General features: G+C 37.4%; 1 protein-coding gene across 6 annotated transcripts; it reads right to left on the bottom strand.

Annotated features, from left to right (window-relative positions):
* Positions 1–49,598: 49,598 nt before the first annotated feature.
* Positions 49,599–124,189, bottom strand: Rb1cc1 (RB1 inducible coiled-coil 1). Of its 6 annotated transcripts, XM_087185667.1 has the most exons (26): positions 123,824–123,962; positions 113,346–113,422; positions 106,524–106,647; positions 103,418–103,532; positions 101,613–101,729; positions 99,643–99,769; positions 99,297–99,467; positions 85,776–85,978; positions 83,685–84,111; positions 78,414–78,584; positions 75,631–75,815; positions 75,242–75,428; positions 75,077–75,158; positions 74,646–74,707; positions 72,492–72,595; positions 71,835–71,961; positions 69,861–71,761; positions 63,766–63,931; positions 62,284–62,392; positions 61,945–62,185; positions 60,525–60,579; positions 59,475–59,522; positions 55,229–55,287; positions 52,960–53,096; positions 51,909–51,979; positions 49,599–51,191 (listed from the first exon to the last, which is right to left on the bottom strand). In XM_087185667.1, exons 5-26 carry the CDS (start codon positions 101,681–101,683, stop codon positions 51,114–51,116), a joined length of 4,782 nt encoding a protein of 1,593 aa, XP_087041793.1. In that variant the 5' UTR covers positions 101,684–101,729; positions 103,418–103,532; positions 106,524–106,647; positions 113,346–113,422; positions 123,824–123,962; the 3' UTR covers positions 49,599–51,113. The 6 variants fall into 6 exon arrangements, with proteins under 6 accessions (XP_087041793.1, XP_087041785.1, XP_087041780.1 ...); XM_087185659.1 differs by lacking the exon at positions 106,524–106,647 and having other exon boundaries at positions 123,824–124,171; XM_087185654.1 differs by lacking the exons at positions 106,524–106,647; positions 113,346–113,422 and having other exon boundaries at positions 123,824–124,189.
* Between the last annotated feature and the right edge of the window lie 19,990 nt (positions 124,190–144,179).

Below are 144,179 nucleotides of genomic sequence, written 5' to 3'. Positions count from 1 at the left end.
ACATTTCACTGTGATCCTTTTTATTTTAACTAAAATCTGTTACACAACTTTTAAAATAATTTATTTCATAACTGTTTTTCCGCTTGCATTAATGAAATTTTGCATGTGTGTATACACACATCAGGTTGCAATATTATTACTCAATGTTTTATTCTCTGATTTGGCCTAAACTTTATTCAATAGACAAACAGTGTAAATTAAGCAGTATATGGCATTTTCTGTAAATAGTTTGACTTTTCTTTATTATAGCACATGAAGTTCACCTTTTTAGTAACATTAAGAATTTATAATAATTCAAGCAGATGTAGAGGTACATATCTGTTATCCCAGCACTCAGGAGGTTGAACCAACAGGATTGAGAGTTCAAGGCCATCCTGAGCTGCATAGCGAGACTCTATCTCAACAAACCAAACAAAGAAATTTACAATAATTTCACACAATCATGTATTCCTTTTGGATGTTCAAAGACAGTTTGGTCAACTGGAGCCTTCTAAGCTGCCTGCTTTCTCTTTGGCAGTGCACAACCTCTGTGAAAACAGCCTTACCTCCCCACAGCCACAAACGTGAGCGAGCACATCTTGATTGAACTGGATACTCCTGAACACCAGGTTGTTCCACACAATGTGACGGGATAGAGTATCAAAGATATAAGTTGTAAAAATAATGAGTTCACGTGGTTGTTTCCAGTTCAACTTCAGTTAGGCTCTTTTTAAAAATATGTTTTAAGCTTTCTTTTTAAACTCTCAGCTCCTCAGAGACTTCATATGTGTGTATATACTGTATGTTATTTATACATTTATATAGTAAAGAAAGAAAAGGAAAAATAGAGGAAATAAGACATTTACACCTTAAGTGAATAAACATATTTATGAATTCATTTATTTCTTGTAACAAACTAGTTTTATTATAGCATGCAATTTTTACAGATAATGAGTTTTATTGTTTACTATGTGGGGTAGTAGTTATTCTGTATTTTTATCATCTTAGGAAAGGGAATACATTTTACTTTTGGTTTTTTTGTTGTTGTTGTTATTGTTTTTGGCACCGGGGATCGAACTCTGGTCCTTTCACTTACAGGACAGGTGGCGGAACCACTGAGCTAAATCCCCAGCCCAAGGAATACATTTTACAATGCAGCATCAAAATGAGGAAAACATGTTTAGATCCAGGGAGATTAGGAAATTGCTTTCTCTCTGTGCAACACTCCTTGTTCATATTTCCCTTTTAATCAGGCCAGGCAAGAACAGATATTACAGTATAATAATTCTACATACTTCTCTTCAGATGACACATGTTTGTTGCTTGCACACTGACAATCTCTCCCAAAGAAGGCAACACGCTGGACTTCACAGAGAAGCTGTTTTGGATACTGTTATGGTTTGGATGACTGTCTCCCAAAGGTCCATATGTAGTCTGGAGGGTGGCAGTATTGAAAGATGCTGTGTACCCCTAAGAGGCAGGGCCTAACGTGAGGCTCTTAGCTATTGGTAACAGGCCTTTACAAGGACTTGTGAGACCCCACCCTTCTCTCTGCTTCTTGAAGAGAGATCTGCTCTCTGTTCTAGATGTAAGCACTTGCTTCAACATGCCACCTTCAGCAGAAGCCCCAACTATGGAGCTGGCTGACTTGAACTTGATCCTCTAGAACTGTGAGCCACAATAAACCTTTCTTTACCTGATAAACAGCATGCCTCAGGTTTGCCATTGTAGCAAAGTGAAGCTAATACAATTCCCCCACACACACAGATGTTAGCACTGTGAAAAGTGGCTGCTCTGAATGCATGGGAGGAAGGAATTTTAAAGACACTACTAAATTGTGTCAGAATTATGAATAACTTAATTTACAAATGCTTCTTACACATTCAGTCTCAAATACATTACATTACTTTATGATTCTGAATGGCTGTGGGACATACTTAAATAAAGTGGGAGAAAAAAGGTAATACTTTTAATTCTACAGCAAGTACATCACAGTGCATTCTATCCATATTTTTGACCTGAGATATTCAGATAAAAAGATGTTTTAAAACTCCACAAATAATTAGTCTTAAGCAAGTGCTTGAGTCATGACAAACTTTAAAAAATTTTTCCTAAACTGAGTACACATAAACTTTTCAAGTGACCGTGAATAATTCAAAAAGCTAAAAAGTTGGAATTTAAACTATTTAACCAAGTTTTATATGTAAAATGCTATTTAAGACAATTAAATTATAAGACACTACCCTGATATTAAAGAGGAAACAAGCCAGGGATTTAGCTCAGTGGAACCGTGCCTGCCTTGCAAGCTCAAGATCCTGAGTGCCATCCCTGGTACCAGAAGAAAAAGGGAGGTGACAGGGGACAAGATAGCATATGTCAAAATAGCGAAAGATGATGTAATGACGATGAAATTATGACACATTAGAAAAGAGATTTAAAGACATAGTTTGATAATTCATATATTTAAGTGACAGATATTGGATAACAATATCATCAAATAATAAAAAATGTATACTTTGAATACATGTGATTATCTTAAAAGGCACCATTGACAATGCTCTTGAATATTTTAACACTTGTTGGACTTGCTTAAAATAATAAAAATTCAACCATAATAGATGCCACCAGAAACTTACTAATGCTATATTGTTCGACTGCTGGTAACGCAACTTAAAGTAGAGTATAGGAAGTATTTGAGTGTGAGAGTTCAGGAAACAGGCCTGAGAGGAGTCTATCTGTAGTCAAACCCCAGCTCTACCACTTAATAGCTCTTTCCAAGCCTCTGAACTCACTGTGAAACAAGAAAAGTAATCCACTCACTTTAGGTGACTGCCATGTTCAGGTTAGACATAATTTTAGGCTCCTTGAAGTCCCAAGACAGAAATTTCATGACCGCCAAAGACCAGCTGCCATTTAGGTTTTGTTACTGCATTTTGGCATGCATAGCTAATTGCTCATTGTTGGCAGTCTTTTGCTAGAGACCAGAACAGCATTTTCCTATCTTTGGACAGATCTAGATCTTCTACTTTTGAGGAGGTCGCAAGAAAGGCTTTTGTCTGCAAACTAGTGCTTTCATTTAAGAGGGATGTTCCTATCCTCGTTCCCACCCGCCACCAAGCAAGTACCTGCTTTTAGGGAAGGATGTTCCTACCCTCCCTCAGCACCCTCAACACCACAGCATCTTCTCATACACCTCAGAGAGTACAGCTGCTTAAAGCTTGATGTAATTGACTCACAAACCAGTTTCTTGAAAGGCCACCAGAATGTGAGGTTGAAAGCTCTTTCAAGCTGTAATGGACCTGTGGACTTTCTTTTTAGACACATCCAAAGCTTCCCTTCCATGAGTCAGTCTCTCTCTCTCTCTCTCTCTCTCTCTCTCTCTCTCTCTCTTGCTTTTTCCTTTCTCTTCCTTTCTTATGGTACTGAGGATTGAACCCATGGCCCTTGCACTGAGCTACATCCTCAGCCTTTTTTTTTTTTTTTTCTTTTTGAAATTTTGAGACAAAGTCTCACTAAGTCACTAACTTGCCCAGACTGGGCTCAAACTTTGATCCTCCTACCTCAACCTCTCAAAGTGCTGGGATAACAGGTGTGCACCACCATACCCAGCCCTGTGGGTGTTATTTCTAAATGGACCACACCTCATTGTCTCTTCAACTAGCAATGGAACTTCACATTGCATTTAAACAATTTAGCATGCAATTTATTTGCATATGTCATCTTCCAAACCATATAGTAAATTTCTCTAGCCTGAAGACTTTTCATTCCCCCTCAGTACCTAGAACAGATCTCAATAAATATTTTGAGACAAGATAAGTAAGAGGAATTCACATAATTTATTCTTGCCAATATAAAGAACTTCTCTCCTACCTATGGTTTTATTTTCCCTGGTTTTGGTTACCCATGGTCAAATGCAACCTGAAAATATTAAATGGAAAATTCCAGAAACAAAAAGTTCATGTTCTAAATTAAATTCCATTCCAGAGTAGTATGATGAAATGTCAAGTCATCCTGCTCTGTCCTGCTCATACTTGAATCCTTTTGTCCAGCATATCCACTCTCTATAGGTTAATAGTCTGTTAGTTGCCATCTGGGTTATCAGATCAATGGTTGCTGTATCACAATGCTTGTATTTAATGTCAACAAGACTTCAAAGCACAAAATTAACAATCCTGGCAATTCAGTTATGCCAAAGAGAAGCCAAAATTGCTCCCTTTAAGTGAAAAGGTAAAAAATCTTAACTTGATAAGGAAAGAAAAAAATAGGCTGTTGGTAAGATCTACAGTCCGAATAAATATTCATGTAGTTGCAAAGAAGGAAAAAGAAACTCATGCTGTTGTGGCAAAGTGGAACATCTCAGTGCTATAGCCAAGTATTATAGGTCGGAGTCACAGCTCTTGAAATTTGAAGACTCAAGAATCCGAGAGTCACTCGAAGAGGTAGAGAAAAACCTTTTATTAGGCAGGCTGGCTCAGAGGAGATGGAGAACTTACTCTGAAGCCTGAGTACTTCACCAGAAATGGGAGTCTCCTTATATAAGGATCTAGGGGTAAGCGAGCATGCTCACTGAAGGGGGGTGGAGTTACAGAACACTCCTGAAAGGGCCGGAGTTAAAAAAAAGATTCTTGAGAGGTGGGCAGCCCGAACAGATGCAAAACATTTTGATACACTGGGCAGGAGCACTGCTGTAGCACAAACTGTTACGTTTCTGGAACAAAAACATTGAGGCAAGGCAAGGAACTGTCTTATCGTGTATTATTGTTCTATCAATGCCAGTTTTGCTGTCTTACTTCAAACTGTAAGTTATGGACACAGTGTGTGATAAGTGCTTAGCTAAAGTGGAAAATGCACTAATTTGAGGGTGGAAGACATGAAGGGGAAACATGTTCTAATTCTTCAGTTGTTCCACCGTACGATTCCAGAAAGCATTGGGCGTCATCACAAGAAGGATGAATACGTACAACAAGATATTTTGAGAGTAAGAGAAAAACCACATTTACGTGACTTTTATTACAGTATGTTATATTTTATACATCCATGCCCCTTCTCCACAGCCGGCTGTACTCAGGCGTGGAGCTTGTGGAAGGGGACTGGATTATGGAGTGCCACAGCTGTACTGGTGTTGGGACATGGGGTCTGGTGGGAAGAAGCGGGTCACTGAGGGCTTGACCTGGGAGGGTTTATCTCCCTCCCACTCCTCCCTTCAATGTGCTTCCAGGCTGCCAAGGAAACAGCCTTCCTCCAGCAGACCCTTCCATCGTGCCGCAGACCATTCGAGGACTGAAACTTTTAAACATGAGCCAAAATCCGCCTCTTCTCCTCTAAGTCGTGAGGGTTGGGTATTGTGTCCCAGCAAAGGAGAAAGTGACTAAGACAGTACATTGTTATAATTCTTCTATTAGACTATTAGTGATTGTTATTCTCTTACTGTACCTAGATTAAAAATGAAGCTTTATCATGGGTATGTGTGGATAGGAAAACGCATAATGTACATACGGGACTATTTAGGGTTCCAGTTATGCACGGGAAACTCCACGGTTAAAGGGCGACTCCTGTGCTTTGTGCTGCGAACTGCTCTTCCGGTGGGGCTGCATCACCTTGGGAAACTTGTTCACCAGTAGGTGGCAGTCGTGATTTAATTCCTGGATAGATTATTTTCGTAGAAAAGGAGTAAATTAAGAAAACTGCCTTGTTTCATTTTGCATTCCTACCGTACATTTTCTACCAGCTTCCAATGCCTTTTCTATCCCGCTCAACTTTTTCTGCAACTGTCCTAAGCAATTATAGTCGCTTCCTTACACTGGCGCCTTGTCTCCGCGGTGTTTTCTTCTGGACCATCCCGGTCATTCCACCAAATCACATTCGTGAACACTGTTCTCATCATGTCAACCCCCTGCTCAGTCGTGGAGAATATCTAAACTGAAGGACCCTAGTGAGCGAGACAGACTCCATGTTGCTGCTTGACCCACCCGCCTGCCCTTTAGATGAACTCAGAAGGAGGAAGCTTAGAAACCTCCTCCCCTTAGAAAGTCTCTTTAGAAATAACAATTAATCAACTGTTGTTTTACAAATGTTCTAACGGCAGGACGTTCTGCTTCTGTACCTTTTGCTGGCTTTACTAGTTCTATCCCATAGCGGGGCCTAGAGACTGCTGGCCTCAAAGGTGTATAAAACACGTTTGTCTCCCCCCAAGTTGGGGCTCCAGTCCCATGCTCGGCTCGGGTCCCGGCCGGTAATAAACTCCTGTGTGGATTTAGTATCGGTCTCTGGTTGGTTCTCTCTCACTGGTTGTAACATAAACAACTCAACTAGTTTTCAACAATGCTATTGTTTGGAGCCTCTGTAATTTTTACTCTTTCTTGTTATCGAGTTACACTGGCCTTCTCATTTTCCCGTTGTTGTGAACCTAATACAGCCTTAGGGTAAGCATTAATCACGTCTGTGTGTATATGTGCATACGTATATGCAGTTGGCCCCCTGCATCTGCAGGTTCCACGTCTGTGGATTCAATCAACCATAGACAGAAAATATTTTTTTTATTGTATCTGAGCCAGATGTGGTGGCACACACCTGTGATCTCAGCCCTGAAAAGGCTGGGCTCCATAGGGAGTTGAAAGCCAGCCTGAACCACATAGCAAAATCCAGTCTCAACAAACAAACAAAAAATAATAATGATGATGATATGTCTATACCTAAACAGGTACAGACTTTTTTCTTGTTATTTTTCCCTAAACAATACAGTACAGTAACTATTTACATAGCATTGACATTATATTAGGTTCTGTAAGTCTTTTTTTTCTTTTTTTTTTTTTTTGGTACCAGGGATCGAACTCAGGATCTTACGCTTGCGAGGCAGGCAGCAGAACCACTGAACTAAATCCCCAGCCCAGGTTCTATAAGCCTTTTGGGCATAATTTAAACTATGCAGGCGGATATGTGTAAGGTTTATGTAAACACTACACCATTTTACATATGAAAATGAGCATCTTCAGATGTTGGTCTCTGAAGGAGTCATGAAACCAGTGCTCATGGATAAGAAGGGAGAGCATGAGCTTCCAGGGAGATATATATCTATATCTGTGCTCTATCTCTATCTCTATCTGTAGCTATCTGTTTAGGTAGATTGATAGACAGATAGATACATTTCCCCCTGTGGGGATGAGGGGAAAGACAATATGAGAATGTGAGTGATTCATTGAAAACTTCCACACATGGTCATTGTGCTTTGAGTACAAAACGCTTGCAAGTATCACCAAGAAGCAAAAGCAAATTAATGGAGGAAAGTCAGTCTTTTCAAAACCTGATGAAACTGAACACGCATTTTCAGAAAAATGAACAAAGACACAGAAGTGTACAACTTTCGCAAATATTAACCTTATTTATTTATTTATTTTGTTTGTTTGTTTGTTTGTGTGTTTGAGGCAGGGCCTCCCTTTGTAGTTCAGGCTGGCCCTGAACTCACTACGTAGCCCAGGCTGTCCTCGAACTCATGGTGATCCTCCTGCCTCAGCCACCCGAGTGCTGGGATCACAGGTGTGTGACACCATGCCTGGCTCAAATACTAACTTTAAAGTACAAAAAAAATACAAAATTATAATTTTAGAGGAGAACATAGGAGAAAATTTAGATAACATTTGGTTTAGGGACGAGATTTTAGATGTATTACCATAGGTAAAATCTATGAAAAAAACTGATAAATTGGACTTTATTAAAATTAAAAATTTTAGCTGGAGATGTAGTTCAGTGGTGGAGTACATGCTTAAGGCCTAAGGTTTTGAACCCAAGTATGGCAAGAAAACAATTAAAATTTCCACTTTGTGAAAGATACTAATAGCAACATCCAACAGAAGGAGCCAGAGCTCCTTGGTGAAATGGCTGATCCCAGGACCGGGGCAGGAAATATGCAAGACGAGCCTAAAGTATCTTCAAGTACCAAACATGCAGTGATGGGGAAGTGTCTAATAAAGTAAGGGCCTTTGTGAGCGAGAATTGCTCAGTATTGGTTTATTTACCTTGGGAGATCACCCTAATGTCATTAATAACATCATGACATTAACAACATGGGAATCTAGCTGCAGGGTATATAAGAACTCGAGGTGCTATCGTCACAGTTTTTGGGTAAATGTAAAATTTTTGTGATGTAAAATGCTTAAATAAAAGCTTGGAATATCTATAGTTTTAAAGATTTATACAGGGGGTGTATTTTCTATATAACAAACAGGTAAGTATTATCCTTGATTTTATAACTTTTTTTCAAAAACTACTGATCACATTGTTACTACGATAGTTATTGTCTATCATAGCCTTTTCACAGACTTGACAGTATGGGTTTTTTGTTTTGCTTTTCTTTTTCTTTTCTTTTCTTGTCTTGTCTTTTTTTTCTTTTGAGACAGGATCTTGCTGAATTGCCCAAATCTCAACTTGCCATCCTCCTGTCTCAGCCTCCTTCATAGCTGGATTTCAAGTGTACACCACCAAGCCTGGCTTTGAGTAATTCTCAAATGAGGATCATGCTGTTTCCTCAGAGGGCCATTGGGAGTTTGTGAGAGGGAGTTAGCCGAACATGTTGCCCGAGAACTACTCCCAACATTAAACAGATATAAATGGGGACATTTAAAATCCTGCAAATCAAAAGTCAGCCCCGCACCATAAGTAATTTTCCTGCCCCAAATAGCAATAGGGACCAAACTGAGACACACTTGAGCTGGAACCAAGCATCACAATTCGCATTTTCCGGGTCTATAATCTTAGCATGGGAAAAATTTTTGCTATTACATATTTCTCACATCTTGGATTGGGACTCCTCTTTACATATTGAGATTTTTCCTTCTTGTATTATTGTCATTTTCCGCAATACAGTTTTGTGAAATATCCACAACAGTGACTTTAATGTTACACATCAGTAACTCGAGAAGCACAAATGTCTGACAGCAGTCCACATGTATCAGAAGCTAGTCTTAGCACCATCTAGCCTTATCACTGTCTTAGGTTTGTGTCTTTATGTGTGAATGCAAATGAATCCCTCTCTCTCTCAGTTTGGAGTAATATCTGAAGTGAGAAACTTTATTGGCATTAACTCCTTCTAATCAATTCTCAGGTAGAAGAGAAGTCTGGTGCTAATCATTCACATAAATTCTCATTCTTTCTCTTGCTCACTAAAAGGAATGTGGAGTTTTATTGTCACAAGACAGACTCACACTGATTTAAAGTTCACTGAGTTCTAAGGGAAGATGTAATTATGTTGTTCATCTTCCTTTATAATTAATTCTTACATCCTACAGTCTATTCTTTCTCTATGAATTGCAGCCCTTTGAAAAGATGAGGTGACAATTGAGCTATGTATCTTCTTTTCCTTTTAAAAAAAATTACACTATAAGTTTTATTTTGGAAAGCTTCTGAAGTCACTTTCCAAATTAGTAGCATCAAAATAACAATGAAGACAGAGTTGACTTCACAATGAATAAATTACATTTTTGTGACTACTTCAAAAAAATAGTTTCTGATTAATTTCATTGATTGATTTAGGGCTCACCATTTATCACATGGCTTTTCAAACCTGTTTTAGAAATGAATCTAAATCACATAAATATATCCTGTAAGATGAGGGGCTGGGGATTTAGCTCAGTGGTTCTGCCACCTGCCTCGCAAGCACAAGGTCCTGAGTTCCATCACCAGTACCAAAAAAAAAAAAGAAAAAAATCAGTAGGTATCCTGTAAGATGGCAGGGAGAGAATTTATTGGCCACGGCCCTTCACACTGGCCAGTGATGCATGAGAAAGGCCAGATTAGATCTATTGATAAACACGGATCTTGGAAGACCAGAGGAGAATTAAGTCCTAACTGGCCTCCTCTCTGAGCACAAAGGAGAAAGGCTGCACTCAGAGGTGATCGCCTATTAGGGCAAAGTCAAGAGAGCTGAGGTTAAGTTGTTTCTCACAGAATTACTGGAAACCAGATGAATCTTGGGTTACCCTGATTGCTTGTGCCCGTGTTTGGGTGAATAACAGTGAGATGAGCCAAGGCTCGGAGCTTCTCTGCCTACTCGAGATGAGACCCCCTGGCTGCCCCCATGTTAAATTGACTTCGTGTCTCCTTGTAGTTCATCCTCCTTTGCTCCCAGGTCAGGGAGAACAAAGTAGCGGGTCTGGGTCCCAGAACAAGGCCGCCTAGTGGGGACCACAGGTGGTGCCCCAGCATGGGGTCAAGGACCCGGGCTCGACTGTAGTTGGCGCCCGAACAGGGACTTGAGACCTGGCTCGCCTACAATGGATGTGAAAGGAGGAAAAGTCAAATAATTTTTAAGGACTATTTCCATGAAGCCTTTTTCTCCATTATCAAGATATTTCCGTTGTCCTGCTGACATCCTTTTCCTGGTCCAGGATACAATCCAGAATCCCATATTGCATTTAGAGTTGTGTCCGCATCGTGTTCTCTAGCCGGGGACAGTTCCTGAGTTTCTTGTCTCTCATGATCTTGACGCTTCTCAAAAGCATGAGCAGTTATGTTGTAGAATGACCCTGAGTTTGGATTTTCTTTTTTGTTGTTGTTGTATTACATAATTTTATTATTTTGGATGAGTGGAAATGAACACCCATTTAAATATACCTAGGACAGGTGTCTTTCAAACAAAATGTTGAGCCAAAAAGTAATGTGTAGACAAATAATAAATTTTGAACTTAAATATATGAACTTCAAAGCATGAAAGACTAAACAAGGTACTGTTTAGAGACATGTACGTGTCTGTTAACATTACAAAGAAAAATAAAGCAATTGTAAACAAAATTCAAGATGTTATTTTGGAAAGGGAAATATAAAGGAACTCTTGGGGAGAGGCGCATAAAGTTTCAGTAGTGTTAATATTCTGGTTTTTAGCTAATACGTGAAGGTTTATCATTATTTTTTTCTTGGCAGTGCTAGGAATTAAACTTGGGGTTTTGCACATGATAGGCAGTGCTCTTCACTGAGCTGCATGCCCCCAGCTCATACCTCACACTTGGTTTATATTTTTGTTTCCACTTTTTTACCTCTCTTTATCTTTTTTCTTCTCCCTTCCTTCCTTTCCCCCTCCCTCCTCCCTTATTCCCCTTCTCATTTGAACATTTTCTTCCCATTTCCCAGTATCCATTATACATTTTGGTCCTTATTTATACTTTTGGTTTCTCACACCAGAGAAAAAATGTGGTATTTAAACATGTGTGTCTGATTTGTTTCAATTAAGAGTGTCTCAAGGTACATCCATTTAACTAGAAATAGCTCAAGCTTATCCTTGTTTATGGCAGAGTAGTACTCCATTGAATTAAAAAATAACACATCTTCTTTATCCATTCATCAGTTAAAGGGCAATTGTGCTACTTCCAAGATCTAGCTATTACAAACTGTGTCACTATAAACATGGGTGTGCATATATCCCTGTGGTATGCTTTTGATTCTTTCAGGAAGATACCAAGATGGGGAATAGCTGGGTCAACTGGAACCTAGTTTTAGTTTCTTGAGAAATCTCTACACTGATTTCCACAGTGGTTGCATTGGTCTACACTCCCAAAAAACAGTGGAGCAGGGTTCCTTTTTCCCCATAGCCTCACAAGCATTTGTTATTGGTTGATTTCTTTTTCTTTCCTTTTTTTTTTTTTTTCCTGGTACTGGGGATTGAACTCAGGACCTTGCACTTGCCAGTCAGGTGCAGTGGCACTGAGCTACATTCCCAGCCCTATTGGTTGATTTCTTGATAACAGCCATTCTTTCTGGAATGAGATGGAATCTCAGGATTCTTTTTTTTTTTTTGGTACTGGGGATCGAACTCGGGTCCTTGCGCTTGCGCAGCAGGCAGCGAAACCACTGAGCTAAATCCCCGACCCCACAGGATTCTTTTAATCTGTATCTCTCAAATGTTCAACGATCTTGAATATTTTTTCATATATTTATTTGCCATTTCTATTTCTTCTGAGAAGTGTCCATTCATTTAAGATGTCCATTTTTGGATTGAGTTTTTAAATTTGGGGGTGTGAATTTTTTGAGTTCTTTATGAATTCTAGATAATGCTCCTTTGAAGAACAGTGGGCAAACATTTTTCCCACACTATGGGTTGTCTCTTCACTGTGTTGGTGGTTTCTTTTGCTGTGCAAAGCTTTTTAATAAGATGAGATCACAATGGTTAATTCTTAGTGCTATTTCCTGTGTGATTGGGGTTTTGTTCATAAAGTCTTTGGCTACCCCAAAGTCTTCAAGAGTTCTACCTATTCTATCTTCCAGCAGATTTAGTGTTTCTGTTTTAATATTTAGATCTTTGACCCATTTTGATTTTAGTTTAGTGCATGGTAAAAGATATGGGTCTAGTTTTAATTGTTGACATGTAAAAAGCCAGTTTTTCCAGCACCATTTATTAAAGAGGCTATCTTTCTTCCAGTGAAGGTATTTGGCTCCTCTGTCAAAGATAAGATGGCTGAGTGTGTTTGGAGTTGTTTCTGCATCTTCTAATCTGTTCTGCTTATCTGCAAGTTGGATTTTTTGTTGTTGCTTTAGGGTTTTGTCTTTTTTTTTTCCAGTACCATGCTGTTTTTATCACAATAGCTTTGTAGTATAGTTTCAAGTCAGGGATTGTGATGCCCCTTGCCTTGCCTTTGTTGCCCAGAATTTCTTTTGCTATTCTAGGTCTCTTCTGGTTCCAAATGAATTTTAGGATTGTTTTCTTTAATTCGGTGAGGTATGCCATTGGTATTTTGATCGGAATTGCATTAAATCTGTAAAACAATTTTTGAAGTATGACATTTTCATTATATTGGTTTTTCCTACCCAGGAACAAGAGACATCTTTCCATTTTCTGATATCCTCTTCAATCTCTCCTTTCAGAGTACTGTACTTTTCAATGTAGAGATCTTTTATTTCCTTCATTAGAGTGATTCCTAGGTATTTCATTTTTGGATGCTATTGTGAAAGGAGTGGTTTCCCTAATTCCTCTTTCAGTGAGTTTGTTATTTGTGTACAGGGATGCTATTGATTTTTGAGTTTTGACTTTGTATCCAGCTACATTACTGAATCTAGAAATCTTTTGGAGTTTTGGGGGTCTTCTATGTAGAGTATCATATCATCCACAAATAATAATTTAACTTCTTCCTTTCCTATCCTTAGTCATTTTATTTCCTTCTCTTGTCTATTTGCTATGACTAATGTATCCAGAACTATATTGAATAGGAATGGTTATAGTGGAGACCCTTGTCTTGTTCCTAATTTTACAGTGAAAGCTTTCAGTTTTTGTCCATTTAGTACAATGCTGGTTGTTGGTTTGTCATAGATGGCTTTTATCAGATTCAGATAAAGACCATCTATTCCAATTTTCTTTAGGGTTCTTTTTTTTAAATCACGAATGGGAGTTGGACTTGTCAAACAATTTTTTTGCATCTATTGAGATGATCATATAGTTTTTTCCTTGAGTCTGTTAATATTTCTTGATGATTTGTTGCATTCTGTTTGCTAGAAGTCCTTTGGTGGAGTTTTTGTGATCTTCTATGTAGAGAGTATCATATCATTTGCAAATAATGATAATTTAAATTCTTCCTTTCCTATTGTTATAACTTTTATTTCTTTCTCTTATCTAATTGCTCTGGCTAATGTTTCCAGACCTATATTGAATAAGAGTGGTGACAGTGGACATCTTTGTCTTATTCCTGATTTTAGAGAGAGAGAAAGCTTTCAGTAGTTTTTATGCATTTAGTATGATTTTGGCTGTTGGTTTGTCCTAGATGGCTTTTATAAGATTGATAATTCTAATTTTTTGTAGGGTTTTTATCATGAATGAGTGTTGGATTTTGTTAAATGCTTTTTCTAAATCCATTGAGATGATCATATGGTTTTTGTTCTTGGCTCTGTTAATATGGTATATTACATTTATTGATTTGTGTGTGTTGAACCATTCCTGAATCCCTGGGATGAATCCTACTTGATCATAGTGTATGATCTTCTTGATGATTTGCTGCATTCTGTTTGTCAGTATCTTATTGAGGATTTTTGCATCTATGTTCATTAGGGAGACTGAAGTGTAGTTCTCTTTTTTAGTTGGATCCTTCTCTGGTTTTGGAATCGGGGTAATGCTTGCTTCCAGGAATGAGTTTGGGAATATTACTTCTCCTTCAATTTCATTAAAGAGTTTGAGAAGTAGTGTCATTAGGTCTGCTCTAAATTTCTTGTAGTATTCAGCAGTAAATCCATCAGGGCCTGGGCTTTCCTTTGTTGGTAGGTTTTTAATTGCATCTCCAATTTCATTGATTGATATTAGTTTATTTAGAATTTTTATACCTTCTTGATTCAGCATTGATAATTCATATGTATCTAGAAATCTGTCCATTTCGTCTGTGTTTTCCATCTTACTAGAATACAGGTTCTTGAAGCAGGTGTTGATGATCTGGATTTCTGCAGGGTCTGTTGTGATTTCACCCTTTTCACTATTAATTGCATGGATTTGAGTCTCTCCTTTTTTTCTTTTTTGGTACTGGGGATCGAACTCTGGACCTTGCACTTGCAAGGCAGGTGCTGGAACCACTGAGCTAAATCCCTGGTCTGAGTCTTTCCTTTTTTTGATAAGGCTGGCTAAGGATTTGTCAGTTTATTTAATTTTTCAAAGAACCTACTCCAACTAATTGATTCTTTATGTTGTTTTCTTAGTTCCCATTGCATTAATTTCTGCTCTCATCTTTATAATTTCCTCCCTCATACAAGCTTTGGGCTTGAATTGGTCTTTTTCTGGAAGCTTGAGGTTCAACATTAGGTTGTTTATTTGAGCTCACTCTGTTTTTCTAACATGGAAATTCACAACTATAAATCTTTCCTTGCATCCTATAAGTTCCAGTATGTTATATTGGCATTTTCATTTTATTGTAGAAACTAATTTCTTTTTTTTATTGTTTTTGGTTTTTTTGGTACTGGGGATTGAACTTGGGTCCTTGTGCTTGCGCAGCAGGTGGCGAAACCACTGAGCTAAATCCCCAGCCCTCTAATTTCTTTTTTAACTTCTGTGACCCATGGGTTGTTTAGGAGAGTGTTATTTAATTTCCATGTGTTTATGAATTTTAAAATTTCTTTTGCCATTGATTTCTAATTTCATTACACTGTTGTTTGATAATGTGGAGTAATTTCAATTCCTTTGCATACTTAAACATGTACTATGAACTAGTATGTAGCCTATTTTGGAGAACATCCTGTGTGCAGCTGAGGAGAATGTGTATTTTGATACTGTGGGGTGGAACACTTTATGGACATCTACTAACTCCATTTGTTCAAAAGTTTGGCTCAGTTCTGATATTTCATTGTTTTTTGTCCTGCTGATCTATTTGTGTTGAGGTTCCCTCATTACAATTGTGTTTGTTAGTGCTTATTTGAATTTTTATGTCCATTAATATTTGTTCTATTGGTTGGTTTGTTCTAGTTGGTTGTGCTGGTATTTGGTGCATATATATTTATGATTGCTATCTCTTCTTGGATTGTTCCCTTTATAAGGATATAATGACCTTCTTTACCTCTCTTAAGTCTTGGCTTGAAATCCACTTTGTCTGCAAATAGAATAGCTACCCCTGTTTTTTCTGATTTCCTGTCAAATGGAGTATTGTTTTTCATCCTTTGACTGTCAGCTTATTAATCTTTTTAATTGTGTTTCTTGCATGTAGCATATTATTGGATCTTGCTTCTTGATCCATTCTGCCAGTCTGGTTTTTTTGTTGTTTTTTTGTTTTGTTTTTTGGAACCGGTGATCGAACTCGGGAACTTGCGCTTATAAGGCAGGTGCCAGAGCCACTGAGCTAAATCTCCGGCCCTTGCCAGTCTGTTTTTGATTGATGAATTGAGACCATTTACATTAGTGATTGTAACTGGTACGTATTGTATTATCCTTGTCATGTTATTTTTCTGTTGTTGGTGGATTTGTTCTATTGGGGTTCATGGAATTGTAGTCTTCATGATCTCTTTCTAGAATGTCTTTCAGAATATTTTGGAATGTTGGTTTGGTGGTCATGAATTTCTTCAGATATTCTTTGTCATGGAAGTATCTTATTTCTCCATCAATTTTGAAAGATAGTTGTGTGGGGTACATAAATCTGTGTTGGAGGATGAATTATTTTAGGGCTTGAAATACTTCAAGCTCTTCTTGACTTGAAGGTTTGTGTTGAGAAGTCTGCAGTGATTCTGATGTACTTTCCTTTCTAGGTTATTTGTTTCTTTTCTCTAACAGCTTTTACTATTTCGTTCTTGTGTTGAATTTCTGGAATCTGGACTATTATATGCTTGGTATATATTTTTTAATCATGGCTAATTGATGTTCTGTATGCCTCACTTATCTGTATATCAAATTCTTTTCCCTGCTGGGAAAGTTTTCTGCCATTATTTCTGTGAACATGTTTTTTATATCATTTGAGCTAACTCCTGCTTTTTCATTAACACTGATCAATCTTATGTTATTCTTCTTTGCATCATCTATCACCTGTTGGATTGATTTTTCATCATCCCTTACTATTTTTAAGAATTTTTTCTTTTCATGATTGCTAACTGAAATATTGTCTGCTGTATCTAATATTCTGTCCTTCCATTGGCTCATTCTGTTACATATACTTTCAGTGGAAATTTTAATTTCCTGAATATTTGTTTGAATCTGTTTCATGGATTCCATTTCTTTCCTATGTTGGCTATTCATGTTTTCTATCATTTTCCTAAGCTCCTCTATTTTTGTTTATCTGTATTTGCTCTGGAGTCACAATCATGTCTTTCATTATGGTCACCATCTCTGTAGTTATCTGAGAAATTATTTCTGATTTGATTTTTTTCTAGAGCCTCATTTATCTGTTTTGTTACTTCCACTCTTACCACTTCAGAGAATCTAGGTGGGTAGGTTTCAAATTGTTTCTCCTCATTGCTCCCTGGGTTTTCCTTTGGTGAGCTGGAAGTCTGGTGTTGCCTCTTGCTTAAGTGTCTTCTTATTTTCTTTTTTCTCCTCCTCCTCCTCCTTTTAGTTTATTTCCTGGGTTGATACTTGTAGCTTTATTGCTAGTATTTAGAACCCTGAGGAAATGACTACCTCTCAGAGATGTCTTTCAGGTGTAGCTGGCTTTTGGGTTTTGAGTTTGTTACAAGATCCTACCTCTTCAATTTATTGAAGATGAGAAGTTGCTGCCTATTTGGCCTAGCCCCTGGTTCCTTGGCACTAGCCTATAGTATTGTTTATGACCCTTATCACTGGCAATCTCAGTCTTGTCATAGCAGGAAGAACAACTGAGAACAATTATGTCACTTTGGATAAAGTAGTATAATCAGCAATAACAATAGCATCAAACACAGCCTAGAAAATTACAAACTGTGGTAAATAGTAATTTACTATCACCTTTAATCATATGAACTATATTTGTGGTTATATAACAAAATCTGAAACAAACCAGAAAATTGTATACAGTAAATATGACCTCAATATGGCAATTTTCCCCACAGGGAAGAAAATTTTAAAAGGGTCGGGGGGAAAAATAGAGAAATAAAAGAAGAGGAAGAGATTAGAAGCAAGGCTATAAGACAAAGGAAGATTACATGAACTTTGGGAAACTGGTAAAGAAGACAGGAGGGAAAGAGAGAAGGAATAATTAAAAATAAGAACAGAACAGAACAACAACAACAAAAATACTAGAAACAATGTTCATACTCATATAAAAACAAGAACAATCAAGAAAAAACAAAACTAAAACAAAGAAAAGAAGAAAAAGTTGTTCACTTCAGGGCGTGTTTCTGCAGTCATTGGCAGACAGACCCCAGATCTGAGTTGATCAATCCCAGCAACCCAGCCATAAATTAACAGTGGGGTAGTGGATAATCCCAGCAAGCCTGCACCTTTAGTTCCACTTACATTCAGGCTGGTTTCTCACTATGTGGCCAGAACCCAATTTGTTCAGCGTACAACATTCTGCATGCCTCTTGTGTGCTTGAACCTGGTTCTTTGACCTCCTGCTGACTTGAACTTGGTTCTGCCTCACCCTGACACTGGGAGCTGCTAGGTGGAGCCAGCCCACAGCTGCCCTGAGTGATAAGCACAGTTGGCCCTTCTTCAAGATGGTTACTGGCCAATTGCCCTCTTGTGGGGGACATCTGAACCTGAATAACTCACCAGTCATTGCAGTCCACTGCTCCAGTCCACTGGTGCCTTTCTCTGTGAAGGCCTCTGGGGTTTCCAGTAGTCACCATGTGTCTGTAGGTTTGAACTTCTTTCCCATGCAGTGAGTCAGGGCTCAGGGAGAAAGTGCTGCTTGCCAACTTCTTCTTCTGCATTGAGGTCTCTCTCTTTGCTCTCCCTCTGGGCTTCAATTCTCACTTCAGATCTTTCCTGGGTTCCAGGGACCCATTTCCCTCCTTCTCTTCTTCACCTTGCTATATTCTGTCATCTGGACACCAAGACTCACACTAAGTTTGGGTTTTCTGATTTCTCTTTGTGATCACAATTTATTCATGAATTGTAGGAAGAATACCATAAAAGTGAAGGTGTGACCATCTCACAGCATCTTAAGGGGAGGCACATGATGTCATTGTGTCTCCTTAGTGCTTCTGTATTTGATCATTTGGTGAAAGTGGTGTCTGCCATATATCTCTATAGTCAATTTGCTAATTTTTTCTTTATAATTCATGGGTATTCTATGGGGAGAGTCTTTTTCACCAAATATCTTATTTCTCATCATACTGTAACCCACCAATTGTAGCATCCATCAAAATTGATGATTGCAACAATTATAGTGTGCTTGCTAAATGATGATTATTTATTGGTACGTTTTAGATACACACAATGATAACATTCATCATAGGGAAGTTGTACCTGTACATGATATATCTTGCTGCTTCTTTTTTTTTCCCATTCCCTTATCTCTTCCCCTCCTTCTTTGCAAAAGCTTTGCTTCCATTTTTTCATTGTCTCTTCTTTCCTTTTCCCCTCTCCTCCCTTTTACCCCTTCTCATGAACATTTTCATCCCTAAATGGTTATTTTTGTATTGTTTACTTATACATTTATTAATTGGAAGTCTACTATAAGGTAGAACCCTTCCTTCATCTATCCACCTATCTGCTTATATTTACACAATTCATTTGTATATTTGAAAAGCTCTGTATTACTGTATATACAACCAACATTTTTTTTGCTCTTCAATGATCAATTAGCCTGTGACTTAAGTTCTACAACACATAAATGAGTATAAATAGTTCTTGTTCTTGGGAGTATTCTAATTTATTAATCAGACTCTGGTGAATTTTATTAGCATATCGCTTATGGCATCCAAAGTTTCTCATCAAACTGAGTTTATCATGGAACGTCTACTGACCAAGGTCCCTCAAGTTTCAATGAACATATGAATAACTCAGAAAAGGCACAAAGCCTCTGGGGACAGGCTCAGTAAAAACAGAGGAAGACTTGGACATCTATATTTGTCACTTGGCCTCCTGAATGATTAAGATAGAGGTGATCAAGGGAGCTCTGACCTGGATGTCAGAGCCCCAGTTGACATCTAAACTTTTTTCAAGGCCCCCTGAAGAATCCAGTTAATCTCTTCCACTTTGACTGTTTTAATGACAAGATGTGTTTTCACTTATTCAAAAGAGTGGTTCTTCTTGTCTAAAATGTTTGGAAAGTTCTTTAAATTAGTGTTATCCTCTTTTCTCAGGAATCATTGGTTTCTCTGACAAATGGTGAAAAATATTCCTAATGGATAAAAAAAAAATCCTGGTTTCCTGGTCATTCAAGGTTGCATAATCACAAGACTTGCTAGCAGTATTGGAAAGGGGTGATTTTGTTTAACCTTGACCTTTGGATGTCTCTGCATGACTTGAGTTTTTTTGTATAAGGTTCTGAAGACTATCATAGAAAAACCAATAAAACACATTATTACACTTCAAAATGTAAATATGTTTAATAAACGAATACCAGTTTTATGTATGTCTTTGTGACAAAATATCTCAGATAATCAACTTATAAGGAAGAAAAGTTTATTTTGGCTCATAATTTTGAAGGTTTTAGTCCACTGTTGCTTGACTCTTGCTTTGGACCTGTGGCAGCACAGTGTATTGTGATGGGAGCACATGGCAGAGGAGACCTGTTCACCTTATGGTAGCCAGGAAGCAAAAAGAGGGACAGGAAGGGCCCAGAGTTCTAATATCCCATTTAAGGACACACCCTAACTGACCAGTTCCTTCTACAGGCCCTGCCTCCTAAAGGTTCCATTACCTCCCATTAGCTGAGGTCCAAAACTTTAAAATAGGGTTTAACGTAGGGGCCTTTGTGGCACAGGTCTAGATCAAAACTATATTCTCTATGTTTGTGTAACTTTGACTTCATTCATGAGGAGGATGTGAAGCACAGTTGGGTTGAGAAGAAATTCTGTTTGAAGTTTGGTAATCACCGATGAGGGCTTAGAAACAACTCCTCCACTCCCTAGCATTTGAATTTGGGAAAATCACTAAAGAGTTCTGACTTAGCTTCCTCATCAGCAAAACCAATACCTGGTGTGCTAGACTCCCAGGGAATGGCTGAAATTACAGAGCATCTTGATTTGGAAAAGCATTTGTTGTTTCACCTACAATAGCTCATATATTCTTTGCTATTATGAACCTCATTGATGCAAAAATCCTTAGTAAGATACTGGCAAACAGAATGCAGAAGATCATACACCCTGGCCAAGTGGGATTCATTCCAGAGAGACAGGGATGGTTCAATATACAGAAATCAATAAATGTAATACATTATATTAACAAAGCCAAGGAAAAAAGTCATATGAACATCTCAATGGATGCAGAAAAAGCTGTCAACAAAATCAAACACCCATTCATGATTTTTAAAAAGCCTACAAAAATTGGATTAGACAGTCTTTATCTCAACCTGATAAAAGCCATCTATGAAAAACCAACAGCCAACAATATATTAAATGGTTAAAAACTGAAATCCTTCATGCTAAAATCAGAAACAAGACAAGGATGTCCACCATCACCACTCCTGTTCAATATAGTTCTGGAAACATTAGCCACAGCAATTAGACAAGAGAAAGAAATAAAAGGAATAAAGATAGAAAATGAAGAAGTCAAATTGTCATTATTTGCAGATGACATGATACTCTATATAGAAGACCCCAAGAATTCCACCAAAAGTCTTCTAGAATTAATAACCAAATTCAGTAGAATATCTGGATACAAGGTCAAAACACAAAAATCAATAGCCTTCCTGTAAATGAACAACAGACTCACTGAAAGAGAAACTGGAGAAACAACTCCTTCACAATGGCATCCCCAAAAATGAAATACCTAGGAATCAGCCTAACAAAAGAAATCAAAGACCTCTACTCTGAATACTATAGCACTCTGAAAAAAGAGACTGAAGAGGATATCAGAAAAGGACATCCCTTGCTCCTGGGTAGGAAGAACTAATATAGTGAAAATGGCCATACTTCCAAAACTGCTATATAGATTCAATCCAATCCCAATTGAAATACCAGCAGCATACTTCACAGACCTTGAGAAAACAAAAATTCATTTGGAACAAGAAGAGACCTAGAATAGCAAAAGCAATTCTAGGCAACAAAGACAAGGTAGGGGGTATCACAATCCCCAACTTGAAACTATACTACAAAGCTACTGTGATAAAAACATCATTGTACTGGCAAAGAAACAGACCTGAGGACCAGTGGAACCAATTAGAAGATGCAGAAACAAACTCCAGACATACTCAGCCACCTCATCTTTGACAAAGAAGTCAAATACCCTCACTGGAGGAAAGACAGCCTCTTTAATAAATCTGCTGGAAAAATTGAGTTTCAACTTGCCAAAGATTAAAACTAGACCTATATCTGTCACCATGTACTAAACTAAAATCAAAATGCATCAAAGATCTAAATACTAAAACAGAAACACTAAACCAACTGGAAGAGAGGTTAGGTAGACCTTTTAAAGACATTGGCATAGGAAAAGATTTCATGAACAAAACCTCAGTTGCATGTGAACTAGCACAAAGAATCAACAAGTGTGATCTCATCTTATTATAAAGCTGCACAGCAAGAGAAACCACCAACAGAGTGAAAAGAAAACCCACAAAGTGGGAAAAAAAATTTCACCTGCTGTTCCTCAGACAAAGGTCTACTCTCTATAATATATAAAAAACTTTAAAAAATTAGATCCCCCAAATTTAAAGACCCAATCCAAAAACGGGCATCTGAAATCAACAGACATTCCTCAGACAAAGAAGTAGAAATAGCAAATAAACATATGAAAAAATGTTCAACATCGCTGGTCATCTGAGAGATGCAAATGAAAACAACGCTGAGATTCCACCTCACTCCAGAAGGAATGGCTGTTATCATGAAATCAACCAATAACAAATGCTGGCAGGGTTTGGGGGGAAAAGGAACCCTGCTCCACTACTGGTAGGGGTGTATACTGGTGCAACCACTGTGGAAATCAATATGGAGATACCTCGAAAAGCTAGGATTAGAGGTCCTATTTGACCCAGCTATTCCCCTGCTGGGTATCTTCCCAAAAGAATTTAAAAAATCATACTACAGCCATATATGTGCACCCACGTTTATAGCAGCACAGTTTGTGAAGCTAAAACCAGGAAACATCCCAATTGCCCATCAACTGGAGACTGGATACAAGAGATGTGATTTTTTAAAAATAAAATGGAGTACTACTCAGCCATAAAGAATGAGAAACTAGAGACATTTATAGCTAAATGGATGCACATTGAGGCGATACTCTTAAGTGAAATAAATAGGACACACATGTGTAAATACCGAATAGTTTCTCTGGTATGAGAAACTGGAAGTGTAAATAGGGATCAAAACATATAATAGATCAGGTGAAATAGGAAGAAAAGGTCCAAAGGGGAAGAGGAAATGGAAGGGGTAGGAAAAGGAAAGAAGGGGAAGGAATAAATATGATAAAAGGGAAAAACCAGAAACACAGTCTTTGTAAATAGGGAGGGGTAGAGGGGGTGAAAGAAGGGCAGGGGAATGGGGAATAAATGAGAACCAAGATTTATCATGTAAAGGTACAAATTCCCAGTGATGAATGTCATTATATTATATACCTAAAATATACCAATAAAGTTAATTAATTTTAAAAAAGAAATAAAGGGAATTTACCCTCATTGTGTAGGGTTCTTTGAAGTAAATACTACGTTCTGCTCAGATTGTAAGAAATGTGTAGATATGACTTGAATAATGGTAAAAATGATATTTCCCATGTTGACCAGCTATCAATTTACTTGCAGTGTCTTGTTTTTATTTTTTTATTTAGCAACAGAAATATTCATTTACAGTAAACTTTGAGAAACATAATTTAAGCTGTAGAAATAGAACTATTATTTATTGCTTCAAAGAAGCCACTCATGTGATGGTCTATTTCTTATGAATGGACTCTTTGCCACACATTAAATTAGTGCATTTTTTCTGAGTGAGATCAATGGCCAGCTGAGGAAACCGTCAGAGGGAAAGTTTCCAGCCCCCCTGTACTGCAGGGCATGTTAAGCCTACTATAAAGTTTGTTTAAATTTCTCTCTTCTATCTTCTTAAACAGTCTTAAATATAAAACCAATTCACACCCTTTAAGGAAAAAAAAGTTACCTTATGTATCTGCTAATCTCCTTGTAAATCTCCTGAGGGTGATTAATATGATTACTTAAACCCAACTGTCCAAAGGGGATTTCTGGCAGTTTTACGGGGGAATTAGTTATTTTCTATTTTATGGCCAATCTTTTTCCTCTTGGCTGATGAGCTGGTGGATCTGGTACAGCTCAGAGCCAGTGGCATTTGCTCTTGCTCCAGACCTGAGGCCTTTCCCAAGCTGCCTCATCCATCCAGGGTCTTGATGTGGACACCCCACCTGAGAAAGCTTTCTTCTGTGTTCCCCCCTCTTGGCTGTGGCTTTTCTTTGGGAGAATTAAAAATATACAGTGATTAAGAGATGTTTTTCTCCCTTCTTGGCAAATTATTGCTAAAAAGACTTCGCCTTTCATTCCACTATACAGTTACACTATACAGGCTGTTTCCGTGCTGCCCCTCACCTTCAGAATACAGCTGGGACAGCCACGACTTGAGGTTTGAGACCTATTTTCCTTTGATCTAATTAGATACTACTTTTGCCATCAAACTCTGGCCTTTCCTCGATTTCTCCTGCTTTAATAATGTTTCTTTCTCATTCAGTTTAATTTTGTGCTCATGTGTCTTTAGCCTTCCTTCTTAAAAGCAAAGGAAACCAGACACAGTGGTACACATCTGTGATCCCAGCCCTCTGGGAGACTGAGGCAGGAGGATTGCAAGTTTCAGCCTCATCTGGGCAACTCTGTAACTTAGCACAACCAAGTCTCGAAATAAAAAAAGGGCTGGGGATGTAGCTCAGAGAGAAGGCCATGAGTTCAAGCCCCAGTACCAGTAAATAAATAAATACATGACTATATGGCAAAGGGACTGTTATTTCCCAGAGTAGATAACAAGAGCAGTGATTCTCAAAGTGGTTCTCCAAACCTCCCCTAAAAATGTGATAGTTTGTCACATGCCCCAGAGATGCTGAATAAGAAGCTCTGGGCTGAGTGAGAGCTGCAGTCTGAACTTTAATAAGCCCCACAGGGTGCCATTCCTCACTTGTTTGAGAACCACTGGATTAGAGAATTGGTGTGGATTCTGGCAGGGCTATGAAAAACCATGTCCAGGCAGAAACCTGCCCCTGGTAGACGTCACTGTCAGGGCAGAACCCTAACCTCCAGCTAAATCCCACCAGAAGCCTGAAGGATGACAGACTGAGCAGGGCAGCAGGAAGGGAGCTGGTTGGAGTAGGGCGGCAGGTGCACCAGAAGGCCCAGGAGAGTAAGTACTGTTCATCTCTAGCGAAGAAGGGTGGCTAGGTGGGTGATATGAACACAATAAGAACGATGCGGGAACCATTTATCTGAGAAGGATGGGGGGGATCCAGGGATGGTGACTTTCAGTGCCAAAGCCAAGAAAGTGTAGAAAATAACAAATGTTGGTGACAGTGTGGAAGATGTAGGGGAGTGGAATCCATGTGCTTTGCTGGTGGGAATGTAAAATGGTGGCTCCCCAAAGAATTTAATATAGAATTCCAATAGGATAACTCAGAAAATTGAAAGCAGGGATTCAAATAAATACATATTTGCACCCCAATGTTCATAACAGTGCTATTCAAAATAGTCAAAAGGTGGACACCACCCTAATGTAGTTAGCACATGAATAGATATACAGTCATCTCTCTGTATCCAAGTGTTCTGTGTCTGCAGACTCAACCAACTGTGAATTGAAAATGTAGTTAGGACAATGACCATTTTGACTGTAATTAAAATGTATAGACTCTATCTTTCTGTCATTATTTCCTGAACAATATAGTGTATAGTAGAGCAACCAGTTGCATAGCATTTATAATATAATAGTTATTATAAGTAATCTAAACATGATTTAAAGTATCTGAAAGAAAGTTGAGTATGGTAGTATATGCCTATAATCCCAGTACTTGGGAGGCTAAGGCAGGAAAAGCATGGGTTCAAGGCTGCACAGTGAGTTCAAGGCTAGCCTAACTACATAGCTAGACCATGTCTCAAAAAACAAACAGAAGGGCCTGGGATTTAGCTCAGTGGTTCCGCTGCCTGCCTTGCAAGCGCAAAGACCCTAGTTCAATCCCTGGTACCGAAAAAAAAAAACAAACAAAAAACAGAAGTACACAGGAGGATGTGTGTAGGTTATATACAGGTACCATGCCATTTTATATAAGGGATATAAGCACCTGAAGATTTTGTTAGCCACAGGTCCTGAAACAAATCCTCCATAGATACAGAAGGATAACTGTACATGTAATGGGATATTATTCAGGAATGGGTAGGAGGAGCGTAGGAACTCACATGATACTGTTTAAGGGTGTTTATTTTTACAGAGAGATGGAATTTAGTTGATCATTTTTGTGTCATTTTATCTTAAAGAGACTTGTCACTTACCTTTTTATTCTGTTGCAATCTTCAAAGAGCAGATGTCCAACCTAAAAATCAAAGGATCAACAAAAATTGAAATCACTCTTTATTTCAGAGCTTATTCTTTAATTTCCATTATATAATATAAATGTGCTTATATTTTATGTATAATATTTAATGCCTTCGTGTTAGTCAGGTATTCCATCCTATCACTGAGACACAGTAACCAACACCCCAGGATAAAGGAGGAGAGATTTAATTTGGCTCATGGTCTCAGAGGATTCAATCCATGGTCAGCTGACTCCAAGGAAGGAACATCCTGGCAGAAGGGGATAGCAAAGCTGCTTACTTCATGGTGGCCCGGAAGCAGAGCAGGGGAACAGTGCCAGGGCAGAAGGGGCAAAGGAACATATACTGTGTCCAAGGTCATGCTTCCATGACCGACCCACACACACCCAGAAGTGTGGTTTTCTAATCCAATCAATTTGGTTATCATGATTAACAGCCACAGTCATTAATAACATATATAATGTCATTATATCTATAATAGAATTTTCCTTTCTTATATTTTGGTTCATAGAACTTTGATTTGCTAATTTGTATTTTGAAGGATTTATCTTCTAAGTGAAGGTAAGCACATTATCTGTTTAACCAGATATGCTAGAACTGTGACTCCATACCATAGGCTGTTACTGTGAAAATTTACACCAATGGAAAATAAAAATTTACTTCCTAGTTATATCTAATACAGGATAGAGATAAGACAGATGAGGAAGAAGTGTGAGTCTATGTTGAAGAGAAGGGCAGCAAGGTACACATTCCCTGAGTCTGTGGGGCCCTTGGATAGGTGTGAGAAGCCACTGGTCCAGACCCCGAGGCCCCACCCAGGCAGGCCCAATCCTAGAGGCAGTTGGAAGGGAAGTGGGGACAGGTTATGGGAGTGGTTCTGGGCCCTGGGCTTTGAATTCCCAGCTGTGTTCAGTAAACTGGCCTCAGCCAGTCAACAAAGGAAGACGATAGGTCCTTCACTGGCCAAACAGCTGGGTGCTTCTGCTGTCAGCTGTGGAAGAGAGAGGGACCCTCCAGCTAGGACATGGCCATCACCTCCTCAGGAAGCTGGAAGCATGAGGCGATCTGGACAGAAGGAGCAGGAAGACCCTGGTCTCAGAAGAAAAATACGTGAAGCACAGGAGGAGTCTTATCAGAGGAAAAGAAAGATGAAAAAGAAGATTGGAAACATTGGTGCCAGCAATGGCTTTGGATTGATCCATGTACTTCCAAAGCCCCATCCTCTTTTCAGAAAAAGAATGGATTTTAAAAAATATTCTATGTCTTTTTTTATGCCAGTTATAATATTAAGCATTGTCTTCCTTTAGCTTTTACATCCCAAACAATCATTATGACACTATTCAAAGGATTGATTATTTTATTGACTATTTTGTATTTTATTCCTTTTTAGTAGTGGAAAATTTCTACAGCTGAGAAACAGATATGAGAAGAGCAATGTAGAAATTTTCCTTTTTATTAAATTTGACAACTAGGACAATAATCAAAATTATGCAAGAATTTCTGAGAAAATCATTGCTTTTTTTTCCTATCTAGATTTAAACAATATTAAAATCAATGTCATCTAAAACAATTATATGCCTTTCATTAACAAATTATAATTAAATATCCACTAATTAGGAAGATAAGATATAAATGGTAGTTCTGAATTATAATAACATTACTTATTATTTCTGTCTCATGAAATAGGGAATCATGTATCTATACTTTGAGGTTTTTAAAAAATTGTTTTATGGTAGGATGGGGTTTGGTTTTTTGTTGCTTTGTTGTATCTCACAGATTCTTTAATTCATTTAACCTTCTAATCTTCTGAGATCTTCATAGCTGATGCCCAATATATATAAATTGTTTATCTTAAATAAAATTTTATCAAGGATCAAAAAGAATTTAAAAATTAAAATGGTAACATTTTCCTACTGTATTACAACAGATTTCTTCTCAAATTAACTATGTTTTAAGCAACATAAGGAAGTACAAATTAATGTGGAAAATGAAAAAAATAAATGTTGAAGACGCTACAGTAATTTTACATTTCTTCAGTTCTGTCTGTCTTATGTATTTTTATGTAGTTTATTTTTATTTTTTTATTTATCTTTTGGTACCAGGGATCGAACTCGGGTCCTTGCACTTGCGCAGCAGGCGGCGAAACCACTGAGCTAAATCCCCAGCCTTTAGTTTATGTATTTTAAAGCTCTATTGTTAGGTGTTTACTTAGGAATATTATGTGTTTTAATGAATTAGGTTTTTTTCATCATTATAATATATCCTTCTTCATTCTTGGTAATTATCCTTGTTCTAAGTCTATACGTGACACTAATATAGTAATTTGATTTTCAGATTAGTCCTTTGTATACTATGTTTTCCATCCTTTTACATGTAACTTGTCTATATTATTATCTTCAAAGTGGATGTCTTTAGGGAGTAGATAGTTGAGTGTTGTTTTGTGTTGTTTTATTTAATATAATCTGATAATCTCTGTCTTTTAATTTATGTGGTTAGATTATTTTACAGTTACAATAATGAACATCTTGGGTTAGGTTACTTTTTCTTGTTTGTATTTGTTTAATCCCTTTAGCATTTATTTTGCTTTTTTCTTTCTCTAACTTTTGGACAACTTGAATAATTTTAGCATTCCCTTTTAATTATTTTATTTTATTACATTATTGTAATAAAATTATTAATCTAGTTAGTGACTTCTTAACTGATTTCACTTTGTAATTTTCTGGAGGTTATATTAGGGATTACAATATATATTACCTAATTTTTAGCCTATATGTAGTTGATATTTCATCCTATTAAGTGTAAAGTAGAAGCCGTACAACAATAAAGGTCCTTTTACTCTTCCTATTTTATGTTATGGTCTTTATTTGTATTACATCTAAACACTTGGAATGCTTTATCAAAAACATTATAACTTTTTATTTTCAATAGTCATTCATATTTTAAAGACTTAGAAGATAAGAGTCATTTATAGCTAAATGGATGCACATTGAGGCCATAGTCGTAAGGACAGACTTCTTTTTTTTTTTGGTACCAGGGTTCGAACTTGGGACATTGCACCTTTCGCGGCAGGCAGCAGAAACACTGAGCTAAATCCCTGGCCCTCATACTCCTAAGGAAAGACGTGTAAATACCAAATAGTTTCTCTGGTGTGAGAAACTGAAAGTGTAAATAAGAATTAAAATGTATAATAGATAATGTGAAATAGGAAGAAAAGGTCTAAAGGGGAAGAGGAAGTGGGAGGAGTAGGGGAAAGAAAAGAAGGGAAAGGAAAAATATGAGAAAAGGAGAAAATGGAAGGAAAGTCTTTGTAAATAATGAGGGGTAGAAGGGGTTGAAGGGAGGGCAGGGGAATGGGGAAAAAACAAGAACCAAGATGCATCATGTAAGTGCACAAACTCCCAATGATGAATGTTATCATATTGTACACCTAAAATGTACCAATAAACTAATGAAGAAAAAAAAAAGACATGAAAAGTCTCATCTATTCTGTATAATTGTAGTGAATATACACATACTTGAAATTTTCAAATCATTAACAACAATCTAGCGTATGAGAAAACTGTAAGGGCTAGAAGGAATCAGAAAAGACACTCCATCTCTTCCTTAGGGAAATAATACCTATAATAACTTAGTACCTACACTGTGCCGAACTCATACATTCTTTCTTAATCTACTGCCCCCATTCCTGCAAAGCAGGCCTGATTATTTCACTCAAAACAGAAGGAAATTGGGCTCAGAGATTTGAAATAGCCAGTCAGATCACACAGCTGTTGAGCATATGAGTTAGGGCATTCACACACACACACAAAACCTTAGAAGATAATAAAGTCTAATCTATTTACCCAGATATTTATCATATCTGTTGCTCTTTCTTCATTTATGAAGATGCAGATTTCACTATGGTATCTATAAAGTGAAATAATTTCCTTTAGCATTTCTTTTCTTTTTTTTCTGGTACCAGAGATTGAACTCAGGACCCTAACACTTGTGAGGCAGGCACAGTGTCACTGAGCTAAATCCCAGCCCAGATCCTTTACCATTTCTTAAGACTTTTTTTTTTACTTATCTGTTTTCCTTTCTCTGAAAATATCTTTATTTTTGCCTTTATTCCTAAAGGATATTTTTTCTAGATTTAGACTGTGGGGGTTAATAGCACTTTTCTTCCAGTATTTAAAAAAAGAGTATATGAAATTAACCCTGATTCCTTGAAATTGCTTAATACACACATGCAGAGTGTAGCAAGCCTCCTTAACATACACCCACATTAAATTTCTCTTTGAGCTGAGGAATAGTGGATGAAAAATCCAATATCTAATGTTAAGGTGCTAGGAATATAGCTCAGTGGTAAAGTGCTTGCCCAGCATAGGTGAGGTCATAGGTTCAATCCCCAGCAACTACACGCACACACACACACACACACACACACACACTCACACACACCACAAAATCTAATCTAAGCATGTAATTTTTTAAATTATTCAGATTTTATTCATACAGTAAACATTTGATAAGATTTTGTTTGCAATTGGCAAGTTGAAATCTGTTCTCTTTATTACCAGATAATTTATCAAGGAAACCAAAATTTAATAAATGATTTAATTGAATGATATATGGTCTTTTCAATTGTGACTTTGATACAAAGCATGAACCAAATATTTGCCTTGGGTCCAGTATTCTGCAACTCAAATCTAGTATTTTCATCCATAGAGTTGTATAAATCATGAAATATCAGAACAAGAAGGTTGTCATTACCAATAACCTAAAATGTTTAAATTGTCTACAATAAGTCCAGTATATCTGAATTCCCTATGGATATTTAATTTATGTATGAATTACTCTAGAGATGGAAAAAGTCAACAACCCAGAACAAATTATTTCATCTTTGTGTAATCTCTGATTCTTAAAATATTCTCCCTGCAACTCCAGCTCTTTGGTCTTCTTGAAGGCACGCAGAACAATTTTGACCCATCTTCCATTGAAAATGTTTCAAATGTGGACAGTAACTATCCTAAACTTCAGGGCTTCACCATTACTTTGGATTTAACTTCTGTGAGATTTAATTTCCTGGATTGAAGAAAAATTTTAAAAATGCACTGAAAACATTGAAATAACTCAGAAGTTACTTATGAGGTATACTTTGGAAGTAGACAGTTTCAAAACTACATAAGACAACTGGACTCTGAATGAACCTCACATGAATTTTGTCAGAAGATCAAACTGAACTACTTCAGTGATGGGTAAAATCAAATGTGAAACATCTTCCAGAAATTTGGAGCAAAAGAGTTTTGTTTTATTTTACCATGTTTGATAATGAATTATGATATCTCATCTTTTGCTGAGTTACTATATGGAAAAAAATAATTGAGACAGAAGGAGGATTAAACTTACTCCACATAGAATTATAGATCAGGAACAAGATGGAGTGGCTACACTTCAGTCCTACCAGAAGGTACAGACACTAACCCTGAACATTACAAGACAAGCACAAGAAAGGTGACAAGAAGGCAGATCAGCTAGGAGCTGCAGGACACAGATCTGAGTTCCCTGGGTGTTCTTTCTGTCTTATACTTCTCAGACTGGTGCTGCAGAAGCGGGCAACTCAGAAAATCCAAGATGGGAGAAAGTTTACTCTATTTAGTGAAAGGATTAGGGGAGAAAGGAAAGCTAGGAAAGACAATCACCCATAAGCCAAACATAGTGGAAAAAACCCCACACCATACCATCAGGAACAGTGAAGTGGTTAGTAGGAATTTCCACTTCTGTCTGTGAGTCTGAGGCCTCCTGCCCTGGGCTGGTGTAATGTCAGAGAAGATGGAGTGCGGAGACAGGATGTCCATCCTCATACAGCAGGACGGACGCCCCCAGCAACATGTGGAACAGTAACAAGTATCTCCCAATCAGCCAGGGTAGTATCTGTGGAGGACTTGTAGGGAGGCCTAAAAGCTCCACTTCCTCTCAGGAGTACTGAGGTCTTATATTCTTTTGGAAGCCATCAGAGTCTGTGAGGAAAATATGTATTTTCATCCCAGCTGACAGTAACAAGGTGGTGCCCACCTTCCCTGACTCCTGTGGTGTCAGAGAAGACCTGCTAAAACAGAAGAGTTAAATAAGATTCAAAAGTTTACTTCTTTCTGGCCTCCATAGTTTTCTAATGAGAAATTCCCTGTAATTTGAATCACTATGAATCATTTTCCTCTGGTGACTAACCAGACTTTTTTCTTTAGTTTTTGTTTTTAAACGTTTGATTGTTTGTTTGCCTTTTGAGTATCCTATTACAATTCACTGGAATTTCAGAACCTGTAAATTTATGTTTCTACCAAATTTGGGAAGGTTTTAGCCATTTTTTCTTCAAATATTTTTTATATCATTCTTTTTCCTATTTTTCTGGAATACTAGTGACATGAATGCTTTTGTACAAGGCTCCAAGGTGCTGTTTTTTCAATATTTTTTGCTATGCTCTTCAGCTTCAGTTTTTCTTCAAGTTCATGAATTCTTTTTTTAGTCATCCCTGGAGTTCTATTGAAACCATCAAAGTAAATGTTTATTTCATATATTGTAATTCTTTGTTCTAAAATTTTCACTTTTAAAAAGATAGCATCTACTTTTTTGCTGAGAACTTCTGTTTTTCCATTTATTTAAAATGTTTGCAACTTTTATCTCATAGAGCATAGTTACAAAAGTTGCCTTAGGGGCTGGGGATTTAGCTCATGGCACTGCACCTACCTCACCAGTGCAAGGTCCTACATTCAATCCTGGGTACCAAAAAAAAAAGTTGCCTTAATATCTGATAATTTCAACATCTGAACATCTCAGGGCTGACTTCTATTGACTATCTTTTCTCTCAAAAATTGGTCACATTTTCATGGTTATTTGTATTTCAAGTAATATTGGATTATATCCAAATATGGACATTTTGAATACTATGTTTGAAACTCTTGAATCTCAAAGAACATTTGTCAATGTACACATGAACACACACACACACACATATATATATATCTCACATATATGTATCTTCTGTATTCTATATATATATAAATCCATATATAAAGGTATTTTAACAGGTAATAAACTAAATTAAGACTAAATTATGACTGCTTTCTATGGACAGTAGTTCTGTACTCCATCTTCAAAGCCTTTGCTTTTGAAATAATAACATCTATCCAGACCTGATCCTTGACATTAGTATAAGGTGTATGTGTGGTTCTATGGCATTTGATTAGTGAATATTTTAACAGGACCTGTGTTGCAGCATAGGGGGGCCAATAGACATGAGGGAGCCTTTCTGGACCCAAACCTCGATCCTATGGTACCTTATCACACATGGTGAGCGTTTCTGTTTGTTTCTGAGTGGCACCTGCTCACTTCATGTTAGCCTGGGAGTCCGGTAGTGTATATCATGGCCCCTTCTCAGAGCCTCTGCTGCACTTCTTTTGGTCTATTCTGCACACACATGACAGCTCAGGTGTAAGCCCAGGGCTTGTGTCAGTTTGTACACATAACTGAGTATACCCTTTTCCATCTCTCTTCTCTCTGGAGTTTCTCATCCCCCAACACACACAAACACACCTTGCACTCTGGTCCTTCCTGCCCATAGCTCTGCGAAATAAAAATGGATTTTTCTCAGAGTATTTACATCCATACTGCTGCACATTTGCATGAAATTGAGGCTAGTTTCTGGGCAAAACAACAAGAGAAAAGATATTTAAGTTAGCATGGGTTTCTTCCATACTCTCCAGCAAACAGTGACTTTTGTCTAGTCTCCTAGCCTGAAAGACGGTTTTCTCCGTGTTATTTTCTGAGTAGTTGTCTTTCCTAAGTAGCTTTGTGACTCATCCTCAGGTAAAAGAGGGGAGAACTTCAGAAAGCTCAGCAATATTCCTGTTGTTCTGCACATTTTGATTCCCCTCATCCTTCTGCCTGCTATGTTTTACCTTTCAGCCCTCAGATTGTTGATTTTGGAATTCAGCCATCACTAGAAAATGGTTTGGGGTAGTTTTATATTTATTAATTTGAAATACTTGTAGATTTCACAGGGAGTTGAAAAGTAGTAGAGAGAAGTCCTGTATACCATTCACCCTGTTTGGCCAATGGTTATATAACAATTCTCTATATACCCATACATAAATATAAACATCTATATAGCATACTATCAAAACCAGAAAACCAGCATGGATATGAGATATGTAGGTAATTATATGGTATTTTATCATATTGTAGGATCATATGAGACCACATAATCAAGATACAGAGCTATTCTATCACCACAAAAGTCTCCTTCATGCTGTAAATTTATTGTCAAACTCAACCCCTACCTACCTCCATATTAACCTCTGGATGCCACTCTTTCATTACCGATCTCTACAGTTTTCTTTTTAAATTCAGAATGCTACACTTGTATAAATGGAATCATAAAAGTTTCGTTCGTGATAGGGTATGGTATGCTGGAGCAGCGGTGGTCAACCAGGACCAACAGGTGGAATGGGAACAGGGGCTACCTCAAGGGACATCAGCACAGAGGGCTGAGCTGATTGCTTTAACTAAGGCTCTGGAATCGGAAAAACAAAAAAGGATAAATATATTCACTGATAGCCGTTATGCTTTTGCCACCGCCCATGTACATGGGGAGATTTATCAGAACAGAGGGCTGCTAACCTCTGGAGAGAAGGAAATTAAAAATAAGACTGAGATATTGGCACTGCTACAAGCCATCTGGTTGCCCTAAGAGGTTGCCATCATCCATTGCCATGGGCACCAAAAGGGGTCAAGCCCCGAGGTGATTAAAAATAATGCTGCTGATCAGGCAGCAAGACAAGCCGCCCAAAAATCAGTGGGGAAGCAAATGGCTCTGCTTCCCACACCGGTACTCCCAGAAAAACCTAAATATACAGACAAGGAGATAACGGAAATGAACAGGAGACGCTGGACTCGAGGAAGACACGGGTGGTGGATGACTAAGGAGGGAAAGGTGGTGCTCCCAGCAGCTGTAGCAGACACGTTGCTGTGAGAACTACATGAGTCCACCCACCTCGGTGAGAAAAGGATGATGGCTGCCTTACAGCTCCATTTCGTCAGCCAGGGATTAGCCCAAAAGGCCCAGGACATGGTGAGATGATGCCCCACCTGCCTCAAGGTAAATGCAAATCGGGTAACCACACCCCCTGGGGTCCGACACAGAGGGCTAACTCCAGAACATTGGGAGTTGGACTTTACTGAAATAAAGCCTGGCGTGTATGGGTACAAATACCTGCTAGTTTTTGTGGATACATTTTCAGGATGGGTAGAAGCATACCCCACTAAGAGGGAGACAACAGAAGTAACAGTTAAAAAGCTCCTGACAGAAATAGTTCCCCATTTTGGTTTGCCCTTAGCTCTGGGGTCTGACAATGGTCCAGCCTTTACGGCTAAGATATCTAAGTTAATTAGTAATATCCTTGGAATAAAGTGGAATGTACACTGTGCCTATAGGCCTCAAAGTTCAGGACAGGTAGAAAGAACAAATAGGACTTTAAAGGAGATTCTGACTAAATTATGCTTGGAGACTGACCTAGGCTGGGTAGAGCTTCTCCCTTTTGCCCTCCTCCGAATGAGGTGCACTCCCAAGCCTCCCCTCAATCTGGCCCCCTTCCAGATTGTTTATGGGCGATCTCCCCCAATCATTCCATTAATAAATGTAGAATTAAAGGAAAAATTTTCCCACCTTCGACTCCTTAAATCTATAAAGGCAGTTCATCAGCTTCAGTCAGAGCTACATGAGACATTACAAAAGAAAATGACTAGTCCAAATGAAAAACCTTTACAACCTTTACCCTATAAGCCGGGAGATTTGGTTTTTATTCACAGGTTTGATTCCAAGACCCTGGAACCTCATTGGAAGGGACCGGTTCCTGTTGTCCTGTCAACTCCCTTGGCGGTGAAGGTGGCTGGACATTCTGCCTGGACACATCGCAACCATCTAAAAGCAGGACCCCCCACGGACATCTAAAAGGACAAATGGAAGGCTATCAGCTAACCAGGCGACCAAAAGCTAAGACTGAACGGGTTGGAGATGTTTCACCTTAATGATAATATTCTCTGGGACACTGGCAGTATTGCCCCCAAGAGGACTAGATCACACAAAAAATATATGGATTCAATTGGCAAACTCGCTTAACTTGTCTGAATTCTGCTTAAATGTTGATGTAAATTTCCATTATGTGCTGGGAAGCTGTCTCATTCCAGTATACACCTCTTTAGAATTAATACAACCCTATACCCTATTTAAGGACATCCCAGAAAAAAATCTTACTTACATGGATAGTTATAATTGGGGGCATGACACCTGCCGTAAACCTAAAAATGCTGTCAAATTATATACACCCAAGGTAATTATGTCAAACAAAACTGAATGTGCTATATATAAAAATTGTACAACCAAATGTCTGAGGATAAAATGGTCAGAAGGGATGTCCTGCCATATAAAACAAAAAATTGTGTGTAACAATTGCCCTATCTCCCTGCCCACAGGATGGTTTTATACCTGTGAAGGAATAACCTTTAATTATATTCCAGCAAATTTAACCAAGACCCGTTGCTGTTTGAGTCGTCTAGCTGTAGTGTTGCCAGACAGAACTGATCTGATTGTGCCTAACAGAACTAAACGTTAGTCGCCTTACACTGCACAAGGATGCGATGATGACGTAGGTCTGTTAACAGATGCTAAAGTAATAACCATGATAACATCTTTTGTTGCCCTGCCTTCTATAGGAGTCAATGCTGAAAAGACAGTACAAAAATTAGCTTGCAACGTGGTCAAAGGGTTAAATGCTACCTCATCAGCCTTGGCATTAATTAACCAAGAGTTACAGAAACAGAGACAGGCAATCTTAGATAATAGAGCAACAATAGACTATTTGTTGCTCCTCCACCACCAAGGTTGTGAAAGAGTAAAAAATATGTGTTGTTTCAATCTTACCGATAATGGTCCAAAGATCAAAGAAAAGGTAAAACAATTAAAAGATCTGGCTCAAAGAATATATAATGAGGATGGTGGGGACTTGTTCAAATGGTTAACTTCGTGGTTGCCCAACCTACAATGGTTAAAAGAACTTTTTCTTGTCATCATAGCTGTGTGTACATGCTTATTATTGTCATGTTGTTGTATACAATGGATACCTACATTTGTGCGTAAGATTACTTAAGTTCCAAAAATCAGTGGAAAATGTGGGACTGCATAACCTTTGTTCCTTTTCTCCAGCCTCATTGTGATTAAATGTGAGATGCTTGTTACTTTTGGGACAGTAGATAAAAATCTGTAACAGACCTAAAGTCCCAAAGTAAACTACTCAACTCCTTGTTTGCCCGGAACTGATGTTCCGGACACCACAATCTATAGAACAAGCTGCAAATGTCTGCTGACCATCAATACGTGACAGTCGACCACTAACCTTTGTCCCCTTTTCTTTAATTCTATATGTTAACTTCCCCCTCAACCCCCTATAAGAACAGCCTCGGACTCTGAGCCAGTTGACTCTCTAAGCTATTTTGCTTTGGGAGTGCCATCTGGTCAGACTAATAAAGGTCCGTTTTATTTTCCAACTTGTCCGGTGTGTTCCTTCCTGGGTGTTCTTTGCTGCAGTCAGCTCCTCCGGAGCATTTGGTAAGGCCCTCGGTCTTACAATTACATTCACTAAAGGATATTTTTCATTTGCACCTGGACAAATCCACCTGTTTTTAACAGAGTTAAAAGAGTTAAATAGCATTTAATTCTATAACTGTTGCTGTTTTTCAGGACTGTCTTTAATGCCTATTTTCAGTTCATCTGGCTGTCACTGTCCTACGGGTAGGACAAGGAACTAGGCTATTTTTCTTTCTCTTTTTAAATAAGCAACATAGTTATCTCATCTCCTCCGTTCTGATGGTACTGCATTCTTGGGTACTGGTTTAGCCCCAAGGCAGAGAACAGCTGGTGTCTGGAAGTCAGGGGCTGGGTTGGGGCCGGTTGCCTTATGTGGTGCCTTATAAAGGGTTTTAAAAATTCAAAACAAACCATCTTCTTATCTTTTCACTATACAAGGGACTGATACTACCCTCCTCTTTTTCATGCAAGTACTTCCTAGACTATAATGTTTATCACTTAATTTGAATCTTCAGAAAGAGCAGATCATTTCTTCTAAGCACTGAACCTTTTCTAGACAAGCTGTTAACTACTGTAGCAATGTACACCCTTTAAGATGTCATTCTCTTACAGTGTGAGATTTCCTCCCACTTTCTTTCTTTGAATTTCCCTTTTCTACCATATTTATCCTGTGAGCTGACAGAGACAAAAGGTTCAGCATGCTTAAGAATAAAGCAAATTTGATTTGTTAGCAGTCATTCTTGCCTTTTGGAACCCTAACCCTAAATGTGACAAGACAGTCTGATAAGCTCAGGATAAACCAGGAGAAATGTGCAAAAGCAGACAACAAATAAAAAGCCTAAGCCAGTTTCAGATTTATTGAATACCTTAAAATAGTCATCGAAGCCAGGCCTGGTGGTACAGGCCTATAATCTCAGCACTCGAGGCAGGAGAGTCTCAAGTTTGAGGTAGCTTGGGCAATTTAATGACTTAGCAAGACCCTGTCTCAAAATAAAAAATAAAAAGGGCTAAGGATATAGCTCAATGAGAAGGCCCTGGGTTCAACCCCCAGTACCACACACATGCACACATGCACACAGGTCAGAAAACATAAAAACAGAGATGTAAAAAGCTATGCTAGGCAAAATAAATTGAAAGAGAGCAAAGGTAATAATTTAAATATAAAACAAAAATATTTTTAAAGATAAATGATCATGTACAATACAGAGGAATGTTGTACAAAGGTTAAAAGGGCAAATATATCAAGAAGATATATCAATTACATAAATCCATCTAATAATATAGGCTAAAAATATATAAAGCCACATTTGATAGCAGTTGTGAAGTATATAAATAGTTTTCATGAATGTAGCACATTAGTCTTTTATATTAATTGATTTTATTTCCTGTACTGGGAATTGACTGTAGGGCCTTCACACTGAGCTACATCCCTAGCCCTTTTTTTCTTTTTTACTGTAAGGTGGGGTCTTATTAAGTCACTGAATTGTCCAGACTGGGCTCAAATTTTCAATCCTCCGGCCTTGGCTCCAAGAATTCTGGGATTCAGGGGTGCACCATTGCACCCATCATATAGTAGCTGATTTTTTTTATTGTGTTGTTTAAGAATCTTTCTTCTCCAAGGGGAAAGAGATATATTGTATGTTTTCATCCAGAAGGTTTCACTTTTCACTTTTAGTTCTATGGTCCATTTCATATACATTTTTATGTGTTTCAAATATATTTTGTACATAGTATGAACTCAAGGCCAAGGATCATTTATTTTCCATCCAGTGCTTTGATTAAAAAGACCATCCTTTTCCTACAGAATTGCTTTGCCTTTGTGATAATTCAAGTGACCATACACGTGTGGTCTATTTCTGGACTGTTTTCCATTTTGCCTTGTGAGCTCAAACCAGCATTGGATTTGAAAAGCCAGAGATGATAATTTCCCGCGATGCTATTTTTAGACGGCCATATGAATTGTTCTGTCTTGACAGAGTGCTTTTGATTCTTTTGCCTGACTTACTTTCCATACCTTTATAAGGACAAAGCCGGCCATGAGCTCAGGGATGGCAGTGGCAGTGGCATGGGGAATGATTACTAATAGTTATGGGGTTTCTTTTTTATGTGATGAAAAGATGGTAAAATTGATCACGATGGTTGCAAAACCCTGAAAACATAAAAAGACTCTTTGGATTATCACTTTACATGGGTAAATTGTGTGACATGCAAATATCTTTATAAAGCTGTTTTAAAAAAATACGTTATTTAGTTAAGAAAGTTCATTTTTAGCTCTTGTTTGGAAGGAAAACAGGCACTAGAAGAAATATTTACATACACTTTGATTCTGCTATTTTCATGAGCTAATTCCATATATTCATCATAAACTGACAACTAAAAAAATCCTGATTTAGTGATTAAATTATAGTTCCCTGATATACCCAGTGGAATGAGAATATCTGACTCAATTCTTGGCAGGTGCTATTTGTTATAATTTTTCCCATAAGAAATAATGGAAAACCAAATAACTGGTTCTGAGGCCCCAAAATTACATTTAATAAATTCATTTTTTTCAGGACTTTAACAAATTGCACAATGATTTCTTTAACTCTATCAGAGTTCTCAGTTTTCCTCTTAGCTTCAGTGCTGGCATCACTAACTCTCTTTGGTGCCATGTTTATATTTTACACAAATAAATAAATGAATAAAAGCACAGTGAGAAATGTTCTAACACAGTAGCACAAGCATGATATGCTGTCTGGGCAGCAGTGGTGCTTAGACTGAAGGGTTACCCTTTCTGTCTCCAGCCAGATGGGACTCATGATTCATACTCGCCTGTACAGGTTTTTTTTCGTCAAGTTGAATTTTTGGTTCAACTGTTCAGCAAAGTTACAAACACTGAGCAGATTTTTTTTGAACTTTGCTGTTTGAGTAGTGGAAAGTTTGAGCTCGGAGCCATTGGACAATCAAGGTATCACTGTAGTTTTTTTTTGCATTCTCGATATACGCAAAGTAAAAACCACAATATATATAAAGTAAGTATATTTTTACCTGAGATCTTTCTGTAAAGACCTTAGTTTGTGAAGATAAGGCAAATACAACTAAAGAATATATATGTAGAAGTAGTGATATAATTACTTTCCTAGTTCAATTATTTTTGGTGCACATTACTGACATATATTAGGGAGGCACCAGGCATGGTGATGCACACCTGTAATTACAGCACTCAGAAGGCTGAGGCAGGAAGATTGCTGTGAGTTCAAGACCAGCTTGGACAGGTGTGGTGGCACATGCCTGCAATCCCAGCACTCAGGAAGCTGAGGCAGGAGGATCACCATGAGTTTGAGGCCAGGCTGGGCTACATAGTTCAGAGCCAGAGCCAGCCTGAACTACAAAGTGGACCTTGTCTCAAAAAAAAAAAAAAAAAAAAAAAAGACCAGCCTGAACTGCACAGTGAGGCCCTGTCTCGAATCCTCTCCCCATCCAAAAAATTTAGGAAGCATTTTTGTAATAGTCCTAAAGAGCTCAGTTACGTTTCAAGATAGTTAGGGAGTGGGCCAGGGATTTAGCTCAGTGGTTACAGTGCCTGCCTTGTAAGCGCAAGGTCCCAAGTTCGATCCCTGGTACCAAAAAAAAAATAAAAAAGTACAGACCAAAATATTTTATTTACTAAAATTATTTTAAAATATAAAATATGGATATTAAATAATCTTTCAGTGCTTCAATAACACCATTAATTTTGGGAAGAAAATTAAAATATTTTACTTGTAAATGCTTTTTCAGTTTTTACAGGGAGCTTCCTAAGAGCGAACATTTATTGAGCACTTACTCCGCACCAGGCTGTTTTAAACAAATACCTTTCAAGTAATTTATTCTTTACAGCGACCTTATGCTATTACAGTACTACCCCCGTTTTACATGTAAGAAAACTGAGCAACAAGAAGATCAAACAAATTGTGCATGGGCACACAACGAATAACAGTAGAGTCAGGGCTGTTTAAACCAGCCAATACAGGCATGCATACACGTAGGCTAAGGGGAAATGGGAAAATTAGTTTTTGAAGCAGCCCTCTGGAGGAGCAACGGTCTGAAGAGAAAGGTAATCTTTTAGCTAAACATAGTATTATTTCTCTTTTGAAAGATGATCACAACCTCAAGGAAAAATAGGGAAGAAGCAGAGCCTCTTTTTAGTGACTCGGTGTCCACTTGAAAACATATGGGTGTCATTCATCAGCTGTGCTTCAGGGTGTACACAGTTCAACTTTTGTGGAGTTGGTGGTGGAGTGGGGTGGAGTGGAGAGATCAGATATTATCAATTTCTATTATGAAAAGAAACTGAGTAGACAATATTGATGTGGAAGCCTAGGTAGACTACCTGCAACTTCCATTAGTGTTTTGGAAGCCTGGTTTTGCAATCTTTCTGGGGATGTATAAATATTTGTATAGCACTTTTCAACATGCAAAGCACTTTCTCTCATTGTGATCATCACAATATTCTGAGGTTTGTTTCTTACAGAGGAAAACTGAGATTAAAAAACCATAACTTTAACCAGTCATTTCTTTTGGAATCTACAGTTAAACACAGTTCTGTAAACCAAGTATTCTGCCCCTTGTCAAAGTGTCACCCTGCAAAATATCTACAACACTGGGCAGCAAGATCATCATAAAACTTTGGAATTTTCCAGAGGAAACAAGCTCTAAAGATGCTTAAAGAGATGTTTCAAGTAAGTAAAGATGGCTACATTCAAGGGAAAAGGTCGTAAAAGGAAAATGGTTAGTATTCCAAGTAATAAGAGGACAACTGGCATAAGCTCGGAAAGTGTAGATGTTCCCTTCTGGCATTCCAGTTCTGACCACAAGCCCTAACTACCTCTTGATGCTCTAAAGAACTGTTGCGAGTTCATGGTGTGACATTTCAACTGTCTCAACAGACAGTGGTCTATTGATAACAGTAAATGGCCAGATAGCTATTAATAAAATTGTAACTCTCTTGTTTAAAAGGCCTGTCATTTTGTGGAGTCCACAGAGCTTGTGGTCACCACTTGGTAATATGCAAGTGGGTCAGGGGCTAACAGGTTCCACAGCTGGAAGGAGATCTGTCGGCTATTCTTGGTCCCCATGAGAATATCAGGACTAGAGTGTTAAGGAAATTCTCATATACAGTAGCATTTTTGAATGCTCTGAGTATTTAATAGAATATTATTTGCAAAGGATTTCAAAATATTTTAAATTATGCACAATTGCTTTTAGTGCTAATTGTTAATAGGAAGAGCAAGCCCTCTGTTAAGATTTCCAGTCTGTGAAATGATCACTGTCAAAGTTTGGAGTAAGTTGCTCATTCATGCATTTTTGATACTATAGGCTCAGTTTGAGGAATATTCGTGAAAATGTTTCTTTTTAGATCTAGGTGAGTGATTGATAGCATGAAGACAGAATTGAAGTGTACATTCCTGTTAGAAAGTGGAGAGTCTGCTTTACAGGTAGCATGACATCTCTTGAAGTCATACTTCTGAAACAGGCTGGATTCACATAAAATTTTGTCACATATGATGACAGGAATTGCTGAGAGAATGCAGGCATAGTTTATGCTTGAGATAGGCTTTATGTTTGAGAGAATTTTAATAACTCATTCGTTAAAAAGACTCAGCATTCATGTTAGAAGCCTGGGTTGGTTAAGAATACTCATGGCACAACAGGAAACAGCCACTGGTGGAATTCAAAAGAGATTACAAGTGATACCTGCATTAAATATTTACTGAGCCACAATACTACCGTGGCTATTGGAGGAATTAAATGAGGACATTTCTAGACCAATCTACGAAATGGGAATTACCTCATCAACTTGAAATTAGGTTGTGAGAAGCATCTGTGCTATTAGGTCCCACAAAACTGGGGAAAGAATTCTGAAGCAAAACCTAACATTTAAAAAAAAAGTGTTGAAAGACACTAAAAGTGCTGGAAATTCCAAAAATTGTTGACAAACTTTAGTGGTAGGTTTAATAGTTAGGAGGTACTCCTGCCTCTATCCTGCCTAGCACCTTGGTCTGAAGGAAAAGGGAGACACCCATTTAAATAGTTCAGGGGCACAGTATTTCAATGGGGTGTGGAAACTGCAGACAGGCAACCCTAGGATGCATTCATTCTTCCGGACACATACACACTATTCTTGCCTTCACTACAAGAGTACCTGGAAGACTAAACTTGCATTTTATCTCGAGGGTCACTACTTTGTCCTACTAACATTGGAACTGGTATTGCTACTTTGCTTTATTATAAGGTGAGTATGAAAGAAGTGGGGCTTTCTTTTAATAGTCTGCAAGTCCGAGACACCTTAGAAGTATGTAAACCAAATGTTAAGAGTTGTTTGAAAGGATTTCCATCTTACCCATAAAGGTTATAAGTTGTACAAAGGATTTTTAAGAACTGGCCGAAGACAACTTAGTATGACTAAGAGCTACTGATTAGTAGACATTAATAACAATTTTAACTGCTTGGCAGTTATCACTAATTATTAAGATAGATAAATTTATGGAAATTAGATTTTAAGATAAACAGTTCCAAGTTTGGTTGGCTTTAGGCATCATTAAGCCACATGCTTATTTTTTTAATCCCCAAGAATATAAACCTATATATTCATAAAGGGAAACTGCTATTTTAGATCTAACTTTAAAAAGAAATATGGTAGGGCTGGGAATTTAGCTCAGTGGTGCCACTGCCTGCCTCCCAAGCACAAGGTCCTGAGTTTGATCCCTGGTACCAAAAAGAAATTTAAAAATTTAAAAAAATAAAATAAAATAAATAAAAATATGGTGTTTTCAAAACAGACTAACATTTTTTCCTCTAGCTACAACTACACTTTAAATCTGAGTTGTCTCTAACTTTGACCCAAAGGAATGTGGCAGAAATGCCATGTCTCCCAAGCCTGATCTTCCTGTGACTTTCTTGGACTGCTGCTGGCACTGTGTAAGAACTAGTATTGCTGATACGGGCTACACAAGGTATTGCATCCCTAGCTAAACTGCGAAGGAATTAGGAGGGGATTAGGATGGACCACCCACTTCTAGTGAGGTAACAGATGAGTGCAGCCAGGTAAGTGTTAAAATGATCAGTTATGCAACCATATACCTAATACAAAAATTGCTAACAGTGAGATTCTGCCACAACAAAAACACATTTTATCCCTGGCAAGTGCGCAAGGTCCTGAGTTTGATCCCGGGTACAAAAAACAAACAAAAAACACATTTTACTACTTGAGAAGGCTGGAATAGTGAACGGTTACTAGAAGTTGCAAAGAAAATACTATTGGAAGTTGGAAAGACAGGGATTTGTCTCATAGTAACAAAAATAATTGGCCAAAGTAACAAACCTGTGTTGCTGATTAAGTAGTATTCCAGGGAAAGTGTTCAAGGTATGTCAGCTGGCTTAGTTTAGCTGTGTATGAGGAACAGGAAAAAGATGAAATCGAGATGAAGCTATTCAGTCGACAAGAACAATTTAGCAAAAATATGTGATGACACAGGAGCTGCTGAAAATTCTGTTTCATAGCCAGGCATTATGGCGCACAGCTGTAATCATAGCACTCTGGGAGGCTGAAACAGGAGGATCACAAGTTTGAGCCCAGTCTAGGTGACTTAGCAAGACTTTCTTTCAAAAAAATAAAAGGGCCAGAGACGTAGTGCCATGCAAAGGCCCGAGGTTCCATCCAGACAGTTAAGTTAGTAATTGAATATATAAATTTCAAGGTCATGATTAAATCAAGGCTGACTGTGATGGCCTTATTTAAGACTTCAGCTGAGTGCATAATAGACCCTTCTTAGCTAGAAGTGACTCCTCCTAAGAATCTGAAGAATATTTTTCCACAGCACACCAGCACCCCAGAGAAGTTTGTGTGAATTATGATTTAGTTAACATCATAATGGTGACACCGAAAGCTTTCTGTATAAGATCATAATACAGGGATGCCCATTTTCACACATATGTGAAAACATAGTGAAAATATATGTGAAATAGCCCTAGAGTTTCAGGTAATTAGGAAAGAAAAGGCATACAAATTGGAAAGGAAGTAGAACTACATTTGCACATGATACGAAAATCTAAAAGGACAGACACACAGTTATACACAAACAGCAGAGCTAATAAAGTCAGCAAAGTTTCAGAGTACAAGAGCAATATGCAAAAGTCAGTTATATTTCTATGTAACAGCAATAAATAATCCATTAAGGAAATCAAAGAAACTGTTCTATTTATAATAGCATCCAAGAGAACAAAATACCTAGAATTTCATGGAGGTGAAGACACTGAAAATGCTAAAACATTCCTGAGGTTAGACATAATGGAAAATACCCTTATTCATGGATTAGTAGATTTAGTATTGTTAAGATGCACAGTCTCCCCAAATGATCTGTAGATTGATGTGATCCCTATCAAAATTCCAACAGCCTTTTCTCTAAAATGGAACAGACAGTCCTAAAATTGATATGGAATCTAGTGGGAATCTTAAAGAAAAAGCAATCATGGAAGAGAAAAAAGATGGAGGATTCATACGTCAGGGGGAGCTGGAATTGCTGGACATTCACATGTGAAAGAATATGGACCACAACCTCACATCATATACAAAAACAAACTCAAAGGGGACTAACAACCTAAATTTAAGATCTAATCCTATCAAACTCTTAAAAAGACAACACATGGTTAAATCTTCACAACCTTGTATTTGGAAAGACATTAAGAGAAGATATCAGAAGCAAGAGCAAAAACAAACAAAAACTCTAGATAATTGGACTTAAAATTAAAAAACTGTATGCACCAAAGGGGATTAAGGAAAACAAGACAATGTACAGAATGGAGGAAAACAACTGTAAATCATGAGTCTAGTATTCAAAACTTACAAAGAATTCTTACAACTCAATGGTAAAAGACAAAAAAAAGTGAAGGAACTTTAATAGACATGTCTCCAATAGACAGATGCCCCACAAAGTACATAAAATACCCACTAGGATGGGCATAAAAAAGGAGTCAGGAGTGGTGGCACACACCTGTCATCCCAGCTATTTGGGAAGCTGAAGCAGGAAGATCACACGCTGAATGCCTGCCTCGGCAACTTAAGTATGTTCCCCAAAATATAAAAAGGTCTGGGAATGTAGAGCTCATGCATACCCTGGGTTCAATCCCTAGTACTGCAAACGAACAAAGATAAAAAGGAAAATATTGAGCTATAGAAAAATTGGAACTCTTATACATTCCTGGTAAAAGTGGAAAATGGCTTAGCCACTACAGAAACCAACATGGCAGTTCTTCTGAAAGGTAAAGATGTAAACGTGCCGGCAGTTCCCCTCCTAGCCCATACAGATAAAAATTGACAACAGGTACCCAAACACATATACATGTTCAAATGTAGCACTAATAACTATAGCTGAGAAATGCAAACTATCCAAATGTTCCACAAATGGATACATTTATGGCATACTTTATGTGTCATATGAATGAATTGTTGGTTTTTAAGTACTGAACTTCACCTCAGAAAAATGAACAAGCAAAAAGGAGGCCAGATGACTCCTAAGATTACATAAAGCTTGAAATTATAGTTCTGTAATCAGTCCATCTCCATTTTTGAGAAACAATGTAGAAGGTAAAAATACACTTGACAATCAGCTTTTCAATGTCCTACTCTTAAATATGAAGGAAAAAGCAAGGACTACGATATTAGAGGAGTATTTGTAATATGAAATAGAACCAAGTTAATGAGGAGACAAGCCCTGAGACCAAGGGGATCCAGGAGAACCTCAGTAGGAGAATGCCAATTTGTCTTCAAAGATCTGAAAAAAGAACAGATCTGCAGGATTCACAAATAGGTGAATCAGTGCTCTTAAAGGTTAAAATCCCAAATGCCAACATGAAAAACTCAAATGGTTTACATGGAGCACTGAAAAAACTAGGAAAGACTGAAATGATCAATTAGGAGGTAATATATAGCAAATGGAGATCTATAAGGCTTACCATCCAGTAAGAGTTTGAGAGGAAAAACAAGAAATGTTTAAAATTCTCTTGCTGCTGCTGTAGAACATACATTTGTAGGATGAAAGGATTCAGACCACCTGGTAAAAAGCATGGTTAGGGTTGGGAAATGCAAGGCCTTATGCCATTTCCTGACAGCAGGTCTAAAAAGCTCTGCAAAATTTCTGGGAAGCATAAAGGTGGGCAGGAAACACACTTTAACGGAAATAAACTAAATAATAGGATACAATGCAAGTGCCTGCCAAAAGCTATCAATCATGAGACTATTACATTTGAGAGATCCTGAAAACTTTTTTCACTGATACTTGATCATAAGCTCCAGCAAGACAGCAAGACAAGCACACCAAGCAGCAGAAGCAGGAGGGTGGCAAGTTCTAGGCTGGCCTGGGGACAGCAAGACCTTGTCTCAAACATCAAAAGCAAGTGGGAGAGAAAGGTCAGGAAAGAGTGGCTTTCTTAACAGAAATACAAAGGAAGGTCCTGCAATATGAAACAGGTTTGGAGGGAAACCAGATGTTTGAAGCAGAACTGGTGGTTACAACATGGAGCTCTTTGGGAAAACTGTTACTTGATAGAATATGAAGTAGTTGAAAAGATTAAACTCATAATAACTACAAAATAAGCCAGGCGTGGTGATTCATGCTTGTAATCCCAGGACTCAGGAGGCTGACGCAGGAGGACTGCCCTGAGTTCAAGCGCAGCATGAACTACATATTGAGAGCCTGTCTCAACACCTCTACCCCAAATTACAGAACAGCGTTAAGAAGGAAAAAGTTGAAAATATCCACATAAAATTTGCAGGCTATACAAGGAAGTAAAATCTTAGTTCAGGACCTGCCTCAGCAGAGTAGAGTTATAATATGAACCTGCATGAACAAACTAGAACGCAGAATACCATCTATAAAAGATGGAAGGGGGGAAGCGGTAAAAGAACCAGATATTCATATTACGTAAATCAACTTATCCAGATGTATTACAGCATACCACATAAAAATGGCCAAAATGTTAACTACCTTTAGCTAGCGAAATTGAAACAGGACAGCAGGGACCCTGTAGTGTTAGTGTATTTTTTTTGAAAGAATGTGTATGCTTTCTAGCTTAGTACTTTTTTCAAATCAATGAAAATGAATGTTTATATCTTGTGTACTGTATTTTTAGTATAACACCAGTTACTTTTGCCAAAATAAATCAATCCATTTAATTCCTGTATGTTTAAAGTTTATTTGCAGTAAAATGTGACTTAAGCCTCATTCATGTAATAAAGGAAGCTATGTGTTGTCTGACTGGTGTCTATTATTACATAAACTAATGTGCTCAGTACTTAACATATGCCTGAATTTGTTCAAAGTACTTAAACATTTTTACTTCTTATAGGCTGAGCAAAGTAACTCTAAAAGACAGGACTTATTATACCCCCCCTTAAACATGAGATCAATGAGTTTCAAGAACTCAGTAGTGCCGTACCTGCCTCACAAGTGCAAGGTCCCGAGTTCAATCCCTGGTACGGGGGGCTTGGGGGTGTCATTCACCTCGTCTACAGTTAGACCTGAAACTGGAAATCAGGTATTCAGGTCCCAAGGCTCACAGTATGTTGGTTTCAATTATCTAAAACTAAGAACATTTTCCCATGTTTCTTCTTTTTTTGAGACAGGGTCCTCCTAGGTAGGTGGGGTTGGCCTCAAACTTGTGATCGTCCTGCCTCACCCTCTCATGTTTTTGTTTTTATTTTTATTGTTTTTGGTACTGGGGATCCAACTCAGGACCTTGCGCTTGCGCGACAGGCGCCAGAACCACTGAGCTGGATCCCTGGCCCCAGGCTCTCCTGTTGCTGGGATCACAGGCCTGTGCTGCAGCACCCGACCTCTTTCCTTCTCCCAACTCACCGAATCATTCCGGGTTCAGTTTGCTTTTGAAAGTGCATGTGAACACTGACATGGATGGATAGATAGAACAAGATATAAGAAAGACTATCAAGCAACAACACGTAACATTAAAAGTCTGTATTAGTGGGATGGTAGATTTGACATCATGAATCACAGCAATTACTACAAATTAAATTTGAAGGGCAGACCAAGTAAAAATGGCCTCTACTAGCAGATTCTTTTAGAAACTAAGTCTGCTTAACAGAAACGCTGTATATAATTTGTTGTGTTGTTCTCTGCATAAAAATGTCATGGAAGGATTGAGTAGAAACATATGAAATCATCGTTCATTTATTCATTAATGCTGTCAAATTCAGTTTTCTATACACTATGATGCTTATTCCATTTTGCACTATTAGATACACATATTTAAAAAAATATTTAACTTATTTATGAGGAAATTAAATATTTTCTGAAAAAAAAATCATTTTGTTACTGTGCTCTACCAACAAACCTGAAACAACTTTCATCCAAATCAACTAATTCATTTAAATATCTGCACAATGGCAACATATCTAAAGGCCTAGTTTACACATTCTATTCTATATAACACTGTTTTACAGTTACATGGTATATAATAAAAGAACATTTTTGTAATAAACATTTTCTCTTTGATATGATACAGAACAGTTTTCTCATACTCCCCCGCAATCACTCAAATATATTAAAAATGTATCCTTTTTGAAAAGGCACACACATTTACAGGTTCAAATCTTTATTGTTTTAAAATTGTACAGGTCTTTTACAATACAATATTGTTATTTAAATGACCTTTAAATGGTTAGTGCGGTTTTTCTGAAATGTAACCATGAATTATGATTTCATCAATATGATTATTCTAAATAGAGTCATAAAGATGTTGGGAAGGTTTGAGCGCTGCACTGGAAAACGTCAAAAGCAGACTCTTCCCTGCAGAACCCAGATGACTATCTGTTGAAAGTGCTTTTCAGGATTGCTGATTATTTATGGCTGATCTTAAAGTCAGTCAGTCAAATTACAGAGTTCCTTTATGAAACATCAAAGGGCATTAAAAAAATGAAATAATTTGCTTTAGTAATCTACTGAGGCAAACTCAAAAGTTATGATTATCTGCATGCAGCAACACTCTTTAGTTTTGAAGAATTTATACATTTTTATAAAGAATGTGTTAAAGAGTGCAAGTATTCTGATACTGATTTCACAAAAGGACAAATGCTGGTAATAACAGCTAACATTTAACATCTAACTTCAAGCTAATGTATATTTAACAGGCAATTAATATGGCTAACCATAAGCCACAATGCACAGGGTATGCCCTTTGAGAAGATGAATTAGTTTGGTCCGCATTTCTAGTTATCGGGGTATAAAAGAGAAAACAAAAACAAAAACAAAAACAAAAACCCCAAACCATTTTAATTCAGCCAAGGGTTGTGATGAATTTATTGTTCCTAAATTGTAGCCAGTTAAAAAGTACACCGATGAAATATACTGTCATGATGATTTTTGTATAAAAAGATGGCCTGCTGTTTTTGAGGTGATTAATGAGCAATGTAGGACAAGTCAGAAAATGACATAAAATGTAATAATTTCTTCCATAGGTTATACTTTCTTATTCCATGACACAGCTTTCACTCTGTAAAACTTTGTCCCCAAAGGAACTTTAAATCTGTTTTGTGCCTAAGGAGGAAAGAAAAAATGGAATCATTTGAATGATCAAATCAAATTATACAGTAACCCTTCTAGCACACTACTCATTGCTAGAGTATTGAGGGGGGTTGAGGGAGAGTATCAAACTACACAAGATCTACTCTTCACCAAATGAGAATAAAATATATTGAGCTACTAATACTGATGGAAGATAAAGACTGCTAAACAATGTTACAAAGTGAGCCATGTCATTCAAGTATCAAAAAGCCTTAATATATAGTTGAAGTTTTATAGGCTGAGCTGCAAAACACAATAAGGAAGAATACTCAGTAGATTCACATACAACTGATAAAGCTGATATTACAATCAGGTCAATTTTTAAGCCACCAAATATTTTACACTATATTTACTTTATGAAAATAAACATCAACTCTACACAGAAACAGAATTCACTGCTGTAACCAGTTATGTTGGGGCATTTTGTAGCATAATAGTTACATTAAGTAACTTACTGTAAATAGTCATAAAAAAAAAGACCTTATAGTTTTCCTTTATAGGCTGATGGCCTAGTGGTAATCTACATCTATTATCTAAAGACAAATAATATAAAAGTTATAAAATTCTTGGTTTTAATTCAGTCTAATTAAACTCAAGCTCTAACTCAAGTGACCTCAGGCTACGAACATATAAATAATAACTTCTATATAAATATAATTTGTAGTTTATGTTACAGGATATAGTTTTTACCTTTTTGGCTTGACAGTATTCCTTTTCCATTACTTTTCCAAGCACCCAGGGTCTTCTAGATGCACCTGAAGCTAATAAATAAAACTATTAATTTCTTTTTCAAAGTACAGTTGTAATTATTTATGAAAACATAACTATCAAAATCAAAACACTAATGAAGTTTTCATGGCTAAAAAAATGCGTGAGACTCAAAACTGCTAAAATCTCTGAAATTCATAAAATTAATTCATAAAACAAAACTCAACCATGTTACCTTTTAACCAGTAATATAATATGGTTTTCACTCGTTTACTATATATACATGGTACATCAAATCACAGAAGTAACAGTTCAAGAAATACTAGTATGTAATCTAAGTATGAATCATGAATAAATCTAGGACTTCAAGGCCAACTCAACATTGCCCCCTACTGAAAGCACTGACAAAGATGACCTTTTCCATTTCTGAAAGCAAATAAAATACACTTCTAGGATCAAAGCAAAGCAATGATTTCTGATGAGCTGGCCTTTCTAACAGCACTTGTGGGAGGAGCAGGAACTACACCCTTCTCACAGGTACAGCCACAGGGTCAGGGATGGCAGTGTGAACACAGGTGGGGCTCAGTGAAGCACTTAATAATGATTAAACTCTAAGTCTAAGAGAGCAGTTCTTATACAAGGAGAGAAGGAAAACAGAACAAAGGATGAGAAAGCTAGTCCTCAGTCAAAGTGTAATATGCTAAGAGGTAAACACTCATTGTCTTTTCAAATCCACTGGAAAAGAAGTTGTCACAAAGTTGACTTAGTTATTCAGCCAATAAACCATTCAGTTTATGTGAAAGCCTTTGTGATTCTCCAAACAGACGACCTAACTGATTTTTATACGATGAAAATAAACTGGAATGCATAAAAATATGATTAATGCAGATTTTATATTTTAAAAAAACTAGAGTAAGCAGAGTTCCTTGTCAGTGACTTAATTTTTGAATAATTACACAACAGAATAAAAAGTCTTTTAAAATATATTCCTTCCAGTCTAGGGAAATATTTTAGTTATGGATGTGACACTTACCACCCTCACCTGGTTTGAGATCCAGGGCAGGCAGAGACTCTGAATGCAAAAAATATAAAGTAGGACTAACAGTAAAGAGTACATAATTGTCGTGGCGTTCATCTAGGATGATGAGTACCAAATCTCCCACCTGAAAACTAAAAGGAAAGTTAAGTTTATTGTCCTAGAGTTACTATCTGTCAATCACACTATTTTTGAAAACATTAGTGTATACAGTCAGGTCCATAGATGTTTGATACTGGTGCAGGGTGCCTACCCCACCCCCCTACCCTGGACATTTTTGTCCATGGTTGGATGAATCTAATGGATACAGAACCTATAGATAGAGGGCTTTTTATCATTATTACACATACAATACAATTATTACATATATAATACAGTGTAACACTATTTACAAGGCATACACATCAAAGTTTATGGTAAGTAATCTACAGACTTATACAGGAAGATGTGCACATAGGTTAGATGTAAATACTACCAGTATGCCATTTTATTTAAGGGATTTGAGCATCCAAGGATTTTGATACTTTAAGGGGGGTACTGGAACCAATATCCTGAGAATACTGAGACAACTGTATTCTGTGATATTCAACTACATATTAATACAATATTAAATTTGACATTTACATGATATTCTTTTTGTACTCCAGCCAGCTCCAAATAGAGTGCCGGTCACACATACACATGTTCAAAGCATGACGCTGGCAACTATCAAAGACCAAGTTTCTTTAGTGAGATTTCCTTTATCGAATATTTAAAAGAAAAAAAAAGAACTGTGTGGATGTGAGTATAAAAAGTAACCATTACAGTTCATTCAGTTAGAGAAAGTTTTCCTAATTTTTAATTTCATAGCTATAATCTTAAATTCAAAGAGAAAGAAATCTAATTAATAGCTACAATATCAACAAACTAGACCCTACAGTTTACAAGTGTAGGACTCTTCAGTATGATACAAGAAGCAACTGAGCTAGGGCCATGTGCTTAATTAGGCCTAAAGAAGTCAAAGGATATTGCCGGCTTGAGGTACAGGTTGGAAGCAACAAACATGAAAGTTTGCACTGCTATGTGCCTAGTGGTGTGTGTCTCTTTAGAGCCTTTTTAGGGCTGTTAAAAACAACAGTAAATCTTGGAAATTAAGCTCAGCTTTCTTAGTTGTTAAGATCATTTAATTTAGTAACTCTTACACCTGATAAATCATCAAAATCAGAGAGTCAGGCTTTTAAAGGATGGCAGCCTTTTATTCATTAACTGATTATGCCACAGATACTGCCACTCCAACATAGCAAGCTGAACACCAAAAGTTAAAGGGGAGGAAATTTGGGCCTCTGTGAGACAGAGTTCATCTCTAACCTTGAAAAGATCATCAATGAACTACGTGTTGATCTGACATACAGCTGGTAAATACTTATACTATTCTATTCTTTCAAGTCATTTAGCAAAGATAAAATTCTAATGCAATATGAAAGGTCAGAACCACAAATATCAATCAGCCAAAAATTTGGTCAACCTTTCTGCCACAAGTAAAATAAAACAACTTGTTTTATTTTTGTTTTTTGGACACAGGGTCTTTCTATGTGTAGTTCAGGCGGGCCTTGAACTCACTATGTAGCCCTGTCTGGGGTTGAACTCAAAAAATGATCCTCCTGCTTCAGCTTTTCGAGTGCTGGGATTACAGGCGTGTGCCACCACACCTGGAAAAATAAAATACCTTTAAAAATACTTAGTTCACTAATTTTTGCATCTGTCCTTTTGGTTATAAAATACAGGTTATTCATGAGGTGCTAACAATGTTCCTCCCCACTCAAGAGTTCCTTAAAAATAACCCAGATGAAAGAACAATTGTAACTCTGGGAAAATCTAGGTCAGGAAAAATGACTATCAAATTATTCAACTGATAGATTTCATAGTATATTATGAATCTGCAGCATATCAGTAAAATAAAGATGAGGAAACATCAAATTAAAACAAAGACTCTCCAATCAAAAAATAGAAAAAACTAAGGAGATAAATGAGATTTAAGAGGTAGCACCATTTGAACTGCTAACTTTGGTAAAAAAACCTTCAAAGATACTTGTGTGAATCATAAAGATATAACAGGAATGATTTGCAATATAATCCTCATGGTTTCAGAACAATTTAGAAAAACCTTACTTTATAATATTTTACTGAGTGTAAAGAATACAGCTGAATGAACATGGACCTGTTTTTTTTTAATTAATTCAATTCAGTAAATTTTTTCACAGAAAAAAATTAAAATGAAAATACTTACTCTCTAATTGCTATCTTTTCAGAATGCCTTGAAGATACTGAAGACATGCTCTGAGACATCTAAGAAAAAATGAATAGTTCATGAAACCTACACATTTAGAGATCTATACGTACTTACTGCAAATGAATGTTAGACACTCAGGTCCATGTCCCATTTCAAAGAATCCAACCTAATGTACTATGCTCATTAATATAATTCATTTACACAATTAGTTTCATTGGATAAATTTACCTATATTTTTACTCATGTTACTTATTTTATAACATCTGGTGAATTAAAAACTGATTTTTGAAACATTTTATTTTATATTACAGAGAAAGAGGCTGAAATTTTTTGAGTCAGAGTTTGAAAGTTCTGGCACACTGGTTTTTAAATCTTTGTGGAAAAACAACAAAAACAAGCAAAAAATACCTTTAAAATACTCTTAATGCTATTCTGGTTCAAAGTCCAGAAAGAATGGCTATTATCTGGAAATCAACCAATAACAAATGCTGGAGAGGCTTGTGGGGAAAAAGGAACCTTTTTCCACTGTTGGGAGTGTAGACTGGTGCAGCCACTGTGGAATTCAGTGTGGAGATTCTAGAGGTCCCATTTGACCCAGCTATTCCCCTTCTTGGTATCTTCCCGAAAGAATTAAAAGCATCATACCACAGTGATATACGTGCACCCATGTTTATAGTGGCACAGTTTGTAATAGCTAAAGCTTGGAAACAGTCCAAACGCCCATCGATCAATAAATGGATGAAGATGTTGGGTTTTTTTTTTATACGATGGAGTACTATTCTGTCATAAAGAAAGATACGCTTGGGATATTTCTAGCATTATATGGATGCACCTGGAGACCATACTCTTAAGAGAAATAAATCAGACATGTTTAAATACCCCATTGTTTCTCTGGTGTGGTTGAAACCGAAACTTTAAATAAGGACCAAGACAGGTATAATACATACTAGGAGACAGGAAGAAAATGTTCAAGTGAGAAGGGGGAATAAAGGAGAAGGGGCTGGGGGAAAGCAAAAAAATGAGAAAAGAAGGAAAAAAGTGAAAAAAAGCTTCTGTAAATAAGGAGGGGAAGAGGAGTTGGAGGGAGGGTAGGGGAATGGGGAAAAATAAGAAACAAGATATTATCATGTATAGGTATATTCCCTGTGATGAACATGATCATTATGTATACCTCAAGTGTATCAATAAACTTAATTTATTTAAAAATACTATTCTGACTGAAACTGGATGGGAGCAGAAAGTTTTGAGGATTGAGAACTTCCTTCCTATCTCATCTTCAAGGCAATTCGTGAAATGTCCCAATTTCATAAACCATTATCTAAATAATCACTAAAGAATAAAACATGTTCCTATGCAAGCTCAAGGACCCGAGTTCGATCCCCGGTACCAAAAAAAAAAAAAAAAGAATAAAACATGTGGTAGCCACCTGTTTTCTAATGATAAACACAGGGGAACAGTACTTTCTTTTTGTTTTTATTAGTACATGGTTACAGTATACAATGATTACATTCATCTTGAGTTGAACATTTATATAACCTATCTTCTCTAAATCATGTGATATCTAACCATGTGTATCTGATTTATTTCACTTAAGATGCATCTATTTTCCCACAAATGACTTAAGTTTATCTTTCTTTATGGCAGAGCAGTATTTTATTGTGTATAAATGTCATGTTTTCTTTATCCATTCATCTGTTGATGGACAACACAGAAGCCATTTCCGAGATTTAGCTACTGTGAATTGTGCTACTATAAGTCATAGGTCTGCATGTATCACTGTAATTCAATGACTTTAACTCCTTTGGGAGGATACCTAGGAGAGGAATAGCTGAGTTGAATGGATTTCTTGTTTTACTTTTTGAGGAATCTCCATACTGACTTCCATAATGGTTATACTAGATTACATTTCCACCAACAATGAAGAAGGGTTCCTTTGGGGACTGTACTTTCTGATTTGTAGTTGCTAGAGCTCGGTGGAACTGCTCCACTCTTCAGACTTCAATACACATATCACATCATCTTATCATTCCCGGGACACGAGTCCCAGTGTTTAGAGGCCTGATGAAGTGGCAAAAATGCCTATCTCTCCTAAGCAAAGTGGGCCCAATGCACAGACACACAAACCAAGGACAGATACATATTTATTTGTGTTTACTGAGTCTAATGTTCAGGCTCTGAATTTTCTCCATTTCTTTCCAAACACTAGTTTAAACAATGTAGGGTCTCAATAACTATTTGAAAACAAGGAGAGAAGGAAAACCTTAACAAATAATGACCAGCAAGGTCTAATAACTTATTAAAATTTCTCACACTAGAGATACTATTCGGTATTTACACAAGTGTGTCCTATTTATTTCACTTAAGAGTATGGCCTCAATGTGCATCCATTTAGCTATGTCTCTAGTTTCTCATTCTTTATGGCTGAGTAGTACTCCATTTTATTTTAAAAAATCACAGCTCTTGTATCCAGTCTCCAGTTGATTAAATTAAAATGAATAATTGATAATTTGAAATAGGAAAAGGTCCAAAGGGGTAGGGGTGGTGGGAGGGGAAGGGGAAAGGGAAGAAAGGAAAGGAAAAATTATGAGAAAGGAAAAAAAAAGTGGAAACAAAGTCTATGTAAATAGGGAAGGGTGGCGGGGGTGAAAGGTTCATAGGTAATGAGGGAAAAAATAAGAACTAAGATACATCATGTTCAGGTACAAGCACCCAATGATAAATGTAAATGTATTGTATACCTAAAATGTACCAATTAATATATAAATTTAAAAAATAACTTATTAAAATTAACCAGAAAATTTATTATTAAAACTATATTCAACTTTATTTAGATTGTTAAAAAGCTTAAGTTTTTCATATATTTACTATAAATGAGAGCTTAAATTTGGAGAAAAACTGTGTGAAATGAATACAGTTGTAAATATGCATCAAACTGTGATTTATATTTGAACACCCCTCTGCATGTAAATGTGAGCATCTGTAGATCTGAGAGGCAAAATTCATTTGTAAACAAGTGGAAGCATCTACGGTATACAAGTTACTGTTCTGAATGCTAAGAGCACAGCACTGAGTGAGGAAAAAAAAAAGACATCTTTGCTGAAAACGGCTTATATTCCCTTGGCTATACTACATAAAATGTGTTGAGTGATATCTAGGAGAGACCGAAAGAAGTGGAAAGGAAAGAGAATGAAAAAAGAATTAAGATGTGTTAGGTACATGTTTCAACACCCCATGATGAATGTAATCATTGTGTACTAACATGTACAAACAAATAATTTTAAAAAATTAATGATTAACAGTATAAATGCTACAGAATAATTTTTGTTCAAGTAAAGGCATAAGAAATTAAGTAGATAGTTCATAATGAAGGTATTGTATTTAAAAATTCAATTCTGAGGAGCTGGGGATTTAGCTCAGTGGCAGTGCGCCTGCCTGGCAAGTGCTAGGTCCTGAATTCGATCCTCAGTACCAAAAAAAAAAAATTCAATTCTGAAAAGTATCTTAAAACTTTTTAGAAGTACTGAACACGAGCTTAAATTATTTCTATTTCCTCACAGGAACGTTAAATAAGAATTTGGGAAAATGAAGCCATTGCTTTATTAAAACATATGACTGACTGTAGACTGACCACCAGAGTAACTGGATAGAGTACAGCCATGGTAAGTCAAACAGCATACAGGATCTTTTGTCTTTCAGAAAGGGTAAAATGTATGAAAATTACATATAGCAGTGAGAATAAACATGTTAATCTCCAAAATGTTTATAAAATATAGCTCTAATTTTTAATTTACTGAATTAAGATTCATTACTAAGATTATAAACAAATGGAATCTGAAGAAATTAGTCTTCTTAAGAATCAAATATTAGCCAGGGATTTAGCTCAGTGGTTTTGCCACCTGCTGCGCAAGCACAAGGACCCGAGTTCGATCCCCGGGACCAAAAAAAGAAAAAGAATCAAATATTACATTTCCTCCCTCTCTTCCTTCTTACAGTAAGGCAGTTCACTTGCTCAGTTCTATTTCTTTCCAAGAAAATTTTCAAGTCAAGAGAAAAGTGTTCATCTAAAGTTACAAGTGATGACACTGACCTGACTTCATAACTGTGAGAATCAATCAATGACCAACATAACAAATACTATTAGAAGTAATCAAAACATACACTTCCAGACTCCGAGTCTAAGTAATAAAATATCATGTAAATAATGTTAAAATGGTAACATCCCATTTCCAGAAAAAACCCTTACCAGTCGTTGATTTAACCTTTTATTTTCTTCCTCTTTCAACTGCAATGTCTATAGGTGGAAAAAAAGAGACTTTGGTTAATCCTTCTAAGTACTAAGTACAGAAAGATTGTCAAAAGTTATTTTCAAACTAATGTTTGGTTCTGGTATGAAAAGTTAATGATGATATTATTTCCATGAATCTTTTCCAACTGTTTTAATTATTTATTGTTTTAATGAGAATAATTTGGATACATTTACTTAAGCCAACAACTGTCAAGTTTTCATACCCATTAGCTGTGAAATTTGTAAATATGCAGTAAATATCTGAGATCTATCCCCCATGACTTTGCTGGTAGGTCCCATCTGAGATGAAGAACCTTTATTTACAAGATACATCTCCAGGGCTGGGGACTTAGCTCAGTGGTGCTGCCACCTGCCTTGCAAGCACTAGGTCTGGAGTTTGATCCCCGTACCAAAAAAAAAAAAAAGATACATGTCCAGTTATTCTGAGGTGGTTATCACATAACTCTTTAATAATGAAAGAATAAATGTATCATTCTGACTTTGTATTTTTATCAATTAAGCTTGTAAATAGCAAAAGACATTACTGAAAATCTTAAAGGCTTAACTAGTACTTGAATGAAGAGCTCTCACACTGGCAGTTTTTTCCTCTCACATCAATTCGTCTTTATTAAAAACTACAACTTGTTTCATTACCTTTCGTTGTATTTTTGCTCATTTCTAAAAAAAAAAAGTTTAATACTTTTTGAAATAAATGTGTAAAATTCAAATTTATATTATTTTATAAAAACTACCCACCTTTTGCTCTTATACAGACATCACTCATTGGGAATTTATGAAATAAAAGAGAATTGAAGTATGACTGCTAATTGTTTAGCCAGTAGATCACAAATTACAGGATTAATCAAAACTTTAACTACAAAAATAAATTAACCATAAAAAATAAAGATTTACTTTATAAACACAGAGATGTCCTACATTTTCACAGTAAGATTTAAATGCATTACCAAAGTGAACATATTAAAAGTGTTAAGAAGAGAATTTACTTACTCTTTCTAAGAGCATTATCCTCTGTTTTTCTTCAGAAAGCATATGGACATTTTCCCTGAAAGTGAATGACCAATAGTAAAGTTTTAGTCATTTGAAACTATGAACTTTACATTTCCTTCAGTAAGACTTTGGAAGTTTTAAGTACTACTGCAGATTACTTTAGCAATTTAAGGTCTTGTACTAAGTTCTCAAAAGTATCCTATTTAAGTTAGGACACCTATCAATACGGTCTGTTCTGTGTATCAGACTGAGATTTTCAAACTTTTTTAAATTATGAGCAAAACTTTGTATGTATATGTGTACCTGAGGATATTTTCTTCCACCAATTTTCTTTTCAATGAGTGAACTCATTTTTAACAAATGTACAAGGATATATATATGTACAACCCTGATTATGTTTTTGATACTTTAGTTCTGAATAAATCAATTTCTATCCATCTATCAATAAATTCTAAGTACAGGCCTCAAGATTGACCTATGTGTATCATATAAATACTTACTTGAATTTCCAGACATAAAAACTATTTTTGTTAATATCAGTGTCTTGAATTTTGAGGCTTCCTTTGTGATTTGGCATATGTACATCTTTCTAAATTGTTATACTCGATAAAATGGGATTTTTTTTATTGCTTACTTTTGTTTGTGAGAGAAGATCCTTACATTAACAGTGGGTCTTGAAAATTCAGATTCTATTTTTAATGAATTTTTGATTCAGAAAAATTAATCAAAATCACATTGTAAAGCATGTACAAGTTAACAGCTTGTTTCACCAAACGGTGAAACATTCTCTCTCTAAATGAAATTTCCTTCTTAACTTTTTAGTCTTTTGCTTTTTTTTTTGGTAACCGAGATCGAACTCGGGACTTTGCGCTTGCGAGGCAGGGGGCAGCACCACTGAGCTAAATCCCCTGCAAGTCTTTTGCTTTTGAGCTGTTTACTACTTTTTATTACTTGCCTCGTTTATCTTTTTCTGTCACATTTTATTTGTCTTTCTGTATCATTTTGTTTTACCTGACTCTCCTATATACAGTTTTTGTTTTGAGGTACTGGGGACTGAACCCAGGGGCTCTCAACCACTGAGTTACATCCCTAGCCCTTTTTATTTATTTCGTCATTATTTTGAGAAAAGTCTTGCTCAGGCTGGCCTTGAATTTATAACCCTCCTGAGAAGCTGGGATTAAAGATGTGCCTTGCTGGTGTTGTGTTCTGATAGATTTTTCACATGTCTGGGGTTATTTTTGTCATTTTATGTTCTCTAACACTGTATTTTCTTCACATGCTTATGCCTTCCCTTTTTGAATCGCACTTTACATGGGCTACGGAAAATTAGTAATGTTAAAAACATTCCCTTTCTTCAGTTTTATAACTAACAGAATGCTGCTAATTTAAAAAGTCTTAACATATTCGAAGACATACTTACTGGACAGACATCATGCTTGTTTCCATTGCGGAATCCACTTTTCCCTCATCTGCTGTCTCCAAGGCTGGTCTATCTGCTTCACTTGGGGATCCAGGTGCACAGGCTCCATAAAGTTCTGGGGCTGCAGTTACATACGGTGAAGAAACAAAAGTGCTGCTACGCAACTTACTGACTTCTTCTTCAAGCTTCTTTTTTTCCTCAAGCAAACGAGCTCTATCTTCAGAAAGTGATTCTATCAAATCTGGCAGGGGAAAAACAAATGAAATAATAAAGAAAACTTTCATGAATTTTTTAAATTTGAAAAAGGATTCAAAAATCATATTACAAAACAGTACTAACCTTTATCCCTTTCTTGTTGTTGCATTGTACTCTTCAATTTGTCATTAAGATCATTTATTATGTTTTCTTTTCTCATTTTCTCTCTTGTTAAAACAGTATTGAAATTAGTCTGAAACAACAGAATAGTAATGATTTAAACTATCAACACAGTAGCTAAAGCTAAGAAAATAAATCTGCAAATATTCTTTTCTCTGGTACATTTATATGTGGAGAAGATAGTGTGATTCACAAAGACGTTTTGAGATTTTAAGGAAAGAAGTAAAATATCAACAATTTAAAGACTGCTTACATCACTTTTTGAGTACTCTTTCTGTAGACTTCTTTCGAAGTCTTGACTAACACATTAATATTTGAAAGCTAGTTCTATTCTGTCTCTCTGTCTTTTATTTGGGTATTTACAATGGGCACTGGACTATTTTACTGTCTAGACTTAATACTCCCCAACTTTTATATACTTTCTTACTAAGAAGCTCATGTATCTAGCTGCCTGCATGAGGCTTGTGAGAAAGCCAACAATGTTAACTAATGAGTTGCTTTTATAAAGAAAACAATTTGTTAAAACTTTTGGCTATAAGACTTCATTTAGAAAATCTTACTGGAATATAAAATAGATGAATGATAGAATTGTCTAAACTAATTCCATCTCCTTAGCATTTCCAATCACAAAATTTTTCAACATTTAATTTTTTAAATTCCATGCTGGCCTCAAACTCCTAACCCTCTGCCTCAAACTCCCAGGTGCTGGGATTAATACACTGTGCCAACATGCCTGGCTGCAGTCCAGTTTTAGGAGTTCTTTAGTTTTTGAATCAATGAATAATGGCAATAATGCTGGTGTAATATGGAGATTTAACAGGAAAATAATGTGACATTTTCAGATAAAAATCAAATGCATTAACTATTAACCTCTGGTCAGTAAGCATTCTAGAACAATCCTCAAAAAAGGAACATTTAAAATATGGCTTTGTGTGAAGCCATTTCTGTATTATTTATATACAGCAAAATAGACACTATTTGTAAAAGCACATTATTTTTATGCACTTTGCTATTTCTGGGATATGAAATGGATTCTTAGAATTATTATCATAATTTATAATACATATATTTTTAAAAGTGCTACTTAAGAACTAAGCCAAACTCAAGCCACAAATATAAAGCAAAGTTATATTACCATTCAATATATACTATTGCAAACTGGAAGATACCTTAGAAATCTATCTCTCCTAATGCCAATTTTTATACATATGAAAAAGTTTTAAAATACTAAGAACTCAATGCCTGGCCTGGTGGCACATTCCTTTAATTTTAGCAGTTGGGAGGCCGAGGCAGGAGTATTGGTGCCAACTTCTAGGCCAACCTGAGTTATATACCCTGTCAAAAAAACCAAACAAACAAAAAACCCACCAAAATACAAAACCCTTCAATCAGACAAGTTAGTTTTATACTTGAAACCTTCAGCCACACAAAGGAATTAGCACATGCCTGTTGTTCAGCAATCAAAGATGTTCGAACATTTTGCATTTCTTCATTCTTTCTCTTCTCTTGCTCTTCAAGTTGTTCCAGAAACTTAGCTTTTTCTTCCTGAAGCTTTTCTTGAAGTTCAGCAACTAAGCTTGAAGAATCTTCTCTGGTAGATTCAATGACAGGACTTAAAAATTGAATACAGCATTAAGTTTTTTTTCTCAAAAATTATAGATGCAATCATAAATATATCAACTATTCTATTAAGGCTGTTTATCTTCTACAAACCTAACACAAGGAGAAAGGTATCTGTGTGAGTTCACTACCTTTCTGACTAAAAAAGTTTCTATCCACATGGCTAAACGTATACTCTATACTACGTAGCTTGAAGCTCCCAGTAGAGCCTAGCAAACAATTATTTGTTTAAAATTACAAAATAAAATACTCCCACCCATACTCACCCAGATTCATAACCCTACTTCCTAAAAGTGGGGGATGAGCTGTGAGGACGGATCCATTCTACACTCATTTCTTTGTACACAGGCATGTGAGGAAGCCCTTTCCCCTAATATTCATCAAAAACAATGTAAACTATTGATTTCATATTCTCCAACCAAACGGGAAAAAAATATTTAGGTTCATATTTCCTTAATTCCAAGTACACCAGACAGTTACTCAGGTAACTGATCATTTGTATTTACTCTTTGATCTATTTGTTCATACCCTCTACCCATTTTTCTGCACTGTGTGCCTTCTTTGTGATTTGTGGGAAGTATTTGACATTGCAGATACAGTTCTATTCTTAATTTATGTCTTGCAAATATTTCCTCCTGGTGGTTGTTCACTTAAGGCTCCTTCTGGCACTTGTACAACTAATGAAGCAATGGAAGGGCTGGGAGAAATGTTGGACTGTGTCCTCCTGTTAGCATTACCCTTGTTCATTCATCATGTTAATGCAAAGATTATGAAAAACAATCAACTAAAAATTTTATGTTCCATTATGAAATTAAAGTTCAAGAAATTATTACTTACTGGTTTTTAATAATATAGAATATCCAGAATTTAATGTAGAGGCTATTTAAACATGTCCATTTTCTAATCTCATACCATTGTAAATACTTGATTTTTTCCATATACGTAACAACCAAAACATACTGTCAGAGAATGTGGAAGCAACCAGAAGAACCCATGAGTCAAACTTCAGAGATTTGCAAATATATAAAACAATGAGAGTCTTAGGATACTCTCTTCACCAAGACTCTGAGAAATGGTGGTGCTCTGCAGGACAGGGAGAGCAGTGGTATTTGAGAGGCCTAATATCCAATGAATTCAACGGGAATGACAGGATTTTGGTGGCAGAGGCCAAACACACAAACACCAGACACGTGCTTGATATAGCTCCATTATAGGCAGCAGAGCCAAAGCAGCAATTGAGTTTGTCTCAGAAAAGCCTCTCAGTGGTTTCTCAAACTTTAATAAAATGGGTTGATTAAAGGCTATTAGATCTGCACAAACAGTAATAAACAGATTTATAATATACAATAGAAATTATGTAAATGAGCTCTTTCAGAATACCAAACTGTTCTGTACTCACCTTTCTTGTGATGGTGAGATATGATACTGTCTACATAATGAGATGCAGTGAGGTAAATGAGGTAGGTATGGTGATGTAGCATCAAGCTACTACTGACCTTCTGATGAAACATCAGAAGGATCATTGAGCTACAATGATACCAGCTGATGACAAGTAAGTGAAACCGTGGCTGAGGGAGCAACTATTCTATTTACAAAGCAAGCGGTAGTTGGATTCCCACAGAATCCAGTTTGTCAATCCCTGGTATAGATTTTAAGAACCAGTTTGCTTCTGCCTATACAGGTAGCAATATTCTTTCACTATCTCACCTTGGGATTATATTTCAGTCCTGGTAAAATCTAGTTAGCAGGATTTTTTTTCCCCCCTTGAATCTGGCCTCAAATATTGGGAGGCTGATCTTGTATGGCAGTTCTCTTAGCAATTTAGGTATCATCAAAAATGCCTGACTCTAATGAACAATCATTGCTTATTCTTGATTATCTTGGAAGATCACTGAAATTAATAGAGAGAAGCATTCTTTTTCCCTAAAATATAATTCAGAGTGAAAAATCTAGTTGGAAGATTCCACAGGTCATTGCATTGATCTAATATATTAAAAATATGTTGCATGGTCCTACTAAACAGGAAACAGCACCTACCTAAACTACCTGAGCAATACACACGCATGCCAGAGTGGACAGTGAAGCCCATGAAAATTCAGGGAGCTCCATACAGTAAGATTTTTAAGAGAGCAGTGGTCCAGAACATATGGACAAATTCTTAACACATCAAGTCATGAAGAGTAAGCATAGAAATATTCCTTTATCAAGTAGGTCTTACATATGCAACATCAACTTCAAATCCTAAAGGTACACGGAAGGCACAGAAGCTTCACATTCCTGCTATATGGCTTGCCTTCTGCACCTGTAACTATGGGATTCACTATGAGGGGTTACTGTTGGCAGGCCTGGTTCCTGTCATGCTGCCATTCTTCCAAAGCTAAAGGGAGGAGGATCAGAGCCAACTGATGGATGGCCCTGAAGAATGGGAGGGAGCAAAGGGAAATTTTCCCAGGGGCACAGTGGCAATATATCAGGTAGAACACTTGAAGTCACTTAAAATGGGAAAAGCCCATGGGTACAGACCTACAATGATTCATGCAAACTGGGTTAAAGGTTTGCCTGGATAGTGAAGAAAGAAGTTAGACTAAAATCTGGCGACAAGAAATTTGTGGAAGAATATGGATGTATCAAAATGAGGTTAAAATGTGAAGACCTTTAAATCCTCTGACGATATTATATCCCACTGCAAGGAAACTGTTACTAATCACAAGGGCAAACTGAGTGTTTCAATGGACACCATTACCTTTGCTCCAGTGATACCCATCTCTGTTCCAAAGACTCTTGAAAAAGCACTGCTGGAAGCATAACATCATTTTACTCACCAAGCAGCAGACACTGTGCTCCCCATATTACAGTGTTTCCTAGCAGGCCACCTGATGGCAGGGTTGCCCTGGATTGCAACCATTATGTAAGGAAGAATAATCTGTCTTCACAAGGCCAAGTGTTCTTCACCTGGATCACACTATTTCTGCCAAAACCACCATTCCTTAATTCAAAAACTGCTGTATTCACTAGAATTGCTTCTGAACAAAGGAATTTTAGAGAAAGATGTGTACACATGACCTCATGCCTATGGAAGTCACTGGTCTTGCTACACATATGCCAACTCTAAAAACAGTTGGTCCAATAAATTGTGGACCAATCTACTCACAGCACCAGATGAGTGACATTTCACAAACCGGGGTAATAACCAAATGTCGTACATGCTCTGAACCAGAAAGCGCTATGTGATACCAATTCCCCCCTAATCTGGATAGACTGGAGAAATAGAAATGAAAATTGGAATCACTAATTCACTAATAAACTGTGAGTAAAAATTATAATTTGGGCCTATGCTGGGTAGAAAGATGATTTAGTTCCACAAAAAAGAATTCCTTAACCAGTAGACACAAGCAGGATCTAACTTGAAAAGAAAGAAGCTTATACTATCATTTGGCCACTTGAGGCTCCTTATGATATTGCAGCAACAGGGAAAAAAAGTGTAAAGCTGCCATAGTGATGACTGAACTTCATTATCAACATGAAATAGGTTGCTTCTATACAATGAAGGCAAAAAGGAACAGTAATGGAATCCCAAGGGATTTTCTTGGCACCGGCCATGGCACTGAAAAATAAATCAATAAAAGCTACAGCAACTAAATTAATGGCAGTCTGTTTAGAAACAGATTTAAATCATGTGGATCAGGCAATAAACTAAAATCAGTTGAGGCACTGGCTAAGGTAATAAATAAAGTGAGTAATGAAAGGAAGCTGCATATATAGTAGAGTTACAAGGATGGTTAGAGAAATAAAATCTATTAACTAAGCTGTATATATAACCCAATTTTTATCCTTATCTCTATCTTCCATTCCCCTACTTGTAAATTAAGGTATAATGGTAGTTAACTCTATATTTTATCATTTAAATTACAGAGTATCTAAGAGATTGTGACAGACAAGAACAGAAAATGAATATCAAGTGTTCACCCTAGATATGACATTAGTTTAGGTTGTACCTTTTGAAGAGCTGGTAAGGATATCTGAGGTTGTATGAGAGGCATAACTTGCATCACGTCAAACAAAAATGTCATTGAAGTTTCTTTATTTAGAAGTTCAATAGGAGCAAAAGAAATGTCTAACTGCTGACTTTAAAAGAGGGTAACCAGCGCTGGACTATACTGTGCCCTCAGTATTCCCTTCATCCCCTCTGTGATCTCATACACACTGTAATACAGAGTCTGCATTTCCCAGAATCCCCTGTATAGCTTCAAGTCTGCCATGAAAAGAACACCTTTTTGGTGTTTGGAAGGTAGAAGAGAAGCCCAGGCTCATTCTCCAGAGATGGTTGTAGCCAGATGTAGTCTCATAGTAGCTTCCTGAAAAGTAACAGAACTACTCATTTTGTGCTGCAGATTAAGCCAGACCATTGGTGCTTTGAAGAGATTCTTGAATGTTGGAGCAGCTTCCCAAGTGAGACAGGAAGAACCATCAGCTCTGATGAGTGCTTCAGTGTAATTTCCTGATTTCACTTAGAGCTTGATAGACTCTCTCCAAATAAACTTTAATCAGGCTCTTCTAGGCCTCTAGGCTTTGACCTTGGCATGTGTTCTTGTTGGGCCTGCATTATCCATTTGTAGCAAGAAGCTTAGTAAGGCACTTTAGAGAGAACTCCCCACCCTTGATTTTTGATGGCTTTCAAAATTTGATCAAATTCCTTAGTCCACACTCTTGACATCTTATCAACCTGGCTTGCGTTCAGCAAGAATCCTTTTAGGCCAGACTCCCCTTTACTCCAGGTGTTTCCTGAGACTTAAATGTCCATCTACTGTACTCTACCCTGCTGCTGGGCTACAAACTGCAGTTTGTCCATCCTGTATTCAGAATTGATCTCAGTTCTATACTGAGGACTTTTTTTCCCCTACTGCAATAGTTCCTGAATATAATCTGTTCTTACCACTTTAACTACTGTCCAGTTCTGGTGCTCTGGCAAGCTTTCCTTAGTAATGGCTCCATTGATCTTTGTTTTCTCATCTCTGTAAACATTCATGCAAGCCCTAAATCTGTTAAATCTTCTAATTCCCCCTACAATACACAAGAGCTATTTTCAAACCAGAAGGAAAAGTTTTAACTGTGTATCAATATATAAGTATTACATAGCAGACAGAGACCACTTAGAAGAGGTAAGGCAAGAAACGGGTTAAAATATACAATATACATACCCCTACAAATATATTCACTTTGAGAATTAATGATAGAATAAATGATACCTTATGCTCCAGAAACTATTTATTGGGCTACAAAATCCTGTCACAAACTTTTAAAGACTACCTTCTGTGATTAAGGGGATTAACAGTAAGACAATAACAATGATAAAAATTTAAAAACAAGCAAACAAAAAACCTCAGCCCACAACCATAGTATCAAACCTGGAGAGTATCTTTTCAATCACAGAGAAAATAACTGAAATTGTATATAAAGTAATAATAATGAGAACATTGTACATATTCCCTATCTATGATTTAGCCTTTGCTAAACAATGCTCAGAGGAAACTTTTATACTTTTTCATATATAAATACAAACAAAATACAAAAAGAACAAAAGCAAATAATTTTTAAGTAATGAATTTAGAAACTGAATCAAAGCAATCAATTTAAAATGGAAAAAGTACTGTATCTCAAAACATTTTCAATTTTCCAAAAAGTCATTGTCTCTGAAAATCCAAAAAAACAGATTTTTTTAAAGAAACTAATGAATTTAAATAGTCTAACATTTTTATGTTTACAGGAAACACTATTTAAAAAGTAACATGTTTACTTCATGAAAATATTGACTGCTACATTTACCAAAACTACATGAGTAAATCAAAGTACTATGACTACACGCACACACCTGAATCACTGATATTTTCATTTTATAATTACAGACTAAAGTTAATTCTTACCTTTTTGCTATTTGATTTTCAAGATGTTTAATTTTTTCTAATAACTCTTTCTCAACAACTTCTCTCTCCAATTTAAATTCTTTTAGGGCAGTCTGAATAGCTTCATCTTTTTCACAATTAAGGTTCTGAATTAACTGTTCTCTCTCTTGCTCATGGCTCATAACCAATTTCTCCGTGTCTTTCTCAAAGTTCTGTATAATTGCTTCATATTTCTCTTCTTGTTGGGTGATTTTTTCATCTTTTTGTTTTTCAAGAACACACAATTCTGAATCCAATTTATTCTGCAGTTCAACTATTTGTTCTTTTAAGTTTTTTTCTATTTCAAATGCTTGGTGATGCAAAGATGCTACTCTGTCTAATTCAGCTTTAAGTATGCCGGATTCTTCTTCGTGTCTACTAATTAACTCTGAAATGCACTGATCCTTTTCAATGGTCATTAAAGTTCTTAGCTCTGCTAAGCCCACCTGATAATTTTCATTATTATCGTGAATCTTTTGGTTTAATTGACTTATCTCTGTTCTCAAGTTCTCCGTTTCTTTTTCAAGAAGAGATTTCAATGTTTCTTTCTGCTGCATTCTGCTTTCTTCCAGCAACATTTTTATTTCATCAGTTTCTGCTTCCTTCAATGCAAGCTCAACCTCTAACTTACACCTCATGTCTGACAAATCAGAAACCTTGAGTTTTAATTCCTGCAGCTGCTGTTCTTTTTCATGGATAGCTATGGCCTGAGATTCTTGTAGCTGATCAATTCTTTGTTGATTTTCCTGTTTTAATTTCTCCAAAGAAATTGTGTGGTCTGTCATGACTTTCTCAAACTCCTGTGTGTGCCTGACATGCAATGTGTCCTCTAATTCCTTCAGGTGGCTTTGCTCTAAACACTGAAGTTCTGCCCTCAATACCTCGATCTTCTCATCGTTTTCAACATGAAGCTTTTTTAAGTCTTCTAACACAACCTCTCGTGACTGCTTCAGTTCGTTAATTTCGCAATTTTGAGTACGCATTATGTTTTCCATCTCCAACAACTTCTGATCCTTTTCATTCTGCAGGCAGATGACAGCTTCTTTTTCATGTTTAACCAAAGCAAATTCATTATCTTTATTTTGTAATACTTCCTCAAGGTATGCCAAGTCTCCTTTCAATTTTTTAATTTTGTTTTCATTTTCTTCACTCTCCTTAATCAATACATTGATTTTACCTTCATATTCAGTTTTCAAAGACTGTAGTTCTTTTTGATGCTTTTCTTTTAGTGTTATTTCCAGGGAACATTTTACTTTTTCCATAATGCTTCTTATTTCTATCGCTGTACATTTTAAAGAATTTGAGAAGTCACATTGTTCTTTTTGTATAAATGTTTTGAAATGGCAAAGATCTTCCTTAATGGTTTGTATACTGAAATGAGAATCTTGGGCAACAACTCTACATTTTTCCAACTGGACACTCAGAGAAGCATGATCTCCAAAATCCTCTTTACCACATGTATTTGTATCTTGCATACGTCTACTATCTATCGCATTGATAACTGATGAATAAAGTGATTCCACCATCATTTCTGGACTTTGGGGATCACTTATAGGATTAGGAGATGATAAGTTTTCTTCTATCACAAACTCATTCACAGCAGACATAAAATCTGACTCAGGACTTTCTGCTAATGAATCTAAGTCTAAAGAAACTTGGTGAATAGTTTGTTCAATGTTTGGATGGGGTATAGTTTCAAAATCAAATGTATGTGCATCAATGCTATCTGGAGATAATTCTTCTAAGGGACAAACTGCAGGACACAAGGGACCCTGAACAATGAGTGGAGGGGGAGTTCTTGGTGAGGTAGTAGTTATAATTCCTGCTGCATTTTCTGTCCGTGGGGAAGAAGCCAACTGAGGGGATGCTTGACTCATGGATGCCTAGAAGACAGAGAGAAAGGCTTAAAGAACTGCGGCAACAAAGCTGCTACCCTAATGAAAGAATTTCACTTACCTTTTGTTCATTCAGGAGATCTGTAATGGTCTGCGACATTTCATCCAAACTTTGAGCTGCTTTTACCAAATTATGCAGGGCAAGTACATGCTGGTGTAGAGGTTCAAAGTCACAAAGTAAGGGAACCCTGAAACACAATGCAAGTAAATTAGATGTCTGGTTTCTTAACCAAAAGAGAGATAAATGTAAATAAATTATTTCACCGTTAAAAATAAATAAGCATGGTCACTTTTCTAATCAATGGTAGGAAATTCTGAAGAAACTTGAATCAGAATTAGGAAAGTTTTAAGTTAAAAATCTCCCAATAATACATCAAATCAGAATGACTACAACATACTAAGAATTCCAAATGAGGCTGAGTGTGGTGGTACACACCAGTAATCTCAGCATTTGGGAGGCTGAGGCAGGAGGATCACCATGAGTTTGAGGCCAACTTGAGCTACATAGTAAATTTAAGGCCAGCCTGGACTACGTAATGAGACCATGCCTCTAAAAACAAAATAAAACAAAGCAAAACACATTTTTAAAAAACCAGTCTATCATAAAACAATTCTTTATCTTGGCATCTCCTAGGAGTATTGATGTGCCTTTCCATACCACCAAAAAAATTAAAATATTTTAAGGTTATAACTCAAGTTAAAAACTATTGACATTTACCTGAGGAATGGCTGAACTTCAGAAGGACAAAATGATTGCAGAAACTGTAAATCTTTTAATGAAATATCTGGAAGTTCACAGTCAAACTTTCGAGGCTTCTGAGTCTATACCAAAAAACAACTTTTTTTAACCAAAAAACCTATAGGATTAATTTATATATGGTTTCTTACTATAATTAAATTCAACAAAAATTGGCAAGATTGTTCAAATGATCTAAACACAAGAGAGAGAATAAAACTATGAAAAAACAACATTCAAAGCATATGCGGTACATTATTTTTCTGAGCCTTTAAAAGACTGAGATATGCCAGGGATTTAGCTCAGTGGTTACGCTGCCTGTCTTGCAAGTGCAAAGACCTGAGTTCGATCCCCAGTACAAAAAAAAAAGAACATATGGAGAACCATTTAATGTATGAATGCATTCAAAATACATATAAGTGGTAAAAGACTGAGATATGAGCTGTTCATGATCAGCTACTTGTTACTCCCTTTATGTTTTTAGCATCATTTTATGGGAATTCTAGTATTCTCATCAATACTAAGTAACAACATCTGTTGTACTGCTGCATATACTATTCACAAATTTTTCCTTGACATACACCATGCTCATGAAAGAATTCTCTAGCCATCTTTCTCTTCCTATTACCAAGCCTTATTGCTGAAACATGGTAAGATTTTTTTGTTCATGTAATTTCCTGCCTTACTCTTCCCTTTACATTTTCTCTACATTTTCTAAAATACAAACTCTTGATCAATTTCAATTTGAACAAAAAAGTGGAAGCAATATCATTCTCTCTTTATGGTATCACCAATTATGGCACATTTTAAAATAACTTTTAATCACTACTCAAGCAGAGAGAGCAATGTGAAAATGCGCTTCATAAACAAGGGTTCTGGGATAAATGAGTGTGGGGATCCCCTGCTATATTACCCATTTGTAGGTATTAAAACTACATTTATTTAAAACCCTAAGAAATCCTGCAATATAGAAATATGTTTAAAGTCAAGGAATTGACATGAGAGTAGGGGTACTGAGAGAACACTATCATCTCCTAAATATTTTTGATCATTCATATATTCCTTCACATTTAACAAAAATAAATGAACCCAGATAACACTATTTAGAAATACCCCAAAATGATTTTTCATGGTTTAATGAGTCCCACCATGGTTCATATCTAGATGTCCTCCAAAGCTTCACACACTTATAAGGTGGGGTTTCTGGGAGCTGACTGGATTATGGGGGCATGACACGCCTCACTGGATTAGTCCACCGACGAGTTCATAGCTTAATGTGATGCTGGGAGGTGAGGCCGGGTAGGAGGAGGCGGGCCTCTGGGGGTTCGCCTGGAAAGACACATCTCCCTTCCTCTTCCCTTAACCCCTCTCCTTCCTGCCCACCACGCCCTCTTGCACAGCTCTTCTCTGACAAGCTGTCCTGCCATGGAGCCAGTGACCATGGACTAAAAGCTCTACAAACTGTGAGCCAAAACAAACTTTTCCTTCTTTAATTCGTTAGTGTTGGGTATTGTGTCCCATTTGGAGTAAAATAACTAAGACATCCTCCTATTTTAATGTCAAGACATTGCAGGGTGGGAGTGTCAATGGAGCAAAAGCAGAAAGCAGTAGAAAAAAAAAGAAAGAAAGCAGTAGGAAAACAGAGGAAGGAACAATGGGAAAAGAAAAGGTGGGAGAAAAGGAAAAAAAAATACTCTAGAAAGAGGTAGAAGGTTGGGTATGGGTGATGCCTATAATCCCAGCACTTGGGAGGCTGAGACAGGAGGATGGCCATGAGTTCGAGGCCAGTCTGAACTACATAGAAAGGCTCCATCTCAAAAATCAAAACTAAACAAAGGGGTGGGGGGTTGGACACAACTTCCTACTAATCCTAACCGTGCAATAAGGGATATCTTCATGTGTGTCAGAGTTCTGATCAAAAGCTTTATACCACTGGGCATGTTGACCTGAACCAAGACCCTGTCTAAAAAAAAAAAAAAAGCAAAAAGCTTTATATCGACTGACTTTTAAAGCCAAAAAATATTTTTTTGCTGATTTAATAAAATCACAATTTCTTCTTCCTATCAAATGCCACTACTGGGGGGGACGGGCAGCTAGAACATACAAGCTTAGTCACAACAGGAAATAAATACATACACAAAAGGAAGGTGGCCAGGAGTCCAGTCCCCTAAACAGACGATTTCTTAAAAAGGACTTTCCTATATAAAGAAATTAACAATATAGTTATTTTATATCTTTTACTGAGGCAAAAAACCATCTCTGGTTTTTGAAAAAGTAAATTAAAGTTTGACAATGCATGACATTTAAAATGTAACAACAGAATAAACTTTATACGCTTTAAAAATCTTTTTCTATGGCCAGGGATTTAGCTCAGTGGTTCCGCCGCCTGCCTTGCAAGCGCAAGGACCCGAGTTCAATCCCCGGTACCAAAAGAAAAAAAAAAAATCTTTTTCTAGATTTCAATATAATTAATATCAAGTAAATGATCACAAATGCTATAATTTATATCTATGAAATAAAAACTTCCTTTTTCTTTTTTTAAAAAAAAGTAAATGAAGAATACTTACTAAATACTTTCCCAAAGGATTCCCTTTTAGATTTTTCTGCTTCATATAATCGCTTTCCATCTTTGACTAAAGCACCAGCCCACTAGAAGAGAAAAATGTATGTTAATAGCATACACCAATTAGGTAATGTTGACATATAATTAAAACAGAGTTGAAACTGCATACCTCCCTGTAGTGTTTAATGAACATTTTTCTCCTTACAACCTCAACAACGGCTAAGCAATACATCTGAGGAACAGTACTAAGGGCTTCAACAATTTTGACTCTTTCTAACAGCTCTATTACGAGGCGGAGCAAAGCTTGCAATTTTTCTCCATCTTGATCAGCATGAAGCATCACAAAGCAACACCACCTAAAGAATAAAATCCATTGTTTTCAACAGTCAGAGAAGTGTATTAAAAATAATTTAAGCTAGGGAAATCAAGATGCACATGCTCTATAAAAATAATCCCCAAGTTGTAGCTGAATAAAGTAGTGACAAAATTATTCTATCACTGGGGAGAAACAAACATCAACTATGAAGATCCTAAATTAGATATAATGGAATCACTTACTTCAATCTGACATGTAGATTATTTGCTAGTTCTTGTTTGGCAGTGGTACACTTCTGTTTAATATCCAATAGTTTTCTATGATTTTGCAACATAATCATCAACTGATTTGCATGACTCAGGCACAAATCAGGTAATACAGATGCATCCTTCAAATTTTCAGCTCTCATCTGATTAGCTAAAAATCCCTTTGAGGAAAAGTATTTCAAAAAAATATTTAATTTTATTCCACAAGCAATGCTAACATTCACTTAAGAAAAAAAAATCTTTGTTAAACACAAATTGTTCTTTCAAACAAGATGCTAAATCTAATTTTTTGAATTCACCAGATTCATAACACAATTCCTAGAATCAAGAAATATTTGCTCATCAAGCTAGAAAAACCATAAAGGACAACAGATAAAATAAATAAAAAGATATATAATAGGTTATATATGATGTAATAGGTTATATATGATAAATTCATATAAATATATAATTATACGATAAATTCTTAGAAAAAGCATAGGGTGGCCAATGACGATTCAGAGGAAATAATTATGAAACACTGATAAAGGGGAAATTATTATTTATTGGGGAATGTTGACAGATTTTGATTTTGCCTTTATAAAAGGCATCATTACACATTATAAGTCAGTATTTAAAATGGACATATATCTTAAGTCTAGCAATTCCATCATTAGGGACTGTGCTTAAAGAAATACTAGATTGGGCCAAGGATTTAGCTCAGTGGTTACAATGCCTGCCTCGCAAGCACAAGGTCCTGAGTTCGCTCCCCAGTACCAAAAGAAATACTAGATTATACATGTAAAGACAGAAGTATTGGGATATTCAAGTACTATCTGTAATAAAGAAAAAACAGTGGGGGTGCAAACCTGCAATCCCAGCACTCAGGAGGCTGAAGCAAGAGGATCACAAGTTGAAGGCCAGCCTAGGCTACAGAGTGACCACAAAGCCAGCCTGGACTATATAGCAAGACCCTGGCTCAAACAAACAAACAGAAACAAAACAAAAAATATACACACCAAAGGAGAAAATATGCTTAAGTAAATTATATTTGATTCATTCTATGGAAGGCTAAAACAAATGACCCTGGAGAAGCATCAAAAGATCAGGAATGCAAAGATCTGTCTACACAAAGAGTAGCTAGTGGCTTTGGGTATGGGAGAGCTAAGAAAGCAGAAGGACTAGGTACGATCCAGAGCCTGGGATCCAAGGGAAGCAGAACAGAAAGGAAACTAAAAATGCTTCATCTTGGGTATTTCCTCTGATTCCTTAGGTAGTGGTTAAATTAAGAGTATGTACTAGTCAACAGTCCTACTTCCATATAGAACTAAGAAATTAAAAAACTGGAGACTAGAGCTGGCTAAGGGAAAAGAAAATGGAACACTATGTATTTGTATCTCCTAAAGCTACATCCTACTGGGCCAGGGATTTAGCTCAGTGGTTTTGCCGCCTGCTGCGCAAGCTCAAGGACCAGAGTTCGATCCCCGCTAACAAAAAAAAAAAAAAAAAAAGAAAAGCTACATCCTACAAATAAAGGTAACCCAAAAGTTGACTAGTCACTCCAAGGACCAAACCAACTTTCAATCACCCCAGTACCTGCCAAAAGAAACACAAATTCTTTGAAATGTTAGAGAAATCTAACACTTAGGTTATCTTAGGCCTGAGACTATTTCTTTGTTTTCTCCTTACTAAAAGTAATCAAGAACATGAAAAAGTAGTATTTCCAGGAATAAAAACTGTAAAAAACAACAGAAAATATCAACAGACACAGAGATACAGGTAGTGGAACAATTCAGAAACTTTAAAAATTACTGTGTGCTTAATGTGTTTAAAGAGGTAATGGATAAGACTACATATTTTGACAAGATTTGAAACTATATGAACAAAAAAAGCAAACAAATTGCAGGGCTGAAAAATAAACAACAGAAATAAGAAATTAATAGTTAACAGGGGACGGGGATTTAGCTCAGTGGTTTCGCCGCCAGCTGCGCAGGCCCAAGGACCCAAGTTCAATCCCCGGTACCAAAAAAAAAAATAGTTAACTACATCTAGTCATCACTGAAGAGAGAATTAACTGCAACTGTTAAATAGGTCAAAATTAAGTATATAAAAAGAACGATGAAGGTCTACCTAAAATGTGCAACTGGAACCACAGAATGAACTGGGAAAGGGAGTGAAGGAAATGCCAAAAGAAATCAGGAACTTTCATAAAGCCAAGATTCAACAAACATTACAGAACCAAGCAGGATCAACACAAAAGCTACATCTTGTCACATTCATAGCCAAAGTGCTAAGAAAAAAATGAAACCAAATGCAAAGAAAGTACCTATAGTGAAGAGCTAACAGCCCAAAATTCAAAAGTATCTTCCAGAAATCAGAGAAATTTAAAGAGATTTCCAAATGACAAAATTAAACCCATCACTGAAAAGAAACATTAAGGCTGGGGATTTAGCTCAGTGGTTCCACCGCCTGTTTTCCAAGCGCAAGGTCCCGAGCTTGATCCCCGGTACCAAAAAAAGAAAAGAAATATTAAAGGACATTCTATTTATATTTTACATCAGCCTAGACTACATCAAGGATATTTTCTACTTTGAAAACTATAGGCAAAAGGCTAATAGGGGGATACACTTTTCATGCAGCCTACTCTAAGAATATATTCAGAGGAAAATTACTGGCAGGGAAGAGTTAAACTAGAAAACCACGCATTAGAATCCAATTATGAAATACTTACATAGACAAACTACAAATTTTTTTTCCTGACAGAAGACAGAAATAAGTACCTGAGCGAGCTCTTTCTGTTCATTCACCAGCCGGCCACAGCTGGCAATCATCTGGTCCAGGGCATATAGCCGATCTTCAAGCCCTTTAATGGCTTTCATATTCTGATTATCAAGTTTGGCAATAGTTTGATGGCATTCTACTATAAATGGTCTGATAATCTTTGGATCAAGCTAAGTAACAAGGAAATAAATATGAATAAAATTTTCAACACATAGTTTAAAACGTTATTTACACAATTTTCATATATAGCATCAGAGAAACAGAAAAAGTATTAGAAAAGAAATGTATGGGATATTGAAGCTATACTTCCAGGAAAGTCAAGAACAAGATACTATCTTTAAAAATGTATACTGAAGGGCTGGGGATTTAGCTCAGTGGTTCCGCCGCCTACCTCGCAAGCGCAAGGACCCGAGTTCGATTCCCAGTATCAAAAAAAAAAAAAAGTGTTCATTAAAAGAAGCTCCAGAGTTTAAAAAAAAAAAAAATGTATACTGAACATACTAGAATATAAGAAGAATACAGTTCCAAGAGTCACACATTTCAATGAATGCCACAATTTACTCAATATCTCTCAGAAAATGTTACATTCAAGGTCTTATAAAGAACAGCAGAGTTAATGACTAAACTCATTCCTTGGTCCAAGAATAACTTAACCATTTGACTTCTCTCTAAAATATATAAATTTCTTTGGTCAGTGTTACTTGCCCATCTTGGAAACACAAAATAAATCTCCTCTCTTAGTCTCTGTCTCCCCGAGGAATGAATGGGCTTGAACAAACAACTATGCTTTCTTATTCTTTAATCCCTCCTGATTTTTGGCTTTAATTCAACAAAATTTGCTGGAACATAAAAACTATTCAACACTGCTGCCTTTATTTGCCCTGACAAAATATTTTATACTAGCTACCTTTCTGTCTGCATTTTCCATTAAAACTCTTTGGTCAAAAAGTCACCAAATGACCTTGCTTCATTCAATGCTCTTGTATATTTAGCAAAGCAGACGTTTTCCAAACTCTACAGGTTTGAGGACATTATCTCTGCTGGTTCCTTCACAGCATCCTTTACTAGATCCTTTCCCTCTAATCTCTACATAAAGATGACCCAGGAGGACATTGTCCTTAGCCTATTTTTACCTGTCTCTATATAATTTTAGCATTAAGCATACCTTCTACTGCAAGCAACTCCCATAGCTAGTACAATCCTTAATCTGACTCAAAAATTCTCAAACTATTTCTGAGTGCTAATTCCTACATGTGAATTTCAACCACATTATCTACTATTACTGACTTATGATAGTTGTCTCTTGATGAAATCCCTAGGATGGCTTTTTTCTGTCCACAAATAACATACCCAATACAGTAAACACGTCAGTGATCCGACACCAGAAATCTTTCCATACCTACTATTTCAAGTTCAACTACAAATTACTGCAAGACAAACCCTGTACTTTTCTACTTCTGCTCTTTATCACATGAGTTGTCATGGCTCACTGTTTGAACCCGTTTTTATTCCTAGTCAAACTTCACATCCTCCTTCATGATGTCTTCTTTCTACAATCAAAAGGACTATGACTTACTACATAGCACCCATTTTATACAATACTAACTGATGTTGCACATATATGAACGATTCCTCACTTTAACCAAGTTAGTGATAACCTGAAGAAAATGCACACATATTTCCATTATGTAGTATGAAAAAACAAGCTATTTATAAATTATCAGGGTGATAAAAAGACAATTTGTGCAAAATTACAACTATATGTCAACTTAACATGACAATAACTTCAGGAAAATAAACCACAAACTGAGGTTCCTCATAAATGCTTCTGTATTTCATAATTCATTTGAAAGTACAATACAACTACACCGGCAAACATGGAATAGAATTACAGATTATAAAACAATTTCCATATATCTTATTGTACTTAATATTTTATTCTGTTGGTGCACACTTGCAATTCCAGTGCTGGTGGGATACTACAGCAGGAGGACCACCAAATTTAAGCCCACCTTGAGGAACTTAGTCAGATCCTATCCCAAAAGAAAAAATAAGGGGTGAGGGAAGTGCCTAAAGATGTAGCTCAGTGCAAAGGCCATGGTTCAATCCCTAGTATCATCAAAAGAAAAAATATTCCATTTGTTGACAGATAATGAAAAGTAAAATTTCTTGAGCCGGGGATTTAGCTCAGTGGTTCCACCGCCTGCCTTGCAAGCGGAAAGACCCGAGTTCGATCCCCGGTACCAAAAAAAAAAAAAAAAAGAAAGAAAGAAAAAAAAGAAAAGTAAAATTTCCAAATAAAGTCTTTGAAGAAACATTTTAGAAGGTATACATTTACACCACAGAATCATATTAATGATTATTTTGCAAGCTTTCAGCATTTAACACTTAGTGACACACTAATTTTTACTCTTGGGGGCTCAGTCTTTAATTAGCTATATTCACTGCCTCTAACATTATTGCCTTAGAGAAGAAATTATAAAAACAAAAATTTCTTACCCTTTCCATTCTTAACTATCATATTCCCAACCCTTCCTTCTTAGCAACAAACACTGCGTAAGATCACAATTTTGGCTAAAAGAAAATGCTAAAGAATCAATGAATTATTTGACAGCCTATACGTGAACCAAGTGCACATACTTCCAATTATTAATTATCAGAAGCACAAATCAGGTTTGTCTTTTGAAGTGTAATTTAAAACAGAACATCTTAAGAGTCATTCCATCAAGAACACATTTAAACCTAATGGAGCAACAATTATAAAATATTACTGACAGATTAAAACTAAAGAGGAAACTAAGTAATTCACAAAACTAGAATCTATCTACCCAAATATAAAACTGGGGATCAAAACTGTTAAGTGACTTATTATGAATGACAGGAGTTATAAATGTCACTGCTGGGATTTAAGTCCTTGTCATTTCAAATCCTAAGTTTCAAAATATGTATGTTTCAACAATTTTCTGGAGAACAATATTTGAACTTGGCAGTTAGAAACAATTGTTTACTGGAAAAATGTGTGAAATGTACAACTTTGAACAAAAAATTGCTTTAATATACCATCAAATCAGCACTTTTTTATTACTTCATCAGCAAACAGCATTAATGCTACCAGATGATAATAGGTTAGTTATTTTGGACAACTATTCAATAAATGTGAGACAAAAAGAAAGTATCCCTGATCCAGCAGTTCAAGTTAATCTTTTGAGAAATGCCATGAAAAGTACTGCTAGGAGAAAAATACATACATCCCATTTTATAAAACAGCACATACTGTACAAAATATATTCAATTTCTCCAAAATGAGTTTCCACTGCTTTAGAATAAAAAATATTTCTTAATCTAATGTGCTTGTGCAACTGATGAGTGCTACATTGTAGTAAAGTCATGCTAACTAATTTTATACAAAATGTGCATAAGTAAATCAAAGTTGGCATTTTGCTTTCACAACAGACACAAAATATCAGATTTCAGGGCCTACTGCTATGTCCCATAAAAATAACCAATGACCTCTGGGATCCAATAATGTAATTCTTTGATAATAACAGTATAGCTAACTTCTGTTTTCTGTAAGGATAAGGAGTTTTTAATATTCACTGTTAAGCCAGTACAGAATCACTGTTTCCTTCCTCTTGTCATGTGAAAGGAATAAAACCTATGATTCTGGTAGATTTTGCATTTAAACATGAAACTCAAAGCCAATCAGGTCTTCTTCATAGTCTATTAACAGAGTTCTATTATCCAGTGTATGTAGGTTGTTCCAAAAAATGCTCTCAGCTATCCTAATCACAATCATATGGCCAATTATCCATATTCTTAAATGGACTTTTAGGTCATTAAAATATCAACAGTGAAAGCAGAATATTAGCCTAGATTTCTTTGATTCATTTTTGGCTTTGCAAATTTTATTACATGTTTTCCTGTCCCAGCATATGTCCTAATTGAATGAGAAACCTACCCTACTGGATGTCATCAAGGAAACAGACATGGAAAAGAATTACGAAACTTCAATATTTTAAAATTTGCTATTTTACTGTGCCGTAATTCAGACATGGATGTGGTGTTTGTTAGACATCTTAGACAATGTGCATGTTTTCTCTAGTGAATCAAGGATTAAATCTTTTTTGAAACAGAATGCCCCTCAGAAGGCTGCCTAGTCATATTCGGTAATAGACACGTTCATGTACTCCTAACATCTTGTAGCACTGAAAGGTATGCTCCCTTGACTTCCTTACATGTGTCCCATCAGTCTCCTCTTTGGCTTCCAGTATTTGTTATCAATTTATGGATGAGATACAGACAGAAATGTACTCCTCAGGTTTATTTATAAAATACAATTAAAACCATGAAGTCTTCACCAGGGATTTAGTCCAGGGGCACCGCGCCCGCCTCACAAGCGCAAGGTTCTGAGTTCGATCCCCAGTGGGGATGGGGATTTAGCCTAGTGGTTCTGCTGCCTGCCTCGCAAGCACAAGAACCTGAGTTTGATCCCTGGCACCAAAACAAAAACAAAAACAAAAACAAAAAACCAAAAAAACCCCTCAAGTTTTCAAGTGTTTGAATTAAGTCTAAAAGAGGTTTCCAGCCGGGAGTGGTGACGCACTCCTGTAATCCCAGCACTTGGGAGGCTGAGACAGGAGGATCCCAGTGAGGTCAAGGCCAACCTGGGCCATGTACTGAGAACCTGACTCAAAAACAAAACAAAACAAAAAACTAAAACAAAAAAATTCTAAAAGAGGTTTCCTCTAGGGCAATGGTGACTGGAAAGAAGGACTGCAAGGGGACTTTGATGGAAATGTGCGATACTTTCTTTTGGATGTTGGTGGTTTCATTGAGTTACAAAGAAAAGAGATTTATTCTGGCACACAGTTCTGGAAATCTAGGGTGAAAGGGTGACATCTGGTGATGGCCTTCTTGCTAGCAGAGTCCTGAGGTGGTGCAGGGCATCGCTTGGTAAAACACAGCAGAGCATACTGTGTCTTTCCTCTCCTTCTTCTTATAAAGGTAGGTGGTGGTTTACTTTTTAACCACTCAAGACCTAAGTAGTTTGTTATATGTAAATCATTCTCATTGCATTAGCCATTTGATCTAAATAATTTCATATGATCGTCACAAATTTAGTCAATCTGTAAATAAGATTACAAGTTTGAGTCAATCTAGAAATTTCAATCCGCAGCATATTGTTTCCACTACCTAATACCTATTTTCCCATTATATACTAAGTAATGTAAAGTGAACAACCTAAGAATTATCAAATTAACATTACTTACCCTGCTCATAGAATCAAAGCACTTTCTGACCAAAGATTCCACATCATTAGGTCTATCTTGAACATTTATCCAGTCTAACAAAGAAACATTAAAAAAAGGTAGATCACTGTCTTTAGCGTCTACTGAAGTTTCATCTTGCGGTGCAGTACTTTGATTAGATTCTCTAATTTCTTTCCCACTCTCAGCATCTGTAGAATCTGGGGCTACATGCTCCACTGACTTGTGGAATGAGGTTAACAAGGATGTATCAGTTGTTCTAGGCATATCAGGAGAGAGCACCAGTTCAGAGGATTGTTTCATCTCAGCCTTTTCTGAGCCTTCGAGTTCATTTAAAGAATCCAGTCTTCCCAAACATTCCCTGTAACTATGTCTGGTTAGGCACTCCAACAATGGAATCTTGGCCATTACTGAAACCGCAGTTCCTAAACTTAAAACACAGAAAGGAGGGTCAGTAAAACAAGTCTTCTCTATTTAAGGATTAGTATCCCATCTTATTAACACAAACACACAAGACCTTACCACTTGTCTATGTATTATTCATTGATAACGTAGTTTATAAGCTATCTGGTCATTTGTAGAAGCCTAGGTTGGCAGAGACAGAATGTTATAATTAAGATATCAAGGGGCTGGGGATTTAGCTCAGTGGTTCTGCCACCTGACCCGAAAGCGCAAGGACCCGAGTTCGATCCCCGGTACCAAAAAAAAAAAAAAAAGATATCAAAACACTAAACGAAAACTAGTTAGGCTATTATAAACAAGTGGGCATCTAGCTTTCACCAAACCTTAAGGAGGCATAAATATTCAAATTTACACAAATTTGCTATTCTGTCTTAAGTAAATCAAACATACTTAATATGCTGAAAATACAGGATAAAACTAAGTCTTAATCTTAGGAAAACTTACCCTGAAAAAAGACAGGTGTATAGAGTCAAAAGGTATGGGAAAATATATGAACTCTTGATTTTATAAAACCAAATAGAAAATGATACAGGTACTTACATCAAATTGAAATAAACACTCCAAAAATTCTCCAAAAAATAGTTACTTGTAAGGGTTATTACATAAACTTAAAGATCTTTTGATTTTAAAGTATTACTTCTTTTTCCTTGGCAAGATTTCTTTTATTGTTGACCTAAGACCAAAATCTAAGTATTTATACAGCAAAATATAGAAATGGGGTGGGAGAGAGGCAGGCAGGGAAGTATAGAGGGAGGGAGGGAAGGAGGAAGAGGGAGGAGAATATGAAAGAATATGCTATTTGCCTCTAAGTTAAGGTCCGGTTAACAATGCAATAAAAAACAAAACCAAAAAAAAAAAAAAACAAAAAACCTTGAAAATCTTGGAAATACAAGCATGTGCACATGCATACAAGTTATATTCACTTTGAATTATCCCTTTCTTTTTATATTAATTATAGCCTTTTCTTTAAAAACATCCAATATTAGATGTGCTTCTCTAAAAGCTATCTAAATGACAGCTAGACCACAATAGCTAATTTCCAATTTAATTAAAGCTATACCAGGATGGGGCGGGGGGACAGAGACAAGATCTTGCTATGTAGTTCAGGCTGTTCTTAAAAATCACTATGTAGACAAGGTTGTCCTTGAACTCACGTGATCCTCCTGCCTCTGCCTCCAGTGCTGGAATTACAGGCATGTACCTCCATGCCCAGCTAGGATGGCTGGTATTAAAAAAACCCAAATTTTCCTTGCTCATCCTGTCTGCTAACATCTATATTTCTATTAGTTGCATTATTTTTATAGCTTGTCTTTTATTACATAAGAGATGGTATGAGCAAAAATTATTAGTTTCACAAATGATTTCAGTATTTTGCACTCTTTTCATAATACAACTCAAGAAAAAGTATTACAGGAGAATTATATAGGATAATGCACAAGTAACCAAAAATTATAAATTTATAAATCCATACACCTATAAAAACTATAACCTAGAAAGCACTATCACAAGACTCAAAAAATAAATGTTACATGAACATACGGATGACAAGAAACATACAGTGACTAAAAGTACTTATGAATTCCAAAGACATTTTAAACAAATATCTTGTTATCTACTTAACGGTAAACATACTGAGTAAGTTTTAACTTGATGTCTTCTATGGATTGCAGATAATTTGAATAAATACTTTCAAACTTGAAAAGTAGCTTTTGGTATGAATTTGAACAGTCCTCCAGATTGGCCATGATTGCAGCCCAGCCTTGGTGTTGAAGATGTTCATCATGGACAAGACCTTCACAAAAAGAACAAAGTTTCTTGGCAACTTCATACATTTCCTATATTGAAAAAGAAAAAGAACACAAAAATAAAGGCAATGACTTGTATGCATTTGTGTAAATGCGTACATTCACATTTTCATGACTACATTCTAAGCACATCCTCCCTGCCAGGTTCTTCTTGTCTCAAACAAAGAAATGGGGAAAATGAGCAAAAAAACCGTGACAAAATTTATTTTAAAAAGTAAAAGTGAAAGAGAGTGAGAGGAACTGGCTCTGCAGAGGGAGCTTGGGTCAGTAAAACAGGAAAAAGCAAGATAAAAGTACACCCTGGAGGATGAAGGGTGGGTACCATGAGGAAAGCCATGATAGCCTCTAAGCACATTTTAGAAGTGTTTATCTACACTGAAGATGTGGTCACCTAGTATCTTCCAGCCCCTGGGTTTGATCACCAGCAACACACAATCATCAATGATAACAAGAACTATTTTTTTTATTACTCATGCCCGTAAGAACCTAAAATAACAAAGGATATGCATACTAGGCTGGGCATGCTGACAGTGCTTACAATCCTAGCACTTGGTAGGCTGAAGGAGGATCACTAAATTCAAGGTCAGCTTGGACTACACAGGCAAATCTTGTCTCAAAAAACCAAACAACAAAGTAAGAACCAAGAGAGATTATGTAAAGGTGCAAATTTCCAATGATGAATGTCATTATATTGGATACCTAAAATGTACCAATAAAATTAAAAAAAAAAACTGGTACCAGCATTGAAGTCATTACTGTGAATACTATACCTGATCATGTAGGGTATAAAAACAACAACAATAAAAACATACAGGATATGATTACTGATATGTTTCTAAGCAGGTTTCCTAAGATTCAAAAAGATGTTATGTCTGGAAATGTTCAGAACAGTTGGAGTTTCAATAATTTGACTAATGTTTGCTATCTCAAATGTTTCTGTATTCTGAAGAGTCACCTGGACATATTCATTAAAAACAACTTTTTTCTTAAAAAAAAGAACAACAACAAAAAAACAAACGATTTTTTTCTAAGCAAAAAGTAAAGACCTAAATATAGTATCAATTTCTACATTAATAACATTTTGTAACTTAGATTCTGGGAAATATTTTATGTAAACAATGAAAATATCTTCAGAACAGATGTTTGAAATTCATTCCACAGAGTAACATATAAAAGTATTTAAGAAGTATATTTCAAAAGAAAAAAAAAAACAGGGTTGGAGCTTCTTGGTATCATATACACACGAGAAAGTATTTAACAAGTATAAACTACTAGAAAGCAATTCAGGAGATGAATGATTAAAAGAAGTTATTTGGCACGAAAGATTTTAGTCTGCTATGAAATTGAAAGATCCTTCTAACTTTAGGTAACTGGTATAAGCAGATATAAAACTCAAAAGAAAGGCGAAGAACACTTAAGTATTGAGGTGTGAAGAATATATAGATAAAAACAAAAAATTTCAAACAACTAAAGCAGAATAAAATGGCAAAAGTAAGAAAATGTAAATTACAGTTGGTTAGGAAAAAGTAGTCTGGAGAAAAGAGGAGAAAGGTCAGTTGATGAATGACTCAGAAAATACAGCCAGGAATTGGTGTACGTGCTTGTAATACCAGCATTTTGGGAAGCTAAGGCAGGAAGATTGTGATTGCCCACCCTGAGCAACTCAACGAGACCCAGAAAGGAAGAAGGGAAGGAAAGAAGGAAGGGAAGCAAGCAGAAAGTAGAAGAACAGAATAAAGGATGTAGTTCATTGAGAAAGACTGAGTTCATTCCCCAGTACACACATGATTCAGAAAATACTAAGGAAGGAAGGAGCTGGACTTGACTGAGAAAACAAAAACCACCTGAAAAGTTCTTTGACAAAGAAAGAGTATGATCAAATGGTGTCACGCTGCCGCACACCTGTAATCCCAACACTCAGGGATGCTAAGCCAGGAAAGCTCACAAATTCAAGCCCAATCTGGGCAACTTAACAAAATTGTCTCAGAATAAAATATTTCAATATTTTAAAAATATGTAAAAGGGGGATGTAGTTCATTGTGAAGGCCCTTGGTTCAATCTCCAGTATTAAAAGAAAAGGGGAAGAGACTGATAATACGAGAAAAAAGTTTACATGTTAGAATGGGAAATAGGTACCTTAAAGACTGGATGGAAAACTGATTATTTTCAAGTTGTCACAGGCAAGTTACTATAAATGCAACAACTACCACATGGAATCAATAAATAAAATAATCTCTATGGTCTAGAACTCCCAGTAAATGTGTGTCCCGTCATTAAAACTGATCTAGCCCGATTCCAAAAGAGAAGGAAAAGAGAAATAAAATGGCAGAGTAGTGATGGGTAGCAAACTGCATCTTCTCCAAGATCTGGAATCGAGAACCTGGAAAACAGCTTGAAGAAAAACAGAAGCAGATCACAAGGAATCGGGAAGGAACTCACAGGAAAAATTAGAAGCTACAAAGACTTTGGAAAGATCATCCACAAGGCAGAGAAAATAAGGAAACAATTTGGAATCTCTGCCTGGCTCTTGTGGTTCGTGAAGGGAACCAGGGGCCCCAGAAGCAAGGTGAGCACCCATGGCTGGGAGATGCAGGAAGAAAGAGCAACAGATCCCATGGCCTTTGTACATGGTAACAGCATGGCCAGGTTTTGCTCTGATGGGACTCCTTCCACACAGCAAGCAAAAGCCAGACATGGATATAAGCATGGATGTCCATCATATCAACAGAAAATGCTTGACTGGGTGCCATTCTGGGAAAGGGTTATTTAAACCTAGGACTCAGCACATGTAAAAAACAACTTTAACTTTAGGGTTCCCAGTGTCACCTTCTCACGGTGACTGGGTGAGAGACAGCTATGGACAGGAAGTGGGCTAAAGAGAGATCCTCTGAGAAGTTTAAACTCAGGCTAGGAAGGACATGGGCCCCATCCTTTGTGGAAAAACCAGGCCCTACTGGAGTTGCACTCAGAAACAGCTGAGGTCTGAAAGTGGCTGCCAACATCAAGTATTTGAATCCTTGCCCTGCTGCCTACGTCCACCAAAGATCTGAGGTCTGACTGTCTTCCCTAGCCACCAACATGAGCAAGGTCACATTTCAATGTACACTGCCACAGCTTAAAGTAAACAAAGGGGCCTCTGGAATAAGGGGTGCACCTTAAAAAACCATAGGCCATAAGGTTAGGCCAAGAAAACAGTCATGAGGGACTCCAAACTTGCAAGCCTAGAAGGTAATCGCTCATTTGGGTGGAAGGGGATGAAACAAAGGGAAAGGGGGATAAAAAAGGAATTAGGATGTATTATGTACATGTACCAGCTTCCCACAGGAATAAACGTGTACTATACACATGTAATAATAAGAAAAATCGTTTTGGGACTGATTTTTCTTTCTTCTCACTCCTTTTTAAAAAATCTTTTTTCTTTCAATTTTTTGTTCTCCATATTATATCTTTTCCCCTTTCCTAATCTTCTATTTCTTGCTTTGTTTTTGTTACCTTTATCTAATTCTATAATATCTTCCCACTCCACAACCGCATCCCTTGTCTCACTTTTTTCTCCTTATCTATCATTGCTTAAATATTCAAACTTTTTTATATTCACCCATTCCCAACTTGTGTATCTTTACTAGTATAACCATTAAGCTGTATTAATCTTTAGGTAATTCACTCTATGCTACTATTGTTGAATTCTTTTCTATTATTGTTGGAGGTTATATTTACTGCATTCAGAAGATATTTGCTGTATGTCAATATTTGGTTTGTCTTTGGGTTTATATTATAATTGTAGATTTCTAAGTTTAAGAGTGACACATTATTGGCTCTTACAGTATATCAATATCAAGTTTATCCTGGACAATATTACTGCTGCTGATCTACTTGATATTGCCAGGGTCAAATAGCTGTTGCTTTTAATAGTTTTTTCCTGTATGCCAATTTTCCTGCATTGCCTCTGGGACATTTACAATACTGTGGTCCATGCCTGGAGAACTGGATGCTGAGCCAATTACACTACAAGCCTCCCTCCCCCCTATTAACAGATGCGATTGGATCTTGGGACAAAGGCAAAGGATTACACTCAGCCATGCCCTGAGTATATCACTGAAAATCAGATTAACTAAAGTGATCTCCATACTAGAAACAAAGTCTTTATACTATAAGTGACTGGATACCTAAGGACAAAACACGCAAATGAACAAACAAAAAACAACAGCAGGACTGGGGATGTAGCTCAGTGGCACAGCCCTGAGTTTGATTCCTGGTCCAAAAAAAAAAAAAAAAAGGGAAACATGAGAAGACAAGCAAGAAAATGCCTCCCCAAATTCCCACCTCCCCCAAAGCCAATCCATGGGGCACTGATAGGAAGGACAGTAAAGTCAAAGAGCCAAATTATTCAAAAGAGTAACAGAAGATTAAAAAACAGATCAATGAGATGCTCAGCAGCCTCCATGAAGGTGCAACTACTCAGATAATGGAGATAATAAAACAATCAGGGAGCTTACAGAAAAACTAATAAAAAGCTAGCTGAGCTAATAAACAAAATGATACAAAACATAAATGGCCAGATTAGCAAAGAACTACAGTCTATGAAAAGGCTATAAACAGAAGTCCAGACCAGAGATTTAGCTCAGTGGTTCTGGCGCCTGCCTCGCAAGCACAAGGTCCCAAGTTCGATCCCGGGTACCAAAAAAAAAAAAGTCCAGGAGATGCAAAATTATGTTGACAGTACAGGCAGAAGTGACCAATGTGAGAACAGAGTAGCAGAACTGGAAGACAGGGACAGGGCTGGGGATTTAACTGGGTGGTGCCCTTGCGCCTGCCTCACAAGCTCAAGGTCCTGAGTTTGATTCCTGTAACAACAACAACAAAAAAAGATGGAGATGCTGGCTGGGTGTGATGGTGCACACCTCTAATCCTAGCGTTTGAGAGACTAAGGCAGGAGGACTGCCATGAGTTTAGGGCTAGCTAGCACAGTATTAAAGATTATAAAATATGCCAGGCAAGGTAATACTAGCACTCTAGGAGGCTGAAAATTCTGGCCTAACCTGGGTAACTCATAGCAAGACTCTGTATCAAAAGAAATGGGTGAGGATACAGCTCAGTGAAAAGACCATTGGTTAAATCTCCAGTACTGCTTCCCCACAAAAAAGATACAGACTTCAGAATTCAAAATACACTACAAACATTGTAAATATTCAGAGGAACACACATACACAAAAGGAAAGCAAACAAATGAAAAGAGCTCAATACAGATAGCATATTAAGATGCCAGAGGTAAAAAGTAATGTTACCAAACCCTATAAACAGGAAAAAATTATTATTCAAATAATTCAACAGACCATATTTGAATTCAAAATAGCATAACTGAAAAGAACTCCAAATAGCAGAAATGTTAAAGCCAGTCTAACTGGTATGTACAAATCTTCATACATGAAAATAAAGAATGTTAATCAAGGACAGGTATGGTGGCTCACACCTATAATCCCAGAACTCTGGAAAGGTGAGGCATAAGGATTGAAAATTTAAGCCCAACCCACAAATCTTAGCTGTTTAGTGAGATCCTGTCTCAAAATCAATCAATCAATCCACACATACTGAGGATGTAGTTCAATGCAAAGACCCTGGGTTCAAGAGCCAATGCCAAAGAAAAAAAGAAGGTTAATCATTTGTTCTCAAATGTTCCTGTAAAAGTCATAGTAACTCATAATACCTAAATATTATACAATAAAATTACTATTTCATTGGGAGGCTGGGACAGGAGGATTGCCACAAGTTCAAGGCCAGCCTGGGCTACATAGTGACCTCTGTCTCAAAAAACAGAAACAAAAAAAAAACAACAAAAGACTACTGCAATACACAACAGACTTGCCTAATCTAAAAAGATAAGACTACTTCCAAAAGATTTGTCTAATTAAAATAAAAAGACTAATAGATGTGTCTAGTTAAGAGATAAAATTAGAAATTAATAAGAAAATCATGACAAAAAATAAGCAAGCATTCCAGCTCCTGGAAATTAAAAAATGCTTTCCTATACAATACTTGACTCACTAAAGAAACCAAACCCTCAACTGTAAACTTACTTAAAAAATAAAAACATGAAATATCAAGCTACAACAAAAATAATGCTCAACAGAAACTTTAAGGCCTTAACTAGAGACAACTAACATAAAAAATTTTAAATTGATAAAATAGTAGACAAATAATTTTGTCTATTTTAGAAAGGAAACCTAACCCCCCCGGGCAATTAGTATTCTTCATTAATTAATATATTCTTACACTTAGTATCCCATTAGTATTATATTACACTTAGTATCCCCACATAGTTGCCCCTTAATGTCAGCTTTATTCCCAAGTCATCTGAACAATCTCAACTGTCCACATACATTTTCAAACATTGCTAGGGTGAAGATAATACTCTTAGGTTGAGCAAATCTAATAAAATATTAAAAATGAGAAAATACAAATGCACAAAAGACAGCCACAGGGGCCAGGGATTTAGCTCAGTGGTTCTGCCATCTTCCTGGCAAGCGCAAGGTCCAGAGTTCGATCCTCGGTACCAAAAAAAAGACAGCCACAGATATACAAGTTAGTTTAACTCAATTTTATAAACTTAAGAAAATGGGGACAGGGTACAGCGCAGTGTTAACAGTACTTGAGTAAAATGCACTTGTGTAACATGAGGCACTGAGCTTGATTCCCAGCCATGCTAAAACAACAACAAAAAAACACCCTTACATCAACTGAAGAGCTTCCTTAGTGAAGTTACCAAAATTGCTCTTGAGTGTTGAAAATTAATTCAAAAGAACTAAGCAGTTTCCAAATAAGTTTTTAAAAATAATATCAATAATTCCAAAACATGAAGAGAATGTTTTAAGACACAAACATGCAGGTTAAAAGTCTTAATATGGGGCCAGGGATTTAGCTCAGTGGTTCCGCCGCCTGCCTTGCAAGCGCAAGGACCCGAGTTCGATCCCTGGTACCAAAAAAACCAAAACAAAACAAAAGTCTTAATATGTCTTAACAAACAATTGAGTGGCTAAATAAGCAATTCACAAGATTCCAATAGGATTCATAACTAGAAAGAATGGTTTGATATGTTTTGGAAAACAGAGTCCCATATGAAAAAGTGGAATACTGCTCACTTTTAAAAATACAAAAACTTCTTTAACAATAGGATAGACAGGGGCCGGGGATTTAGCTCAGTGGTTCCAGCACCTGCCTTGAAAGCACAAGGTGCCAAGTTCAATCCCTGGTACCAAAACAAAAAAAAAAAAACAACAAAAAACAATAGGATAGACACCAAGATTCAGAACCAAGACATGAACATTTTTAATTATGTAAAATAGAAGCAAAAAAGAAAGTGGTACTATAAATGCATAATCAGTAGTTTTCCAGTATATAAACAGAAATACAAAGATCTTTTACAAATAGTAACTTTGATAAAATAATTTAATTTTCCCTATATGAATCCACAGTTATTGAGATCAAAATTTTACAAAATTAAACATTATACTGAAATTTAAATGAACATAGATACTGGAATTTACTGCAGTACTATATGTAGCTATTATTTTGAATGGGTAAAAATTCTTCTATTTAAAAAATGAAAAGCAGTATCAATATAACTCAGTGGTGGGGCAACCCACTTTCTGGTCCCCCTGTCTCTCTTACACAGAAGCTATCTTTCTCTCAATAATTTTTTCCTACTCTTACAAAAAAAAAAAAGCTTACATTTTTGCAAGGTCAGACAAAAATAAATAGAACAACAACAAAAAAATAAAACTGGGTGGCAAATTGAAACAATACAAGTATTCTCGCACCTTATATAACAATGTAAATGAAAAAGATTATAAAACTGAGAAAATACATAAAGGAGTTAGGAGGAAAAAGTATGCTCATGATGAAGCAAGAATTCTTTTCTAACACTGACACAATACAGGGGGTGTGGTGGGAGTGAATAAAATAAAAGAGACAGAGAAGGCACTGGGGGTAGAAAGAGACATACTAACAACACTGAAAAAAATAACCTGTACTTTAAATCTATGAAAAGATGCTCAATTCAAGCAAAATCAAATTACAAGAAACTATCAGCTAGAGTTTGGTAATACCTTGTATTGTGACAGCGAGAAGGAAGAGAACTATGTATCACTGCTGAGGAAGTGTATACTGGTAAAAAATCTGTAGAGGGCAACTCAGCAATAAGCATAAAAATTAAAACTGGGGCTGGGGATTTAAATCAGTGGCATTGCGCCTGCCTTGCAAGCTCAAGTGTTCGATCCCTGGTACCGAAAAAGTAAATAAATAAAACTGATCCATCATTTGGCATCAAGATTTCTCTTCTAAGAATTTGTCCTGTTTATGCTTAAAACAAATAAAAACACTAGAAGGTTCTTTGATGCTGTGAAATGAAACAAAAACCTCAATGCTTATCAATAAATTATTTACATGAATACAATTAAATAATATAGCCATTATAAAAAATGAAATGTTGGGCCAGGGATTTAGCTCAGTGGTTCTGCCACCTGCCTCACAAGCGCAAGGACCTGAGTTCAATCCCCGGCACCAAAAAAAAAACCCAAAAAACAAAAAATGAAATGTCTTTGTATGTAAGGATTTGGAAACATCAAGACAACGGCTTTAAAATTTACAAAGCAGGGAAATAGATTCATAAAGTAAATTTTCTATTTTTATGCCATTACATAAAAATCAGATACAGCTAATTTATAGATTGAAGCATTAAACTTAAAAAGAAAAGGTGGCTCTGGACAATTATACAACAGACATACTACAGTGTCTACATTGGGTCTTCCCTTCACGATAAGGGAAAATAAATTTATCCCTTTAGGATAAGCCAAAAAAAATCTTAAAAACACCTAAGGTCAAAATTATTAACAAACTGGACATTAAATATGGAATTTCTAGGGCTGGGGATTTAGCTTGGTGCTGCTGCCTGCTTTGCAAGCACCAAGGTCCAGAGTTTGATCCCTGGTACCAAAAAAAAAAAATCAACTCCTAAATGTGGAATTTCTATTCACCACAGGGCACCAGTAGTATTCAAGTAAAAAGGCAAGATATTCTCATATAAAACCAACAAAGAACTTATATGAAGACTATATGAAAAGGACCTCAAAAAAATTAGAAAAGGATTGGAAACTCAGTAATGAATAGTCAAAGCTGGGAGTAATATCAAAAAAGGATATCCAAATGGCTTATAAATGGAAAAACTTTCTCAATCACTAATAATCAAAAAAACCAAACTAATTCAAAATGGCCTCCAGTACATACCCACCACAACAGCTAAAATTAAAAACCTAGAAGGAACCAAGTGTCAGGGAGTCTGTCGAGTATGTAGAACATTCACAGTCTGTTGCTGGGGGTATAAATGGATACGGTCACTCAAAAAAATTAGAACCACAGGCATAGCATAGTTATAAATTCCAGAGAAATGCAAAGAAGAAAAAAATGAAACAAACATACGAATATATTCATAGCATTCTTAGTCACAAGAGTCCCAATATGAAAACAACATTAGGCCAGTAGTTGGGATAACCTCTGACATATGTGGACAGTAGAATGCTGCGTAGCAATAAACATAACCATCAATACATGCAATGGCATGGAAGAATTCTCAGGAACAATGTTGAGTCAAAAGGGACACACTCAAAAGCATGCAAAAATTGTATGATTTCATTTAGGTAAAGTCCAAAAAAGGATAAAGTATAGTAATCTATGATTTAGAAGGCAGATACTGGTTAACTGCCTAAATCTCATCATTTTATGTTTAGTATTCACTTTAGTGTTTCTATTGTTTTCCTTTTTTATGTTTTTTTGCTAGGCTAATGAAATTATTATTTATCCCTAGTTCTATGCTACTTTTTATGCCTCCCTCCAGAATACCAGGCCTTCTAATATCGTTTCCTCACTCTCTGATCCCTTACTCTTTCCTACTCTCTCAGTATTTGCCAGGATGAAATATGTACTCAGAATGTTTTACCTGTCACTATGTACCACCACATGTTATCACAACAGTTTATTTCTAGATTTTGCATTGTCATATCTCTTCTATCTCAATGACCCTTTTTAGTTATCTTGTTCTCATTATTGTGTATCCTTTGGACAAGCTTTCATTGGACACTGCATACCTCTTATTGTAGCAGTAGACACTTGTACAGGATATCTGAGGCTCACCTAGTATTTTGCATTTTCCCTGCTTTAGATATAAAATGAGTTTCTTGAAGAAGTGTTCTGTTCTAATGGGAAACAATATTCAGAATGCTTAGTTGTCTCGTGTGTGTGTGTGTGTGTGTGTGTGTGTGTGTGGTAACTGCCCCTTAGGGCAGGGCCTTTGCAATAAGCTATATTCACAGCTCTTTATTTTCTTATTTTGAGACAGAATCTTGCTATATTCCTAATTTGTCCAAGCTAGGCTTGAATTTCCTCCTGCCTCAGCCTCAAAGTAGTACTAGGATTGCACTACCACACACTTAACATTTTTATATTTTTCTGCTATCTGTTACTTGAATCTCAATAGCAATGCTCTTCTTTCTCACTTCATTTAACTTTTTAATCTTTTTATTACCATATATTAGTAGAGAAATCATGTCAGTTCATATTTAAAGACTTCTGATATATGGATCCTTCTGTTGACTGAGGTTTTATTTGCTCTTTGTTCTCTAAGCACTTGAGAACTACATGTCCAATCATATTTAATACTATATTTTCTCTAATTAAATGCAGTATCTATTTTTCAACTGCAAGCATATGCTACTTCCAGCACTCTTGGAAGCTGAAGCAGAAGGATTGAAAGTTTGAGCCCAGACCAGGCAACCTAGTGAGACCTGGATTTGAGGTAAGGATTTTTTTCTTCTTTTTTGGTACTGGGGATCGAACTCAGGACCTTGCACTTGCACGACAGGCGCCAGAACCACTGAGCTAAATGCCTGGCCCAAGGTAAGGAATTTTTTAAAAAGGGTTGGGGATGAAGCCCAGTGCAAAGGCAGATTCCTCCCACAAAGCCACTTGGTCTTGGTGCTTCAGGCTGGGCGCGCGTCCAGGCTACATGGGGTGGGCGCCTCTCGCCCTGGTGCCACACACCTCCCTTTCTTTATCTGTAGCTTTTTTTTTTAAAGACTTTTGAATGTTCAATAATTTTGTAAATCATACTCTTTACACAAAGTACCACTTACTTAACAAGACAGGATGTAAACTTACAGTGACAAATGTGTATTTTAAAAAAGAAAATGACATTATTTTGAATGGTACTTTGTGCAGAGGGGAGGAAAATCCATTTATGCTGTGTGGACCACTTGCAGACCACCAAAAACACTCCGCCGGTGGCGCCAGGCAGGCGCTGCCACTCACCCTCCCACAGACGTGCCTCTCAGCGAAGTTTTTATTGTACAAAGTGTATTCATTTGCTTTATAAAGAAAAATAAATTTGCAAAGGTATATTCACATGCATTTTTATACAGGCACATAACAACTCGACTTGGTTTGGGAGCACAATGTGTGGTGTGGTTCTATAAATGACTCTGGCCTGTGTGTACTTTGATTTTGTTAACTTGTAATCTTTTGTTTACAATGAGGGCCTTTCTATAACTTCTTTTAATTTAGAACTTTGGTAGCAATAGAACTTTGGATACATTTTTGTATAGTACATGTGATGTACATAGAATTAATACTTTATTTTTATTTTTAAGTGGTAAAGCATTATGTTAGAGGGTAAAAGTAGGGTGGGTTTCCAAATTTGCACTTTTTATATTAAAAATAAAGTCAATAAAAAAACTTTCCCATATTCCCCACCTCCAAAACTGCACAAAGGACTCTATTATATAAATTCGGTTTACAGAATTATTTTCTTAAAAACATACTTTGTCTTCTCATAACCCAGAGGCTGGGGCATGAGAATTCTCAAATTTGAGGCCTGCCTGGGCTACATGCAAATTGACAGCAGGCCTGGACTATGTGAGAGCCTGTCTCAAAGAAATTTATCCTCCCAAAAACACTTTTAGGGTTGGGGCTCAGCTGTTCCTTGTCTGCCTGGCAAGCACAAGGTCCTGAGTTGGATCCCCAGTACAGGGGCGGGGGGACACGACGTTTGAACTCTTTAATGCCAACTAAATATATTTCAGAAAGATTCAGTTGTTTTGATTTTTCTTTAGAACTTAACTAATAATTTTTCATAGAAACTGCACATAACCTCTGCAACTGTCTTTTTTGGGGAAGGAGATTTTGCAAGTAGCCAATCTGAGAGCATTATTCAATTCTCCTTGCTGCTGATTGGCTAATGCCTTGTAATCCATCTCTGGCACATGCACCAGCATTCCAGCAATGTAGCAGGTTGCAGTGCTTCCAGCAGCTATCTGGAGTTTTCCCAGTCTTGTTCTTCTTAAAGCCCTGAGATCTTAAGATGCCAGCAAAATGCCCTGCATCTTTTAAGGCTTTATTTATTAATACAGTATTTTATTAAATTCCATAACTGCAGGAAACACAGCACATTTAAACTATAAAAACAAGCATTTTTATGACCATACCTGCATTCGCAGTTTTTCACAATTTGATAGTGTTCTAGGAATGTATTAGGGGGTCCACTGTATACCACATTAAAATAAATTCTTCCAAGTTTTACTAACAAAACATTTAATATATGGATTGTATTTATTTTTACAAAACGTAAATACTGTTATTTCATTAGTCCTCAGACATATGTTTTCATACATGAAAGCAAAATACAGCTTACCTCTGATAGTTTACAGTCAATAATATTACAATAAAATAAACAGCAAATTAAAAAGGAAAATCAAATGACTGGCAAATAATTTGTGGAGACTGCAAGTAGCAGTGTTAAGAGGTATGTACTGAATCTTGGTTCTCCAGAAACTAAGCATGGATAAAGAAAAAAGAATTACAGTTTTTAGAGTAATCTGAGCTCTTTGATAAGGAATTATGATCATCTAGGAGAGAAGTTCACCGAGTCATATTTAGAGCAGGTCACTCTAAAATCCTGTAATTGTCAATGTAGGTTAACCAATAATGTATGGGCCTGAAATTTAAAAACTAGATATAGGGGCAACCCACTTTCTGGTCCCTCTTCTGTCTCTCTTAGACAGAACCTATCTTTCTCTCAAATTCTTCTTACTCTTAACAAAAAACTAAAAATAAAACTAAAAAAATAAAAACTAGATATACTAAAAAAAAACTAGATATATTAACTACAAAGTATTTTTGCAAAATGTTTGAAGTTACTTTTCATAACTTCTGCATGCTTCCTAAGTAATCTAGAAGATTGTTATTTACAGTTGTATGCTTTTAGGTACAATCAGTTAGCCAATTAAAGTGACTGTTTATATCTTACCACAGCAAGTTGTGTCCTTGAAGCAACAGTGTGAAAAACTGCAGGCATCATAAGAGATTCTTCAACTTTTATTTCCATGTCATTTTCTGTTGAAAATGTAGTTTTAGGAATAGCAGGCGCACGATCACATAAGATCATTTCTTTGTTAAATAGAAAAATTGGATTTGTGTCCTGTATTAACAAAAAAAGCAGAAATAATTGAAGGTAAAATGTTACAAATACTGAACACGCATATTTCCCTGAATAAATGAAGCAGATCAGCCTTAGTTCTGAACACAGAGTCCCAGGCCCCTCTCCGTGGTGAAAGGCCCTTAGGATAAAAGGACCTAGGTCCTCGTGTACCTACCGTCCCAGCGCTATAGGTGCACACTCTTCGATCTGCAGACATGCATTCTCCTCCATTGACCACCAGCACCTGATGCTGAATAGCAATCTTGTATTTGCTTTGAATGGCATGTTTAAGGTCTGCCACACTTCCAGAAGAAAACAAAAATCAGTTACTTACTACATTTGCTCAAAGTAGTGCTTCATAAAAAATACCCAATGGAGCTGAGCGTGGTGGTGCACACCTGCCATCACAGCAGTTGGGAGGCTGAGGCAAGAGGATCGCCATGAGTTCAAAGTCAGCCTGGGCTACATACTGAGTTCAGGGCCAGCCTGAACTACAAAGGGGGGCCCTGCCTTAAAAAAAAGGGCTGGAGATTTAGCTCAGTGGGTCCTCCACCTGCCGCACAAGCACAAGGTCCTGAGTTCAATCCCCGGTACCACAAAAAAAAACAACCAATGGACTAATAAATCTCACTCTTAAAACTTTCCCAAAAAATTAGTCAGAAAAAAAGGTTTCCTATTCCTTCAGCTAGATTCCCCATTTGTTACATGTAAAATTGCATATAAACAGGCAGTGTACAACTAACTGAAATTCCTGTAATTGCAGCGCTTGGGAGGCGGAGGCAAGAGGGTAGCCGCCAAGTTCAAAGCTAGCCTGAGCCACATAGTAAGTTCAAGGCCAGGCTAGACTACATAGTGAGACCCTATTTAAAAAAAATAAAAATGAGTCTATGAAACACTGGCAATCTATATAATGTTTAAACAAAGGAATATGCTTAAATGGGCATCAAGTCTATTAAAATTCCCACAAACCCAAAATTTATGTTAAAATCTTCACATCACATTACAGAAACTACATTAAGTCTCAACCCGTGAAAATTCTTTCTTTTACTATCTTTCAAAAAGATTATCCTCTAGAGGTATAATGCATTTAGTGAAAACTAGTCTTTTCTAAAAATAAAATAATCCCTTATTATCATTTTTCAAACAAAGATTAATGATTAAATAAATTATAACAATTTTAGTACCAACCAGTCATGGTGATTCAGTCTGCAGTCTCAACTACTTGGGAGGCTGGGGCAGGAGGCTATTGCTTGAACTCAGGGGTTCCATCCAGCCCAGCATTGGCAACAAAGCGAGGGCAATTAAAAGAACCCCAAACAAGCAAAAAACACCTACTTCTATTTTTTCCTTCTTGTTTAGCCTCAAAATATATTCTCCCTGACTCAAGCACTCTCCCCAATTTTCACAAGTGTAGAGGCCATTCACCAGTCAAGTATAGTAGCTGAAACCCTTGCAAAGCTGAAGAATGATTAGAGGTATAAGTCCCACTTCATTTGGCTAAAATTTTCACTTTACTTTATTTTCTCATTAACAAAACAAATCTATTGACTGTAATTCACATAAGGGAATAAAGACAACCCAAAAGAGAGAAAGTGATATATACTGGTTCACAAAGCTATCAGTAATTCCCTTAACAGTGTCCTGTGAAGCAGGGGATGGTGGCACATGCTGTAATCCCAGCTCTCTGGGAGGCTGAGTCAAGAAGATTTCAAGTTTGAGTCCAGCCTGGGTAACTTCGAACCTGTCTAGTAACATAGCATAACATATAAAATAAAAGGACAGGGGCTATATAGTTCAGCGTGAATACCCTGGATTCAATCCCTAGTACTGTAAGAAACAAAATATCCTGTGTAGCTCTGAATAGTCTTGGCCAAGGGTACTTATAATGATAGTAGCAGTATGAAATCAGTTTGTGGGTATGTTTATTGTGAATATATTCACCCAAACAGAATAAAACATTTAAAGAATTTAGCATTTTAGAGAATGGTGATAATTATATACATGATGAGTTAATGTGAAAAATTTAGGACTTATCATATTATTACTCCTTTGTAAAAGTGTAATAGTTTTCTCAAATCAAGTGTTTTAGCTTTTCACATATACACAAAATACAGAACTGAAGAGAATAAATGAAATACAACTCACGTTTGCACTGTAAGTTCAGTGTCAAATGTTAGAGTAGTTCCAGTGTTAACCAGAAATACATATAACTTCATGATTTCTCTGGATTCTGTGAGCTTAAGCCTCACCTTCTGATAGTTCCTAAAAGAACAAAAGAAAAAAGAAAAAAAAAAAAAGATCAGCTGGTCATGGCAGAGCATCCTTGCTATCCCAGCAGCATTCAGGAGCCTGGAGTAGGAGGCTGAAGAGTTCTTGGTCAGCCTAGGCTGCATAAGTTCCAGGCCAGCCTGAACTAAAGAGCAAGACCCTCTCTTGGGGCAGTGGTGTAAGGGCCACTGGGGACACACACACACACACACACACACACACACACACACACACACACACAGGCACAAAAAGTGATCAATTTTTTTGGTACCGGGGATTGAACTCAGGCCCTTGCACTTGCAGGGTTGGTGGCAGAACCAGAGCTAGATCCCCAGCCCAAAAAGTGATCATTTTTTTTTTTTTAAAGTGATCAATTTTTACAAGTGTAAATCATCAAGACACAGCTAAGTCTTGTCATGTAAATAAAAATTAAAATGAGTTTTGAGGCCTAGAATTACTGAATGGATGATCTATCTGGTAAGCTCTACGCTTACAAACAGTGATGAGATTAGTGAAAAGTATAATTATTTTCCCTCAAAAAAAATAAAACTTTTCAGAAAAATAAGAGACCAGATATTACAGGGGTAAAGCTGATGTGAAGATTTTAGTTTTTCACAGTAAGAATAAAATGCTTGAGGCAGGCAGATGTAAAGGCACATGCTACTTCGGAGTCTGAGGCAGGAGGATCACAAGTGCACGCCCAACCTGGGCAATTTAGCAACTTAAGTCCTTAACCACTTCTTTCCAAGAGTTAGAAGTAGATTAGTCTTTAGGTTAAACTTAAGAGCAAATAAAAATAATTATTACATTACTTTTCCAAGTTAGGGGGAAGTAAGTCCCAATTCCTTCTAGCAGCTGCCTCCACCATCATACTGAGCCAGAAATGTTCCAGAAGTAACTCTCACTCCCCCAAAAATACAAAAGCAAAAACATAAATCCTTTGGCCCTAACAGTTGTCACTTTATATACAATAGCACAAAGTACATGGGCCTAGAAATGAGAATATTGTCCACATTAAAAGCTCATGTGTAACATAAAGCTTTCTCATCTAAAACATATAATGGCATTGCTCGGCCTGGTGCACACCTGTAATCCCAGCACTTGGGAGGTTAAGGCAGGAGGATCACCATGAGTTCAAGGCCAGCCTGAACTAGGTAGCAAGACCCTGACTTAAAAAAAAATTTTTTAATTTAAAAAAAAAAAAAAAAAAAGTTCGGGTATATATAAAAGGAACCGATTTCATGATCTAGTATTGTGGCAGCAAACCTATAGTATGCTGGCCATAGCGGGCTATCTGTGTCACTGAAAGCTCTACAAGGCTCACCATCACTGATGCAGCATTTTATTTTTAACAAATGAGTGGTTGAAATTCCACTGATTAATGAAAGTGGTGGAAGGCAACCATAAATCCTCACAAACTGGTAGGTATTGTTCTTCATGTTCTTTCCAAATGAGTCTTATAGAGTTTAAATTATTGTATCAGAAAAAGGCAAAAATAGTATGCTCAGTAGTGCCTGCCTCGCAAGCACAAGGTGCAGGGTTCAATCTCTGCTATTGCAGGGGAAAAAAAAGTTAGGATTTTGAAATTAAGTTTCCAAAATCATTATTTTAAATGCATTAGATAAAAAAAACTTAGTTATAAAGGTAGGAGCTGTGACTTACAGTCTGGCACTATGACTTACCGTCAGGCACTGTGAAAAGCACTACCACTTTTCCTAAAAAGCAGATCAGAACTGGCTTATATTTGCTTTGCTTGATATTGGCAACTGAATGGCATTACTGGTTAAACTCGGAGAACTGGAAAAGAAAAAGTTCTGAATTACCACATGGAGAAACAATTCAATATGTAACAACAACAACACAAAGCCATCATATGTTCTCCCCTTTAAAATAACCATCTTAAAGAGTACTCTCAACTCAGTTCCTTTTCCTACCTGCATATGCACTGAGACCACAACCATGACTCTGAACCACATCATTCCACTAAATAACAAAAATCACTAATGAACTACCCCAAACTACTATTTCTACAGCCATTTCTCGGTCCTTAATATATAATGATGAAGAAGAACCCAAGCTGTGGAAAGAACAGCTTGGATTTGGGCCTGACCTCAATGCTTGCAATTATGTAATTCAGAACGAGTTACTTAACTATTTTCAGTTTCCTCTTCTGTAAGCAGGAATAAAAGGGGTACCTATAGCAGACAGCCTCTAAGATAGCACCGATTATCCATGCTACCTCTATTTCCTGACATCTACTCTAGTAAAATACATTCCTTCAAGGTTTAGGCCAGGCCTGTAATGTTTCTAATCAATAAAATATAAAAAAGTGACGGGATGTCATGACCATGACTGTAAATCAAGATTTAACTTTCACCCTGCCCGCGAACTTTGGTAAGTAAATGGCCATACAGAGACTTATGCTTGGTAAGAATGTTGAGGTGGCTACCAAGAATCTAAGAATCTCAATCTGACAATCAACAAGGAACTAATCTTGACACAACTACATGAGCCAATGAGCAGATCCTTCCCCAGTTGAGGGGACAATGACCCTGAGTAAGACCCTGATAGGTCTTGTGAGAGACCCTGAAGCAGAAAATCCACCCAAGTCATGCCAAGAATCTCTATAATAGTATTTATATGGCTTCCAGTTTATGGCAATTTCTGACTCAGCAACAGATAAGTAATATAACACAGCCATATCATATTATAAAAATGTGAAAGAAAAATTTTCATTGGAACATGATGGTTGGCAGGTAAGAAGCCAATTCTTCAATGTTTGGGTGAGAGTTCAGGCTTTGTTACTTCTGTACAGTAGAACTCACCTACTCCCATGGCTGCAGCTACCACCACCGGTATTATTAAGTACTTACTTAAAACCTAGCCTAAATTTTTCCTAAATTGTCCATACAATCCCTCTGAAATTCGAGTCCAAGTTGATTTCCTATATGCATTTCTTCGATCTTGTGTCCAACACTGAACTCCTTACCTTCTCTGTTCCCTAAATCTCCTTTTCATTTCTCTGGGTGGATGGAATCTACATTTACTCAAGATATACCACATCCAGGGCTGGGGATTTAGCTCAATGGTTCTGCTGCCTCCCTTGCAAATGCAAAGTCCTGAGTTCAATACCCGGTACCAAAAGCAAAAAAAAAAATACCACATGCTATCCTAACTCTCCTAACAGAGAGAATCATCAGCAAGTCTGTCCTGTCAATTCTAACCCTAAGATGTTTACTATCTATCTCTAATTTTATTGCTAACCTTAAGTCAGACTCATTTTCTAACCTGTAGCTTTTTACAACAGCTTCTCAACCTGCTCCATATCTCTTCAATTCCTACTCAACCATCCTCAACACTGCATTCAAAGAGGTCATTGTAAATGCTAGTCAATCTTTTTCTGCTGCTTAAATGTCACAATTATGATTTTTATGGATGCAGCTACCATTTTGTGAGTATTTACGACAGCTTAGGAAACCATCCTATATGCTTTCTTAAATGAAATGCTTTCATTTGTTCCTCATAAGACTCCTTTAGACAGGACTGTCATTTTATAATAAGGAAGGGAATTAAGAAGTTAATGTTACAGGTGATTGACTGATGATTCAAACCTGGGCATTCCAACTCTGCTACTTCTTGCTTTTAACAGCGATAATGTCAGCACTTGAGAGGCTGGGGGTATAGCTTGATAGCTTGTCCTTGCCTAGCATGCATGAAGCCCTGGGTTGAATCAATAATACATATGCACGCACACTCCAAAACAAAGCACCTGAGAAAAGCACGTTGTATGTAGTAGACAATTTTTGCTTTTAGCTTTAGTTAAAAAAAAGAAAATAATATATCTATCTGCCTGTTCTTGTGAAGCCCAACAGGGAGCAGCACAGAAATTTTATATTTATATAATATAAATGATACCTACTGCTTTAAAAAGCTACCAGAAATATTTTAGGTAAAAACAAAAACTTCAAAATATGCACAGGAGGTGCATGATTGCTCTTGTGAGAAAGGTTTGTCTTATTCCCATCATTCAAATGACAAAATGTGCCTCAAAGAAGTTATTTCTCATAGTCAGTGTTAAAATCCATGGCTAAGATAAAGGAGAAAAAAAAATGAACGTACTACTAAAACATCAAGATCCTGTCCATGTGATTAATTAGTAAGTACATTCTATGACTCAGCATTTTTCTGTTCCTTTAGAATGCAAACATTTCTTTTTTCCACAATTTACTCCTTATGTGACCATTTAAAAATATCTATCTTAAAAAAAAAATCTATCTTCTTCCAAACACAGTTAAAAAAAATATTAGGGGCAAAAATGGCAGAACATATGAAAATATGATATGTCATTGGCTTTTCAGTGGGCTTGATGGCACATGCCTGTAATTCCAGCACTCGGGAGACTGAGGCAGGAGGATTGCCAGGAGTTGAGGCCAGCCTGGGATACAGAGTGAGAATCTGTCTTAACAGCAACAACATCACTAATCAGAAATAAAATGGATCTAAATTCAGGAAGTACTAGATTTCCATGGGTCCATAAATGTAAAAAGGTGCGTCTTGGCATAAGATTAGAAATTCTTCTATATTTGATCAACCTGGCAAGTGGAATGTGTATACTGAAAATATCACAGCAAATGTCAGGTACATGGGCTGGTCACATGGCTCAGTGGTAGAGTATTTGCCTGGGTTCAATTCCCATCACCACCAAACAACAACAACAAAAATTAAATGTACAGAGGAGAACCAATCTATGGTATTGAAGAAAAGGGTGATTGTGAAACTGAAAAGCACCTCTCAATTTGCACCTTTGTCCGCCTCAATTCCAATTATCCCTTTGCTGCCCAGGACCAGCAACAAAGGTTACTCCACTGCTATGGATGAAAACTCCAGGGCAGCAAGAAGCAGAATCTGGGCACTAGAGTGGAAGAACCAATAAATTGCCTGGCAAAACCAACCAACCAAACAAACAAACAAATTGCCTGACTTCCCCTTGCAATTTCAGGAAGTCAAGGATGACTCAGTATCTAGGAGCTTCTGGGCAGAAATTCAAGCAGTGTTAGCTTCTATGTTAGTCCATTATTCTGTCACTACAGTGAAATACCTGCATCTAGCTACTTTTTAAAGAAAAAACTTATTGATATTTAACTACATTCTGTAGGTTCAAGGGCGTAATGTTCACATTGGCTCAGTTCTGATAAAAGACCTCACAGTGGATACCATCACATGGGCAGGAGCCATGTGACAGAAATGTCATACACAGCAAGATCAAACAGCAAGAACAGACAGGAGGCTAGAGTAAGGGAAGGAGGTATGCTTATTCTTTTATAATGACTTTCTTGAGAGAATTAACCAGGAGTCTAATAAGAACTACTTTAATCCTTTCCAAAGGCAGCACTACCCCAATGACCTACTAGACCCCACCTCTTTAAAGTCTCATGACCTCAACACCTGCACAATGAAGACCAACCCTCTAACATGTGCACTTCTGGGGGAGACATTCAAATCACATCCAAATGATATCATCCCCAACTTCCATGCTGCCAGAACCAACCCCTCAAGTGAAAGTCTCCAGATGATGGCAATTAGGCACAAAGGCTGCATATGACTCAGGATGGCCCATCCCAGAAAAATGCAACCAGGCAGGAGTTCTTTTCTTGTTATGAATATCTTACCAGCCCTCTCAAAGAGGAAAAAACTGAAGGCCTCTGGTAAAGTCATGCTATCTGGAACAGCAACATTAAATGGAAGTGACAGTAACAACAGCAAAACTGTCCCTCAGGGCATAGGGCCAATTTCCTACTTTTCTAAAAGTCTTAGTTACTTTCTGAGACCCAACACCCACTACTCTAAGGAAGAAAAGTTAACAAGGGTTTGAGCCCATAGTCACCTGGCTCCAAGGCAGAATGGCATGGCAGGGGGGCACAGCAAAGGAAAAAGAGGTTATGGCATGGTGGTGGGAAGCAGCTGACAGATCAAGGAAGGAGAAAGAGGGATAGAACCTTGCAGATCATCCTACCCCCACTTTCTTTAACCAGGCTGACACCTTCCAACATCACATTCAGCTATGAACTCATCAGTTAAGTAATCTGGTAAGTATCACATGCCAATGACCCAATCACCTCCCAAAAGCCCCATCTAGGAGCACGAGACATTGGGGGGGGGGTGCATCTAGGAATAAAACTCAGTCTTACTTATGACAGACTGAAAACTGATTACACAAATGACTAGTTCTGACTTATGGGAAAGGGGAAAAGGGAAAAAAACAAAAAAGTTGTTTCCCACTACCAACTTCCTTGATTAATTTTTTTTTTTTTTTTGGTACTGGGGATCAAACTTGGGTCCCTGTGCTTGAGAGGCAAGCAGCAGAACCACTGAGCTAAATCCCTGGCCACCTTAATTTGAATAGCCAAAGTTGTGATTTCACTTTCTCCTCAAAACCAGTAACTCCGATACCACAAGGTTATAATGAGTGACTAAGCAATACTGAGTTTTAAAAAGTTTTGAGTTAAGCATGGTAGTGCATGCCTGTTAGCCCAGCATTCCGGGAGGCTAAGGCAGGAGGATCACAAGATCAAGGCCAGCCTCAGTAATGAGAGAACACTGACTCAAAAATAAAAAAGGGAGAGGGATGTAGCTCATTCAATCCCCAGTACTGGGGAAAAAAAAAAAGCAATGATCAAAAATATGGTAAATTCCACTAAGTGCTATCAACTGCAGGCTAGCAAAAATATTATGGTGTGTCTTCATCTTATTCTCGCACCCTGTGACCTCTGGCTCTTCCCTAAAGTCAAAACGACCATAAAAACTGAATGTTTTGAAAGGACATGCAGGCAAGCACAACAGCTCAACTAAAGACTTGCTTCAGAAAGTGGCAAGAGCCAGGCTTGGTGACTCACCACTGTAATCCCAGCACTCAGGAGGCTAAGGCAAGAGGACTGCCATGAGTGTCATGAGTTCAAAGCCAGCCCAAACTATATAGAGACCTTGTCTCAAAAAAGAAAGACAGAGACAGAGACAGAAAGAAAGAGGTAAGAACAAATGGGGTATGTTTTACTCTAATAAATTTTAAAATAAAAAGTAAATATTCACCATATTTTTGATCATACCAGTGATTTTCTCTGAGATTCCACTTTATCATCTCAAAAGTAGAGATAACATCTTGCAGCGCTATTGAAGTAGATTATTGTTCTTCAAAGCTTTTAGCACTGGCCAGGCACTGTGGCCCATACCTCTAATCCTAGCTACTGAGGCAGGAGGAGTACAAGGTTCAATACCAGTCTAAGCAATTTAGCAAGACCTAGTGTCAAAATAGAAAAATCAAAAAGGACTGGGAATATAGCTCAGTGGTAGAGCACCCCTTAGTTTGATTCCCAGTAAAGCAAAAACAAAAAACAAAAACAAAAACAAACTTACAGAACTAAAGTAATAAGAAGTATAGTTGAAATAGGATTGGCCATAAGATGCTAACTATAGAAACAAAATGATGGATACATATAGCTCATTTTTCTATTGCTTACTTTTTAAAAAATTTCCATAAGTAAAAATAAATACAGAAACACAATATACAGAACATCTCTAGAGGTTCCCCAACCCTACAAAAGGATAAAAATGATATAGATGGAAACTTTGATCAATAAACTGGCTTTTCTGCTTGTTTTTTAGAGTGCCAAAAGAGTTATTTTACAAAGAGCAAGTCCACTTTATAAAAGACTGCTGGAAAGAAAAGCATCCATTATTCCAATACCCAGATACCAGTACACTGCCTATAGAACAGTAATGTATGTATTAAATATTGCCTCCTCCCACAACTCATACTGGGAAAGAAAAAGTAATTGTCCCCCACACTCATTGGTCACTTTCTTGCTGATCAAATAGGGTGACCCTACAGGTCAGACCTTGTTTAGCATGAGCATTCTAAAAGCTATCTTTCACTTCTGTAAGACTGAATAATTTTCATTCCCATATCACAAAAAGAATCATCTGAGAGACAACTTACAATGTCGGAAAAAATTTTCAGCAACTGTACCTTAGACAAAGGACTACTATCTAGAATATATAAAGAACTGAAAAAAATCAGACCCCTCAAATTCAAAGACCCAATTCAAAAATGGGCATCTGAAATGAACAGACATTTCTCAAAGAAGTAAAAGCAGCAAATAAATATATGAAAAATGTTCAACATCACTGGTCATTAGAGAGATGCAGATGAAAACAACACTGAGATTTCACCTCACCCCACAAAGAATGGCTGCTATCAAGAAATCATCCAATAACAAATGCTGGCAGGGCTGTGGAGAGAAAGGAACCCTTCTCCATTCTTGGTGGGAGTGCAGACTGGTGCAACTACTCTGGAAATCAGTATGGAGATACCTCAAAGAACTAGACTTGGAGATCCCATTCGACCCAGCTATCCCCCTGCTGGGTATCTTCACAAAAGAATTAAAAGAATCATACCACAGTGATATATGTGTACCCATGTTTATAGCAGCACAGTTTGTAATAGCTAAAGCTTAGAAATAGCCCAAGTGCCCATCAACTGGAGACTGGATAAAGAAGATGTGGTTTTTTTATAAAATGGAGTACTACTCAGCCATAAAGAAGGAGAAACTACAGACATTTATAGCTAAATGGATGCATATTGAGGCCATACTCTTAAGTGAAATAGGACACACATGTGTAAATACCGAATAGTTTCTCTAGTGTGAGAAACTGAAAGTGTAATTAAGGATACACACGGATGAAATGGCCTAACAACATATTTCTCGGATTGTGTTTCCATCGCGTGGCATATAACTGTATCGAAATTTAAATTAGGGAGAAGTCTGGCTTATGTGGAATCTGCTAGCTAACTGGAGTTTTTTTCCAGACCACTATTTGTTCAATGCTGGCTTTGGGGATCTTTCTGAAACAAATCACATCCTCTGGTGTCTTGTTGGTGCTTGAGATGCTTTTTTACGTTATATGGAAAAATATTTAAATGCTTTTCAGTTTTGTTCTGGTTGAGTTCTACTGTATTTGAATATTATTGTTTTTTTCCCCTTGCACTGTTCTTCTTTGAATGGTTTTAATTTCTATATGTGTGTTTGATAAATTATTTTTTTTTAAAAATCATTATGTCCTTAAATGACTACGCATATCAGAATTGATTTCTCAGTGTATCTGCAGCCAAACTATAACAGAATATATACACATACAAGGAAGCTTGCCTCAAATGACATTTCTTTCACCAAAACCTTAAAATAGCATATGTAGATATTTTATTCAGTTGTATTTAATAAACTTTTATCTTGCTTAACAAAAGTGAATATCTGCCTCCTCTTACTGGGTCTAATCTGTGAAATACGAAGAAACAGGAAATAAAATCTTCCCTGTACTAAACACACATACCTTGTCATGAAGTTATGACATGACTACTTAAAAATTAGTATCTAGGAGAGAAATAGCAATTGAGATAGATATACATTGTTTGGTGCTAGGGAGTTTTTCTGTTCCAATACCGAGGACTGAACCCAGACCTTTGGCATTGAACCACATCCTCAGCCCCTATTATTATTATTATTGTTTTAGTTTGAGATAACATCTTGCTAAATTGCTCAAGTTGGGTTCAAACTCACTGTCCTGCTGCATCAGCCTCCCAGAGTGTTTGGATTACAGGTGTGTGCCACCACACCCAGCTTGGTGCTAGGGACTGAATGTGCTAATCAAGCATTTTTATCACTGAACTCATCCCTGCCTCAGAAGTAGGTTTTTAAAGAAGAACTGGTAGGGTAAAGAGAGAGCTTGAGATCAGGAAGCTTTAAGAAGAGATCTAGGTGGCTGGGATTTAGCTCAGTGGTTTCCCTGCCTGCTGCACAAAAGCGCAAGGACCCAAATTCGATCCCCGGTACCAAAGAATAAAAAAAAAAAAGAAGAGGAGATCTAGGTATGGAAAAAATAGTGTCAGTGTGAGAAAAGTCAGGCAATATCCCCTTCTTTTGCCTAGGACATACTGCTCATACAAGAAAGTAACAGAACTCCTTTTCTTTCCCTTTACTGCTAATATCACAGATCTAGCCCTTCCTAACATTTGTTATATCATTAAGACTATACAGGGCCGGGGATTTAGCTCAGTGGCAACATAACTGCCTCGAAAGCACAAGGTCCTGAGTTCCTGGTACAAAAAAAAAGACTATACAGCATTTCAAGACAGAGACTCAGTTTTGTTTGTTTCCTTAAACAGCTGGCTTAAGAGCCTTTCATGTACAATTTCCCTTATAGAATCTTTTTTTTGGTTTGGTTTCTTTTGGGGTTTTGCGATAAGCTATAGCTATGTAGTTCAGGCTGGCCTCGAACTTATGGCGATCCTTCAACCTCACCCCCTCCTGAGTGCTGCTGGGATCACAGGCCTGCGCTACCACACCTGGTGTAGAATCTCAACTAGGTAGACACTTTGGGTGTCATCTTGATCAACTTTCCTTTCAGTGCAATGATAAGTTCAGGGAAACTCAAAATTTTTTTTCAATGTCTATAGTAGTTTTTATTGAACAGTAAGGCTGAGAATGTAGTCTAAGAATAAGAAAACCTTTAATTTCCTTTATCCTTTCTGTTGGTTAGGTCCTGGTGCACAATGGAAATTTGATCTATATTTATGTTGTGTGCCTACCTATAGGAAGTTGTATGTATATATTAGATACATACAAGTAAGCTTATGTATGGATAAGTGTTGCAAAAAAGACATCTTGGTTTAATAGCATATGTGAATAAGGATTCCCTTCTCTGGAATCTGTCACTAAATCTATGTACTCTTCCACTTCATTCCCCTGAAACTGCACACTTAAGCTCTTGATAATTACCTATCTGAGCTGCTTCTACCTGCAGCCTCCATCTCAGATTCATCTCGGAGGATAATACCAACAAAACCACCTTAGGTCTTAATGCGGTGTTATTCCCCTCCAAACCCCCAAACTAAAAGCGTTTCATAACATCTACTCAAATATACACTCCCTTAGACTGACAGTCCACTGTTGCCCTTCTATGACTCTACATGAAGCTCCAAACCATTTCAACTGATCTGATGTGAGATGAATAAGCCCAGGTTTTTCTCCTATCTTTAATTATGTCATTCCAGTTTCCATAAATATTGTTACAATCCTCCCTAATCTTACTATCTGTCAATGGTCTGTCCATTAAGCACTTATGTCCTATACTTCAAATTCTAGTAACAAAGTTTGTATACAGAAAGTAAATAAATGCCCCATTATATTTTTGGGGGGCCACTTGCCAAGGGTCTGTCCTACATTGCCCAACCTGTACTGTAAATGATTAGAGAAAATCTGATCATGTTTTATACCTGCCTTTCTTTAAACACCACAGCACCTAACACACTAACTAGAGATGGTGGAAAGAAAACAAGTGTTTGAGGCCAAAGCCATGGATGAGGACTAAAACTGTGGAATCAGAAAGCTGGTCAACAGAATCCACAAGAACATTATTAAAATAATAAGATGATTTGACAAAGCGGATTTCTCTCCTTTCTTTAAAGCTGTTAAAAAGAATAAGCAATAAGGGACATAAGGAATCAAGCACCGATTTTGGTTACCCTGAAATGAAAGCTATTTGGGCAGAAATACTGACCTGGGTTTTAGAGCTGGCTTTACATATTTATTTCTGTGACCTTGAAAGTAAATTTCTCTAAATCTCAGTTTCTTCATCTGAAAAACAAAAGGGGTACACTATACGATTCCTCCAATATCCTAAGAATGCCACAGTCAAGATTAGATATTAAACCCAGTTCTAATGTATATTGAACAAATATTTTTAAAATCTTGTCTGCCAGTGACCAAAGATACAGTACACACTGTACATAAATAAAGTACATACTGTTTGTCTTTCAGAAACTTATTACATAAAATGAACATTATAATGTTAAATGAAATGAAAGGAGGCATGGAAAGGTGACATTGAGGAGGAATGGGCAAAAATACAAACAAACATGTTATTCGAGAAAAACTAGAATATGTAAAATCAAGCTCCAACTGGAAATAAACAATTTACCCTCACTGATCACATCTAAATTTTAGAATAAGCTTAGTAAACCACCGACTTTTTTTAAAAAAGAAAACTATTATTAGAGTTCATTTTTTATCAAATTGTAACTTAAGAGTTCTCAAGATGTACATTTTCCCTTCATTCATATAAAATCCATTATATTCCATAAATGGGTGAAGTCTAGATGATCTAGAACTAAATGTATTGCATATAATTGTCAGGTATCAGCATAAAAAGCAACTGCAGCTGAAGGAATTACAAATTAAGTTTATAAGCTTTATGTACAAGCCTAGTACTTAAGTATTCTAAGTATAGTCATCCTTTCACATCCATGGAAGGCTGGTCCCAGGACCCCTCAAGGATACCTGAATCTGAGGATATCCAAGTCCCTTACATAAAATGGTATACTATTTGTTCAATATTTTCAAAGAATTCACAGCAATCCTCCTGCCTCAGCCTACTGAGTGCTGGGATTATACACATATGCCACTGCACCTGGAAATTTGTAAATAGTCTATACACAACTCTCATAAATTTTGAACCATCTGTATATTATTTATAATAATGAATACAATGTAAAGACTAAGTTTTTATACTGAATTACTCAGGAAATAGTGAATAGACAAAGTCTGTGCATGTTCAGTATAACTTTTTCAATTCAATAAGGGACATAATATTTTCAATCTGAGATTAAGAGTTTGTGGATTTGGACACAAGGGCCACAGAGGGCCAAGTGTATCACTTTTCATCAAGATTTCCTACAATCTGACATCATCATTTTATAGAAAAATATTTCCTAATTTTTTATAAAACTAAGCTCATATTATTTGACCTTCTGCCTAAATACTGACACTAATGTCTATCCACTGAGACAAAATTAAGTGCCTACTTAAACACTGCATGGATACAGAACTATCAGAACATGTCAATCATACTATCAAACCCACAGTAGTTAACTCTATGAGACTATGATATATTAATAAAAAGATAACATATGGAACAGAAAAGATCCAAACATATCTTCAGATTTATACCAAGACATATAAAAATGGCAGAATTTCAAATACTGGGCAAGGATGAAGTTTTCAAGCAATGGGACTGTGACAAACAGCTGTTCACAGCATGATAAAAAAGAGACTATCCGGACATACATTTCACTAAGAAATAACTAAAATGTCCACGGGATACCATTTTTACCTTCAGATTACTACTAATGATTACAATGACTGCTATATGTTGACAAGATAACAGTAAACCCACCAACACATTGTGGACAAGAATATAAACTGGTACAACTTTAGGATTTAACCTGCAGTGTACTGTATACCAAAAATATAAAAACTAGCAATTCTACCTCTGAGAAAGTACTGAAAATAAGCAATGAGGTAAATATACAAAGGTATATACACCCACTGACTTTCATTATACCATCACTTTTAACAATGAAAAATTAGAAAGCTGACTACCAAAAAGGGATTAAATAAATGATATGCATGTGTCTATATGTATGTACATGTGTGTATATAAAACATGTGATTGTGGATTTTGTTTTATTTTGTAATGAATGCATAGGGACGTGGGTGTAAACAAACACTTAAATGTCTAGAACTAGCTGGGTGTAGTAGCACACACTGTAACCCCAGCACTACAGAAGACTGAAGCAGGAGAATCCAAGTAGGAGTCCTGTCTAGGCATCTCAGCAAGACTATCTCAAAATAAAAAATAAAAACGTGGGACTGTGTTTGTGGCTCACTGCAAAGACCTTGGGCTCAATTCTAAACACAGAAGAGGAAAAATGTCTGAATCTGTTTAACATCAGTTTTTCCAACACTGGCTATCTCTAGGAGCCATTTACACTGTGTTGGTTACTTTTCTTGATGCTGAGACAAAATACCCAACACTCACAAGTTAAGGGAGGAAAGGTTTATTTGGCTCACAGTTTCTGGAAGTTTCAGTCCATAACTGGCTGGCTCCAAGGCAGAGTGGCACACGGCAGAGGGGCAACAGTTCACGGTGGACTGAAGGTAGCAAAGCAGCAAGAGACCTTAATAGAGTCTTTCTGCACCCTTTTATCATATCCAGACTACCTAGGGCCAGTAGAACTCACACCCTTAATCCCACTGCCCTTGAGCCTAGTGGTGGAGCACTGCACCATGAATGAATTCCAGGGGCACACACTCTAGATCCTGCCACCTCAAAAAGCCACACCTATGACCACTTGAGGCTGTGAGGGGCCATTTAAATAAAAGCCATAACATACACTATCTCTAATTTCCTTTTTTGGGTCAGGATCTCAGCCATTTAATCCAGGCTGCCCTTGAACTTGGAATCCTCCTGCCTCAGGTTCTAGAGTAACTGGATTATAGGTGCAGGCCACCACACCCAGATTTCTCTTGATTAAAAAAAAAGAATCCCAGTTATAATCAAGAGGAGAAAGCATTTATGTGTTAAAGTAACAACCTGAATTGTCTGTCCTAGCACAGCTGATTCCAAACAGATTCCAAACAGATTCCAACGTGCTCTCTTCATTTCACCCTCCAATGTAAGGCTCCAGTGGAGTTTTGCCCTAACCCACTCTAAATATAGTATAGTGCTTCTCCACATGGTCTTTCCTCCAATTGTTTTTGTTTTGTAGACACAAAAGAATACAGACTGAAAAGAACTGAGATGTGGAGTCAGAAGTCCTATATTCAAGTTCTGTCTCTACTTATTATATGACCCTGACTGACTTCATCTAACAAGTTTTTTTTCATGATTACAAAAAGGAAAGAAACTACCTATGTCACAGGGTTGTCTTCAGGGTCTAAAAAACAATCTACACACCGAAAGAGTTGTGTAAACCATAAAGTACAATATAAGCATAAAATAATGTTATGAAACCAACTCAGATCTATTCTGATCTCAGGACCAACATGAGATGATGTTAAATATTTCAAACTCAAATCCCACAGTTACCTCAAACAATGCATCTACATTCTTCCCCCCGGGCCCCTGGTGCTGGGAATTAAACTCAAGAGCTTCACACAAGCTATATATAAGATCTACCATTGAGCCATGCCTCAGACCAACATGTCTGAATTTCAGCTCAACGTTTTTCCTTTAACACTGTACCCCAGTTTCACTGTGGGCAGGGCTATCATTCTTCTCCTACTCAAAATTTGTTGTTTCTGTCCAAATCCTATCCATTATTTCTTTTATAATTTAATCCCTCATTTTCTCATGGCATAACATTTACTTTTTAGTGCAGTGACAGCAAACCTTTTAGAGCTTTCAATGATACAAAGAGCCTGCTGTGGCACACGAGCCATAGGTTCACCACCACTGTTCTAGTTTCTGCAAATTCTCTGGCTTCATGTCTTTACTCCAATCTTTCTTGAACAGGCCTACCAGTCACAACCACTTGCAGTCAGGTTGCTTCCCTCAACCACAGTATCCTTCTAGAGCCGTAGTATTGGCTGTAAAGACACAAACCAATGGCCCAAAGCTAGCTACGATTTCTAGCTCAGTACAGGTACCCACACAATTTCAATGAGTTTATGTGCCAACCCCTCTATATGAATTTTCCACTCTGATATAGGCTTAATTACCATGAAAATAGTAGTCTTTGAAACAAGATTTACCTATATAATTGAATCCCAACTATCCCTCCAAAGCTCAGAACCTCTATACACCAACTGAAATGATGCCTTTTACAGGAGGTGAGACAGCAATAATGTACTTCAGATACAGTGCCAGAAAGACACTAAAAACTTCAAAAATGGTGGCAAGTCTGAGTTTAATTAAACTTCTAGAAGTATAAGCAATGGATCCATCCCATCAACTTTATATATTCCAGGCACGTAAAAACCACCCCTACCTCCAACTCTGCTTATCTGAATCTTCAAATATGGCCCTTCCTATTACTATTGCTGGGAAATCTTTCCTAGTCCAAATTGACCCACATTATTATTTCCTCATCTGAATTTCTGCTATATAAGGTAGCTACAGCTTCTTAACTAGCTATATAAGGCAGTATGAATTATCATACAGTTGAAAAAAATCTCACATGATATAAGAACAATTTAGTACTCATAGATCCTTCTTAGTCACAGATAGTTTATAAATGACAATTGAAGCCTGGCATGTGTGAGTGTAATCTCAGCACTCGGGAGGCTGAGGCAGGAGGACTGCCATGAGTTTGAGGCCAGCCTGGATTATGTAGCAAGTGCAAGACCATCCTGGACTATAAAAAACTTTTTTAAAAAGGGAGACCACGAGCCTCACAAACACAAGGTCCCTAGTTCGATCACCAGTAGCAAAAGAAAAAAGAGAGAAAAAAATTGATGAAGGTGAATTTTTAAAAATATTGATGCCATTCCATTTATTTCTAGATGTGAAAGGATACAGCTAGACTTCCACACCCATACATAAAAGAAGCAGAACGCATCTCAAAGAACTGTCTATGCAGCTTAACAATCTGAGATTAACATTTTCTGTCATGCACACTAGGAGGCTAAGGCAGAAGGATCACTTCAAGTTTGAGGCCAGCCTGGGCTCTACAGTGAGTTCAAGTCCAGACTGAACTACAGAGTGAGACCCTGTCTCAAAAAAATTCTGTTGAGAGATTACTACTATGATGACTAGGTCAGTCACTGCAACATATAGACAATTACCCTGATACTCAAAACTTAGTTTCCTGATATAGGGAGATGAAAGAAAAATACCCTGGATGACAATTCCAACCTCTAAAACTAAACACATTCATTCATTAGTCACACAATATCTTGGATACATTTAATAAGCTAGATACTATACTAGGTGCTAGGAACACAAATACCTTCAAGTTTTTTTTCAATTTGAATAGAACCCATGCTATTTGGATGTCACCAAATAAAGCAGACTAAATGCTTCATAGAGAGAAGCCAATTTGAAATAATTTTGCCTGGTTTCTAATTCTGTAAACTGCAATTCTTAGCAATTCTACTGCACTGAGTATTCACTGGCTCCTGCATCAATGAAAATAATATCTAACACAAGTAAGAGTGTCAAGCTTGCCAGTTGCCAGGGACTGAAAACTGGGTGCAAGACTCTCCAAATCAAATGTATTCCCATCTGACAACATCCTTTCTCTGCCAAGAGGAAAAGAAAAGGAAGGAAAGAAGAGTAGGTCAGGCATTTCCCTCACATTCTCTGGAACAGACAACCTTTTTCATAAAGATCCAGGATCTCCTAAATGTAAGCTTTGTCTGAAACTAGACAAGCAGTTTCACCTAAGAACAGTACCAAAAGGATGGAGACAGTATTTGGAAAACTAATGCCCAAACACAGGAAGATAAAAATAGCAGAACAGAAATACTTTTTAAAAGTGTTTGGAGTATATATTTCATATTTATTCCCAAACTATACAGAAGTATTGTATACACATAAATATAATTTGGTTTTATAAAAATAAGATGTCATATATGTATCTTGGTAGAACTATATAACATGAAAATCTTTCCATGTCAGCACATATAAACATGTTATCCATTATGTTGTCTTGTCATTCATAAAGATTCTGTAGATGTAACCTGGTGAGGTGGCACATGCCTGTATGTTTGTAATCCCAGCACTCTAGGAGGCCAAGGCAGGATGAATACAAATTTGAGCCCCACCTATACAATTCAGTGAGACCTCGTCACAAAATAAAAAATGAATAAAGGGCTGGGGTGTAGCTCGGTGTGAAGACCCGAAAGAAAGAGAGAGAGAGAGAGAGAGAGAGAGAGAGAGAGAGAGAGAGAGAGAGAGAGAGAGAGACAGACAGAGAAAAGGGGGGCAGGAGGGAGGAAAGAAAGACTGAAAAAATGCATGACCTCAGTGAAAAATTTTAGTTGCATGTTTTTATTTTACAATGTAAACTAAAAATTTGAAAATCAAAATTACCTATAAATATTAAATTCATTCTATGATGCTATCTGCAAGCACACAGCTATCAGAAAAGCATGCGTTAATGTGACATGTGCAGTAAAAACCTTACCGAAGGCCATGAAAATATCATCAGTATGGTAGTGAAATAATTAATATTTCAACAGATATCCTGGATAGTTATTGACCAATGATTATGTGGAATATTAAGGAAAAAGTCAGTAATAAGCAAGGCATGGTAGCACACGCCTGTAATGCCAGCACTCTGGAGGCTGAGGCAGAAGGATCAAGAGTTAAGCTTGAGCCCAGCCTGGGCAACTTAGGGACTCAGTGAGACCCTCCCTGGCTCTAGATTAAAAAAAAAAAAAAAAATGGGGGGGGGGGGCTGGGAATATAGCTCAGTGCTAGGTTCAATTCCCAGTACTGAAAAAAACATCAATAACAAAAATGAAAATGTGTAATAGTTACTTGAATCTCTTAGCTTAATTTCAAGTCAATGAAGTATGAGAATTCAAAAGAACAAAATCATGGGTGGAAAAAGTGGCATTCCCCACTAACCAATGAAAGAATGAATGCACTTGCAAAACTGATTTATCAGAGCTCTAACTTTATAAAAGAATGGAAAGTCTCTCAGGACCCTGGACAACAGTGTTCAGCTCACAGGTAATCAGGTTTCCTAGGTCCATAATAATGAAAGAGAAATGTGGTAAATAAGCTTTATATTCTTTTATCTAAAAGAGTAATACAAACTCTTCAACTTAGCACAACACAAACTGTCTAGCTATCAGTTCTACGACATCAATCTACACTTGTCATTTTACCTTCTTTAAAATCTCCAATGTTTCACCATTTCCTAGACACACAAGTACATATACACGCCCATGCCCAAACACTTCAGTCCCTCTAGTTCATTGGTACACTGTTAAAGCTAAGAGTGTGACAGTCAGCTCATGCAGGGGTTCACGTAAAATTTTAGGAGTGAATGGCTCCAAGTGCTTCTCAACTATATTACTATTATTGGAACTCATCTCTGTGCCTTTACACATGCAGGGTTAAGGTACTTTACAGTTTCTTTACTGTGACCAATAAATCCTGAATATCTATGGAACATCTCCCACTACTATACTCTCCCCAACAGGCCAGTCTATTTTCAGTAATCTCTTTTTCCTTAGAGCCTTTGCATTTACTGTTCCTTCTGACAAAAATGTACTCTGTCAGATAGCTAAGTACCTAGCTCCCCTAGTTCTCTTGGGTCTTTATTCAAAAGTCTTTCAGCGAGGCTTTCCTTGGTCATCTTCTATAAAGTTTCAACTTCCCTCCAGCCTGAGGCACTTCATACCTTCTCTTCCCTGCTTTATTTTTTCTCCTTAGCATTACCATGTTTTCCTCTCCACTCTTTCCCTAGAATCCCTCCCTACCTTCTACAGCAGTACTAGTAAGTACACAATAAATACCTGTCAAAACTCTGAAATGCCCTAGGACAGTGATGGCCAACGTTTTACAGTTTTCAATGGTACAAACAGCCCTTTGCTGCACACATGCCACAGGTACACCACCACTGCCCCAGGACATTTTAATTTTCTCCATTGTTTTGTTTTATTTTTGCAGTACTGGGGATTGAACCCAGGGCCTCATGCATGCTCAACAAACACTATCACTGAGCTACATCCCTGGCCCTTTTTATTTTATTTTGAGACAGGGCCTCAAACCCATGTCACACCATATTTTTTCTTCCCAAAATATTCTTTACACCCTATAAAAGCTCAAATACCTTCATACCAATTTCCAATAAGAATACAACTGTTCTTACATGACTCTTATTCCCTCCCCTCTTTTTTTTTTTCTGGTACCAGGGATCAAACTCAGGACTTTGTGCTTGAGAGGCAGGCACAGCATGACTGAGCTAAATCCCTGGCCCCCCACTTTCCTTTTTTTTAAAGCAAGAACTTCTTTAAAAATTTTGTATAGGGCCGGGGATTTAGCACAGTGGTTCCGTCACCTGCCCCGAAAGCGCAAAAACCCAAGTTCAAGCCCCGGTACCAAAAAAAAAATTTTTTTGTATTCCTCAGTTAATCAGTTCAACAATCAGTGTGAATAAAAAGATCATAAATGTGGGGAGGGACTGCTAGATTTTCACTTAAGTTACCTAGGCCACTACTGACTACAAAAGAAAAAGTAAATGGGGTTAGAGAATATAATTGCCAGAATGAGATTCTGTTGTACTGGCCTTTCTTTAAAAAAAAAAAAAAAAAAAAAATCACAACTGATATACATCTGCCAAGTAAAGCGTACTGGTCCTCAAATAATTGCTAAAGATGAATAAAATTTAAAGATAATCTCTAAATAAGAGGTCAAATAAAAGCTTTCAAACTTATAATCGGCTTTCAAAAACAAGAGATCACGGAGCTTGAGATGTGGCTCAGTGGTAAAGTGCTTGCCTAGCATGTGCAAGACCCTGGATTCTATCCCCAGCACCACAAACTGAACAAAACAGAGGTCTTGTGTCCTCTGCTCTTTTGCCCTTTATGAATTTAATTTGCTAAGTCAATCTGCTATGCATTCTTTCTTTTGAGGTGTGGAAGGTACTCAGACACTCTGCATAGTGAAGCCAGGGCCTTTGCACTGAGCCACATCCTGTCCCACCCTCCCTTTTTTGAGACAGACACTTGCTAAATTGCCCAGGCTGAGCTTTAACTCAAGATCTGCCTGTGTCAGCCACCCAGAGTGCTGGGGTTACAATGAGCTTGCTAGGCATTCCACCCTGGTGTTTGTCAGCAGAGGCCAGACAAACTTTCTCCAGGAGCAAGAGTACTGCTTCATTGGCTTCCTGACATTCAGTAACTGAAACAGTATTAGGCCCATAAATGTCATAATTTGATTAATATGGAATATTCAAAATAGGTAATAAAACATTACTTTTAAAATGTGGCCTTAAGTCCAACTTTCTTTCAATAGAAATTTATCATATATATTGTATGCCTGAAGCATCCATGACATAACTCCAGGTTTTGAACAAAATTGTAAATGCTCAAAAAATAACAAGAATGTCATTGAAAAAATATGTTCATGCAGACTATATTCCGTTACAACACTAAATACAAAAAGAAAAAATTCTCACACCCGCAGCAGTGGCACACTTATACATCAAAAAAACCCAAAAAAACAAAATCACCCACTCCCTTCAGAAGTCCCTTTGCTTCTCACAGAAATATCTGACCAAAAGTCTCTTTGTATAGCTTTCCAAACCTTTAAATGATGAAATCTCCAACACAAAAACACCTAAACCATACACACACACACACACACACACACGTTAGCAAAACAGGTGTACAGTATTTTGTTAGCCGAGTTAAAAACATTCCTATGTAGCTGAATGTCCTGCAGTGACTTTATCAACAGTGAGCAACACATTAGTATTTCTTGACACCCGGGCCTCTACCACTTAATGGTATGACCACACTTTAAGGAGTCATGACAGAAAAGCCTAGATTACGAAACCATAATAGTGAACACATACCCCATCCACGAGGCGGTGTTAGAAACTATACATACTCCACTTAGAAGCCATCATTTCGCCTGTTGGTTAAAGTATTTTTGTTTCCACCAAGGAAGTTGTGAAATCCGCATGCACACCCCATCCCAAATCTATCAGTGGGGCGGTCGGAGGCTGAGTCATCCCTAGGAGTAACTTTACACCGATCCTCACACTCTGGGGTCGGGACAAAGACATCATCTCTAGGTTCCTCCCACTCTCTGCGCTTCGTTCGGCCTCCGCCCAACCCCACTCTCCGAGTTCTGGGGCCCAAAACACCATTAGGGCTGCGCCCTGGCAGCCGTGACCACAAGTAACGACGCGTCCCGGCAGGAGCGGGCGTCTCTTGCCGTCGGCCGCTTCCATAATCCCGCCAGGTGCAGACCGGCTCAAAGAGAGACCCGAAGCCCCGCTGAGGAAGCTGCAAGCAAACCCACACCTCAGGCAGTCCAGTGGGGCTTCAGCTCGAGCCGCTTTTGTCTCCGCTGGGGCTGACACGCCGCGAGACAATACCTGCCGGGGCCAGAGGCGCGAGGCCGGCAGGCAGACACCTGAGCCCGGGCCGGGACGCCGCGACCCGGGCCCGCCGCTCCGGGGCGGCCGCGGTACCCAGATGGGGGAAGGGGACGCGGGCGGCGGCAGCACTTACCCGGCAGCGCCTCCTCCTCCGCCGGCGGCCCCGGGCACCATCTTCCACCGCCGCCTAGTCTTTGGCGGCGGCTACCAACCGCCCATTCCGCACCGCCGACCGACACAACTGCCGGCGTCCGGGCGCCGGTGCGCCAGCTGCGGCCCCGAACTCCGGGTAGAAAGGAGCAGTCGGGGCGGAGGACGGGGTCAGGCCCCTCGGCTCTTGCTAAGAGGCCGGGAGTGAGGGGGCCGCGGCCGGTCAGAGCCGAGGGGCCCGGGAGACTGTGGGACCCCGAGGCAGCACCGAGGGCTCGGCAGGGCCGCGGACACGACCGCGGCTGGGTTTGTTATTGTCGACTCCGTCTCTTCCTCCGAAGAGCATGTCGGGAAACGGCCGCCGAGGGGAGGGGCGCGCTAGGATCCCAGGGAGGCAAAGAGAGGCGTCTGCGCAGGTCCGGAAACCGAAGAGCATGGCTCCGCCTTCGGTTACGTCGGGCCTGGCTGTCCTCCCCTGACCCGGGAAGGTTTTGCTGGGCTTGCCCCTTGTGGTACTAGTTGCTGCCTGGGCGCGGACTTCTCCAAGGTGAGCTTGACCTTCCTTTGGTACAGCGAGTAGGCCCGAGCTACGCAGACCCCGGCGAATTTGGATCAGCCCCAGGGGAAAAGAGCTCGGTGCTTTCAGCAAGTCGCCGAAGATCGGGGCCTGCTGGGCGTCTGGTGCTCTCATCGCCTGCTCCCCGGACGGACCGCGGACCAGACCAAGGCCAGGGACAGCTTGTGGTACCAGGAGGGCTGTGCCTGGCTCGTGCACTCCTGCCGCCAGGGCCGCACATACCCCAACCAGTGCGGCTGCAGGCAGTGGGCAAGGGTCCCTGGTTATCTTTGCTAGGGTGGGGCGGCACAGTTTTTGTCAGACCAGGTAAGGCAATGAAAGTATTCGAGAAGAGAAGGAGCTTTCACTAGACAGACTGAAATGAAATTGTAAACGCCACAAACACCAGTTTTCAGTTTGTATAGAAATCCTGAGCTCTCTAGTGGGTTAGTGATTAAAATGACACTCTCATTAGATGGGAGACAAATTTCAGAGGAATCTTCCATTTGTGAACATCATCAGTCTCAGGCAGTGATTTGTCGCCAAAAAGCCTAAGTACTAAAATCTGATGAGCAGGCGTTACACGTAAAATAATTATACAGTGAAAAAAAAATTATACAGCACTTTTCAAATCCCTGTTACGTCTAGAAACATCTGGTCTAAATAAAAGTTTAAAGGTGCGACCTTTAATCTACCAGGACTTCTGGTGTAGATAAAAGTTTGAAGGTCCGACTTTTAAGTCCTTAGAACTTTTGAATTGTGTTTGCAAAACTGAGTAGCAAAAGAGAGCACCAAACAGAACCAAGTTTGCAATCCTTCATTTGTAGAGACTGATAAACATTGGTAAGCATTAGTGATTTTCAGTTACTGTCAGTTCCCAGTACCTGAAAGTTATGATGAGACCAGCTACTGTTTTTACCACTTTTTAAAATTTAGCACTGCAAAAAAACCCACAAAAAACTGGCCTGCCTAAAATTTAGCACTGTTACATATCCCAGAGAAATCTTGTCCTGTGATCTCTGACATGTCGTTACTTGTTAAGATTTTTTTAAACTGGAATTTTATATCTATCCCAGTAGATTAGAGCAGAGACGTGAAAAAAGCACTAATTTGGCATTATGCCTTAGGGGAGGGTATGAACTGGAAACAGTAAAGAAGACCTTGATTTGGCACAGCATAGTAATCAGCACACAGAAAATAAATGGTAAAAAGGAGTTTGGCCAGAAAATGTACTATGCAAAACAATATATAGTATCTAAAGAACATATTAGAGCCGTGTTTCTCCTAATTATCAATGGCATTCCAAATTAGAATGCAGAAACTCATATGCCGATGACAATGTATTAAACAATAAAATATTTTTGCTCATCTCTATTTTGGAAAACAAATTAATTCAATCCTGATCTTCTTTACTCTTAGGCTGAAGAAATTAGCAGAAATGACTGGTTCATAACTTACAGGTTTACTCCTTCAGTGTAAACGTTTAGAGTTTGTATGCATCTGAAATTCCTATGGGTAAGCGAAAATGTATTAACATTAACTCTATTACATATGTATAAGGATCGTGCATGAGGAGATACAGTTTACTAATAGTATGTATGCACATTAATGTCTCCTGTAACATTATTTTCCTTCATACTAATCCTATAGAACACACTCTACTCACCCTTCATTAGTGAAAACAAGAATAAACAAAATCCTCCTACAACCAAATCTAATAGGAAGTTCTCAGTCCAGGCTTATTTTTGGCTTTCTGGAACTACTCACTGAAACTACAAATAGATTAATAGAAACGTCCAAATGATTAATGTTAAATGGACAATGCTGAGACTTATTTGATCTTTCTAAGTCATTTGCCATTTTAATTATTCAGTCTTTATTATCTCCCCTTTCCCTTTTGTTCTGTCTCTCCTAGTGCTCCTAAATTCCTGACCAATTATTTGGTCGTAATTTTCAAGTAGTTATAACGTGAAATGATACAAAGATAAAGGGTTATATGAGATGAAAGAGAGACATTTAATCCTAGCCTCCTGGCATAATTTAACTTAATAGCCATTTTAGGTACTTTAGAAGCAATAAAGGCAAAAGAAGTGGATTCTTTAGAAGTATGGAGAGATTATAAGGTCTACTTACTTATAAATACCCGAAGTACTCCAAATCAGTTTAAATTTCTGAAATCCTATTTTTTCCCCTCATGTTTAAACTTCAGTGTCATTTTCTCAGTCTTTCTTTGACATCACTGTAATTCCCCTAAACGAATAATGGTGAACCTTTTAGAGCTTTCAAAAATAGTAAACAGCCCACTGTGGCATGCACACCATAGGTTCAACAACTCTGCTCTATACTGTCACTTTTTATCTTTTGGTATCTTATCTAACATGCTGACTGTAAATAACCCCCCCCCCCCTTGTTTTTTGGTACCAGGGATTGAACTCTGGTCCTTGCACTTGCGAGGTAGGTGGCAGAACCACTGAGCTAAATCCCTGGCCTCATAAGCCCCTTTTAAAAAGATGAACTGTTTGCCCAGTACCTGGTGTACAATGATGTGCACCTCAATAAACATCATTGGCCGTGCCTTGCACCTTGTTCACATTAAACTGATGCCTACTAGTCTCCATTATTTACTCCATCCAAGACCAGTCTAATCGTATTATTTCTCTTTGTAAAACCTTTACTGGTTTTCTTTTGTATTCCAGATACAATTTGAACATTTTAACAGCACCAAAACCTCTCCATTGTTAGGTACCAACCTATCTCTCTTAAATGTATATGTCCTGGTGCCTTTCCTCTCTAATAGATCATATGAGTTTGCCCATCAGGAAATCATTCTCCCTCACCTGCCATACTGAGAATTAAATTCAAGGATGCCCATATCACTGAGCTACATCCCAGCTCTTTTAAGTTTTAAGATAGGGTCAGAAGTAACTCAGGCTATCAAACTTGCAATCCTCTTGCCACAGCCTCCCTAGTAACTGGTATTGTAGCTGTGTGCCTGGCATTTATTCACCCTTTAAGTCATCATTTCAAACAGAATTTGGACATGAGCTACTTCTACATCCTAGACAATCTGATGATCACCAGCCGTTTTACTGCTCCATATCACACAACTGTAATTTTGTTTTGTTTTCTGTAGTACTAGGGATTGAACCCAGAGGCTTCTTACTGCTACATTCCCAGCCCTTTTTACACTTTTTTTTTTTTTTTTTTTTTGGTACCGGGGATTGAACTTTGGGATCTCCTTGCACTTGAGAGGCAGGTGGCAGAACCACTGAGCTAAATCCCCTGGCCCCCTTTTTACACTTTTGAGATGAGGTCTCCCTAAGTTGCTCAGGCTGGGCTTGAACTTACAATCCTCCTACCTCAGCCTCCTAGAATGCCTGCATATAACAGGCATGTGCCACCAGCCTGGCTACAACTATAACTTTATCTTCCCTCCACATCTATGAAATTTCAGATTTAGAACTCTAGGGTTTAGGAGTGTGGCTTAGTGGTAGTGCTTGCCTAGCATGTATTAGGCCCTGGGTTTAATCCCCAGCACCACAAAAAAATTAAAGTGAAAAAAACCACAATGTGTTATTAATTTATAAATTCCTAGAACTTTATAGGGAGCTTGGCAATTGTAGTCAGCAATTAATAAATTATTGTTGACTGCAGTAAATTCTGGAAATACTTATGTTGAAGCTGGTTGTTTCTATGGAAAATTCCTGCCCTCAGCTATGAAACTAGTACAGAGGGCCATTCATCAAAATCACAGCAAGTTTATATGGCATTAATCCTCCACCAAAATTCATTCAGGATGTGCGAAAGATTATGGTACACTTCTTTTTCTAATTCTGCTTGATTGGATATTTCATTCGGCACATGCATTAAATATTTCTCAGATAACTTGACCCTAATTTTCTTTTAGGTTATTTCCAAAAAAGAAAAAAAAAACAAAAAAACCAGTAACCACCATTTATATAATTTGCCTATCCAAAAGTATGGGGTCCAGGGATTTAGCTCAGTGGCACAGCACCTGCCTTGCAAGCATAAGGTCCTGAGTTCAATCCCCAGTACCGAAAAAAAAAAAGTGTAAAAGTATGGATCTCATTTATTGTCTACTTTTAAAGGGATTAAAAAGAGGTACTGATTTGGACTTTGCTTTTTCAAGATCATAACGAATTTGGTGTACATGACCCTGTAGTATTTAGAGTGCTGTGGGCACTGTGATTAAATTAATGTTTTCAGTACTATTTACGGACTTTAAAGCTGCCCGACTCACTTGGTCTGTTGGTACTCACAGATATTATTAAAGATAATGATTATAGTTAACTCATGAATGGCTATCTTCAAAGTGATGAACTTGAAGAGCTACTGAGCAAGACTATTTCTAATGTGACAAAACTATATGAAAGAAAATAATTCTGGCATGCTTAATTTTTAAAAAGATTTAACCCAAAAGATTGAAACAAAACACTTGTTATTTTTAACATGGAAAGCGTTAATCTCTTTAGCACCATATTTTATTTATTGTCTTATTTTGATGAGTTCCTTAGCAAAATTTTCAAAAGTAAAGCTGACACTGTTCCTGGAATGTCTTGACACAGAAACTAATCTTAAAAATATAGATGTCAAATTGACATAAATATCAAGTGGTTGGACCTCAATTTTGTTTGTTTTTTTGTTTTGAGACAGGGGCTCCCTGTGTAGGCCTGGTTGGCCTTAAACTAGCTATATAAGCCTGGCCGGCCTCAAACTTGTGATCTTCCTGCCTCAGCTTCCCAAGTGCTAGAATTATAGGTGTGCCCTTCCATACCCAGCTTCAAACTTCAACTGTGACTCACATACAGGCCTCTGTATCAATGAAATGTGTTTTATTAAAAAAAATAATTGCTTGTGATGCACTGATATTTTCTGTGTCCTCCCCAGTGCTAGTCTTGGCCCTGATTTTACTGCCATCTTGGCTTGAAAGTCATTAGAGTCAATGATGTAGGCCCCAAACCTTGAGATTCTTTGCTCTTAGTTTTTCCATCTGCTCGTTCCTCTAGCACATACCTCAATACCGGAGTTTGTGATTTTTTTTTTTTTAAACCAACCTAACTGAAGATCAGGAAACACTTGAAGTGTCTTAGTTGCCTGTCATAGGTTTTACGTTTTTGAAAAGCTATATGTCATAGAAGCCCTATCTGGTCCTATAGATTTTTCCCATTTTTACATATAGGGAACCGAGGTATGGATTTTAATTTAATTTAATGTAGTGCACTTCCTTCTAGTTATTGTTCTTTAACTAGTTGTTGTCAGGGTCAGGATTTGAACCCAGGTAATCCAGTTCCATAGGCTGTTATCCTTAAACACTACAGTATGGTGCCCCTTCATTTGGTGTCAGTTCAATTTGAGGAAGAAAAAAGTGAATGCTGAGTCTAGCGTTAGGCTACAGAGTTTCTCCATCTCAGCACTACTGGCATTTTGGCCAGTTAATCCTCTGTTATAAGGGGCTGTCCTGTGCATTTTAGGATGTTTAACAGCATCCCTCCCCTCTACCCACTAGATGCTAGCATCACGTCCAGGTGTGCTAACCAAAAATGTCTCAACATATTCCCAGGACAAAAACCAAACATTTTCCCAGAATCCCAGTGGTAGAGTTTGACACATCTATATAATGGCAATACTATTTAGCCACCACAGTTACATTTTAGAGAAACATTTAAAAAGACAAAGGAAGATATCCCAAATTAGAAAACTTACTGAATTTTAACATTTTCCATATTTTAATATCTCTGATATCTAAGTAAATTTAACAGTGAATGAGGTGCCAACCCAAAGTGGCACATGCCTAGAATTGAAGCACTTAGGCTGAAGCAGAAGGATTGCAGCAAGTTCAAGGCCAGCCTGGCTACACAGTGAGTTCAGAGCCAGCCTGAACTACTTAGTGAGACCCTGTCTCAATCAATCAGTCAATCAATCAGTAAATAAATAATGAAACCAGTGCGTTAGGGACCTAAAAGTTTGTCAACCAGATGCCTTTTCCTGTGCATTGAAACATCAAAAATGCGGCTGGGAATAGTGGCATACCTTGTAATCCTAGCATTCAGGAGACCAAGGCAGAAGGTTCACTCCAAGTTTGAGGCCAGCTTGACCAATGTAGTGAGACCCTATGTCAAAAAAAAAAAAAAAAAAAAAAAATATATATATATATATATATATATATATATATATATATATATGTATGTCTCTTGCTACCTTGGTAAAAAATAATTATAAAGACAGTAGTGAAGCATTGTTTTAGACCTAATGCACCAAAAGTTTGTGGAGAGGATTAGATTAAGTGATGAATCAGACATTTGTAAGTTTCCGAAGACAGCGCCATGACTCGTTCTTTTATGGATGGATTCTTTAATTTTGGGGGGGGGGTTGTCAATGCTTTCAGTAGTACAAAGGATAAATTATTCTGAGTCAAAAGTAATTTAAAAGAGATTTTGAAACTTAAAATCTTTTAATACTTTTACTAATGTATGTTGCTTATATTTACCTTTTCATGAGTGCACAAGGACAATATAAAATGTATCTAATGAAGTCTACCAAACTTGTATATATAAAGAAGGATGAGCTTTAGACATTCATAGCTAAATGGATGGACCTTGAGACCATACTCTTAAGTGAAATAAATCAGACACACATATTTAAATAAATGAATAAATAAACTTTGTGTATATAAAATAAAAATTTAATGATATTTTCCTGGTGTATACTTTTTCTTATTTTTAAAAAATGTATCATTAGTCTTTTGGAATTTAAAATGGCCTTCTCTATTGTTTATCTGAAGAATTTTTTTTACAATTTGATGAAGTCCTTTTATTTTGGTATCATCACTTGTTTTATCTGAGTTCCTCAAATAACCCCTTTGGTTTAGTCTACCCTACCTGCTGTCCATAAATGCAGAATACCTTGCCAGGTAGTCATGAAGCAGGGCACAGTCATTGACCTAACTTCATTTTGTTGTTCTCAGTTTCCATTTGTCTTTTGAATTTCTTTTAAGCCATTCTTTCTCCAGTCACCTTTCATTCCTGATTGACAGACATCTTTATGACAAGGGACGAAAGCTATCCCCACGCAGTGGAGAGCCTTATGGAACAGGTGACCCCCAAATGAGAGCAGTTGTCTTATGGTAGGAATCAAAGTTGGTGTCATGCCCCACCCCAAGCAGGAAAATTTGGAACCAAGGCTGCCCCCTGCCCCAGTCGTTAGCTGCCCTGAAGTGATGATGGCTTCTCACAGATGCATAATCATAGAACCAGTCCTGTGATAACAGTCAATCAGACGATGGGTTGACCAGGATTACCTATAGGAGCAGCTATGCAAACCCTCAAACCTTGCCTTTGTTCTTCTTTAATGTAAACTCCCAAAGCTTCTGTCAGCCCCATAGAGACAGGTCTTAATCCCATGACCTGTTCTTCCCAGGGTTGGTGGTACTGATTACAGCTCCTTTGCTCCCCTACACCACTGTTCTGTTCTTTTTTTGGGGGGGGGCGGGTACTGGGGATCGAACTCAGGACCTTGAGTTTGCGAGGCAGGCACGGCACCACTGAGCTAAATCCCTGGTCCTGTTCTTTTCCTTGATAGGCATTTTGGGATGGGCAGCTGAGCTTCTTGGTCTGTTGGCATCCAGAGCCAGGACTTTTGCCCCAAACTCTGGTAGCATAGTCATTCATTTTTAATAGGATTTGTTAAAAAGAACACAACTAAATGTCCGAAACCTGGATTCCAGTCCAGCCCCATGAATAATGCATATAGTTCTTATTCTTTTTTTTTTTTTTTTCTTTCTCCTCCTTTGCTAGTTATCAGATCCAGGGCTTCTCATATGTTAAATAAGTTTCTATCACTGAGTTGCACCCTGCAGCCCTGGAGGGAAGAGTTTCATACAGATTCTTCCCAAAATTTGCATTGTTTCTGGACTTGAGAAACAAAGGATGGATGAAATCTTGTAAAGTTCCTCATAATTGTGTGTCTTTTTCTCACGCCTGCCTCCCAAGCGCAAGGTCCTGAGTTCAATCCCGGTACCAAAAAAAAAAAAAACCCCAAAAAACAAATGTAAGTCTTTTTCTGTCAATACATGCCATACCTCTCTGGAATTCTTCAGATAAATACCAGTCTAGTCACAAAACTTTCTGTTTTTGGATTAATTTGAGCTCATGTCTTTTTAGATGTGCCTTAATTTTTAAAAAATATATATAAACTGGGGATATAGCTCAGTGGTAGAGTACTTGCCTAGCATGCACAAGATTCTGGGTTCAACTCAAAGCACCGCCAAAAATAATAAAATAAAAATTAAAATGTGTATAACTGGGCATGGTGGTGCATCCATGTTATCTCAGTACTTAGGCCAAAGCAACAGGATCTTAAGTTTGAGGCCAACTGGGAAAAATAAAGACATTGTCTCCAAATAAAAAAGAGCTGGGGATGTAGCTCAGTGTAAAGGCCCTGGGTTCAATCCCTAGTACCATAAAATAATTAATAATAATAATAATAAAATGTCCCACAGAAAATATCATGTTCCACTTAACCATATCATCAAAACTATTTTATTTTGTGTTCTCTGGTATTTTGTATTATGTATATAAAACTTTTGCCTATGTACACTGAACCACAAACATTGTTGAAAGAAATCAAGGGTCTTATTTTCATAGGTTGGAAGGATAATACTTTCCAAATTATTTACAGATTCAACAAAACCTCAGTTGGCTTTTCTGCAGAAACTCAAGCTCATCCTAAAATTCATATGGGAAGACAAGAGATACAGAATAGCCAAAACAATCTTGATATAAAATGTAGGACATTCACACTTGTTTTAAACTTGCTACAAAGCCATGGTGATCAGCACAGTATGGTACTGGCCTAAGATTAGACAGAGTAGAAATCACAGTCCAGAAATGAACTCGGTAACATCAACTGATTTTCAACAAGGAAACCAACATAGTTCAGTGGAGAAAGAGTAGCCTCTACAGTGGAGTTAAGAGGATTGGATATCCACAAGAAAAAAGTGAAGTGAATGTGCTTACCCCATAGCACATACAAAAATTAAACCTATCCTGGATCACTGGCTTTAATTGACAAACTAAAATTCTTAGAAGAAAGCCTTTGTGACTTTGGATTAGGCAGTCATGTAATACAGGAACAGTCAAGGAATGTGTATAAATTGGACCTCATCAGAATTAAAATCTTTTGTGCTTTCCCAGGACACCATCAAGAATGAGGTAAAGCTGGGCTGGGGATATAGCTCAGTGGCACCAAGCCTGCTTGGCAAGGGTATGGTCCTGTGTTTGATCCCCAGTACCAGAGGGGAAAAAAGATAAAGCCAGGCATGGCAGTACACCCCTATAATCTCAGCCACTTCAGAGGCTGAGGCAAGAGCATCACAGGTTTGAGGCCAGCCCAAGCAATTTAGGAAGACACTTTTAAAAAAGGGGGTGGGGTGGGGATGTAGCATTTGAGAGGCTAAAGCAGGAGAATTGCCATAAGTTTGAGGCTAGCCTGGGTTACATAATGAGTTCAAGGCCATCCTGAACTCCTCATAAAAGACCCTGTCTCAAAAAAAAAAAACAACTCACTTTGATCCCCTGCACTGAAAAAAAAAGGCACAATGTAAGAAAATATTTGCAAATAACATAACATAAGAAAGAAATACACAGGGGCTGGGGATGTAGCTCATCAGCACAGCACCTGCCTAGCAGGCACGAGGTCCTGAGTTTGATCCATGGTACCAAAAAGAAATTAAAAAACAAGTACAAAATATGTTAAAAATAATTTTTTTGACATAAGGTCTTGCTGGTCTTAAATCGCTATGCTCAGGCTGGACTCAAACTCATGGAGATCCACACCACCATGTGCAGCAGAATATATAAACAATTCTAAAACTCAAAAAGACAACCCAGTTTTTAAACAATGGGCTAAAATTTGAATAGACATCTCTACAAAACCATGCAACTTGGGAGGCTGAGGCCTGAAGATGGAGAGTTTGAGGCAGCCTGAGCTACATGAGATTGTCTCAGAAAAAATGTATGTGTGTGTGTATGTATATGGCAATGAATACATCAAAAGTGCTCATCCTCACTAGCCATTAGAGAAATGCAAATCAGAATTACAATGAGGTACCATTTCATATCCTCTAGAATTGCTAAATTAAAGACAATAGCAAGGAGAAATCTAATGAAGTAATGAATGTTAGCCACTAGGGGTTGAGGTGGGAAATGTGGCCAATTGGTGCAGCCTTTGGGTGTGGCCAATAAAGGGGTACACATTTTCTATATTATTATCATTAATAATGAAAACAATCGGGCCAGGGATTTAGCCCAGTGGTTCCGTCGTCTGCCTCGCAAGCTCAAGGACCTGAGTTCAATCCCCGGTACCAAAAAAAAAAAATAATAATAATAATGAAAACAATCAAAATAAAACTACTTTTATTATTACTATGTGCTATCAGTCCTAAATAATGTCAGCGAAAAAAATACGTATTCCTCCCTGAAAAAAATCTTTTTAGTCCAAGTCAGAGTTTCTCATTGTGTTGTCATTTTGGGCCAAATGATCCTTTGTTATAAGAAGCTGCCCTGTGTATCTTAGGATTTTTAATTGTATCCTTGGCTTCTACTTACTTGACTTCAATACAAGTCATTTCCCAGCTGGGGATTTAGCCCAGTGGTTCCGCTGTCTGCCTTGCAAGTGCAAGGTCCTGAGTTCGATCCCCGGCACCAAAATAAATAAGTAAATAAAAGTCATTTCCCCCACTTGTAACAGCCAAGTGTCTCTAGTCATTGACAAATGTCCCCTTACATGGAAAATTGCCGTGGTTGAAAACCACTGATCTAAGTTCTAAATAAATCCTATTAATTTTCTATTGAATTTTAATAAGATATAATTAGGAATCCAATTAGCATATTACTTTTCATAAACATCGTACTGTTTGGAAGTCTTATATTGTTGCTTTCCAACACATAAGGACCCAGCTTTAGGTATGTGTTGGTGTTTAGAGTACTTTCTTAACGTTTCTGAATTATTCCAGCTTGTTTTGGGTATCGTTCATGTTTCCAACTCCCTTGGTGTGCTATATAAATCCTAGCTTTTAATAGCAGATTCAAACTATACAGTGATAGCACTGTGATTGTAAAAAGACCAAAACAACTTCAATTCCGTTATTCTATTCTGAACCTCTATACAAAATTTTCTTTCTCACCATTTTCTCGTGCCTGTGCCAGCCTTATTTTCTTCAAAAAAACACTCATGTAAAAGTACTATTATTTTTCCTGTCTTTGTACCATAGTTTAAATCTTTGTTTAAAAAAGTTTGAATAGGGCCGGGGATTTAAGCTCAGTGGTTTCGCTGCCTGCTGCGCAAGCGCAAGGACCCGAGTTTGATCCCCGGTACCAAAAAAAAAAAAAAAAGTTTGAATAGCATAATTACATAATGAGAAACAAAATATTTCTTAATTTCTTCTTGATCCATGTTATTTGTCACTTTATTTCATGAGTATGTGAAATAACTGTCGGGCTGGGAGGTGGTAGCTAGAATGCCTCCTTAGCATATTCAAGGGCCTGGACTCCACATTCCATCCCTGGCATGAAAATAATGTTCTCCTGTACAGGAAGGAGAGTTCTACAAGTGATCCATGCTCTGCGCCCCTATAATTCGGAAAAAGAAAGTACGTTAAGAAGAGAAACAGATGAGGTAGTATGGTAGAAGCCTGGGAATTTAAGATGAGAAAAGGGAAGTGAGAGGATGAGACCAGAAGGGAAAATTGGTAACTTCTGAAATATGCACATTAATGAATTTTATTTATCATTCTGTTATTTCCTTGTTTGGGCAGCTGGCCAAAAAAAAAAGTATCATCTGTTCTTACCACACCTGCAGAGGATCCTGGGTGGTCAGAGTGGGGAGCTGACATAGGTAAATGAATACACGATAGGGGACGCTGTATTTTTGCCATGCTAAGAATTGCACCCAAGGCCTCACACATGCTAAGCAAGTGGTCTACCACTGAGCTACATCCCCAGCCCTGGTACTTTTATCACAACAGCCATTTTATATGAGGAAACTAAAGCTCGGGCTTAATTTTTTTTAAATTCAAATTCTATTTAAAATTCTTAGTGGCACAAGAAAAATGAAGATTAAAAAATAAAACTCCTCTACCCCATCCCCAAAACAGCTCAGTACCAGATAAACTGGGCATAGTGGCACAAACCCATAATCCCAGCTACCCTCCAGGCTGAGGTAGTAGGATCGTGAGTTTGAGGCCAGCCTGGACAAGCTAGTGAAACTGTCTCAGAATAATAATAAAAAGAACTGAGGCTGTAGCTCAGCATTCCCTGAGTTAATGTACAAGGGAAAGAAAAAAATAGTGTACAGGAAGTGTTGGGAGTGGGTGGGTAGGGTCTCAGTATATTGCATAGTCTAGCCTGGCCTAGCCTGGAACTTGGGACCCTCCTGCCTTACCCTCCAGCATAGCTGGGATTACAGAGGTGGGCCACCACACTCAGCTGTAACTCACTTTTTAAGATTGTACCCTCCTGGGGATTTAATTCAGTGGTGCTGCCGCCTGTCTCGAAAATGCAAGGTCCTGAATTCAATCCTCGGTACCAAAAAAATAAAATTGTGCCCTTCTGGTACTTCTTCCTTGCCAGCCAGGTGTGGTGGCACATACCCACAATCCCAGCACTCAGAAGAGTGAGGCAGGAGGGTCACCATAAATTCAAGGCCAGCCTGGGCTACATAGTGAGTTCAGAGCCAGCCTGAACTACACAGCAAGACTGTCTCAAAACAAACAAAAAACCTAGCCTGGGTAATGTAACAAGGTCTTATCTCAAAAAAATGTAAAAGGTCTAGAGCTGTAGCTCAGTGCTACAGCATCTCTAGATTGGAACCCCAGTACCACAAAATACAAACCCAAATTTGATAACAATTGTAAACATTTCAAAGTGAATTCTATTCCATTGGTAGAAAGCTTAATCACAGAAAGAAGTATGTATGCCATTTTGTCTTGGGATTTCTAAGCATGGCCTCAGTAAAATTAACCACATTAAGTGTTCCTTTGGCCAGCCACAAAATGCATCATTACACAAATATTAGACAATGTCCCATGCCAAAATTTCCCACCAGCAAATAGCCCTCAGAGTTCTCGAATGGAAACTATTGCTTTGTCATGATATACGGACTTGAATTTGAGCTTTAAATAACTGGCATGTCATTTTAACAAAGCAACCTGGCCTTAACTTATTCTTAATTCAGTGTAAATATAGACAGAGTGTGGTGGCCTTTAGCTAGCTGGAAGTATCTCTGCAATTCACATGATGATAATGAGGTTCAGTGTATAAGTATAAAAATTAGCCTTCATCCACAGTGTTTCTTTGACTAACTGCTGAGTGAGGCTATTTAAATTATGAAAACTGGAAAAAGAAAAAAATTTAAAAGCAATAAAACTATAATATTCTTTCCAACCCATCCCATTTACCTCTCAGAACCTGAAGTGACAACCAAGCAGGAGGGTAGCAATTTGGGTTTAGCCTGGGCAACTTAGCAAGACCCCATCTCATAATGAAAAATAAAAAGGGCTTGGGATGTAGCTCATTGATAAAGGGCTCCTGCATTCAATCACAAGTACCACTCCAAAAAAATGCATTTTTGCTAAATGCCTTTTTCCTTGTCATCATTCCTTAAATAATACAGTCTAGAAAGTGTTACATAGCATTTTCACTGTGTTAGGTATTTTAAGTAATCTAGAGGTGAGTTAAAGTATGTGGGGAGTTGTGTGTAGGTTATATGCAAATACTAACCCATTTTATAAAATGGACTTGAGCATTTGAAGATTTTGGTTGGGTGGGTAATCCTGAAACAAATAAATCTACGGGTACTGAGGATGAGTATATATGCCTGGCATGGGAAATCTGTTTTTTCTTCCCATCTCCTCACTCTACATTAAGCTGTGAATGAAGGTCCTACACACTCACAAGGTTCCCTTCTCTCTGATTCTTCAATTGTAGGCACTTAAGAAAGGAAATAAACTCAGTCTGATTTTAGTAAGAAAATTTAAATTTTATACCATCTCTCTCTTTGTGTGTGTGTGGGGGGGTTGTTGTTTTGAGACAGGGTCTCACTATGTAATTCAGGCTGGCCTCGAGCTCGCAGCAATCCTCCTGCCTCAGCCTCCCGAGTGCTGGGATTACAGGTGTGTGCCATCATGCTAGGCCAGTCTCTTATGTTTAAGAACTCTGTTTTCTTAAAATTTTTAGGGATCCTCTGTATAAGTAAAAAACATTTTGGGGCTGGGAGGGGTTTTATAATTTAATGCCCATAGACCTAATTGCATTCTTTCTGCTATTACTGGCCCAGAAGCTTTGTGAAGCTTCTTATCACTCCTAGATATTTTTTTTTTTTTGTACTGGGAATTGAAATCAGGACTTTGCACTTGCCAGGCAGGCACAGCACCACTGAGCTACATCCCTGGCTCTCACTGCTAGACTTTTGCAAGGGCCCCAGGCTACCTTCATGATAACAGATGGGCTTTACAGTGATATACAACCTCAGTTTCCACATACTGTACATGGTCTCACTGCAGAGGGAGTTGACAGTAAAACTAGGTTATAAAAGAAGAAATCTGGCCAGGCATGGAGGTATAAGCCTATAATCCCAGCTACACTACAAGTGTGAGGCCAACCTGGGCAATTTAGTGAGACCCAGTCTGCAAAAGATAAAAAGACGAGGCGTATAGCTGAGCACTTCCTGAGTTTAATCCCCAGTACTGCAAAAAAAAAAAAAAAAAAAAAGCCCAAAACCCACTTGTTTCTGAACACATTGGTCAGGAAATATAGATCTTAAATTATACATCAGCCTTACACAGTCTAACCTTATGAACTTGCCCTTACTTGAAGGCCCTTGTATTTGCCAGTCTAATATGTGTCAGGCAATGTGCCAGGCCCAGCGGATTGGGTGGTGACTAGGACTCAGTGATGTCTCAGAAGGTAACAATCCAACCAGCAGATTTTCTTTCCTCTTTTGTCCTATCTCCTGTTTTCTCTCTTCCCCTCCTTCCTGTTTTTTTCTTTCAAGCCCCCTTTTTAGTACCCCTCCTTGTTCCATGGAAGATTTGAAGTATATGGTGTGATCAAATAATACAGTGAATGCTTAAATATTTAACAAATTTATTACAGTAAAAAACATACTGCCGTTCATCTCCCTCAAAATACTCCCCCCTCACTTCATAACACACTTATCCCAGAAACGTGCCAGTTTCTGAAGCAGTTCTACAAGTCCTCTTTCATGAGTGTCTTTAATTGCACTGTTGTGGCTACCTTAACATCTCAGATCAATTCAAAGTGTAATCATGGTCATTTTGACTAAGGAAAAGGTAGAAGTCACACACTGCCAGATCCAGTGAATAAGATGATTGGGGACATACATAAGGTGTTTAGGAGCCTGCTTTTCTGTTGGATGGCACTCAGTTGCAACATTCACCATGCTTCTGTCACACCATATAAAGGCACTGATGTAAGAGGACTTCCAGAACTGCTTCAGAAAGTGGCGAGAATGATGGGTGAAGGGTGTTTGAATTGAGGGGGAGTATTTTGAGAGGACTTAATGGCAATATATCTTTTCTTGTAATAAATTCTATTTATACATATTGTATATTTTGATCAGTCCTTTTAAAATCTTTGTTCTCATTATAATAGCATACAGAAAATTAAATATTCTAGTATACAGTAGTTAGATTTTTCTCAAATAATTCCATAGAGCACTGATTTCTTAAATTTTCCACTCATGGGGAAACACAACTCTATGCAATTACATATGATTTTAGGACAAAATACATATTGAAAAATACATTTTATATTGCTTATTTTGGATAATGCCATTAGGCATTAGGCCACAGCTCAGTTTGAGTTCCTGCAATTACTTTTCAAGTAAATTGCTTTAAAAGTTGAGATTTGATAAAAATAAATTTCTTCAGCTCACAAACTGTTTCTATTGTAATTTTGTAATGGCAAATGCAGATATACAGGCATTACCTAGAATGGTGTTGCTTTTGTATGTTTTGTACAGAGAATCTAATTTCCTTTGGAAAAATCTGCAGTTACTTGCTGCATAGAACATTGAGAGTGAGCTGTTTCATTGTGTTGGCCAACCCCACTCAAAATCGATTTCAAAAGATGGACTTAGGTGCTGGGGGTGGAGGTCAGCAGTAGAGCACTTGCTTAGCCTGGGCAAGGCTTTAGGTTCTGTCCCCAACACAGCACCACCCAAAAACTGGTTTTAAAGATGAGTGATGTGTGCCAGGCGGGCAGAGAGAGAGGTCCCTGGCCTCCTGGAACCCCACTCCGTCCAACCCGTGCCACACCCACCGGTGACCTGCCCGACTGTGAGGACCCCTGGCTCTTGCCACTCCCACTGCGACCAGCTTAGCTGAGCCCACCCCTGCCCCCGCACCTCTGGCCTGGCTGAGCCACTATCTGTTTCCACACTACAAAGGCACAGATGGGCACAAAGACCATTGTCCTGAGCTCCAGAAGATAGAGCAGAAGTGGGCAACAGATAGAGGGCCTCTCTCAGGCTCCTTGATGAAAACTGAAGCCCACTGGAAAAGTGAAGAGAATCTCTGCAATAAAGGCACAGCAGACCACCATACTTGGTAAGTTGGAGGGAATTGTCACCTCCCATTGGAACCTGAACTATCTTCAGGGGAAGAGCAGCTGGAACCTGCAGTAGAGCCTTACAGAGTTCAACCCTGCAGGAGGACAGGGAGCTCAGCTTGGGACTTGCAGCCAGAAATCTGCCTGAATCTCATGGGTCTGCGACTAGTTTGCTGAGACTCATTGACTTATATCTGCACACTGCTGCCCATGTTGTCTGTCTATTGTGACAGCAGAGACATACCCTGAAGGAGGCCATTCATTTTTATTTTTTATTTATTTTCAAAATTATTATTTTTTTTCTTATTTTTAATTTTAATTTTTTTCTACCCTTCTCAAAATTTTTATTTTTCTTTTTTTTTGACCTCTTCTCTTTCTCTCTCAAATCCACTCTCTTGCTGTCCCACATTGTTCTTCATCTCCTTTTTTGTTCCTGTTCTGGCCCTAATTCAGATTTCTTCTTTATTTTTCTTTTAATCTCTTTTTCCTTCTCTTGCCTGTGTCCTCTGGACTCACTGCTAACCTTCCCCTATCTTTCTATCTATCCCTCCCCTCCCGAACTCCTTCTAACTCCCCATTCCAAATGGTAAAGTTGCTATATTGAAAAGTTTATTCACTGTAAATATGTTGGGTTGGTCTTCGATTTTAATATAATTCACACAGTTAAAGGTGATAGATTAATAACAACCACAAATTGTCATTTCCTAAGATGTACTTGATGCTATGGTGTTGCTGATTGTATCAGTTGGGCTAAGGTGTTGTGATTGATCTAATCAGTTGTCCTTTTTGATATAATGAAAATGAGATAGCCTCAGAGTCATTAGAGACTCAAAACCTAAAGACCAGGTATATCTGTAAGACACCTCTGAGAAGCAATCATTCCATAAGGGTTCTAAATACAAGCAAGAAAGGTACTTACAATAACAAGTTTTGAAGTATCAACCCAGGAATTGAACCAAGGACAGTACCAAAAACAAAAATGAGAAGACATTTAAGCAAGGCACAGACTCAGACTTCCACCTCACCAAAGGCAAATTCTGGGGGAAACGAGGTGGAAAAGGCTGATTATCAACCACCTGGACACCCTGAACTGATAGCACACGAGAAAACAAAACAGATGAATGAGGCCCTAAAAAAATCCAAAACAGAAATACTTTCCCAGATAACTACAGAGAGGATGAGCAGAGTGAAAGATATGATTAGAGGCTCTAGAACAGAAACAGATAAAAAAAAGTAGATGATGGGCCAGGGATTTAGCTCAGTGGTTCTGCTGCTTGCCTCACAACCACAAGGACCCAAGTTTGATCCCCATTACCAAAAGAAGATGAGCTCAAAAACATCCTGGAAGGCATGAATGCCTAGAATAAGAAAGAAATGGAATCCATGAAACAGATTCAAACAGATATCCAGGAGATTAAAAACTCCATTAAAAGTATGCACTGTAGATTGAGGGAATGTGAAGATAGAATATCAGATATAGAAGACAGGATTGTGGTTAAGGACCATGAAAACAGAGATTTCTTCAAAATAGTACGGGACCATGAGAAATCAATCCAGCAGCTGCTAGATGATGCAAAGAAGAATAACATAAGACTGATAGGAATCCACAAAAAAGTAGGAGAAAGTACAATTGACATAAAAAAACCTGTTCACAGAAGTAATAGTAGTAGAAAACTTCCCAGCCAGAGGTAGAGAATTGGACATACAGATAAGTGAGGCATATAGACCTCCAACTAGCCATGATCAAAAAAAATCTACACCTAGACATATAATAATCAAGATCTCAGAAACCCAACAGAAGAACAAAATCCTACAAGTAGTTAGAGAAAAGAAACAAATCACCTGCAAAGGAAAGCCCAGCAGAACCACAGCAGACTTCTCAAATCCTCAAGTCAAGGAGAGCCTGGAGTGAACTATTTCAAGCCCTAAAAGAAAATAACTTCCAACCTAGACTGTTGTATCCTGTAAAATTATCTTTCAAAATCGATGGGAAAATTAGAATACCTGAGAAATTTCATGAACATGAAACCAGCACACCAAACAATTCTAAACAATATCCTAGAAAGAGACAATGAAGGTCACAACTCCATGAGGTCCAACAGAGGGAAGCCACCAGGCAAGGTAAGACCTTAAAGGGAAAGGAGGAAAAATAAAACAGCCAACAACAGTAAAACATGACAAGGATGAGTCAATATCTGTCAATTATAACCATCAATGTTAATGGCCTCAATTCACCAATCAAAAGAAATAGACTAGCAGAATGGATTAAGAAGCAAAATCCATCACTTCTCAGCCTTTTGGCTAAGATCAAGTGAAGAAGCAAAATCCAACAATATGCTGTACACAAGAAACACACACACACCTAACACAAAAATTCATAGACTGAAAGTAAAAGGATGGAAAACAATTCTCCATGTGACAGGAACCCAGAAAAAAGCATGGGTAGCAATCTTATTTGCAGACAAAGATTTCAAACCAAAACTAATTGAGACAGATAAAAATGGTCACTACATCCTTGTGAAGGGAACAATCCAAGACAAAGAGATGACAATCCTAAATATATATGCACCAAATACGAAAGCTCCCAACTATACAAAACAAATATTAATGGATATGAAAAACCAAATAAGCACCAATACAATTGTAGTGGGGGACCTAAATACCCCATTATCATAGACAGGTCATCTGGACAAAAAATTAACAAATTCTAGAACTGAACCAAGCTATTGAACAAATGGACTTAATAGATGTTTACAGAGGGTTCCACCCCACAAAATCAGAATACATATTTTTTTGGCTGCACATGAGTCATTCTCTAAAATAGACCACATACTAGCTCATAGGACATGTCTAAGTAAAGGTAAAAGAATTGAAATTACCCCCTGTATATTATCAGACCATAGTGCAATAAAATTGGAGATCAATAACATAAAAAACTGCAAAACCCCCACAAACACATAGAAACTGAATAACACTCTCCTGAACAACCAATGGGTCACAGAGGAAATTAAAGAAGAAATTAGACAGTTTCTACAAGTGATAATGCCAGTACAACATACAGGAATCTATGGGACACAAAGAAAGCAGTTCTATGCGGGAAATTCATAGCAGTGAATGCCTATATTAGGAAAACAGAG

Source organism: Heterocephalus glaber, unplaced genomic scaffold, assembly GCF_053883595.1.
Source record: "Heterocephalus glaber isolate CG9 unplaced genomic scaffold, H.glaber_assembly_v1.0 deba00000281, whole genome shotgun sequence".
Taxonomy (NCBI): Eukaryota; Metazoa; Chordata; class Mammalia; order Rodentia; family Bathyergidae; genus Heterocephalus; species Heterocephalus glaber.
The sequence above is the reverse complement of the archived record's forward strand: the minus strand, read 5'-3'. Positions and strand labels throughout refer to the sequence as shown.

What these genes read in the sequence shown, in the direction of transcription:
- Rb1cc1 (XM_087185626.1), bottom strand. Translation starts at nt 123,864, where the DNA reads ATGGTGCCCGGGGCCGCCGGCGGAGGAGGAGGCGCTGCCGG. An exon ending in CCTGGCCACCTTCCTTTTGT is followed by an intron (nt 72,596 to 74,645) that starts GTATGTATTTAT and finishes TTTTTGGTATAG; the next exon opens with ACTCAGAAGCCTCGAAAGTT. An exon ending in TCTCAAACCAGGTGAGGGTG is followed by an intron (nt 51,980 to 52,959) that starts GTAAGTGTCACA and finishes TTTATTTATTAG; the next exon opens with CTTCAGGTGCATCTAGAAGA.